Source organism: Acomys minous (assembly GCF_964271855.1).
Source record: "Acomys minous genome assembly, chromosome: 2".
NCBI lineage: Eukaryota > Metazoa > Chordata > Mammalia > Rodentia > Muridae > Acomys > Acomys minous.
Genome location: NC_140484.1, coordinates 46,317,577 through 46,447,942, shown reverse-complemented (window position 1 = coordinate 46,447,942; position 130,366 = coordinate 46,317,577). Strand labels below are relative to the sequence as shown.

General features: G+C 42.6%; 6 protein-coding genes and 1 pseudogene across 7 annotated transcripts; all 7 read right to left on the bottom strand.

Moving 5' to 3' along the window:
• Nucleotides 1-26,421: 26,421 nt before the first annotated feature.
• Nucleotides 26,422-33,193, bottom strand: LOC311609501 (olfactory receptor 4D11-like; annotated as a pseudogene). Its single transcript has 2 exons — nucleotides 32,990-33,193; nucleotides 26,422-27,030 (listed from the first exon to the last, which is right to left on the bottom strand). The product of its transcript is annotated as an olfactory receptor 4D11-like (transcript).
• A 9,835-nt stretch (nucleotides 33,194-43,028) lies between these two features.
• LOC311591956 (olfactory receptor 4D11) lies at nucleotides 43,029-44,192 on the bottom strand (the record flags this gene model as incomplete). The annotated part of the gene is made up of 1 exon (XM_084771800.1): nucleotides 43,029-44,192. The coding sequence occupies one exon, from the start codon at nucleotides 44,190-44,192 to the stop codon at nucleotides 43,260-43,262; it is 933 nt and encodes a 310-aa protein (XP_084627926.1). The 3' UTR covers nucleotides 43,029-43,259.
• An 18,382-nt stretch (nucleotides 44,193-62,574) lies between these two features.
• LOC311609494 (olfactory receptor 4D10) lies at nucleotides 62,575-63,615 on the bottom strand (the record flags this gene model as incomplete). Its single annotated transcript, XM_084802637.1, has 1 exon — nucleotides 62,575-63,615. Exon 1 carries the CDS (start codon nucleotides 63,508-63,510, stop codon nucleotides 62,575-62,577), a length of 936 nt encoding a protein of 311 aa, XP_084658763.1. The 5' UTR covers nucleotides 63,511-63,615.
• A 14,284-nt stretch (nucleotides 63,616-77,899) lies between these two features.
• On the bottom strand, nucleotides 77,900-78,835 carry LOC311591953 (olfactory receptor 4D10-like; the record flags this gene model as incomplete). Its single annotated transcript, XM_084771797.1, has 1 exon — nucleotides 77,900-78,835. One exon carries the CDS (start codon nucleotides 78,833-78,835, stop codon nucleotides 77,900-77,902), a length of 936 nt encoding a protein of 311 aa, XP_084627923.1.
• A 7,209-nt stretch (nucleotides 78,836-86,044) lies between these two features.
• Nucleotides 86,045-86,980, bottom strand: LOC311591952 (olfactory receptor 4D11-like; the record flags this gene model as incomplete). Its single annotated transcript, XM_084771796.1, has 1 exon — nucleotides 86,045-86,980. The coding sequence occupies one exon, from the start codon at nucleotides 86,978-86,980 to the stop codon at nucleotides 86,045-86,047; it is 936 nt and encodes a 311-aa protein (XP_084627922.1).
• Nucleotides 86,981-98,411: 11,431 nt separating this feature from the next.
• On the bottom strand, nucleotides 98,412-99,356 carry OR4D6 (olfactory receptor family 4 subfamily D member 6; the record flags this gene model as incomplete). The annotated part of the gene is made up of 1 exon (XM_084771790.1): nucleotides 98,412-99,356. One exon carries the CDS (start codon nucleotides 99,354-99,356, stop codon nucleotides 98,412-98,414), a length of 945 nt encoding a protein of 314 aa, XP_084627916.1.
• A 10,632-nt stretch (nucleotides 99,357-109,988) lies between these two features.
• Nucleotides 109,989-110,942, bottom strand: LOC311591940 (olfactory receptor 5A1-like; the record flags this gene model as incomplete). The annotated part of the gene is made up of 1 exon (XM_084771784.1): nucleotides 109,989-110,942. One exon carries the CDS (start codon nucleotides 110,940-110,942, stop codon nucleotides 109,989-109,991), a length of 954 nt encoding a protein of 317 aa, XP_084627910.1.
• Nucleotides 110,943-130,366: the final 19,424 nt, after the last annotated feature.

The following is a 130,366-nucleotide window of genomic DNA, read 5'->3' as shown; positions in this document are numbered from 1 at the left end:
CACCTATGTTTCACTTCTTCAACATCAGTCCAGGCTCATGAGCAGAATAATACTACTACTAGTAAAAAGTTAAATTCTCAAAATTCTTAGCTGTTTGATGTATGGGTTCGAATCCAGCTTTTGGAACCATAAGCACTTGAATTTTGTTTTAAAGACCTTCAAAATAAAGGGGCGCACCCATCACCCCAGCACTCAGGAGGCTGGGGCAAATTTCACGTGCCCAGGAGCTCAAGTCTGCTCAACTTGGGGAAAGTCTATCAATCAATAAATAAGCAAACAAATAAATAATAAATGGCCAGCAGTGGTGGCATAGGCAATCCCAGGGGAGGCAGGAAGATCACAAGCTCCAGAGCATCCTGAGGCGCATAGATCCTCTCTCAAAGGCAAGCAGACCTTATACAAGCAATGACACCAGTTTGCTTTTTCCTCTGCACAGTTGATGCCTGAGCGGAGAGGATGGCCATAGTGCAGCCTAGAGAGCACTCTGCTCAGAAAATGCAGCAAAGGATCCTGCTCCTGAGCCCTGAGTCTGTAGTATAGAGGGCTCGGGGGAAGTCTGCATTCTCTGGGCCACATAACTTCAAGAGGAAAATATTAGCATCATTCTGACCTGGGGGAAAAAAAGGCACTCAGAAAAACTTGTTCAGGGTCACGCAGCTGATTGATTAGTGCTGGTATTCAAAGCTGGGTGTGTCTGACCTCAGTTAGTCACTCTCTGCCTAGGGAGGATCACTGGCTTGGAAGTGGTTCTGAGTTTTCTCATGTGACTTTCTCTGGCTGTGTCACATCCTGCTACTGGCTATCTGCACAGGCTCATATGGATAGCGCCATTTCTTTTAAGGCTCTCCCCCAAGGAACAGCCTAGAAATTCAGCCTCCAAGACTCAGGATTTTTCAAATCTTAAGGTAAAATAAGCTGTGTTATCTGGGATTGTTCTTGTACCAGGTTCTTGGAGAAGCCACTTAGCTGTTTGATTTGCCTATTATAAGACTGGATGTTAACATTGCTGTAAAGTTTTGTTCTTTTGTTTCCTGGCAAGGTGAAAATCACAGCAGTAGGTAGGCATTCAAACAGCCCTGTTACAAGTCAAGCACTATCACAGAATTTAATTCCTACATTGGGGACAGTCAAACAGCCACCGTGTAACGATCCCTCTTTGATCTAATAATGTGACATGATGAATTGGGCCATGGATCCTGAGAGTCATGGTTCAACCTGATTCATTATGACTCAGCAAAATTTCAAATCATCACATTCAGAGACCTTTAAAGCCCCACAAACTTAGGGGAATAGAGGCTTTCCTCACAGAGATGGTTCACCATGCTGTCGTAGGCAAGAAAGAATGACTTTGGCATTTATCCTTCTGTTCACATTCCCCAGCCTTCATTTCCACACTGCTGAAAAGCAGCACAGGGAAAAGAGATGACAGCGAGGAGGAAGACAACCACTGTTCCCCACATTTGAAGAGGAATAAGGACCAAGCCTTGGAGGACTCTGGAGCTGTGGAGTGTCAAGCAGTGATAATGAAAAAGAAACACAGCAGCATCCATAACTCAGTAAGAAAGTGTACCAGAGAGCAGCTTAGCCAGAACACTGCTGCACTTTACTCCAGGTTCTCCCACGAGCACTGCCCTGTGCCAGAGCCAAGGTCCTTACTCCCACGTCAACCAGATCTTGAAGGAGGCATGTATCTGCAAAGAGGACAGTCTCCAGCATGATCACCTAGGTGGTGTCCCTCCCGTGTTTATAAAGAGCAATCACATTCACACACACGTCCCACAAACTTGTTCAGCCCATACACTTCAAGGATTTGCTCTGTACAGTCAGTAAGATAACTAAAGTCTCAAAAATGGCATAGAAAAATCTTCAGATTTCATTCATTGTAGGTGTACATTTTACGAAACAAAATTCAGAACCTCCCGGAATGGTGGCAAACACCTGTGACTCCTAGCCATTGGGACATGGACGGGGGAGGATAGTTCAAGGTCATTCTTGGCAACAGTGAATTTGAGGCCAGTCTGGGCCCCATGAGACCCTGGCAAAAAAAATACTATGAAGCACACAATGTTTGTCCACACTCCTTACCATAGGAAACATTCTGAACCGCTGTAGTTTCTGAAGCTCCTAGTAATCCTTAGTCCCACTGCCTTTCAAATCGCTGCTGCTTTGGTTCACCATTGTTCCTTCAGGAAAGGAGATGAGGGGTCTTTAAAGGGGAGAACCTGAAGAACTCAAGGGCTGTGGGTATAACGCTAGAGTGCCACTGAGTACATGCAAGGCCTGGGGTATGATTCCCAGCACTGTGATAAATTACTTAGAACCTTCCATAAATGGCCTGTAGAGGTCACAGCCTCTGATCTTGTTTAAAGTCAAGATATTCACCAGCTTTGGGGGCTCTCTGCTCAGCTCACTCGCCCACTTCCATTCCTGGGCATGCTGTTTTCTCTAATAAACTATTTCTATTTCTATACTGTGTCTAGGGTTGGTTTTGGTTTTGTTTAGTTTTTGAGACATGGTCTCCCTGTGTAGCCCTGACTATCCCAGAGCTCTCTGTGTAGATTAAGAAGGCAAGTGCTGAGACTAAAGGTGTGCACCACCATACCCAGCCTTCCATGCTTAGCTTAACCTGCATGACTTTTCGCTCTCCCTCTCCTTATGGCAGCTGCTAATATTCTTACCTAAGCTGAACAATTTTTCTCTTAAATCATAGTAATATTGTCCAGAAGCTTAAAACAAAATAAAAAGCAGTGAGCAAGGTGCTGAAGGAAGATATGGCTCCACTTTATTCAGTAAAAAGCAGGATATTGGATTTCAGGTAGAAAACAATGAATGAGTGAGAGCAGTTCAGAGGCTGGAGAGGAAAGCAGAGAAGCAGAGGAATTCTAGGTGGGATGAACCAAGCGGGGGGGGGGGGGGGTTGACTACAAGGGGAAGGTTTTGTACTGTTCTGATCTAGGGAACTTAGATGGCAGATTGGGTGTCCTGGCTAGTTTTATGTCAGTTTGACACAAGCTAGAGTCATCTGAAAGGAGGGGACCTCAGTTGAGAAAATCTCTCCATAAGATCTAGATGTAGGGTATTTTCTTAAGTAGTGATTGATGGAGTAGGGCCCAGCCCTCTGTGTGTGGCACCATCCGTAGGCTAGTGGTCCTGGGGACTATAAAAGGCTGAGCATGTCACAAAAAGCAAGCAAGTAAGCAGCATCCCTCCATGACCTCTGCATCAGTTCCTGCCTCCAGGTTCCTGCCCTGTTTTAGTTCTTTTCCTGACTTTCTTCAGTGATCAAAGTGATGTGGAAGTGTAAGCCAAATAAACCCTTTTCTCCCCAATTTGCTTTTGGTCATGGTGTTTCATTATAGCAATGGAAACCCGAAGACAGATGGCAATATGAGATTTGAGACCAGAGAAATGGCTCAGTGGTTAAGAATACTGCTCTTGCCAGGTGTGGTGGCGCACACCTTTAATCCCAGCACTCAGGAGGCAGAGGCAGGTCGATTGCTGTGAGTTCGAGGCCAGCCTGGTCTACACAGTGAGTCCAGGACAGCCAAGGCTGCACAGAGAAACCCTGTCTCGAAAAACAAACAAAACAACAACAAAAAGAATACTACTCTTGGAGAGGATCAGAATTCCATTCCTAACTCATACCTGCCTAATATTCCAGCACAGTGGATCTGATGCTTTCTGGCCTCTGCAGGCACCTGCCCTCACATGAGCACATCCACATACATGTGTACGTAACTAAATTAAGATAATTTGGGGAAATTGCATCACACCCTTAATCTTAGCATTAGGAAGGCAGAAACAGAAGGATCAGAGTTCAAGGTCATCCTTGGCTACATACTGAGTTCAAGGCCAGCCTGGCCTATATAGATTAAGTTTGTAGAACTCAAAAAAATAAAAAAGAAGAAAGGGAGAAAGGAAAAACTTTGAAAAACAATTCATTTTTAGGTATGTTTTGTTGGAGTTTCCTGTGGTGATATCAAGAACCATGTACTATGGCCCATTTACTAACGCACAGTTTTCCATCTAGCCCGGGCCACCTTCAGGTCCACTATATAGTCAAGGATGACCTTGAACTCTGATCCTTTCTCCTCCACTTTCCAGATGCCGAGGTTAGAGGCATGTACCCTGGTGACCTGCTTTGAGAAACAAATTTTAAACATGTTTTTTCTATGTCGTCTGAGAACTGAGAATGGGAGACTGAGAGAAACCACAGATTAGGTCATTTGGCCAACACTAAAAAACAAACAAGCAAGATTATATATATGTAAATATAGATCTGATCTGCAGAGATTTTAATTCAAGTGAGGAACTGAGGTTAGGCTAGTTATATTACATATGTTATAATTGTACTATATAGTTAGTACCATTATATCTAAAATATGGCTATGAAAGAATTTACTTGCCCTGAATCCCAGGCAAGCACCTGGTCAGACTAGGATTTAAGTCACCTTTTGTCATGAGTACACCAAGTTTACACAGCTGGTAAACTGTGGCTCTGCACTGCTGCACACATAATTACTGTATGTCTGATGGTTTAAAGCAAGACCTGTTTTATGAACTCAGTCCTGGAGGTGAGAAGTCTCAGATCACATCTCATGAAAAGAAAAAATGACATGGAGTTCTTATCTGGAGGTATATTAGGGAAGTTTCCTTCCAAATTTCTCTTTGCTGGCAGCCTTCAGTTTCTTTTTGTGGTAAAGAACCAGTTTCCCTGCCAATTGTCAGCTAGGAGCCACGCTCATCCCATGGGCTCGTCTGCATGCCTTATCTTGTGGTTTCTCCAGCTTTAGGCCCAGGGAAGCTTACATCCTTCTTAAACGGTAGTTTTCTTCTCTAAGCAACTGGAGGACCCCTTGCCAGCCAGACATTCTGTTGCAGTGACAAATATCGGCGAGAAACAGTTAAGGGGAAGAAGGGTTTTTATTTTGGTTCATGCCTCCAGTCCACGGTTAGCTGGCTCCTTGGCTTTGAACTAGAGGTAAGGCAGAACATCACTACCAAAAAGATATGGTGGAGCTAGGTAGCCAGTAAGTGTAGCAAGTACCAGGAAGGACCAGGGCTAAGGAACGCCCCTTCATCCCTTCCCCCAAGTAACCCACCTGTTCCAAAGAGACAACTTCCATCATTTACCACCACCTAATTACCCATCTGAATTTGGAATCTTTTGCTTAAACCACTGCTTAGGTTATAGCCCCCGTGATCTAACCTCCTCTAGAAACAGCCTCATAGACTCACTCAGAAGTGGGCTCACTAACCCTCTGGGCATCTTTCAGTGGAATCAAGCTGAGCAAGACTTGCCATCAAGACAGGCTTGGTGACACATGCCTTTAATCTCAACACTCTGGGAGGCAGAGGCAGGTGGATCTCTGTGAGATCTAGGCCAGCCTGGTCTACAAAGTGAGTCCAAGACAGCCAAGGCTACACAGAGAAACCCTGTCTCGGGAAAAACAAACAAAAAACCTCTTTGACTAATAGGTAATCAGGTATTTTAGAGTCAGGTGTGCTGTTTAGGATAACCTAACCATAAAAGGGAAACCCCATCGATGATGAGGTTTTCTTTCCTGGGGGTGGTTGTGGTGGTGTTTGGAGGATTGGGAAGGTGGGTGTCATTTTAGGATTTTCCCTACTACAGCTACATCGAGAAAGCAAAATGGTGATGTTTAAACAAGACTGCAAAACCTTGACGGCATCTAGTTGAGGCATAGCAGCTTTATATTGAGTTTAAAAAAAAAATAGGAAAGGACATGACAGTTCCCAGGTATAGTGGAGAAGAAAGTTTATTGTAGACAAAAGGGAGACATAGCCAGAGGCAGGGCCATCTTCGAGAATCCCAGAGTGGATATGTGAGGAGAGTAGGGAGGAGAAGAAAGAGAGGAGAACCATGTGCAGCAACCAGGAGGCCCAACAGAGGAGGGGTAGCCAAAATGGCTGGATTCTATAGGGAAGAATTGGGGGAGGGGTGCAGCCCAGCTCCAGTACCTTAGCTGGAGAAGTTTAGGAGGTGTGTGTGTGTAGGGAGGTATGCCAGCCTGGAGGGTCTGGGAACAGGTGAGGACTGAGGGATGCTGGGCATCCCAGGAGACCAGCATCTGCTTTGATGTGTTAAATAGGCATCTCAGCTAGTTGCCCCTGGGTTGGGACCTGACTCTGTGCTCTTTCTTCTCACTCTCTTGAAAAAGGCAGTCTGGACTCTTTGTAAGTCCTGAGCCAAGGCGATCTGTTCGCTCCACGTCACAATAAGCTCACAGTCCCCCGTTCTTATGAACTAACTTAGTGTTAAGTACTGGCTTATTCGAACTAGCCTTACAGAACTTAAGACAATTTCAGACGGAATGCGTGCAAGGAATGTAGAGCTGTGAAACGGGAGACAAGTGGGATGGAGCCAGCTCGCTAGGGACAGAATTAATCCATGGCTAACATCTTACAGTTTGAAAGGGTTCAGAGCCAAGTCCGTTTCTCAAGTATCTCTAGCTCCTATTGAGGTAACATGGAAAGTCTACAACATGTGAAAAGTTTGCGGATGGCAAGTGTGTGTGTGTGTGTGTGTGTGTGTGTGTGTGTGTGTGTGTGTGTATGTGTGTGTGTATTTTGTTACTGGGAATCATACTCAGGGTAGCTCACGTTCTACACCTTTCCATCCTTTCCCAGACATTTTGTAAATAGTTCTGATGTTCAAATTGATGACATCTGGAAAAACAACAAGAAAGACAAAAATAAAATAAAATAAAAGTCACACCTTGACCTTATAAAGTTTGCTTCCCTCAAAACATTATCGGGGGCTGGAGAGATGGCTCAGAGGTTAAGAGCACTGACTGCTCTTCCAGAGGTCCTGATCTAATGTGATCTGATGCCCTCTTCTGGTCTGCAAGAGTCAGAGCACTGTATACATAATAATAAATAAATTAAACAAAAACATTATTACCCCAGCACTCGGGAGGCAGAGGCAAGTGGATCTCTGAGTTCAAGGCCAGCCTGGTCTACAAAGTGAGTCCAGGATAGCCAAGGCTACACAGAGAAACCCTGTCTTTTACAACATGAAATCTCTATGTGTGTCTATTTAGCAAGTGTTGTACCCCTACAGTTAATGCTGTGCTTGAAATTAAGCCTGTAACTATTGTGAATTACAACCTCAAAAATTTGTGATTTGGACTGGGGCTGTACCTCACTGTTAGAGCACTGCCTTAGGCAATACTCATTACTTTAAAATATTCTTTGAATTTAATTTTTTAAAAATTAAGTATTTTTAACAGAGAGAAGCAAATTGTGGGACTTTTCTTTTTTTGAGACAGGGTTTCTCTGTGTATCTTTGCTTTTTGTTTGTTTGTTTGTTTGTTTTGTTTTGTTTTTTTCGAGACAGGTTTTCTCTATGCAGCCCTGGCTGTTCTGAACTCACTTTGTAGACCAGGCTGACCTCGAACTCACAGCTATCCTCCTGCCTCTGCACTCCTAGTGCTGGAATTAAAGCGCGCAAGCGCACGCACACGCACACACACACGCACACGCACACACACACACAAACATACACACACACATCACTCCATAAGTAATGGATTCCAGATAATACACATGGTCCTTGCGTCATCACCTTTAAAACATTTGTGAATACTTATTATCTGGCTAAACTTACCTGACTTAGTACCACAAATGGTATTTCCTCGCTATAATTAAAGAGGTTAAAAAAAGAGCTCAGACTCGCAGCTGAAATAGCTCAGTTGGGAGAGCGTTAGACTGAAGATCTAAAGGTCCCTGGTTCGATCCCGGGTTTCAGCAGTGGTTTTGTATGGTGCCGCCACCTGCTCCTTCCAGTAATTAAACTCCCTTTGTGAAGAACAGCAGATTTATAGTAATTAACTTACTTCCTCCCTAAGGTCATTATGTGTCGTTTCTTCACTTTTGTATAGTACAGAATTAGTGTGATTTGCACTCAACTCAGCCAATTTTTTGATGACCTCGCCCTTCTTTTGGGCTTCCTATACGATGCTTAACAGCTGTGAGATTTAGGGCTCTGGCTCACGCTGGGTGTAGGGTGTGCTTGAGCTGGGTGGGTCCTACAGCTCGAAGTTACTGAAGCCCAGGTCGCAGCGTGTCCCCTTTTGGAGCACAGGTTTTGTTTATCTGAGGCAACAATACCCAGGACGAGCAGATAGCGGCGGGTATGAAGGAGTCCTTTTCTGGTTATCAGGTCAAATACAGCACTCCAGATTAAATGTGAATTTCAGAGACATAACCCTTGAAAATAAGCTTTTTGAGAGAAACATACATAGCGAACATCTCGCCCCCTTTCCCGTGGAATTCGGCTATGTCTGGGTGTCCTGCATTTTCATATGCTATATTGCAAACCGCTATTACACAGCCGCCTGCCCCATGCCCCACACACTTCATCTCTTTCACCGTGTGTTCCAACAAACGTACCCAGACACCAAACACGCAAGGCAAGCTGAGTTCACTGCCTCCCAGTTTACAAGTATATTTGCATCTTAGAGCTGACTGGCTCACACCTCCAGCGCCCCCTCCTCCAGTCTCTCCCAGGTACCAGGTCTCGGGAGGCTAGGTACAGTTCTCCTGGACTGTGGTGGAAAACAAGAGATCCTGAAGACTTTCGATTAGATTCTAATACAAAAACAAACAAACAAACAAACCCAAAACGGTGCTAGGGTGATGTGCCAAGCAATGAAGCGATGCACGGTGGAGTACGCAGAGCTTTCTGGGTAGCCAGGTGCCAGGCTGAAGCAAGGGCGGAGAAGAAAACACACTACGGTAAAACAACAACACACCCTGCAGCTTTCTGCAAACCGACTCTTATTCTACCTGTCCTGTTAGTCTGTGAGGAGGTGAGGTGACAAGGGGCTTCATTCATCAAATCGATAGGTTCTTGTGTTTTGGTCAGAGACTCTTGAAACTCCAGCGACGACCAGAGCAAATAAAAATGGTCACCCGATAACCTGGACAGTTCGAACCTTAAACGGTGAAGTGTTGTATGAGTCACGAGTAATTTTATGTGTCAAGTTGGTTGGGCAATACGATAGATAGTGCTTGCTTATTTAGTTTATTTGCTTAAACACCAGTCTAGATGTTATTGTGGAGTGTGTGTATGTGTGTGCATGCTCGCACACGCATGTGTGCTCACGTGTGTGCGTGCACGTACACACCTGTGCTTTTAAAAGATATCATCAGGACCAGCGAGATGGCTCAAATGGGTAAAGGTGCTTGCGGGCAAGCCTGATGATCTATCTGGGTTTATTTCCCAGGATCCACCTCGCGGAAGGAGAGAACTGATTGCTGAACACTGTCCTCTGACCTCCACACAGGCACTGCGGTATGTGTGCACCCCCATACATACGTAAAACAAATGTAACTTTAAAAAAAAGGAAAAGCTGTAAATGATATTCAAATCAGTCAACTTTGAGCAAGGCCAATTATTCTCCGTAATGTAGTCCGCTCCATGCAATCGTTGGAAACCCGTAAGAGCAAAGATGAGTTTCTAATGAGAGGAGAATTCTAAAGACTTGGTGTCAGGAACACTTGGCTGAATAGCTGGCTGAGTGCCCTGCTCCTTCATTTGGAATTGAGTCGGCTTCACCACGTCAGAGGGCTTGCAGACATGTAGGCTGCTAGCCTGCCCTATGCATACCATGAAATATGCATGCATCTATCTATCGGCCCCCCCATTCATACTCCCTCAACACACCACTCCTAGGTTCTCACCCACCCACCCCCTTCCCCAGCGAGGCCAGTGGGTTATGTGCATGGGTGTAGGGGCCATGTACCCTCCCAGGAGCCACACCCTCAATGACATCTGATTCACTTTGCTCCAGCAGCTACCCACAGGCAACAGCTTCAGTGTGCCCTGGGGCCTGGAGGTCATCTACCTGTCTCCTATGGAATTTTGGCCCGACTTGATTCTGTGCAGGCCTTGCGTAGGTAAGCTCGGCTGCAGTGAGCTCATGAGTTTGGATAGCCGGGTCATGTTGAGAAGACAGCATTCCACAGCACGCCTCACCACCCTCCAGCTCTCACAGCCCTTCTGTCTCCTGTTTCCTCTAAACCTTGGTGGTGGTGGTGGTGGTGGTGGTGGTGGTGGTGGTGGTGGTGGTGGGCTTGATGTAGATGTCCCGTTGCGCTGAGCAGTCACAGTCTCCTATTCTTGGCCCTGTGGCCAGTGATGCATCTCCCCATTGGCTGCTGTCCACTAGGAAAAGAAGTGGCTCTGACCAGGCTTGAGAGCAGCCTGGGTCTGTCAGCAACAGGAGCTAGGGGGACTGAGGAAGTTTGGGCGCCTAACGGGGTTTGAACTTAAAAATGCCCACAACTGTTTATACTAAGTTCTTAAAATATCTGTTCCCGATTCTATTTTCATCTCTGTCTCTAACTGTAATCCAGTCGGTTCTGTTTCTCTGGAGCAGCATGGCAGCTTGCTTCAGCGTTGTTTGCACACAGGTGAGAGGAAAGTTTGGGATCTTTAATCAAAGTGGGAGTCGTTTGCATCTAGGGAAATGTTGCCCCTTTGCCCAGTCCAGGCTTCAGCCAGAAGCGGAGGCAGGATTGCCCGTGGGAAGCACCTGTGACCCAAGCAAGAAACACAGAGAAGACAGCTACCTCACTCAGCTTGCAAGGCAAAGTTCAGCTGCCTTTATCCACCCACTCTGCAGGAAGATGCGTTGCCAGCTGGTCACAGGGAGCACCCCAGAGAAGATGGCACCTCAACTGCATTCTCCAGTGTGTCGTAGGGGGGAGAGCATGCCACACCCAGACATGTCACTTTGGCATAAAGGTTATTTTGAACCACAGGAAATTAAGACATCAAAACAATGAAAAACTCTCTACCTTTTCTCTAATTACATGCAAACAGGACGTTCAAGGGTTTTTCTTCTCCCTCTATCTTGAGGACAAAGGGGGTGTGTGTCAACTAAAGACAAGTTTAAACCCTTATTAACTTGCAGATTGCACCAGAGGAATCTACACACAGACTTCCTTAACTACCTTTATCTACCGTTAATTTTCTATATACTTACTTTTCCACAATTTGTTGTTCTGATGACACAAAGTTTTTTCTCTTTCTTTTGTCACTTATCCGGAAACAACAACAACAACAAAAATTTATTATTATTTATTAAATTTAATAAAATTATTATTATTATTATTATTATTATTATTATTATTATTATTATTATTATTATTATCCTGTTGAGGTGCTATGTTAACTGTAACTTTGGGCCAATTCTTGAAGAATCACCTATTCCCTGAATATCTATCCCGTGTCTCTGTGAAATGAACGTGTTAATGTACTTGCTTGTTTTTCTCTTGCTTTTTCCTTTTGTTAAAAGAACTTCGTCTGAGAAAGCAGCAAAACGGGTTATTCTTCCTCCTTCCCGGGTGCTTGGGAATAAGATAGGAACAGAAAAGGGAAAAGCACCAAGCAGCAAAGACTCAGCAGACTGAAAGATTGTGGCAAGGTCTGCTATAAAAATAAAATACAGCGGTAGCAGAGAGGAGGGGGTGGGTGCAGCGAGGCCTTGGCATTGGAGCTGCGCGTGCGCAAGGCTGGTCCTGGGGCGGGGCAGGTGGGAGGGTTAGGCTCTAACTCTTGGTATGCCAGGACGGCTCTTTCCGGTTATTGTGCTTCGCGCCAGCATGTTTTTTGAGCTAGGTAGGAGAAATTGAAAGTCGTGTGTTGGAAGAAAAGGTCGTCCTGATGGCATTAACCACTGGTTTCAGCCTGTGAGCTTTGGGTTTAGAAGAGACGTGTAGTGAGGCAATTGTTAGCAGGCGGCTTCTGCTCCGTCCATGCAGAACACAGGGTTCACAGCTAAGGAAACAAAGCTCTAAGTAAAATGGGGTATGTTTGATTTAAGAAGTCTTTATCCAGATGGTAGGCAAATACATCACTACCATTCCATAATCCATTTTGTTTTCTTCCCACTTTCACGTGGTCTGTGCCCGGAAATTGTATTAGACACAAAGGAAGAGCCTAGTAGTCTTCTACATACTAGTGATTCAGAAAAAGCAGTAGGAGTCTTCATACACTGAACCAAGCTAGCTTCCCGTGAGCCCGGATAGCTCAGTCGGTAGAGCATCAGACTTTTAATCTGAGGGTCCAGGGTTCAAGTCCCTGTTCGGGCGTTACCCTTTTCTTTTAAGACGTAATTAGGACAACTAGTTTTAGGGTGCTAGACACCGTCTCATTTAGAGAAAGAAATGTTAAAATCCTGTATAGCACACCACAAGCACGATCGATGCATTATTGCGAAGGAGTTCGAATGTTTGGCAGACACGATAGGACCAGCTTTCCCTCCGCCACTTACACCGCCGCTGACTCTGTGTCCCTGCGCGGTACCACCCTGCTCCCGGGAAGAGATACTTTTCTGGGAACTGAAACTCCAAATATACATAGAGCAGCTTCCCTCTTCACACCAGGTCAAATTTTCCCTGGCCCAAGTGTGCTCCTGATTACCAGAAGATGCTGAACCTGAAGTAGAGCCGTCTGTTAGTGGGAGAAAGGGGGCATCGTGTTGGAGAGTGCATTCAAGCTCTGGAACAAATCTAAAAAATTCAGTGCATATCCACGGCAAATCCATACACTCTGTCATCCATATTCTCGCAGGATTTTAAGAACGTTTTGTTTTAAACACAAAACGTTCGGGCGGAAGCTCCCAGGTGAAATAGTTTTCCCTCGGGGGCGGGGGCGGGGCGGGGTGGGCGAGGAGACACCTCTTGCTTAATGCAGACAGATTCTTCCTTGATTCTGGCGGGCCACGGAATGAAGCTGACCTCCTCACTGGATGGGGATGCGTACAGCATAGACCAGGCGCCCTCTATAATCCCATGACTCTGGACCCTAGAATTTCCTGTTGAGCAAGGAAGTGCCAAGATAGAGCGTGAGGCAGGGTCTTCACGCCCCTCGCAGGCATGCTTCATGCAGGCAGGGTCCACACCGACCCCTTCCACAGTGACCTTCTCTTCCCTCGCTAGCAGCAGCCTCCCCAGAAGTCAAGGAATAATTATCTTGGCTTCCATCTCACAAACCTGTGATGATTAAACGAGACCAGAATAACACCCACAGGCTTAGCAGAGTCCATAGGCAAGCAGGTGTGTATGATAATTACTAAGAGCTTTCACTTTAGTGATGAACTAAAAACAAAACAAAAATTAAAGAAAACAAAAAAACCTAAAAACAGAAACAAACCCAAAACACCAAACACATGTTGAAACGGGTTAGGAACCTTTCCAAAGAAACACATACAGAACACACTCAAAATCACAGGTCCATAGCCACCAGACTTGTTTGGTTGGTGTTTGTTAAAGGAACAGCACCGGTCACTCATCCCAAGAAGACGGCAGCAGGGTGAGATTGGGCTGTTTGAAAAATCACCATCATCTGGAATCTGGGAGAAGGAGCATTCATTGTGTTCAGTTGTGTATCCACTGAGGTGCTCACTAATTTGTAAAAGACAGCTCTACATCCATGGTCACACGGGTGGCCCCTGCTTAAAATCAGTAGGTATCAAAACCTGAAACCAAATGAGAACACAAAATAACAGGCAAACAAATTCAGAATACATGAATGTAGGAGAGACATTAACTAGTAGGGCTGAGAGGGGGACCAGACAGGGTAAGGGGGTTACAGCGATCAGAACGCAGTTCATGTATATGTGACATTGTCATGTATATATATGTGACATTGTCACAGTACATATCCAACCAAACTTATACAAAGTCATCATCACGGCTCTTTGCGCCCATCGTTTTCAGGCCAGGCTGGTGCAGAGCACCGACTGCTTCTGTCTTATCTCTTTCAGCTATAGTTTGCATGTGCCCTTCACTGAAAGGGACCGACTGAACACTGAAGTGTGTCTCGACCCTGACCTTTCAGGCCTCAGGCAGATCTGGGTGACTGAGGGCAAATTGGTTACTCCGTTTAATAACCATGATCACGTCGACCTTCCGACAGAGGTGAGGGTTGAATGGGTCATAATGTTATACACACTGGGTGCGCCTATCTCTTTGGGATCCAGGATAGATGCAGAGAAAGCTCAGGATCTGAATGTGATGGTCGCCGGGGAGGGGGCTGAACACGTCCTAACATGACAGGAGTCAATTTGCTCACTGTTCTCAAAACTGTAGAACTAAAAAAATAATACATCTCTAAAAGTGAAATTAAAAATTCAAAAATTGGAGGCAAAATGTCTAATTCCCATTCCCTGCCCCCTTTAATTTTCCTTTAGATCAGGCACAAAAGGTGCACACTTGTGCTGAAATAGCTCAGTTGGGAGAGCGTTAGACTGAAGATCTAAAGGTCCCTGGTTCGATCCCGGGTTTCAGCAAGGCTTTTTATTCTGTTGGTATTCCTGCTTCTGGAATCCGGCGTTCCTTTCCGACTCCAGTACAGTAGTTAAGTATTGTGAGGCGACAAAGATCCTCTTTGGGAATGTGAGACACAAAACCCGCAAGGAATTGTTGCTGTTGCTTCATTTTAGTCATTAAATGATAGGGTCCTGGCAGGGATATGTGGCTCAAGGTCTCATGTGGTGGAAGGGGACGCGTTGTATTTGCCCTGGGGAAGTGGGCCAGTCATGGTCTCCTTCTCCTCCTCATACGGTTCCAACCACAAACCAAACATCGATCACACCAAAGTTCACCCGGGGAACCAATGAGCTTATTAAATGAAATGTTCTGGGCAGGAGCACGGACGACCCGTAAAGCAGCTGCGCTGTTACGTTAGACGTCAGCCTGGATGACGGCTTCCCTATGGCCCTGTACGGGGAAGGGGGGGGGGGGGCGGGCGATGGGGGAGGGGACACGACGGGACGGGACTCCTCCACAAGCGCTCCCGGCTGTATATTCTAGCTGCTCTCTAGACCACGTGCGGAATTATATATGATCAGTGGGGAGGAGTGACTGTAAACTGGGTGAAGATTCCCTTGACCCTCTCCGGCTTCCCTTTCTCTAGGAGAACATCAACAGTCAATAAGCCGACCTACGATGATCTCTTGAAATTAGGTATAACTGAAATCGCAAACAATGGTGGAAGATCGGCTCCGAAGATAACGCCTATACAACACGTGCCTGCTGCAGCAGCTGACGTCTTGGGTCTGTCCCGCAACTGCCGTCCTATGTTGTCCCTTTGCTAAGTCTGCACGTTTCAGTAACAGGCTTGAAGACAGTCCTGAAAGTGAGTTGCTTCCACAGCTAGTTTTCTGCCCAGGTCAGGGCTCATCAGAGGGCACAAGAATCTGGCTAAGAACGTGTTCCTAGCTGGATACTATACATTCTGTGCCTTCATCCGAAACGCATCTCAGTACCCTGATTTCCATGCTTTGCCTTTAATAAGAAGCCTCAGAACACATTCTTCGTGACGGCAGATGTGCAGTGTTTTTGGTTGCATATTTGTGGATGTTTTGAATACAAAAACTGCGCAAAACATAACTTAATACCCACTTCCCAAGCAAAACCCAGCCTCTTGAGGTATGGACTGACCTTATTTCTGTAAATTCTCCTTTGCAGTAACTCTATAAGTGGTAAACAGTCTCCCAATTGTTCAGTCATGTCCGACACAAATGCCTAAAACAACTTCCGCCCGAACAGGGACTTGAACCCTGGACCCTCAGATTAAAAGTCTGATGCTCTACCGACTGAGCTATCCGGGCTCTCTATACCTTCTTTCTAGACTATCCACATTCAAAGTTAGGCCTAGAGTCAATTCTTTGCGAGTAGTTGAAAATCCTTAGTCTTTTGCTGTTTCTTCAAAATCACGATGAGCAGGCTTGTGATGAAATCAAGTGTGTCTTTCTCCTTCTCCCTCATCACACGTAGACTATGAAGACTAAAATTATTGGAGGTCCCTAGTGCGAGAGGCCTGCAAAAAGAGGAACGTCCCATTTATTGGACCATATGATCCGGCCTCCGGAGCTGGTGGACACATTTCTGATTCCAATCTTGATTTTTGAGGCACCCTAGAGGGCCTTGTGGGTGTAATAGGGATGTATAAGTTAAGGTTAGGTTTGCATTATCGAGCGTACGCTGCGTTCCAGGATCTCTGCAAACTCGCGAAGCCGCAAAGACCTTGGCTCGGCCCTGTGTGGGTCACACCGACCGTATACCCAAGCCCTCAGTCGCGCTCTGAGGGGACATTTGTTTGTTTTGGATAATCACAAATGAGTTAGGTTGTTCTCACAAACGACCCTGTGAGTCCCTAAGCATCAGCTGTCGCGTCTAAGTTCATCTGAGAAGGCTAACACCATGCATGACCCATGGGAGAGGGGCAGCCTGGCCAGGCGGTCAGCCTAGGGAACTGCCAGCCTCGGGCAGGTTGCTCTCTCTCTCTGGCCTGACCCCCCACTCCTTGCTGGAGATGTTGATTTTACGGTGGCTGTGGAGTCAGCGCCGAGGGAACCGGAGCAGGCAGATCCATTCCGGCTGTCTCCAGCCCAGACCTGAGCGTCAGGTCCCCAGAGCACCAAGGCAACACGACTCTCCCGTGTCATCAAGGGTTACTTGTGAGGTACAGACCTGCTGCACAAAGAGGTGTAACCCGAGCTGCGTTTCCATTTAGCGGCTCCACATCTCCCTTTCGAATGCCCCGTGGTTCTGCGGAAGTCTGGTTTGGTCCTAACGGACACCCGACAGAGTTGTTTGGTCCGCCGCTGAAGGGTTAGGGGAGGCTACGAGCCTGTCCGGTCATCGACCGTAAACAAAACCTTCCGTCCCAGCATGGCTCCGCTCTGAGGACGTTAACTACTGTTCTGGTAGTGACTAACTGCTGCGCTGTCCTTAAATGAATGCAGCAAGGGAAGACTTCCGAGGAGAAGCAGCCTTGGAAATTCACCGTCCAGATGATTGACAAGAAATTCCATTTCTTTCCTTTATAGTGCTTACCATATACTAAAACCTCCTGTTTCTCTCTTGTGTCACACTCTATGGCTAAAGACCTTGCTTTAAAAAAATTTTTTTTACTTATAAATTTTATTTTATTTATTTTTTGTTTTTTTAAAGTCAATAAATTTTTATTTAAGGAAGAGTCCTTTCTTTTACACATCCAGAATAAATTTTATTTTTAAAATTCTCCGCACCCCTGTATTTTAGCTGGGGTCTGTCTGGAGAGTTAGTTATTGAATAACGTGTTCTTTATCTTGTGCTTTAGGCTCCTTGTCCTGATATCATAGGTGCAGGGGAAAAAGAAAAACGTTTACCAGAAGTGGGGTTCGAACCCACGCGGATATAAATCCATTGGATCTTAAGTCCAACGCCTTAACCACTCGGCCATTCTGGTACCTGAGGAAACTAAATTTTATTTATCAGCAACTGGGACAGTACTGCGAGACTTAAAAGTTCCCGAAGAACCCTACATTTGTTTTTTATTCATTAAAAACAAAAAACAGAAAACAAAACCGACAGAAAGTAAAGTCTCAAGAGAGAGAGATTAACTCTTACCACACCTCGCCCGTTTCTTCATCCCCACAGACAATGGGAATGTGATTGAGAAAACGCTCCCGCGGTAGTGGCAAGATTGCTGATACTTCCAAAGGGGTTGACACGGGAAACGACTGCGATAAATTTCTTTATTTGAATGGGTGCTCCAGGCAGTACATTTTAAAGGTCAAGGATTTTGGTTCACTTTTCAGTCTTCGTAACTCTCTTATTAAAATAAAAGCGACTCTGGTGGGACTCGAACCCACAACCTTTGAATGCCTTCATCTGTCTAGAAGTCCAATGCGCTATCCATTGCGCCACAGAGCCAGGCGTGTTACCGTTTAGGCACTGCCTACATCAGAGTAGGAGCGAAGACTCGAGGGCGGAGCTTCTCTCCCTCCCTCTCTGAATTCCGCCATTGACAGTGGAGTGTGCGGCGGGGAGCGAGCAGCGCCGCGGCGCTAGGAAATCCGAGGCCCTGACGGAAGTTTCCTGCACAGGGTATAAAAACATTTCAATTCTAATTCCTAGCGTCACAATGTAACTACGCGTAGTTAGTCTATCTAGCACGCCTCGTAGCCACCTGGTTCCATAGTGTAGCGGTTATCACGTCTGCTTTACACGCAGAAGGTCCTGGGTTCGAGCCCCAGTGGAACCACGAGGTGTGGTGCTTAGTTTTTTTCACGTAATGATTTCTTATTGAATTCTGATTGAGACACATTTTTTAATGGGGTTTTGGAGACGCCTCTGAAAGTGCCCTTTTTTTTTTCAGAATTGAAAACTCTTAGTTCATTTTGAATTTTTTTCCTTTAAGAGCCATTTCCAAACTTTTAAGGTCCCGACCATTTTACTTTATTAAAATATTGCCTTTTCATTATTGAACCTTAGAAACTACCTCCTGCCACGTGGTTCCATAGTGTAGCGGTTATCACGTCTGCTTTACACGCAGAAGGTCCTGGGTTCGAGCCCCAGTGGAACCAGGTGTTTTTTCCCCTGCTTTCCGCTTTAGTGCCATTTCCATTTTGACTGTTTTTATTTTTTATTTTTCCGTGAATTTGGGTTCTGTGCGGCGGCCATTGTGTCCGGCTATCAGTTGGTTTCCTCTAGCACTCGAGGCCGATGAGACTGCCCCCTCGTGGCCTCATCCGTGAAGTGCTGTTGAGGGGATTGCTCTTAGTGCCTCTATGACTAAATGGCTTCATCCAATCAATAATATGTCTGGGTGTCTGACTCGCCTTGCGCCACTTTTCAAAACTTGCTTTCACTGCGTGACGGAGCACGACTACGATTTTTGCTTTAAAATAATTAAAAAATTGCTACTATCAGTGCTGATTAATTTACAAGCCCGGGGCCTCACACTGATTTTACTGACATAAAGAAAGTGCTTATTGAGAAATTAATTAATGTCAGGCACGAGGGAAGAATTTGAAATCCTCCCTCTCAGTTTTAATTGTCAGAAGTTTCTCCTAGAAGTATCCTATAACAGTTCTGCACGTCTTCTTAGGGTGCATAGTCTTCTTCTTTTCTTCTTCTTCTTCTTCTTTTTTTTTTCTTTTTTGGTTTTTCGAGACAGGGTTTCTTTGTGTAGCCTTGGCTGTCCTAGACTCACTTTGTAGACCAGGCTGGTCTCGAACTCACAGTGATCCACCTGCCTCTGCCATCTTCTTACGATAGCAGACATTTCACAAGGACCAAAGATTTAAACATTAGAAGTGTTCCGTTACATGATAACCAGGAGCAAACAGCATAATTTTTAGAGCATGATCTCAAAGTAAGAGCAGGATTTTCCAGGCAGGAAAATTTAAAAGCCTGCAAGTGATAGCTAAAAGGATGACAAATTTGATGGTGTAAAAACTTTCATTTTCTGTATTGTCACGGAGTATCAGAGGTATATTGCAAAGACAAATGACAAGTCTGGGAAATGAGTTTACAAAGCCTGTCCTGGTCCGGGACTGGGGATGAGGTGAGGAGGGTCTCAGTGGGAGGGCTGGGGTCCGAGGGTGTCTGTGGTGCAGTTTAGGCAGGCAATAGCCAGCCTCTGGTAAAACTGCTGTGAATTCTTTCTTTTTTTTTTTCTTTTCTTTTTAAAAACAATTTACTTACTTACTTACTTATTTATTTTAGTTTTTTGAGACAGAGTTTCTCTGTGTAGCCCTGGCTGTCCTGAACTCACTTTGTAGACCAGGCTGGCCTCGAACTCACAGTGATCTGTCTGCTGGGATTACAGGCCTGTACCACCATGCCCGGCTCTGCTGTGAATTCTTGAGTGCAATGACTTTGTCCTGTGCAAAGGACAGTGTCATTTGTTGTTCCTGCTTCCTCCTTAGAGACTGTCCCTGAACCTTGGGAGTGGGATCAATAAGGATGACTCACAGTCACTTAGCTCAGCACTTGGCTGGTCAGCGTCTCGTGGGTGTATGATCTGGGCAGAGTTCATAAGGATCGTGTGGGTGTGACTGTGGGCATAGCTGCCTACCTGCTGTGTGCCTGTTTCCCTCTCTGCAAAGGGGGGCGGGGTAACCTCTTGTGTGATTTGCAAGAGGATTTGGTGAACTGGCAATCTCCACATAGTCAGCATAGATTTAATACTGTTGTTATTATTTTGGCAGGCACACAGTTTGAGAACAACACTGGGTCTTTTTCCCTTATAGACAGTTTTGGAAACTGCCAAACTGCCAAACATGTCAGATCTTGATGTGGTGGGCTGATTTCTTTGGCTTCTCTTTCCTCTGTATCCTTACACTGTGGTTTTTTGTTTGTTTTGGTTTGTTTTTTGGGAACCCCTCCCCTTCCGCAGTGTTTCTCTGTATAGTCCCAGGGGTGTGTAGACCAGGGTGTCCTCAAACTCAGAGATCCTTTTGTCTCTGCCTCTTCTGCTGGGATTAAGGGCGTGTGCCACTGCCTCCCCTTTTTGTGAAATTTGAATTAAACATGACTCCTTTCCTTTCTTTTTCATTCTCTAAGCCCTCTCACGTCTCTGTTTTTTCACTCTCTCTGGAAGTGATGACCTCTTTTTTTTGCAATTGCTACTGTTTCGCACAGATACACACACACATATTTGCACATAAATATATAAATAGAACCTGCTGAGTGTGTTTATTGTTGCTTATATGTATATCATTTCAGAGTGAACCACTTGGTACTGGATAACCAAGTATGGGGAGACTATTTCTCCTTTTCATTTGTTGCCTGTAGTTTTCTGCCTACGGGTAGAGAGCCTCATCAGATTTTCCCTCCATAGGGCTAGGAAATCATGAACTTTAGAGGGGAACCTATGGGTACCACTTTACTAGACCGGCATCATTCCTAACCACAGTCTAAATACCTATCCTGATAACCACAGGTAAGTGTAGCTTTCACCCTCATCAGAGATGCTTCTCTTTGCAGAAAATGGAGACTCTTAGAGAAAACCGACAACTGGTCGAACGCTGCGATTAACTGAGCCCAGCCCCAGAGACACATAGCTCTCAACACCGTCTTTCCTTTAAGTGTGTCTCTGTGTCCCAATTACCCTTCTTTTTGATAAGGGTACCAGTTATAATGGGTCAGAGTCCATCTTAGTCACCACATTGTAACTTGGACACCTTTGCAACGAACCTCTTTTTCAGTAAACTCACAATTTGAGGTCCAGGAGTTATGCTTTCAACATACGATTTTGAAGTGGACATAATGCAAATCATAGCACAAACTGTCCGAAAAGAGCCACCACTGCTTTTATCTTCTTGAAGACTGTTGTAACACCGATACAAAAACATTGATCTTTTCTCTTTGTTCCCATCACCCAGACCCTTGCCACAGCTATAAACACTTCTGTAAGCAGCAGATTCGTCTCGCTCACTTCTCCATCCTTAAAGATGTCTGCTGTCTCATTCTTGGATTCTACCAGTTCCCCATCTCTGGTCTTACCCTACTCCAATCAGTACCTGACACACAACCAGAGTAACTTCTCAGAATGTAGACACTGCACAGCCCTTCGTCTCCCAACCTGTGAAAGCACTCTGAGACTTGGCCCCTATGGCCTTCGTATTTCTTGCTTCATTTTCTTTCTTTTCCAGTTGTAGTTTTAATGTGGCCCTATGCTCCATGTGTTTGGAAATTGGTTCCCAAGGCAACAGCATTGGGAATATGGGGTTTACTGGGGGATAAGTGACCCGCCTTCATGTTGGTTATAAAGGGGTTTGAAACAGCAAGTTCAATATCCTGTTCTGTCTGGCCGTGTAAAACTGTCATCCGTGTCACTAGATGGGACGTCTGGACCTTGGACATCCAAGCCTGTACAGTCATGAGCCCAATACATTTTTTTTTGTTCACTAAATTATCCATGGCTGAGGTATTGTGTCACAGCAGCATAGGATGAACGCTGATGATTGATCTTGCCAGCTTGAAGGGATTTAGAATCATCATGGAAACGCTTGTATGATGGGATTAATTGAGGGTATGAATAATAGGTTAATGGGCAGGGGGAGACCCACCCTGAATGTGGGAGGCGTCATCACACATCCGGGGTCCTGAACAGAATAAAATGGAGGAAGTCAGCTGTGCGCCAGCACAGATCATTCTCTGCTTCCTGGTTGCAGAAGAAACATGGCTGCTTGCCTCAAGCTCCTGCCACCCGACTGCCCCTGCCTGATGGTTCGTACTCTTACACTGTAAGCCAAAACAAACCTTTTCTTCCTCATGTTGTCCTTGTCAGGCATTTTGTCACAGCACAAAATAATAGATACACAAATGAAGGTGCCTGGCACTACACTCTTCAGGGAGTTAGTCATTCTTCCCCCGTCTCCTCTTCTTCTTCTTCTTTCTCCCTTTAAGAAATATCCTTTGCAATTTCAATTAAAAATTTTATTTCCATTTTAAGTTTTGAGTCTGTGTTGTGCATGCGCACATGTGTGCAGCTGCCCACAGAGGCCAGAAGAGGGCGTCTGATCTCCTGGAGTTGGAGTATAGGAGTTGAAATCTGAATTCCGGTCTTTTTAAAACAGAGGGCTTGCAGAGAGAAGAGAAACTGTGGGCAGGGGCATCTCTGAGACAAGCTGGAGACCTACACCAGGGTAGGCTTCTGGGAGGCTATGAAAGTGACTTTAGCTGAGACCCCCTAGTAACAGGGGTCATGGAGACTAAAGAGGCCACCCTCTGACCAGGCAGGACTCCTAGTGGCAGGAGGGGAGCACTAAAACACTCACAAAAACTTGGACCCAAAATTTACCCCGCCTACAAGAAATGCAGGGATAAAGGTTGAGCAGAGATTGAAGGAGTCCAAACAACGCCAGGCCCAACCCGAGAACCACTCCGTGGATGAGAGCCAACCCTTGACACTATTAGTGATACTCTGCTAAGCTTGCAGACAAGACCTAGCGTAGCTGTCCTCTGAGAGGCTCCACCCAGGAACGCAGAAGCTGAGACTCACAGCCAAACATTGGGCAAAATGTAGGGAGCTTTGTGAAAGAGTGGGGAGAAGGAGAGAAGAGCCCAGAGGGCACAGGAGATCTACAAGAAGACCAACAGTGCCAACTAACCTGGGCCTGCGTGGGGTGGGGGGGAGGGGCGGCTTGCGAAGACTGAAGCACCAACAAAAGACCATGTATGGACCGGACCTAGGCTCCCTCCACAGATGTACCCAATGGGCAGCTTGGTCTTCATGTGAGTTCCCTAGAAAGGGGAGCAGGGCCTGTCTCTGACAAGGTGTCTGTTGCCTGCTTGTCAATCGCTTACCCCTAGTGGGGCTGCCTTGCCAGGACACTGTGAAAGAGGAAGTGCTCAGTCCTGATGGGACTGGATGGCTGGTGTGGGTTAGTGTGTGTGTGTGTGTGTGTGTGTGTGTGTGTGTGTGTGTGTGTATGCATGTGTGTGTGTGTGTGTGTCTTCTTTTCTGAGGGGTAGAGGAGAGGGGATGGGGGAAAAGGGAGGGAGGGAGAGAAGGAGGGAGAGAAAGAAGGAGGGAGGGAGGGAGGGAGGGACTGGAAGGAGAGGAGGGAGGGAGGCTACAGTTGAAGTGTAAAGTGAATAACTAAATAAAAAAAAAAAACTGCCCAGCCATCTCTACAGATACCACTGTCAGTATTTTAAAAACAATTTATTAATTTATATTTATTTTATGTGTACTAATGTGTTGACCTTGGATCCTCTGAAACTGGAGTTCTGGATGGTTGTGAGCCACCATGTGGGTGCTGGAGCCTGAATCTGGGTTCTCCGTAAGAACTTCTAACCACCGGGTCATCTCCCCGGTGACCCCCTCCTCCCCACTGTCTTCATCGTCGTCATTGTTGTTGTTGTAGTCGTCGTCGTCGTCATCATCATCATCATCATCATCATCATCAAGTTTTTTTGAGCCAGGGTTTTTCTGTGTAGCCTTGGCTGGAACTCACTCTGTAGACCAAGCTGGCCTCAACCGCAGAGATCTGCCTGCCTCTGCCTCCTGAGTGCTGGCATGAAAGGCGCACACTCAGGACCTGGTAGCTCTGACTTCCCTTGAATGTTTTCTTGGCTTCCATCCCCGGGTCACTAAGCTGGTTCTCTTTGCTTCCACCTCTCATTCAGTTTTGTGCCATCAAGGCTTGAGGGCTGTTGGAGAAACGGCTTTAAGAAGCCTGACTAAAATTCAGATAAAGAGACGCTCGAACAGTTCCCAAGGTCTCAGTCTGTAAGAGGCAAATGCTTTTTTGTTTTATTTTATTTATTTTTATTATTTATTTTATTTTATTTTATTTTATTTTATTTTATTTTATTTTGAGACAGGATTTTCCTGTGTAGCCATGGCTGTCCTGGGCTCACATTGTCAATCAGGCTGGCCTCAAACTCACAGTGATCCGCCTTTGCCTCCCAGAGTGCTGGGATTAAAGGCCTGCACCACCCAGTGGCAAATACTTTTGAATAGTGTTATTTTAAAAGTTTGATATTCTAATGAAGCAAGTTTAATTCAAGTTCCTTTGTAATTCAGTTTCTATTCATCAACCAAAGAAAGGCCTTTTAGGGATCTCATCTTTGAAGGTTTTCCAACAAAGCACACATTTACTTGTGGGAGAATGCTTTACCAGAGAAATTCTATATTTAAGCTTCAAAAAAGCAGAACTTACCATAGAGAAGGATGTTAAACTGGAAGCTATCTGGTACTACTTCTAGAAGGTACAGGAGAAAAATTTTAGTGGTTATTGGTCAGGCAAAAAAAAAATTGTTAAATAGCACACAAAGATATGACCTATATAGTAAGAGAGCTTCCACTTTATGTACATGAAAAATGAAAAGTCTCTTGCCCCTCTGAGGACATAGTGAAGGAAGAAAAACAAACATTTACCAACAACCCAAGGGGTACACAGGGCCTTCAGAGACTAGGGAGACTGCGAGAGGCCCTCATGCCCCCTGGGCCCTTTACAGCAAGCATAGTTATGGTGGTCTGAATAGAATGTCCCCCATAGGCTCATATAGTTGGATGCTTGGTCCTCAGTTGTGGCGCTGTTTGGGAAGGGTTAGAAGGCGTGGCCTTATTGGTGGAGGTATGTGCCTGGGGGTGGATTTTGAGTTTCAAGATCTATGCTATTTGTAGTTACCTCTCTTTCTCTCTCTTCCTCTGGTCATTGTCTCAACATGTAAGCTCTCAGCTCCTGCTACACTATGGGTAGCACCCATTCCTGCCTGCTGTCATGCTTCCTGGTGGGAAGGTCATAGACTCTAACCTTCTGGAACACTGAGCCCCCAAATCAAACATTTTCTTTAATGAGTTTCCTTGGTTATGGTGTCTTTTCACAGCAACAGAAGAGTAACTAAGAAACATGGTCTCCACTCTGTCCTCAGCCTGTAAACACACATCCCAGTACAAACAAGAACCCTGCATATTTGGTTCATGTGTGACACTCCCACACCTTAAAAATGATTCATGTGTCTCTGTGTGTAGTACCCACAGAGGCCAGAAGAGGGTGTTAGATTCCCTGGAGCTAAAATTACAGGCAGTTGTGAGATACTCAGTGTGGATGCTGGGGACCTCTCAAAGAGCAGCAAGTGTCCTCAATCACTGAGCCTCTGCCCCACCCCAGTCTAGCCATTTTATATCTGAACATCTTGGCCTGCCTTCAGCAGGAATCCTGGTACGTCACCATATCAGTTACTTGTTTCGTTGCTATGACAATATACCCGACAAAAGGATCTTAGAGAAGGAAAAGTTGGCTCGCGCTTTGAGGGTTTATCCTGATGGGGATGTCATGGTGGCAGAAGTGTGAAGCTGTTGGTCCCACTGCACCCTGAATCAGAAAGAGGAGAACAATGAATGTTGGTGCTCAGCTCTTTTTCTCCCTTTATTTGTTCTGGGACCCCACCTATGGAACAGTGACACCTACAGTACAGTGTGTTCCTTCCCAGCTCGGTTAGAAACCTCTTCACAGTCATCCCAGAGCCTTCCGTCCTAGGTGATGCTAGGTTCTGTTAGGCTGACAATATCACTCATCTCAGTCAGAATGCCTCTGACTGCACCCACTAGCATCCCTTTTCAGTTCTGCTCTTTGGCTACAATATCCTACCTGTGTTTACTTTGTTCAGAGTTGAGTCCATTCCGTCTGCTCATCTGCTGTGGCAATTATCACATTTGTCCTTGCAGTCATGAATTAAGTTTTGCAGCATTTTGTCTGTGTGTGAAGAGGGTGATGCCGGAGAAGGATTCCCTGCCAAGATGGCATGGGGAAAGGTTTTGAAGTGATGGGAGCATTCTATGTTTTAATTACATTATCTTTCAGAATCCACCGAATTCTATATATATCAAAGGACACTTTTTATTGTATATGAATTGTACCTCCCTGAACAAGAACACTGAAGTCAAAGGCACCATTTCCCCTCACTAAAGAAATGAAGAGTTAAAAAAAAAAAAAAGAAAAGAAATGAAGAGTTGCTTGAAACTCTAACCTTGAGAATTATTTATTTTCACATTTTTTTGATATGCAACTTATCAAAAGAGAAATCATGCTTGAACCAAAAGCTCAGAGGCAGGTTGATGAGCAGGGCTGTGTAGGACACCAGCAGAAAGAGAAACTACAAGGTAGAGATCAGGCCATGGTTAGGAATCATTAAGACCTCAAGAGCAAAGGTGTCAGTGCAGGCCAGCTTGAGGACCTGTGCGACACCGCAGTGGAAACCATCAACAGCATTGGGCCCACAGAAGGGGAGTGGCAGCATGAGCGCGATCTGCACAATGCAGTGAATGAATGAAGGCCCCGACCCAGGAGGCCATGGTGAGGGCTGTACACCACCCCTTACCCATGATGCTCACATAGTGCAGGGCTTGGAGATGGCCATGTTGCGATCAAACACCATCACAGAGAGAGAAAAAATGTCTGCCCCACCAAGCAGGTGGAAGAAAAAGATCTGAGTGAAGCATCCATTGAAGGAGATGGTCTTTCTTCTTGAGAGAAGGTCCACTAGGACCTTTGGAACAGTAATGGAGGAGAAGCAGATGTCCAAGGCAGAGAGGTTGTGTAGCAGGAAGTCCATGGGAGTGTGGAGGCGGGACTCCCAGGTTACAGTGACCGTGATGAGGAGGTTGCCTAGCACAGTTGCTGTGCACACCAAGAACAAGAAAAGAAACAGGACCAAACTTAACTCTTAGGACTGGGTCAGCCCTTTGAAAACAAATTCTTTCACCTGCTATAATTTTTCTTCTCCGTTGGGAGCAGAAAGTATTTCCATTGGGAGGAAACACTTTTGTTAAGGAAAAGTACATCATCAACACCAAAATGAGAGCCAGGTGCAGAGGTTCACGCCTGTAATCCCAGCACTCAGAGACAGGTGGATCTCTGTGAGTCTGAGTCCAGCTTGGTCTACAAAATGAGTCCAGAACAGCTAAGGTTAACACAGAGAAACCCTGTCTCAAAAAAACCAAACCAAACCAAACCAACCAAACAACAACAACAAAACCCAACCAAACAAACCAACAAAAACCAAAACGAGAGCTGGGTGTAGTGGCAAACGCCTGTAATCCCAGCACTCAAGGAGGCAGAGACAAACAGATCTCTGTGAGTTCGAGGCCAGCCTGGTCAGCAAAGCGAGTCCTGGACAGCCACAGCTACGTAAAGAAACCCTATCTTGGAAAACAAAAACAAAAACAAAAACAAAAACACCAAACCAAACCAAAACAAGCAAACAAAAATAGCAACAACAAAAAAACCAAAAACCAACCAAACAAAAACCAAAATGAATGTGGACTGTGTTTTGGGTATTATTTTGCTCTCAAAAATTTTATTACATCTATTTAGTGTGTGTGTACGCGTGTTCTTGGATCCTATAGCACGGTCCTGGAGGCGAGAGGACAACCTACGGGAGTCAGTTCTCTCCTTCCATCGTGTGGGCCCTAGGGATTAATTCCTTTGTTTATTATTTATTTTTTCCCTATGGATTAACTCCAATGATCAAGTTTTTAGTGGTAAGTGTCTTTACTCACTGAGTCACCTTGCTGGCCCTGGGTGGAATAAACTATTTCTCCTCTCTAATTAATGTTTGACTACTTCCACTGTTCACGTGCCTTTATACTCTTCCTACTCCATAGTCTGTCCTTCTTGAGGCTGACCTCTGACCCTACTCTAACCACTGGACACTCTGGATTTTACTGGGATTCTTCCCGTCAGCTCTGAATTTCTATTTTGTTAATTTTCCTGCTTTAATCTCCTGTTAGGCTGAGGTCATGCAAATCCAATTCTCTAAGATTCATTCATAATTATTTATTAATCTATCAATAATTCAGGAAATTTTATTGCTTACAAACATTTGTAGTCTATAAGATGGTCAGTTATTTTATTCAGCATAAATACAGACTTATTAAAAACTGCATCACATGCAGCCATTTAGATAATGCATAAAGAGGTCTTTTTTTAAAATTTAAGTTTCAAAGTGTGATAGAAAAGAGTATGGCAGAGAGAAAAGACATTGACTTGGGAGACATGGGCTTTGATGCCTCCCTCAGGGATTGATGGAGCAATGACACAATGGTTAGAGGCATTTGAACCGGAGGCTTAGTCTCTCATCACTGAAACCTGAGCACTAGTGACCACAGGAAGTTAGGTCTTCATAAGCCATAAGCGGCATTAGATAAACTTGTCCTAGCCTTTCTAGTGTTCGGGGCTTTCCTAATAAATTGTTCTTACTTGGGTTGGTTGTCTTCCGTTACCTGGGGAGGAGGCAAGACCTGTATTCTGTCCCCAACTTACCAGCACTTAGCCCTTAACTAGTCATACTCTTTAAGTGGCCAAGCTTTGTTCTTGACAGTGAACTTGAGGTTGATTGGTGGTTTCTTTTCTGTTTTTTGTTTTTTGAGACAGGGTTTCTTTGTGTAGCCTTGGCTGTCCTGGACTCACTTTGTAGACCAGGCTGCCCTCAAACTCACAGTGATCCGCCTGCCTCTGCCTCCCGAGTGCTGGGATTACAGGCGTGCACCATCACGCCCGGCGAGGTTGATTGGTGTTAATAAGAAAATCTACTGAGAGCAACAATGTTCAGAAACAGTTTGTAGTTGTAGGAGAAAGGCCTTCATAAAGTGAAGTGGCTACTGTCTTCCATGGCCATGGAGCCTCCAGGAGGAGGAGCTGAGTGGCTTTTGGGACTCTGGCCCAAGCCTCTCTCTTGCTACTTCCTGGTGTCCCTGAGGTGAGCTGCCCCTCTACGATTGCAATGAAGTTCGGTGCAGTCATGGCAGAGACTCACGGGGCTATGTGACCAGGCCTGAATGGAACCTGTGAGACTGACAGCAGTTTCTGGATGTTTAATCATTTCTCAGCCATTCAGTTTTTCTACTCTTCTCTATCTGAAAAATGAGGAAATAAAAAATCAAGTGCTGTTAAATGTGACAATTTATTGTACTGAATGTTTTTCAGTAGATGCTATCTGATTATTACTGTAGGCTGAATTCAGACATGAATATATAGCACTGCTGAGACCATCTCTTCAATATCATCTAGACAAACCGTAGGACAGTTATCATAAAACATTGGAGTCATCACAGAAGTATTGTTATGAAGAGAGACAACCAAGGCATATATAACTAAATAAAGGGAATGGTTGGATAGAGCTAGGTGACCGTTCATGAATGGATGTCTCTCTCTACTCCAGGGGTTTAACTTTAGTACTTTGTAAGGTCAGGGGCTGTTAGCAGTGAAGTGAGAGTCTTGTCTCTCAGCAGCCTTGCCTTGCTTGGGTTTCAGGAGCAGCCGTGTTCACGGAGGAGAGTTTCTGAGACTCTGAAATCCCTCTTGGAAACATTCCTCTGGCCCAGAGGTTTCTGGCCGTGGATTTCTTGTCATGAGAACTAAATTCCTGCTTCTGGCCTTCCACATTCTGTTTGCTGGTGCCCAGAGAAAAACAATGAGAACTAATAAAAATTTCAAAAATAAAGTTTATAAGGGTGTCTGTTTCACTCCTGTATATGAAATGATAACTGCAATAGAAAATGTCCAACTACAGGGTACTGCTTAAACATCATTTGAAAATTCTATTTAAGCAGATAGCACAAGGCTATTGAAAAGACCCAGGCTCTCTTATATATGAGGGTAAATAAAGTGTTCAGGACACATTAGGTGAAAGAATATATATGCTAGGATTTATTTATAGGATGAGCTAATTGTTCATAAAAATTCTCAAGGCTAACGGCAAGTGAATCTCCTAGAAATGAATTAGTATTGAAAACTTTTTCTGTAGTGTATATATCCCCATCATTTGATTATCTAACAATTGCATACTTAACAGTCTTGTTTGGGTATATGTGCATATATAGACACACTATCAGAAAAACATTAAAAGAATATTGTCTATTGTTTTTGTTCTTTTGGCTGATGGTTGTTGCTTAAGGCAAGCATGTACTTGCCAAGAGACTCTTACTCCAGTATCACAGGTTGACCTTAGGGCTTCATCATGCCAGGCCATGCTACACCACTGAGCTAAACTCCCAGCCCCTCTCTAGCTCTGTATATGTATTTATTATGCAGTATCTAAGCCACCATAGAGTTATACTTAAAAAAAAAAACCAAAACCTAGCTTACCTGTATCACTTCTATTATGTCTCTTAATCTTGACCTGGTCAGGCTTATAAACTGTTACTGAAGAAATCAATACAGAAATAATTGGAATACAGAGAAATAAGGTCTTATGAAAGGCAATTCTATGACTAACATTAAGTCACAATGAGAGCAGCTTACAGAGCTGAGGAATGAGTAAGCAATGAGTAAAGCTCCCAGGGGACAGGCAGGGCCACCCAAAGGCAGAAGAGGAAGCACAGGCAGACAGCCTCAAGAATGTTTTGCAGATAAGGAAATGGAGGTTACAGGAAGAGGAGTGTTTGTGCCTCCCGCCCCACCCCCAAGTTATGCCTCCTGTGCATTTGACTTATTCGGAACGTCAATTAGAACTGATGAGGAGGTCTTCCAAATGGACGTTTTCCCCACAACCTCTTTGCTGGGTGTTTGGGGGCAGCCCAGGTGCTTGAACTGGACCAGGAAGAATTGCAAATGAGAAGCCTTTGCTGGACCTTGGGCGCCACCTATGGGAGATCAGTGAATTGGGAAATAGATAAAACTTTTATGGCAAGACGCACATGAAAGAGAACTAGGGGATGGCTTTAATAAAAGCACCCCGTTTGCTTTCCATCTTAAAAATGCACAGGACCAGCATCCTGGGGTTCTGTAAAGGAATCAGTCTTGAAAGTAATCACATCCCCAATTCAACTGACAAGTACCAAACTGGCAGCCTTCCATGTTCAATGATGGATACAAGAAATGGAAACCAGGGTGGTTAATGAGAAGTCCCGGGGTTGTACGACCACACTGGAACAGAATAAAGACACCAGTTATGAGAAGTTTCCTCTGCTAGGTTTTTGGAAAGAAAAATTCAAAATTACCAATATATCTGAGAAAACACATGCTAATGAAATAGGCTTTTGAATGCTATAGTTCCTTTTTTTTTTGGTTTTTTGAGACAAGGTTTCTCTGTGTAGCCTTGGCTGTCCTGGACTCGCTCTGTAGAGCAGGCTGGCCTCGAACTCACAGCGATCTGCCTGCCTCTGCCTCCCGAGTGCTGGGATTAAAGGCGTGCGCCACCACGCCCGGCTGTTGAATGCTATAGTTCCTAATGAGAGAGAGAAAAAAAAATCCGACTCCATTATTCACATCCTCTAACAATGCCGAACTTTCCTGTGCCCTCCACGCTGCCATCCTTGTCTTGAACACTAACTTATTCCTCTTTGCACTGCTCTGGCTTTTGGAATTAGTAAGTAGTACCCCCCCACTTACTGAAAGCATCACTGACATATGGACCCTTTTTTTAGTTAATCCACAGTAATATTTCAAAGTTTGGATGGGCATGGGCACATGTGCTCAGACACAGACAAACCAACTACTTCCCAAAAGCCTTAGTTTAGTATGGACACCTCATTAAATTAAAAAAAAAAAATCTCAATCTCTAATGCCTACCCAAGAAGCAGAGATGGCTATTTGGCTGTGTGAACTGACCACAGACGTGTATAATTTATCAAGGATCACTTCTCCTTAAGGAAGACACACACCTGAGAGTTGGTAGCTCGGTATCTTCTCTCTTACAGTCTCTTCTGCATGACTCTACCATGCTTTTCCATGGCGAGCCTGCTCTGAGTGGCCCCTCACTCAGCTTCAGCCCCCGTTAAAGAATCACAAAGAGAATGGTGTTGGGCACGATTATTGAAGTCCAGTAGCTAGACTTCCTTCTGGGAGAAAAATCTTGTTGGGAGTTATTGTAAGAGGTACACTGGAAGATATGTGCAAACAAACAAGTTGGCTTTGAGAGTCCCCTGCTGGAGGCAGGGGAGGGGACCCAGAGCTTGGACCCAGAGCTTGGGTATCTTTGCTGAATAGGCTCAGAGGGAGCAAACAAGTGTTCTAAGATTTAGGAACTTAGAGAAAGTGAACACAATTCCTCATATGGGATATTTCATCATATGGGATATTTCATCATATCTATTTTTTTCTTATTGACCTTCTATATATTCAGAGGTATCAAAGAGACTGGAAAACATGTTTGTTTGCTTTTCTTTCTTTGCTAAGTTTACCATGTTAACTATTCTTTGTTTTTATTTTTCCTGTGTGTGTGTTCCTGTGTAGATGAATGTATATGCATGTTCATGTGCCCATGCTAATGGATGTGGAGGCCAGAGGTTGCAATTGAGTGTCTTCCTTGAGATAGCTTCTCTCACCTGATATATTGCTCATGCCTAACCTAAGACGCCTGAGAGGATATGATCGTTATGGGCAGGAACTGAACACGTCCTTGTGAGTTGCTGTCGCTCTCCACTGCCTCCAGTTCTTCTTTCTTTGTAAACCTTTCTGATTAAACTGCTTTCAGATTTCTTTCATATTTGGCAATAATTTGTCACATTTTTCTCCTGGAACTTGTGAGCTTTTTTTGGTATCAGGAGAGGTGATTAAAGAATATATAACCAAAATAAACAAAAGGACAATTTAATAGAGCTGGGCTAGGTGATCATCTCATGAAAATATGTCTCTAGTTAAGGTGTTCTTTTGCAGAAGATGGAAGAAAATGGAAGAGCATCTGGGAGACAGCCATTTCAGGAGCTGGTTCTCTCCCTGACAGGCTGGTCACGGAGTGTGATGGAAGGAAAGCAGATGTCACAAGCAGACTGTGGGGAAGGAAGCTCTCGGGGATGTGGAAGATTCATGATGATGGTGTTGAGGTTTCCTGTTAGGGTTGTCACGTACACGGGAAGCAAGACAGATAAGATGCAGCGCAGCTCTTGGGACTGAGCAATCTCCAGGAAGACAAATTCTTTCACCATGGTATTAATTTCCTTGATCCTTCAGGTCATATATCCCATTTCAAGTGCATCTCTGGAAGAATGACAGAACATTGACTATATAACCTGGTCTAAATCTTAGTGCCCTCTTTTCAGTGGAATGTAGTTTGGACTCAAGGAGGGAAAATTCCCCCCCCCCTCCCCTGTCTGTCTGTCTGTCTGTCTGTCTCTCCTCTTTCTCAGTACTGAGATTCTCTGTGTAGCTCCGGCTGTCCTGGAACTTGCTTTGTAGACCTGACAGGTTTGCCTTGAAATCAGAGACCCCCCCTGCCTCAGGCTTCTGAATGCTGGGATTAAAGGTGTGCACCACTTGGCCTGGTTAAAAAAAAAAATGCATGCTCTGTGATTGCAACTTAGGATGCAGCTATTAACTTGAAAGAATTTTTACTCAGTCATTAAGCAAGTAGATTCTGTCACTAACTCAAGGCAATGGAGCAGATAGGGACCAACTCTGCATAAGAGAAGACATCTAAATATCAGCTCAACTTTATTACTGTGAAGTTACAGATGAATATTGCAACAACAAATGGTCATACACACACAAGAAAGACTAGAATAAAGAGATAAAAGGAAATTATTTTAAAATGTGACAATAATAAGGCAAATGAAATATACCAAGTCTCATGGCTTGAGACTACCGGAACACTTACACAGTGTAAGTGGCATGTGAGATTGGTACAGCCCCTTTACTGCTTAATTATATAAGTTTGCCTGTATGTATACGAATATATGATATGTATCTTTACATGTTATAGTCCCTAGGAGTCTATTTCTGTGTCTTTACTCTAAGGATATATATTTATACTCCTAGAAAATATATACACACGCCTGCCAAGAGATATATCCAAAAGTGTTCACATAGTACCCTTCACAATTTCCTGAAGCTAGCAGAGGACATTTACCCCTCACTGAGAACAAACAAGACTGTGTTAAACTTAGACACTACACAAGAGCAACAGGACTTGTGAGCATTATTTGTAACAGTATGAGTGAGTTTCTCAGATACTATTTTCTTAAATAACCTATGTACCAAAGATAAACATTTTTTTTTGTTTTATTAATGTAGATGCAATTGAAGGGAGCTTGAGTGAGGATCCTTAGGAGTTGATAATGTTGTGTCTTAACCCGGTGCTTGTTACAAAAGCATTTTCAATTTGTGTTAAAATTTGTTGAACTGTGCACGCCAGTGATTTTTTTTAATATGTAAGTAGATTCCATATGTAAGGGAAAAGTTAAAATTAAGAAACATGTAACACTTGGGAGGCAGAGGTAGGAGGATCTCTGTGAGTTCCAGATCAACCAAGACTACATAGTGAGACCCTGTCTCAAAAAAAAAAAATCAGTAAATATGTAACTATCTCTTCTGTAATGCCTAATGGCATGTCAAAATGATCTAATTAATAAATATGTAGCTATTTCCTCTGTAACACCTAATGGACTCTCTAAAGAATGACTTTTGTGGGTCTGGAGAGATGACTCAGTGGATACAGTGATTGTCATGTGAGGGTAAGGCTCAGAGCTTGGCGTCTTAGAACCCAGCAAGAGCTAGGAAGGTATGGTGGCCTGGTAATCCCAGCCATCAGGAAACAGAGACGGAGAACCACTGGGCCGAGATGTTAGCTATACCAGTCTCATTAGGACACTCTGGGATCTGAGAGATCTTGCCTCAGAGAATACAGTGGCGACCAATCAAGGAAGACCCCAGATGTTAACCTCTGTCCTCTATGTTGTATGTAAGGTGCAGTCATAGTATCTGTACTGTACCATCCTGTAATGGACCATCCACTTTTTATTTGTTTGTTTGTTTTTGTTTTTTGAGAGGGTTCCTCTGTGTCACCCTGGCTGTCCTGGACTCTCTTGTAGACCAGGTTGGTCTTGACTTACAGAGATCCGCCTGCCTCTGCCTCCTGAGTGCTGGGATTAAAGCTGTGCGCCACCACGCCCAGCTGACCACCCGCTTTTAGAACAGCTACTTTTCCTGATGTGTAACTATAGTCTTCACCAGCTGCATTCGGAGTCACCTTTGCAAACTGAGCTTCCAGATGGACTTCATGTCTTCTCAGTTTCTTTTGTTATTTTGCTAACCTCACTATTCACACATTGATTATTTTCCTCCTGAATGTAGCTTTAATTTCTCTGATTTAATTTCATTTTGTTGTTCTAGTCCTTGGTGGGGGGGGGAACCATCAAAAGATTACACTTTTCCAAGAAGCACCCTCTTACTTATTCACTCACATGGAAAACTAACATCTTCATGTTTCTCTTCATGGTTTTAGTTCAGGACATCTTTGTCCTTCCAACTTTTTTTTTTTCCTGAGGCAGAGATTTTCTGTTTAGCCCTGGCTATCCTGGCACACTGTAGAACAGGCTGGCCTTGAACTCACGGATCCACCAGCTTCTGCCTCCTCAGTGCTGGGATTAAAGGTTTGTACCATTGTATCCAGCCTGTCCTTCTAATTTTCATGTTTGCATTCATAACGTGATTCAAGAATAAATTTTATATGTGATAATCACAGAAATCCCAGAAGAATCAGAATTCTTTACCATGGCTAGGAAGTGGAGGAAATACTCCTTAAGTAACCATCGGTCAATCTGGAATGTAGACATGAGTTTTATTTTATAAAATATATTATTAACTAATTAAATTATTTGTAAACTGAACATTTTATTTACTTTTAGTTTCTGTATAATGGTGCTTTGATTGTACATATAGTGTGTGTGTGCACCAAATGTGTGCAGTGCCCTCGGAGGCCAGAAGAGAGTAAAGAAATATCATTTATTAACTTACTTTATTAAAGTTTTTTCTTTTTCTTTTCTTTCTTTTTTTTTTTTTTTTTTTTTTTTTTTTGGTTTTTTGAGACAGAGTTTCTCTGTGTAGCCCTGGCTATCCTGTACTCACTTTTGTAGACCAGGCTGACCTCAAACTCACAGAGATCCACCTGACTCTGCTTCCTAGAGTGCTGGGATTACAGGTGTGAGCCACTAGGACTGGCTTACTTTATTAAAGTTTTGAAGGCAGGATTTCTTGCCCAGGCTGGTGTTAAACTTGCTATGTACCTGAGATGATGAGGGTGACCTTGAACTCCTGCTTCTCCTATTTCTACCTCCCAGGTGCTATAATTATGGGCATGCACCATTATCTATGGTCTCTGTGATGCTGTGGATCAGACTCAAGGCATGTATGCCAGTCAAGCACTCCACCAGGGAAGCTAACAGATATACTGGAAATGCCCATTTCTTTTCTCAGGGTATTTTTTTACCTTCAGAGATCAAGCTAAGGTAAATACCCCCCAAAAATCAGAGTACATAGACACTTGCTATAAACATACTTAAATTATTGTTTGTAAGGAGGTACTTTCTGTAAATAGAGGTACTTGTAAACTTTTGCAGAGAGAGAACAAATCATACTTGGTTTTTGTTTTTGTTGTTTTGAGGTTTTGAGACAGGGCTTCTTTATGTAGCCTTAGCTCTTTTGAACTCGCTTTGTAAACCAGGCTGCTCTAAAACTCATATAGATCTGGCTGCCTCTGCCTCCCTGAGTGCTGGGATTACAGGCATGTGCCACCATGCCAGGCTCAAACCGTACATCTTAATAAGAAATTCTGTCATCTTAATGTTAAGTAAATCCTATGTACACTTAGCACTTAACAGAATGGTAGGAAGAGTCTTGCTCTGCTAATTGTTTTGGCTTTCTTTTAGTGAACATTTATGATGTGAAAATTTTGCTTAGGTTTATTTCTTTATATGTATGAGTGGTTTGATTATATGTATATATGTATGTGTACTACAAGAGGGCCTTTTCCAAGGAGACCAGAAGAGGGCATCAGATCTCCTGAAACTGGATTTACAGTGGCCGTGAGCCACTATGTGGGCGCTGGTATCAAACTTGGACCCTCTGCATGAGCAACTAAACTGCTCAATCATCTCTGCAGCCCCAGAAGTAATTCTTACATGTTGTGCCACTTACTTATCCCAAACCTGTACCCATTCCTGTGAGTATACCCTAATATTTTTACCCCAGTTCTATAATTATATCTATATATGTACATATATTATATATAGGAAAAGTAGACATGGAAATATTAACCAGTTGACCAATGTCTTAAAGGCCAAGGGAGCTTACCTCCAGTCAGGATATGTTTTATTTCAAAGCCAAGTGCTCTTAACTGCAAACAGATCTCTTCTCAGTTTTATCCCCTGGCTTGAAATTGCTGTAAGAGAAAGGTTCAGGATGAGTATTTGCACATCAAAGCAATGTAGTATGCCATGCAAGAACGTGGTGAGAGGCAAGGCTGGTGGTGACTTAGAAGGAGAGGGCGTCAGGGGTGATAACAGTGGTGGGCGGGGGTGAGGTGGGGTGGGAGGGCAGCGTGTTGTCTATACAGACTTCTTCAGAAAGAGCCACATGCCATTCCAATGGCAAAGCACAGAAATGGAGTCTGAGTGACTCTGTTTCAGGCTTGAGTTCCCTGTGCAAACAACTGATCTAGTGAGGCTGTTAGAAGATGGCTTTTTACAGAGTGGGAAAGATACCTTCAAAGTATAGAATTTTGCATATTGGATAAAAAAAAAAACAAACCCAAGCGAAGCACAAAGGGAAATGTCAATGTGACACAAGCTAGAGTCATCAGAAAGAAGGGACCCTCAGTTATGAGAGTGCCTCCGTAGTCTCACTTCTCCGCAAGCCTGTAGGGCATTTTTAAAATCGGAGATCGAGGGCTGGAGAGGTGGCTTAGAGGTTAAGAGCACTGTCTGCTTTTCAGAACCATCTATACTGGGATCTGATGCCCTTTTCTGCCATGCAGGTGCATATGAGGACAGAGCACTCATATACATTAAATAAATAAATAAATAAATAAATAAATAAGTGATTGATGGGGGACCAAGGACCGTGGTGGTGGTGCCATCCCTGGACTGTTGGTCTTGGGTTTTATAAGAGAGCAGACTGAACAAGGCACGAGGAGCAAGCAAGTAACAGCACTCCTCCATGGCCTTTGCACGAGCCCCTGCCTCCAGGTCCCTGCCCTGCTGGGTTTCTGTCCTGACTCCTTTCAGTGATGAACTGTGCGGTGGAAGTTGCTCCCTGAGTTGCTTTTGGTCATTTTGTCTCATCACAGTTAATAGTAAAACCTAACTGACACAGGAATGGGTAAAGAACTATAATTTCCTGATTATTCCAAAACTGGGCTCTTGAAGTTATGTTAAAATCCACCCTGTGGCCCATGGCAGAGAGCATTGTGGAGGAATGCTGAGTGGATGTAACAACTGTCAGTAAAGCACTGTTTAGCCAATCAGCTGGGCAGAAGGACAGGAAGTGGAAGGAGGGACTTCCAGGGAGAGGAGAGAAAAAAGTGGGAGGGTTAGGAAAAAAGGAGGGAAGGGTAGGAAAAAAGGTAGATGGTTACGGGAAGGAGAGGAGCGTGGAGGAGGACGAGGAGAGAAATTGCCTAGCATCACCATAGTGGCAAGTGCTTGGGGTATATGTACGTCTAGAGGTTTTCAGTAGTTGTTTATTTTATTGGTAGATTTGTTTTAGTTCGTTTCTGCCCAGCACGCAGTGCTGCCAGTTTAAAAGCACGCTTCAGACTCCTTGTCGGTATTTAGCCTTTTTAGGCCGAACCCATACAAATTTATTGTAACAGAGCATCTGTTGGAAACAATCCCATCAAACGCCATAGATGTGAACCTGCAAACTAAGAGCTCCCTCTACCCCAGTGTCCCCTGAGCAAAGTGTGTCTCATTGTCCACGTCGAGTTCATGTTGTAAAATGTCCTTTTTGCTGACTGAGGTTTTTCTATTTTGAAAGTGTTTCGCTTTTGAAAAATGTACATTTGTCTGTGTATTTATTTATTTGCTTGTCGTGGGTATTTATTCATGTCCGTGTGCCTCGGCTCACACGTGGAGGTCCGAGTACAACTTGCAGAAGTCAGTCCTATCCTTCCGTCATGTGCCTGGGGGCGGGGGGGGGGGCGGGGACTGAACTCAGGTGGTCAGGCTCGGTGGCTAGTGCCTTTACCCACTGAGCCATCTCACTATTCCGCAAGTATCTTCCTCTTCATTAAACCCTAAAGCCTTAAGAGAATTGTTCATCATCGGTGGCACATGACCATACAGATAAAAGAGTCACTAAAACACCCTACTTAGACTAAAGATTTGCCTCAGTGGTAAAGCTCTTGCTTGGTTCGTGCAAAGCCCTTGGCTTGATCCCCAATACAATAAAAAAACTTCTCACTCAAGGCTTCTAAATTCCACTCCTGACCAGGAAGTAAAGCTGATAAGACTCCACTACCTAAGCTCAGGAGCCACTACCTCAAAGTCCTACAAACTGAGCTGCCTCCTGCCCTAGCTATCCCTATTCAGTGCTGTGTGAGTTACACTTTTTGTCTTCTTCAAAGGAGAAACTATCACTTCTCTTTGTTTCTTTAAGATTCTTGCTTTGTTTGGAGCATTGGAAACACTTGTAGCATTTCTGTTATCAACATTAGTAGATAACGATTTCAGAAGTTCATTGTTGCCTTAACTGCCAAGCCGGCAGTTGACTTTATACTATTTTACAATGCTTTAACTGAATCTTAGAAGTATGTTTGCTGGAAATTCTACATGTAACACAAAGCCTGCCTGCCTCAAGGCTACTGATCTTATCTTCTTTCAGATTGAGGTGATGTGGCTGTGGGGGCTGCGGGTCGGAGGCAGCACGGATGTGGGGTGTAGGAGTGCAGGGGGCTGGGGAATGGGATGGTTTTGTGAGCGACATCAAGGAATGCAAATGCTCTGACTCTTCTGTTCTGCTGGCCCCTCAGCCACAAGCCCATTATAGGAAGCAACAAAAGGAATATTCCTGAGGATCAATGTGGATGCAGTGTGGCCAATAATATGGAACTCTCATGGGAATCATTAAAATGTCAGCAGCTCTCCACCATCACAGGACGACATGTCAGCGCTCCTGCGGGACGCGGCCTTGCCTTCAGAGGAAACCAGTGAGATAGTTTTCTTTGCCTCAGGAAGAAAATGTTGCAATCTCCCTCTTGGTCAAAACTCCCTGTGCCTGAAATCAGCTGGGAAATGGAACTATACAGACAGTGTAGTGATGGAAAAACTGAGAGCTCTGTGGCTGCAGTTCCCTGGGCCGGGTTATGTAGATTCATATGCCTGGCTTCTTCTTTAAAGTAATATGTTCACGGTCACTGTGCAGCTACTTCAAGTTACATAGCTGAGATTAACAGTTCACTCAGAATCTAGGGAGGCAGTGTGGTGACAAGTTCTGACACTCATCAAGTTACTTACTTTATAAATAAATATATATTCCTTTTTCACCGACACTCAGAGGTGTTGGCCATTACAACATTTCGGCGAGAGAACATAGAGACCAGAGTACATTTTAAAAGTGATTGTGCACAGATTCAACTGAGCCTTCTGAGGTTCTTTGGAACAGAATATAAAAAGAAACTCATCAAAACATACATCTCTGCAATATAGTTCACATTGCATACTGAAAATATGAATTATTTTATTTGATGATTATATCTTAATGGAATAGGTAAAAATATAAATTTTTAAATGAAAAGAAATGCAGTTCAATTTGCTATTTACATTATCCTAATAAATGTTTGTACTATCAGATGAAACCATCAGTTAGTTAGGGCATTAATTCAGTCATGTTGTATGCTTAGGCATGGTTCGTGAGAGTCACCAGAGATAAACATATGGTAAGGCTTCAGGATTCCTCACTTCTTGGGACTATAGTCTGAGATAGACTGACTGAGATACTTAGATTTTTTTTTTTGTGCTGTCAGATTCTAACAGAGATAAAGACAGATTTTGAGTGAATTGCAAGAGTCAGATAGTGAAATAAAGGACACGTTGGTGTGAAATGGGCAGCCATGGTTGTGTGGTGTGCACTTTTCTTAGGCAGTTTCATAATGAAAAGCCCAGGGGCCAGATGTGGTGGCACAAGTGTTTAATCCTAGCACTTGGGAGGCAGAGGAAGGTGGAACTCTATGAGTTCAGAGCCAGCCTGGCCAATGAGTCTCAGTGCAGCCAGGGCTGCTCTGGAGGCCAAAGGTAGTAGGCCAAGGCAGCAGGATTCTAAGATCAGTGATTTGGTGAAGTTCTTAGAATTTCTATGCTTAAGGAAATAAGCCAATAGTGTAAAAATTTAGATGGGGTTGATCAGGTGATGGGGACCAGCAGACATTTGAGACTCATTCCAAAACATCTTAACTATTTATGGGGCCAAGAGAACTCCAGGTTTGTCCTCCACACTCTCAGTGCTTTGGAGAACTTTCCTTGGCCTTGGGCCTCTCCTAAGTGCTCTCAGGTGGCATCCTGAGAATGCCGTCCTCCCCCTTTAAGACAAGTTTCTCACCTGGGTTAGAGATCACCATTTAGGCCAGATTGGCTGGTCAGTGATCCCCAGACACATTCCTGTTTCTGTTTCATCAGCTCTGGGATTACAAATCCTTGCTCTTCCAAAGTAAGTGGTTTACTTATTGAACCTCTATCCCTGAGGGTTTATCTATAACTCATAGCGTTTTTTTTAAGATATAAAATTCTCCTGAGATGTACCTTTCATCTGCTTCAGAGTATCTCTATTTAAAGATATATTTAATTTACTTTTCATGTATATGAACTGATACAAGCATCCAAACCTCCTTGTCTCTCCTTGTCCAATTCCTTGCTAAGCTCCCCCTGACCCCCAAGTAGCAGAACTGTGATTCATGAAACTGACCTGAGATTGATCTAGCAAGTCTACAACTGAAAAGTCACTTGGGTGTTGGAGATGATTTGGTCCCTATGTGGGCTCCTTACAGCTCTGCTCCTGTCTGAGCTCCTCACAAGAATGTCTAATGGTAAAGCATAGTCTGTATTATCAGAAATACCTTCAGGTCATGATGAGAACTGTTGTCAAACTTCATTTGTGACAGGAATCCAGGAGGGTAATCATTATGGTCTGGGAACGTCCTCACCAGCCCAAGTCCAGTAAGAGTTTAACTAAGGAGAAGGAAATTTCCCCACCTGATAATCCAGCTGCACCCGTGAATGTGGACCTCAGAGGTGCTGAGCATGAGAGCCTGCTAGAACAGGAATATAGTTTTGTATGGCAAACCCAACAATGTAAGAGATTGTAATCATGTGATAGAAAACCAAGAGTTGGCTATTAAAGATATCTCTGTGCCTAACTTGGCTAAAGTCCTCAAACAAATTACTTTTTTATCTCTGGATTTTCTCCTCTTCCTCCTTTTTATTGCTTGGTGTTTGGAGATAGGCTGTCATATAGCCCAGGTTGGCCCCAAACTGGCCTTGAGCTCCTGATACCCTATTACCACCTTCCAAGTACTGGATTACAAGCAAAATGACCAGTTCTAGCTCCCTGCCTTTTGAAAAAGGAGTTGAGTCTAATGACAGCTGTTTTGACTGACATATTGTAACTTTGGTCTTTGATTGAAAACATAGTGATCAGGGGCTGGAGAGATGGCTCAACAGTTAAGAGACCTTACTTGCTCTTGCAAGTGACCCACGTTTGGTTTCTGGCGTTCACATAGCAGCTCATGACTATTTGTAACTCTAGCTATAGGGGATCCAATGGCGTCCTCTGGCTTCCACAGGCATCATGCATGCACATGGTGGACACACATACATCCTGACAAACCATCCATACATATAATAAAACAAATTATTCTTAAGCAAAGAAGAACAAGAAAATAGGACAAGCCTGGTGGCTCATGCTTTTAATCCCAGCACTTGCGAGGCCAGAAACATGTGGATTTCTATGAGTTCAAGGCCAGGCAGGACTACATGGTAAGACTTTGTCTCAAGAACAGCCAACTAAACTACAAATAAATTAATCAGCCTGATCCTGTAAGACTATTTACTTTGTGCCACATAGAAATTTGGGTTACTAATTACTACTAATATAAGTAGAAAAGCAAACGTTTTCTTAGCATTTCCATGTAGCTGGTTAATTGACAATTGTGTGAGTATGTAAACACACAGAAAAAAATAATGAAGAAAATTCCTGGTGACAAGAGGGTTGGGGTTTCCTTTTCTGTTACTTTTCAAGAGGTGTGAGTTTTCTCTTTAGTCTCCTCATGGCTGACTTCATTTCCTGGTTCCTCAGAGTGTAGATCAAGGGGTTCAAGAGAGGGGAGATGACTGTGAAGGTGACACTGATGGCTTTATCTGTGGGGAGGGCAGTGAAGGGCCGGGCATAGACATAGATGCAGGGCACGAAATGCAGGGTGACCACAGTGATGTGGGAGGTGCAGGTGGAGATGGCTTTCCTCCTGTCCTCTCCTGCCTGAGACCTCAACATCATCAAGATGACCATGTAGGACACCAGCAGGAAGATGAACCACAGGGTAGTGACCAGGCCATTGTTTGAGATCATCAGGAGCTCAAGAACAAAGGTGTCAGTGCAGGCGAGCTTGAGGACCTGTGGGACATCGCAGTAGAACGTATCAAGAACATTGGGTCCACAGAAGGGGAGTGGCAGCAGGAGAGCGATCTGCACAATGGAGTGGATGAAGCCCCCCACCCAGGAAGCCACAATGAGGGCTGTGCACCGCCTACTACTCATGATGGTCACATAGTGCAGGGGCTTCGAGATGGCCATGTAGCGATCAAACGCCATCACAGAGAGAGAAAAAATGTCTGCCCCGCCAAGCAGATGAAAGAAAAATATCTGTGTCATGCAGGTTGTGTAAGAAATGGTCTTTTTTTCTGCCAGAAGGTCCACCAAGACCTTAGGGGCTGTGATGGAGGAGAAGCAGATGTCCAGGATGGCGAGGTTTCGGAGCAGGAAGTACATAGGTGTGTGAAGACGGGACTCACAGGTCACAGTGATCATGATAAGGAGATTCCCCAGGAGAGTTGTTACGTACACAAAACACAAAACAAGAAATAAGACCAGGCTCAGGTTTTGGGACTGAGTAAGACCCAGAAATATAAATTCTTTTACTCTGGTGTCATTTCTCAACGCCATTGAGTCACGATTTTCCTTTCTTGTACATCTTGGAAAAATTAACAATATTATTTTAGCAAGTGTTAACTTTTTCTTAGTAAGCTCAGATTCTTAGAGGCAGGTATCAGAATTGAAAGCTTACAAGATACTGTTATCACATGGATTGCTACTGCAAGGTTATTATAATTGTCACTGTAATATGTCCTGAATGACATTCTGTTATACAAACATGCATTTACTTATCACAAATATTTTAAGATGTATAAAAGCAATGTTCTAATTATAAACTCAAGGCAAACAGAGGTGAATGATGAGTCTTCAAGTATTGGTTGTGTTAGAGGTATAGAGTAGATTTGCGTGTGTGTGTGTGTGTGTGTGTGTGTGTGTGTGTGTGTGTGTTTAGTAAGGCAGTGACTAGCTATTCTTTTTTACAAGTAAAACATTTTATTTATTTAATTTCTGGTTTTTCAAGAAACATTTTATATTTGATGAGGATTTTTTTCTAGATTGGATACTCTAATTCAATAACTCTGTTTACTGAACAGTGCCCTTTGAGTTGAATTCTACAGAAATTTATCATGAATTTCATCCCATGACAAGATGTGATGGAGATTGATTTACATTCAGAATTTTAGAAATTTAGAAGCACCAAGATAGGAAAGATATTTTGTTCAAGGCTGTCAAATACAAATAGCCAAGAATGTAACATTTATATAATTCCTGATTGTGTCATGGTTCTTGCTGTAGGTAGTTTAGTGTATATATGTGTAATAATATAAATGTATATGTAAAAAAAATGGTTTGACTTGAAAAGAAACAAAAAAATGACTTTTATTAAAGATAACTGTTGGATATATTTTTTAAGTAAGAAGAGCATATTATGGATTTTTTGTATTATACATTATATATAATATATTAGGTAAATATTATAATAAGAAAGTATCTTACTTTACTTAACATTGAGAAATTATATTGAACCAGATAAAAACATAAAGTAGGATCTGAAAAATTAGAAATTCATGCCAGACATACAATAATTGACAGTGTTTTCAGTATGTCTTGAATATTGTGTTATTTAAACTTGGCAAAACTCAAAGGTCAAACTGTATCTGGGACATTACTATTCATTTGGCTTTATGGAATTTCAGCAAAAATAAAAGTCTTCATTGTCGTTACTTGAAAAAAAAAAAAGAAAAATTAGAAAAACTTAAGTCATTATTCTCCTTTACTGCTCTCTTCCCTATTTGTTTGGGATGACAAACGTAATTTGTTATTTCGTCTTTACTTTCAATTATCTTAGGAGGAGGAGGAGTCCCTCAGCCGTGGAGAAAGCAATGTTATTCTGAGGTCTCCTTTATGTATTGCTTTAGCTTCGTTCTTACAGTCAGTTCTTTTCTTGATGTGTCATAGCTGCACAGTGGCCACACATATTTGAAGTGTACACCTTGGTAAGTCTTGATCTCTGTACATTGCGACGTCATGATCGCTATAGTTACAACAGTGGCCTATCTAGCACATGACCTGTAGCCACTCTTTATCTCTTCTACTTTAAGCACTGTGCTCTGTTATTATACAGTAGTTTGCATTGTATAGAGTTTTCTGTAAATTGAATCCACTACTTAATTCACTTTCTTTTATGGCTTCTTTCACTCATGAAACTCACTCATGATTTATGCACACTGCTGTTTTTTTTTTTCTCACTTTTGTGGTGTAGAGATACCACAGTGTATGTAAATATTCATTTAACGAGCATTTCTGGTCTAGTTTTTTGATTGCTACATACACAGCTGCTATGGGCTGTGTGGCCTTAGGTAAATATACTTCCAGCTCTCTCAGGGAAATAGTAGGAATGGAATGACTGTAACTCTTAAATTTCATGAGTAGGAAAATGACCAATCCAATCCAATTTTAAAAAGTAGGAGAAATGAGGTGAGTGTAGTGGTTCCTTTAGTAGGAAGCCTTTAGTGCCAGCACTTGGGAAGCAGTGGCTGAGGCAAAGGCAGGTAGATCTCAGTGAGTCTGAGGCAGTTTGGTCTCCATAAGATGTCCAGGCTACCTACAGTTACATAGTGAGATACTGTCTAAAATAAAACATGTGTTAAAACTACTGTGCAAATGAAGTCATGGTACAAGTAAAAAACAATGCACATCCATTAGCATAACTAAAGTGGAAAGGACTAACACATCAAGAGCAGGCGGGAATGTTGGTGGGAATGTGGAACGCTGAAGCTACTTTAAAAAATAGTTGGGTAGTTTCTTGAAATATGAAGTATGTGCTTACCATATAACTTGGTTTTTAGTTCCTTTTATAGTTGAAGAAATCTTGTAATTGTTCTGAACTTCCTTCTTCTGAATTTATCTCCACTCTCTTCTTATCACAAAGAAGAAGGGGGAAAAAAAAGAAAAAGAAAAGAAAAGAAAGAAAGAAAGAAAAAGAAGGCCAGGTGTGGTGGCTCACACCTTTAATCCCAGCACTTGGGAGGCAGAAGCAGGAGGATCACTGGGAGTTCAAGGCCAGCCTGGTCTACAAAGTGAGTCCAGGACAGCCAAGACTAAGCAGAGAAACCCTGTCTCAAAAACAAAACAAAACAACACAGCAACAGCAACAACCAACCAAACAAACAAAAGAAAGGAAAGAAGGAAGAAAGAAAGGCAAGGATAATTTTTACCCTTCCATATTTTCAGTTCCTATGAAGGTTTTTATTTTCATATAGCTCACTTTACCATCATGTTATCTCTTCTTTATGCAGTCTTCTGTAACACTACTTTAATTTGGTAGACTAAAACCAAACTACCCAAAGCATCCTAACTGAGAGGTGGTCCCCTTCTTTCCATAGCACACTGAATGGCCCAAACTGGACACTTAGTGTCCTAACCCAACAAAGTTCCTTTACCCATCCAAGTACCCATCACTGTACTTGTTACTTACTGACAAAGACACCTCTTTGTATCATTTTCATGAGAATTACATGAATTAATTCACAGAAGCCATCTGTATTTAAAGCCTAGCTAGGTAATAGGAAATGTGTTTATGTGTATATTAAAGAAAAACTGTATTAAACACACACACACACACACACACACACACACACACACACACACACACACACACACACACACCTTCTTTAAACCCACCGGCATCTTAGAGGAACTGAATATTTCTCTGGATATACATCCTAAAACAGCTTTGTCAGAACACACACTCTTAAGGAAGTTAGGACAATGACTGTTGCACATGGTGGGCACTGCATGCCAACAGAATGCATGCTTAGTTCGCCTTTTCATCCGGCATCATCTAAGCAGACCGGAAGCTGTTAGGCAGGGTCTCAGGAGCAAGAGCCACTAAGGTTTAAGACCTCATTTTGTCAGGCAGGTGTGTGGCCTCACTGAATCTCCATTTCTGTGGAATGGAGGTCACGGTGAAGGGAAGTTGTGGGGATGAAAGACATATGTAAAGGTCTTCACATACAGGCTGGTTATCTAGTATCTTGATTAACTTAGATCGATTAAATAGTGACTGCGCCATAAATGCTTAGCTTCAGAGAGATGTCCACTAGATGGTCACATATATACCAATTCTCTATAGTTACCAGAGATGTTAAGGAGATGGACTGGCCCCTGCCTACACACGACACCAGCTCTGTGGGAGGCAAGAAGGCAAGCCATAGCTCAGAATAAAGAGTTAAGTTTTATGTTCAGAAACCAGGCTTCCTTCCTTCCTTCCTTCCTTCCTTCCTTCTTTCTTTCTTTCTTTTTGTTTCTTTCTTTTTACATCATCCAACTTCTGCTGGATACTGTGATTTTTTTTTAAATCCACTTACTTATTTGGCATGTATTGATGGAGCCTTGGCATAGATCTAGGTTATTTGAGAAAAGGAGTATGATCTGTGCACAGTGGAAAATCATTAAAATCTAACAGTTATCTGGGGGTGAAGGGACCTTCTCAAAACAGTCGAGGTGCTAAGTGTGAGGAAAGGAGGGTTTTTCGCTAATTGGCTCAGAAAAGCTGCACTGAGGAGGGATGACTATATCGGGCCCGTGAGGTTGGGAAGAAGGTTGGCAAGGGCACCTTATGGATCCTGAGAGCTGCTTGTGAACTGGAGTTTTGTCGGGGAAGAAATGGTTTGAATGCAAAGGTGTTAGAATACACAGAGGTGGAAATCATTGCTATCACAACTCTTCTCCTTGCAGATATAAGAGTTGTGGACGTTACTTTTATTTGTCCTTTAAATTTTATTTTTATTTTAACTACTTATTATTATTGGCGTGTGTGTGTGTGTGTGTGTGTGTGTGTGTGTGTGTGTGTGTGCCACAGCATGTGGAGGCTAGCAGACAACTTTGTTTAAGACCTCATTTTGTCAGGCAGGTGTGTGGCCTCACTGAATCTCCATTTCTGTGGAATGGAGGTCAAGGTGAAGGGGCATTGTGTGCACATGGAAGCGCCTTTGCCTCCTGAATCACCTCTCCGGCTCTGAGGATTTTAGTCAGAGGCGACCCACCTACATAGACGAAGAATGCAGAGAAGTCTCAGTGCAGCTCAAGTAGTTTCTTGTAACAGACAGTACCCTTTCCCAAGTTCTACACTGATCTCCTTCCCGCACGTCTTGTTTTCCAGTGTCATCTCTGTAAACACTTCTAATCTGTGCTATTTGCCACAGCACGTTCTCTGAAATGTAGGATCTTGTGTCCACATGTTGCTTGGATAGTTACAGTCAGATTTTAACACATCTCTTGCCTTCTCATCCATGTTCATACATACTGGGCACCACAGACTCACAAAGCTGTAGAATTCCATTACTTACTTAAGATCTTCAACCTTTTTTCAAGGACTCCAGCATCTTAAAGGATGGTCACAAGGACATTGGAGACTATTGGCTTCAGAAGGTTCTCTTAGCAACCTTCTGAAGGCCATTAATTCCACTGGCTCCTCCTTTTATTGATATGACAAAGGGCAGACTCCGAGAATAACATTTTCTTGGCTCTGATTTACTGTGTTTCATCATGTTTACCGACTCGTACGTCTCAGACGAACGTGAGAACTATCAGAGGGATTACAGTGGAGGTGGCTGCGGAAAAGTTCTGTTGACTATGAGGTTGTTTCAGTGGGAGTAATTAAGATGTTACTCAGCAGCGGATGTTTTGGAATACACATTTTATGTAGCATCTAAAAGGGTGAGTTCCCTGTGTCCTAACTCCAACAGAAAAAAGGGATTTGGTTTGGGGCATACAGTTTGGGAGGAGGCAGTATCTCAGCAGGTTTTGTTTACAAGACATCCTCTATGTGAGGTAGGGGTTGAAGGAGGCTGAAGCAGTATGGTGACTAAAAAAAAAAAAAAAATACATGGTAGTAAGATGGCAGCACAGTGACAAACCTGCTTCCATTTGGCAGCTATATTGATTGTTTGGTGGGCTTTAGGATCTAAAGGTTTTAAGATAGTGGCCCTGTAAAAGCCCTGGAACTCACTGTGTAGACACCAGGCTGGCCTGGAACTTGCAGAGATGCCTGCCTCTTCCTCCTGAGTCCTGCGATTAAAGATGTGCATCACCATGCTTGGTAGATCTGTAGTTTTAAGGCCCTTTGCCCTAACCCTGGCAATGGTTGCCCTCCCAGATAGTCAACAGTACAGAACTGCCTTCTGGCAGAGATCTCCTTCTCTTGGCCCCAGCCAGTCTCTAGGCAGCATGACTCAATTTCCTTCTACGGCTGGAAATCTCTCTGAATTTTACTCAGCATCCGGATCCAGCTTTCCCTTCCCAGTTACAACTGGAATTAAATTCAGTAGATGCAGCAGTGTCCCAGGTCAAAGGTCACCAACGGAGTCCTCACCTTTGCGGGACTACTTATTGGAGAAGAGCTTTGATTCAGGATTACCATGACTGAAATAACACAGAGATTTACTTTATATCTGCTGTGACTCATTAAAAATGTCTCTTTCAAGATGACAAACCCTCAGCAGCCAATTTAAAAAGAATAAACAGATACAGTAGGCACCCCTAATGGCAGTTGGCAGGACATTGTTTTTCAGTCTCTGACACTACTCTCTTCCCACTGTTAAAAGCCTTAGGGATAGAAATGGAATACTTTGAGAAACAATTTGATAAAAAAAAAAAAGTGGTATTCACTAAGATTTCTGATGTGCTAGTTACTCCCCCCCCATGGTCTCTGTTCTTTAATTATTACTATTACATATATATTACATATTAATTTTAATTAATGTATTTATTTTTTTAAATTTTATTTTATTAATTTATTCTTGTTACATCTCAATGGTTATCCCATCCCTTATATCCTCCCATTGCTAGTTACTTTTAAGATAATAAATTTAGCTGCTCCCAGAGCTCAGGGAGCAGAGGCAGATGGATCATAGCTGAGGCTGATATTGGACTTTAGATCTTCTTTTTGGGGAAGAGTTGAGACAGGGTCTCTCTATGTAAACCAGGCCGGCCTCGAACTCAAAGATCTGTTTGCTTCTGCTTCCCTAGTGTCGGGATAAAGGTGTGTGCTACCATTGAACTTCCAATTTTCTTATCTCTACCTCCTGAATGCTGGGATTACGTACCTCTTAACCTTTAAAAATTATTTATAATATTTATTTTTATTTATGTATAGTTATATTTTCTTGATTAATTATTCATATTGTTTAAAATTTTTTAAATTAGTTTTAAATTTTTGTGTATGTGTGAATGCCTACTTGTTAGTATGTGCATAGCTGCTAAGTGGATACACTGAAGTGGAGGCCTGCAGGTCTGAGGCTCAGAGAAATGATCAAGTAAAGCTTTACTTGGAGTCACAGTTGTGGGGTCCGAGCTTAGACACAAGCTGTGGTAACTAGGCAAATGCCCTCAATTGCTTCAGTGCGGGTATTCCAGTTTAATTTCTGTTGCTGTGTCACACAGGGACAAAAAACAACTTAACAGAGAAAGGGACGTATCATTCCAGGTTACAGTCCACCAGAGCAGGGAAGTCCAAATGGCTGGAATGTAAAACAGCCAGTCCCACCTCATGTGCAGTCTAGAGCAGAGAGAAATGAATGCGTGCTCATTCGCTCGCTTGCTTGTGCTCCCCGCTACCACTCCACTCTGAATGGTGTTACTCACATTGGGCTGGGTCTTCTCCTAATTAAAACCTCCCACAGATACACCCACAAGACCACCCAATGTGAACAAAGCGCCATTGGGAATCTCTTCCCAGGTGGTTCTACGTTGGGCCATGGTGAACTTAAGGCCAGCCATTACATGGGCTTTTGATGAAAAGTCTTCGATTGGTAGTGATCTATAGACGGAAACTGATTTGCATGTGGTCACTTCATAGACGTGATAACTTCATGGATGACATTCTAAAGTTCTGGAGTCCCTTGTGTACTGTGCTTCTGTGTCTTTGCTGCCTTCTTGGGCCACAGTGCTGGAATGTCTGAGTGTCTTTTGGTTCAGTTCCCTCTATTTCCACCAAGGCTGTGTTGCAAAGAGAAATATCCGTCTCTCAGGCTAACAATTTAAACTTTTCTTTTGTAACATGAAGTATCAAACTGATGAAATCTTTGAAAGTCAAGCTTATCTTAGTAAAAGCAGGAAAACTAGCCAGAAATCAGTAGGTTGACTATCTGAGGTGCAAACATTCTTAAAAGTGTTAATAGGCGGGAGCTGTTCACTTGTCTTTTCCATCAGAAAAGTCCAAGTCTTTTCCAGAGTCTTCTCATGGCTGACTTCATCTGGTTTCTCAGTGGGTAAGACCACTTGCTTCTCTCTCTCTCTCTCTCTCTCTCTCTCTCTCTCTCTCTCTCTCTCTTTCTCTTTCTTTCTCTCCCTCCCTCCTTACCTCCCTCCCTCCCTTCCATCCTTTCTTTCTTCTTTATAAATTTGTTCACTTTATATTCTGAACCCAGCCCCTCTCTCCTCTCTTCTGGGCCCCATCCTCCAACCCTCTTTCCTCTTTCCCTCCTCTCCTTCTTTTTAGAAAAGCCCTGCCCTTCCCCCCCCCCCCCCATCAACCCATCCCAGCACATCAAGTCGCATCAGGATGAGTGCTTCCTCTTCCACTGAGGCCAGGCCTGGCAGTCCCACTAAGAGGAAGTTATCTAAAAGAAGATCTCCAGAAGAAGACCAACAGAGTACAGTTACCTAGGCCCACAGGGCCTTACAGAGACTGAAGCACCAACCAAAAAGCATGCATGGCTTGGACCCAGGCATCCTACACACATGTAGCCAATGGGCAGCTTGGTCTTCATGTGGGTCCCCTAGCAAGTGGAGTGGTGTAGGGGAGGGGGACGGGCCTGTCTCTGACATGGACCACTTGCTTTTCAAGCAGGGGAACCCAATTTTAATCCTCAACACCTATATAAAAAGCCAGATGTGTCCGTGAGTGCCTGCCTCTAACTCTAGCATTGGGTGTGGAGACAGGTGAATCCTGATGGCTTTGCAAAGTTTCTGTTCACCTGGAGACCTCTTTCTGAAGGCAACAAGGCTGAATAGCAATAGAGGAAGACATGTGACACCCTGCTCCGGCCTCTGCCCTGCATGTGTACCTGTACACTGTTGTTCGTGTTTTCCTGCCCACAAAATTACAAAGGTTTAATTTGATGGTTTGTGTCAAACTTTCCATACACTAACTGAACCCTCTCTCCATTTGTTTTGCTTTAGTAAGATCTTTTCAACTCTCTTAGCTCGTTACACTATTTTCAGGGTTAAAGGTTCTGGCTTCCTTAACAGATTGAAGTGAACGGGCCATTTGCAGGAGGTTGAGAAGGATGTGTGTGTGCGTGCGTGTGCGCACGCGTGCATGTGCACATGTGCATGTGTGTGCATGTGTGTATGCATGTGTATATGTGTGAAGGGGAGATAAAAAAGAGGCTAGACAGTGCACACTGCAAGCATATGTGATACCACACTGAATCTCATTTATAAGTATAATTAATACGTGTTAAAACTTAAAATGTGCAACTGTAAGTTTGATGATATTGCTAGTGTATTCATAGTTTAAGAAACGAGAATGATTTGTGCAAGATAAAAAGTGAGACTGACAATTACTCTGCAAATATTAACTAAGTTGACCTACCATTTGAACTCTAAGTCAAAAGTCACAATTTGCCTTTTTCTCCTTTCTTTTTATTTTATTTTTATTTTTTTAATTTTTAAAAATTTTTTTCCTTTATTAATTTATTCTTGTTACATCTCAATGGTTATCCCATCCCTTGTATCCTCCCATTCTTCCCTCCCTCCCATTTTCCCCTTATTCCCCTCCCCTATGACTGTTCCTGAGGGGGAAAGCCTTCACTTACCAGGAAACTGAGACAGAGGGGAGGACATTCTATTGGGACTCTAGATGAGAGAAGCATGGGAGAATGGCAAAGTAGAAGGATCCAGAGGGTCCTAGAAACCTACAAGTAGAACATTTTCTCCTTTCTATTCTGCTTTTGGAGACTGACCCAAACCCCGAGCACGCTTGCTTGTCCTGACACTTGGGATGCCTCAGTGTTTTCTCTGAAGATGCCCATTAACAGCTGCCTGCCGCTCTCCAACATGTGCTCTGACTCAAAGGGTGTGCCTCTGTCTCTTCCTTTCATCTGCCTCCTTTCTCCAGGCAGCTGCCAGGATGTATAGCTGCTTGCCTTGTGGCTTCCCTCTTAAGCTCTAATGGAATGTTCCTCAAACTTCCTGAAAAGAAAAGAGACCTGCTGGGAGGGAAGACCAGCTAGAGTTGGGTGGGAGGCATAGGAAACATCAAAAGCGCAATCACTTCTGACAATAGACAAAGGTGCTTTTCTTTTTAAATAATAGTTTTAACTTTTTCTTCATAATACAAAAGAAATCTTTCCCAGTCATAGACTTTTTGAAGTGCTTTTCATGTGTGGTACATTATAGAAAGTTAATTTACTCAGTTCTTGCTCCACTAATTAGGTAAATATTGGTTTTAATTCTATTACAGACTTATCACAGATCTGTATTTTTATGCCAGGGAAGTTACATAAGAAGGAAGAGATGGAACCAGAATGGAAGGCATTGCTTTCTACCTGCCACACAGATTCAATCAATGTATTTTCTCATTTTGTATCACAGGAGCATTTGAAAATAATCTCACTTGGAAGAAACTCTTTCTACATTGATTTTAACATGTGGCAGCCACAGCACTACACAACTCAAAGGCTCTCATCAAATACACAGAAGCTCATACTCAGTGCATCAAGGTTCTGCATCTTGGCAGCACCTCCCCCTTCCAGTACTTAGCAACCACTTTTGTTTTGTTTGTCGGTGAGATGATCGTCTTTGGGCCGAAGTAGTTACTATCACTAGAAAAGATTCAAGGTCTGACTATTAAAACATAACAATGGCATCTCAATTTCAATATAACCTTACACCTAGCTAGAAACTTAATGTCTTTATCCATTTCCCTTGCTCTTAAAATTTTTATTGAAAAATTACCTGTTTTCAGGTGTAGTGAGCAACACTTGGTAAGATTAGTTACTGAAGAGTGTGCTTTGGAAGGCAAAGATCTTTGGGTGATTGGATGTCTTAGTGTCTTTCTCCATTTTCAGGAGAGAAAGGGTAAACACAAGGAACATCTTTAAAGTTCTTCCATTGTGTCCCCGCCTTATGTTCAAACCCCTAGCTACAAGACCTAATGTAAGTGACAAAGGGGATGTTATTGGTCAGGGAAGGAGCAGTAGCAGACAGATTATAGTTCTGATGACGTTTTTTCAATGGGAGTCATTAAAGTGTGATCAAAACACTCATGTGCACATTGATGTATTTTGTCTGGTGTTCAGAATTCTTTAGAGGCAATAGAAGAAATCTATTTGATTTGTACCTTCTAATTTTTTTTGTACTGGGCCCTTGTGTAGTGTCCTGGTCCCTTAGTCCCAGACCTATTATGAGAGCTAGGCAGAGGACTACTGTCATGCAAGAAAGTAGAAATCAACTGGCTACTTCCCCTGGTGGTGACAGAGTTTCAGTGGGAATTATTAAATTGTTGCTAAAGTATACATCAACATATAAATACACAGAGACTAATATGAAAAAAAATTCAATGTTTTGATCTGTATCCAAATATCAAATCCCCCTATTCTTAGCTTAGTCAGCTTTTGTGAAATATGCCAGATCATGTGCCTAAAAACTTTCCAGGGTCTTTTTTCATGTTTTTAAATACATTAAAATTGCATATTTGAATATCTCTATGCATGTGTACATGAATATAGACATATGTTATGATGGATAATCATAGATCAGAGTATCAAGAAATGAGAAGAGAGGATTAAGCCATAAGCAGTCTCAGAATTCCTTATTTCTTTAGCAAGGAGATAATAGTTCTGGATCTTGAACCTTCATGTCTGTCTCTTCAAGTTGTTATAGAGTGTGCTTATAAAAACACATCTGGTAATCATTATTCACCATTTTTCCATTTAAACTTTTCATTTGGGAAGAGCCAGATAGACCAAATTTATAAGTAGATGGAGATAAATTAATACAATTGTTGATATAATAGCAGTTGTTGTTATTAATTTTATTGCTGTGCAGAATAGAAATGGTAAGAAACCACACACTGTCATTCGGGACGGGAAATCTTGGTTATGGTTATTTCTAGAGTGATAAAGTCTGGCCCTTCCACCCCCAGGGACTGAGTCATTAGTTACTCTCTTCCTGTGAAGGTCATCTTCAATTGTTAACTTGGTACAACCTGGAATCACCTGGGAAGAGAGTCTCCATGAAAGATTGTCTACATTGGGTTGGCTTTAATTAATTGGTAGGGGAAGATCTAGCCCATTGTGAACAGCACCATTACAGAGTCTGGGGCTTCTGACCTATATAGTAGCAGAGAAGTTGAGCTGAGCTCAAGCAAGTAAGCAAGTAAGCAAATGAACAGGCATGCATTCATTTTTCCCTTCTCTAGATAGTGAATGTGGTGTGCCAGCTGCTTGAGGTTTCTGTTACCTTGACTTCTCCACAATGAATGATTACCTGGAACTGTATAGGGAAATGAACCCATTTCCTTTAAGTTGTTTTTGTTTTGGTATTTTTTTCACAACAGAAATGAAACTAAAATAGAAATTGTACCAGGAGTGGAGTTTTGGCTGTGGTAGTCCCAACCATGCAGATTTTATGCCTTGGACTATTTTTTAAAAAACATATTTATTCATTTTAATTTACATATATGTGTATATTTTTGGGGGGAGTTTATGTGCACCACAGGCATACAGGTGATTGAGGTAGCCAGAGGTTTCTGGAAATTTCTGGAGTGGGAGTTACAAATAGTTGTAAGCAACTTGATTTGGGTGCTGAGAATCAAACCCAGGTCCTCTGGAGGAGCAGTATGTGCTCTTAATTATTGATCCATCTTCCCAGTTCCATCTTGGACTATTTTTGTGGGAAGAATGTGGAAGTACTTTATGGAAATACTAGACATGAGTATAAGAATGTGGTAGTATTGAGGTGGAAAATCTATTGGATATTGGAAACCATACTTAATGGGCCACTTCAGTGGCATCCTGGAATATAATAATCAGGAGAAAAATGTGGACAGTTAATGCCTGGTTCATGGGATTTTAGAAAGTAATGGAGAGAGGATGTTCATATGATACCTTCGCTAAGAATCTTCATGTGCTGATCAGGCGGAGACTGAAGAAGATCAGTGACGTGACATGACCTGTACTTTACCGGAATAATACAAGCCACTTGGAGTTCAGAAAAGAAGCTTGCGGTGCTGGGCATTGAGCTGCAGGACTCAGTTTTCACCTTGCTGAGCTTGGTTTTGTTTTGGTATCATTGTTCCTTGTGATTCTCTGCTTCTTTTAGAATAAGAATGTTACTCTGTGTCATCATATGTTGAAATTACATAACATTTTAAGTTTTGTAGGAGCCCATAGTTAAGAGACTTCGAATTTTGGAGAAAATTCAGACTTTTAAAGTTATATTTTGTCTTACGAGAAAGCTCTGAGACCTTGGAGACAAGCAGTTGGAGGCTATTGTTCAAAAGTAGTGTGTTTCTACGTCAAGTTGACAAATGGTGGATTGTGACAGTTTCAGTTCTCAATTTGACACAATCTAAATCACTTGGGAAAATGGCCTCAGCGAAGGGTTGTCTATATTTGATTGGCCTGTGGTTGTGCCTTTGGGGTATTGTTTTATTAAGTTAATTAATGTGGGACAACCCAGATCACTGAGTGGTACCATGCCCAAGCAGGGAGTCCTGATCTTGTCTCAGACAAACAAACAGACCAAAAAAAAAAAAAAAAAAAAAAAAAAAAAAAAAAGAAAGAAAGAAAGAAAGAAAAGAAAACCTCACCTTCAAAATAGAACAACAACAAACAATAACAGCAACAAATCAATGTATTTATTTTCCAGTTTTTTTTCCCTGACAAACAGGAGTAGGATAATCACAATGTTTCTCCAATGAAGGCCAAGCTTCTCCCATGGCTTTAAAAAAAAAAGTTTATTTATTCATTTCGCATCTCAAATGCAGCCCGGTCCTTCCTCTCCTCCTTGTCCCCCCCTCCCCCTCCCCCTCCCCCTTCCCCTCTTCCCCTTCTTCTCATAAAAGGGGAGCCCCAGCAATTCAAGTCACATCAGGACTCAGGGAGCCTCTTCCATTTGAGGCCAGACAAGGAGGCCCCGCTAGGGGGAAGTGATTCAAAATCAGGCAACAGAGTCCATGTCAGAAACAGCTCCTGCTCCACTTGCTAGGAGACCCATATGAAGACCAGGCTGCCCATCCCATATGCAGGGGGCCTAGGTCCAGACCATGTGTGCTCTTTGGTTGGTGATTCAGTCTCCTTAAGCCCCCTGTGGGCCTTGGTCACTTGACTCTGTTGGGTTTCTTGTGCACTTCGTCTTCTCCCAGACCTTCTATCCCTACCCCACCCTCCCACCCTTCCAACACTTCCACAAAACTCCCAGAGCTTCAGCCTATGTTTGGTTGCAACGCTCAGGAGTCTCAGCATCTGTTTTGATTTGCTTCTGGGTGGAGCCTCTCAGAGGACAGCTATGCTAGGCTCCTGTCTGCAAGCATAGCAGAATATCATTAATAGTGTCAGGGGCTGGCTCTCTACTGTGGGGTGGGTCTCAGGTTGGGCCAGGCATTGGTTGGACGTTTCCTCAATCTCTGCTCCCTCTTTTATCCCTGTATTTCTTGTAGGCAGGGTGAACTTTGGCTGAAGGTTTTTCTTTTTCTTTTTGGATGGGTTGGTGTTCCCCTCCCTCTACTAGGAGTCCTGCCTTGCTAGAAAGTGGCCGCTTCAGTCTCTAAGGACCCTGCTAGTAGGAGTCTCAGCTAGGGTCACTCCCATATGCTCCCAGGAGCCTACCATGTAGGAGGTCTCCAGGTTGTCGCAGAGATGCCTGCCCCCCCCCCCGGTGCCTCAGTTTCCCTTCTCTCTCCTAGACCTCTTACCTCCTGCCCCTGCTCTCCCCACATCTGATCCCCACCTTTGTTTCCTTCCCCACATGATCTCCTACACAGTTGCCTCTCTTTGTTTGCTTCTGATATCTATTTTATTTCCCCTTTGGAGTGAGATTCAAGCACTCTCTCTTGGGTCCTCCTTGTTACTTAGCTTCTTTGGGTCTGTGGATTGTAGCATTGTTATCTTGTACTTACTACCTGGCTAGTATCTTCTGATAAGTGAGCACATACCATGTGTGTCTTTCTGGGTCTGGGTTACCTCACTCAGGATGATCGTTTCTAGTTCCATCCATTTGCCTGCAAATTTCAAGATTTCCTTGTTTTTAATAGCTGAATAGTATTCCATTATGTAAATGTACCACAGACTCTTGGTTTTTTGATGTAGGGTGTTTCTGTGTAGCCTTGGCTGTCTTAGACTCGCTTTGTAGACCAGGCTGGCCTTGAACTCACAGCGATCTGCCTGCCTCTGCCTCCCGAGTGCCAGGATTAAAGGTGTGTGCCACCACGCCTGGCCTGTACCACAGACTCTTTATCCACTCTTTGGTTGAGGGACATCTAGGTTGTTTCCAGAATCTGGCTATTATGAAGCAAGTTGCTATGAACATAGTTGAGCAAATGTCCTTGTTGTATGGTGGGGCCTCTTTTGGGTGTCTGCCCAGGAGTGGTGTAGCTGGGTCTTGAGGCAGTACTATTCCCCTTCTGAGTGAGTGCCAGATTGATTTTCAAAGTGATTGTACAAGTTTTAACTCCCACTAGCAACGGAGGAGTGTTTCCCTTTCTCCACATCCTTGCCAGCATGTGTTGTCTGCCACCTGAGATTTTGATTTTAACTATTCTGATGGGTGTAAGATGGAATGTCAGAGTTGTTTTGATTTGCATTTCTCTGATGACTAAAGACATTGAGCATTTCTTTTTTCTTTTTTCTTTTCTTGTCTTTATTTCTTTTCTTCTTCTTCTTCTTCTTCTTCTTCTTCTTCTTCTTCTTCTTCTTCTTCTTCTTCTTCTTCTTCTTCTTCTTCTTCTTTGACATAGGGTTTCTCTGGGTAGACTTGACTGTCCTGGACTCATTTTGTAGACCAGGCTGGCCTCGAACTCACAGTGATCCACCTGCCTCTACCTTCCAAGTGCTGGGATTAAAGGCATGTGCCACCACCTCCCGGCTGAGCATTTTTTAAAGTGCTTCTCAGCATTTGAGATTCTTCTGTTGAGAATTTTTGGTTTAGCTCTCTATTCCATTTTTTAAAAAGATTTTTTTATTTATTAAGTATACAGTACTCTGCCTGCATGTACGCCCTCAGGCCAGAAGAGGGCATTAGATCACATTATGGGTGTTTGTGAGCCACCATGCTGTTGCTGGGATTTGAACGCAGGACCTCTGGAAGAGCAGTAAGTTAAGAAACCTCCTAGCCATCTCTCTAGCCCCTCTCTACTCTGTTTTTAAATTGAGTTATTTTGGTTTTTGGTGTTAAATCTTAAATTCTTTATATATTTTGGGCCTCCAACTCAGATCTGTTTGCCTCTGCCTCCCACACGCTGGAATCAAAGGTGGGTGCCACCACAGCCTGGCTAAAAATTATTACTCTTCCTCCTCCTCCTTCTCCTCCTCCTCCTCCTCCTCCTCCTCCTCCTCCTCCTCCTCCTCCTATTTTCCTTCTTTCAAGACAGGGTTTCTCTGTGTAGCCTTGGCTGTCCTGGACTTGCTTTATAGACCAGGCTGGCCTTGAATTAACAGAGATCCACTTGCCACTGCCTCCTGGATGGCTAGGATTAAAGATGTGAGCCACCACATCCGGTGTAGCTATCATTCTTTAAAAAAAATTTATTTATTTTTGTTTCATGTGTATCGATATTTTTCTGCACGTATATCTGTGCACCATGTGCATGCTTGCTGTGTATGGAGGCCAGGAGGAAGAATCAGATCTCTTGGAACCAGGGTTATAGAAGTTATAGGTATTCAAATTTTAATCATCACTCATTAAAATGATATAGTTTTTTTTTTTTTGTATAAGAAGGTTAGAGGTAGGTCTGTTTTGAAAGGCCAGAAAAATTCTGTTGTGAGCCTATCTGGGCCTGGAATTTTTGTTGTTGTTGTTGAGAGGCTTTTATTAAGGTTCCAATTCCTTGTTTGTTATGGGTCTGCTTAGATTGTTGATCTCTTCCTGGTTTAACTTTGGTGGTTTGGATAAATCTGGAAATTTATCCCTTTTGTTTAGATTTTCAACTTAACATTCTATAGAATACTTTTATAATATTCTGAACTTCTTTGATGCCTGTTGTAATGTTTCTTTGTTTATTTTTGCTTCTGTTAATTTGACTCCTCTCTTTCTTTTGGTTACTTGAGCCAAAGGTCAGTCTTGATTATCTTCTTAAAGAACCATCTCCTGGATTCATTGATTTTTTTTGTATTGTTTTCTTTGTATCTATTTCATTAATTTCTGTTTTGGCTTTTATTATTTCTTCTAATCTGATGGATTTTGGTTTGTTTTGTTATTTCAATAGTTTGTTTTCTCCAAACCATTGCGTTCCACCATTGTTATTACTTTATGCAATCCTAATTTTAAAAATTTATTCTTATTTTATGTACATTAGTATTTTGCCTGTAGGTATGTCTGTATAAGGGTGCCAGATATTGGAGTTATAGACAGTTGTGAGCTGCCATGTGGATGCTGGGAATTGAACTTGGGTCCTCTGGAAGAGCATTTAGTGCTCTTAACTGCTGAACCATATCTCCAGCCCCGCCCTTTCTGATTTGTAAACGAAAACGTTTAGAGCTGCACATTCCCTCATAGAACTGCTTTTAATGTGCCTCAGAGGTTTTGCTGCATTGTGTTTTCATTTTTATATTCCCAAGAAAATTTTATTTTTTTCTTCTTTCACCCGTTCACATTCAGAAATGAGTTCTTTAATCTCCATGAGTTTTTATACTTATTAGAGATTCGTTTGCTGTTGATTTTAAGTTTTGTGGTATTGTGGTTAGATCAGATACATGGCGTTACTTCAATTTTTCTGAATTTGTAAGCTTTGTTTTGTGTCTCGGGAAGTGGTCTGTTCTAGAGAGGCTGCCATGCACAGAGTAGAATGTGTACTTTTTGATGCTGGATTAGAATGCTCTGTCGGTATCTGTACATAGTCACAAAACAGGATGATTAGAACTTAGAATGAGGCCATTTTCTGGGAATTCTGAGTATAGACCTGGCCGGTGTCCATCTCCCTTGCCAGTATTTAATAAGGCTTGCTTTAATTGGAAGAAAAAAAAAAAAAAAAGAAAACTTAGAGAGAGTGGGTTATGAGAAGCCTTAATTTGCTTTGGGCTGTAACTGACTTCTAACCAGGTTGTTGAGGCTATCTTTTGATTGTGACATCATGAAGATGCACAGGGATACTCAGGAAAGTAAAATTGCAGCACATCCTGATTAAATCAGTTCTACTTCTTTTGGTTTCAATGAGGAAATATCTGTTCAAAAAATAAAGTTAATACATGAAAGTTCTATGAAATTCAGATTTTAGTTCCTGTAAATAAAACTGCATTCTCACACACACACACACACACACACACACACACACACACACACACAAACACACACACACTATAAAGTTAGATTTAAGTAATTGAAACTATATTGTTGTTTTGGCTTAAGTCTGCAATGTTAGCACTTGTTAGTATAAGAGGTTTGCTGTGTGCGAAGATACCTTGGGACACATAGTGAGTAAAAATCCTGTCAAAAAATGTAACTGAAAAAAAAAAAAACCCCGAAGGAAAACAACAAATGTTAAAGACTTAAGAGACAGTGAAATCATATTCTATATTTGTTTATTTCCTTCAACCTCACAGATTTCACCAAGATTAACTTACAGCCTCAGTGGTTTAAGGCATGATTCTAAACACTGAAAATATAAAGAACATGAGACCAATCAACTTGACAGTTTTTTCCCAATATATCAGAATAAGGGAAATGAGAAGGAAGCATAGAAAAGTTTATTTGTGCTAGAAACATTTAAGGTAGTAACAGGCAGAAGTTACTTCTCTATTCCATCAGAAGGTCCAAGTCTTTTCCTGAGTCTCCTCATGGCTGACTTCATTTCCTGGTTCCTCAGAGTGTAGATCAAGGGGTTCAAGAGAGGGGAGATGACTGTGAAGGTGACACTGATGGCTTTATCTGTGGGGAGGGCAGTGAAGGGTCTGGCATAGACATAGATGCAGGGCACGAAATGCAGAGTGATTACAGTGATGTGGGAGGTGCAGGTGGAGATGGCTTTCTTCCTGCCCTCTCCTGAATGGGACCTCAGCAATAATAATATGACCATGTAGGATACCAGGAGTAAGAAAAACCATAGTGTGGTGAGCATCCCATTATTGGAAATCATCAGGAGCTCAACTACGAAGATGTCTGTGCAGGCAAGTCTGATGACCTGGGGGACATCACAGTAGAAAGTGTCAAGAACATTGGGTCCACAGAACGGAAGTGTCAGCAAGAGAGAGATCTGCACGATGGAGTGGATAAAGCCCCCCACCCAGGAGGCGAATATTAACCCAATGCAACGGCCTCTGCTCATGATGGTCACATAGTGCAGGGGCTTAGAAATGGCCACATAGCGGTCTAGAGCCATCACAGACAGAGAAAACACATCCACTCCCCCAATAAGGTGGAAGAAGAACATCTGAGCGAGGCAGCCGTTGAAAGAGATGGCCTTCCTGTCTGAGAGAAGGTCCACCAGCACCTTGGGGGCAGTGATGGAGGAAAAGCAGATGTCAGCAACAGACAAATTCCTGAGCAAGAAGTACATGGGGGTGTGAAGGCGGGACTCACAGGTCACTGTGACCATGATGAGCAGGTTCCCCAGCAGAGTTGTCACATACACCAGGAGAAGGAAAAGAAAGAGTACCACACTTACTTCTTGACTCTGGGTCAGTCCCAGGAAAATAAGTTCTTTGACCCTGGTGTAATTTTCCATCTCCAGGACGTTGCTTCTTTCTTTGCTTTTTAGTTTGAAGCCTCGGGCTGTTTGTCTTGTCTGCCTAAGGTCCTAGGATGAAATTGATTTCTTGTGCTTTGCCAAAGTACTTAGAAGTGATGGAGTTGTCCACATTTTAAATATTGCAGTTAATTAGATAATCAAATAAAATTATCACATAGAAAAATCACTCAGTAAGTTTTCCTCTAGAAAGCAACACTGGAAAATAAGATACATTAATTAATGACACCAAGAATATTTAAAACAGAAAAGATTTACCATGGTTCATTTCGATGCTTTTGGTACTAAACTTCCAGTGGTCTCAGTGAACCATTTTTTCCCTTTGTCTTCAGCGAAATCTTTTAAATTCTCCTTGTCAGTTATACTACTTGAGGGTCAAAGATTCTGGCTTTTCTAAGATCAGAGACTGGAAGGACCCCTTTCAAGTTAACTACCCCTCACTCGTTACTATTTGTATCAGTTGTATTCTGCATTGTACAGGGAGGCTCTTGGATGTGAGCACATGGAGATTCTGGGCTTTTTATGCAAGGTGATTCGTTTTTCACTGAAGGCAGAGTTCATGCATGTACTCAGTGAGAATGGCAGTGCTCAGTCCTCTGATGAGAAAGGTACTGGGATATTGTTTCACACCCTCCTTATTCTGTCCTCAACCAAGTGAGTGATGAGACTCCTGCTGAGAACTGTGAGCTGTGAACAAGATCAGTTTGATAAAACAGGGAAAAGGAGGAATCTCTCTGTCTTTCTGTCTGTCTCTCTATTCTCTTCCCTCCCTCCCTCCCTTCCTTTCTCCTTTCCTCCCTTTCTCCCTCCCTCCCTCCTCTGGGGTGTGTGTGTGTGTGTGTGTGTGTGTGTGTGCGCGCGCTAGCTGGAGAAGACTCGTGAGATGCATATGACTGAAAAACAGGATGAAGCTTCCTGGTCTGAATACGGGTTTCTAATGTTAGCCTCTGGCAAAACATAGGAGTCAACTAGAAATCTACTCTCCTCCCTCGAATCCCACTGCCCCTCTCCAGTCTGCATCATCATCAAATCTATTTGCAGGCTTTGGGGGAAAAGCAGCTGGAGAGTCGTGGTGGCCTGGGGGGTCTATTTGTCTCAAGCGTAGGTTGTCTTGTGAATGTTTGTTTCATGCACCCGTGTGAAGAAGCAGTTTTTACTTAGTCCCAGTAGATGAAGAGGAAATGAAAATTGGGACCTTACCTCCACAAAGTCACAGCAGTTGTATGTTGGGAACATGAGATTTTAAATGCTGTTATGTTTAGCTCCAAAGCCATTTTATTTATTGCAACAACCACTCTCTTACGCATTCAGTAAGTTGGAGTTATTTTTCATTTCAATTTTCGTGTAAAGCTATCAGAGAAAACACTTCCTGACTGGCTATTTATTTGAAAAGTCATGAAGTTGCCAGATAAACCCAGATACATCATAGAGCATTCCACTTTCTCACACATCTTCAGGACCCCAAGATTGTGCAGCAAAAATTGATGTTCAAAAAACCGAGCCAGACTCTCTCAAATTAGATCTGATTGTATTCATGACACTAAGTTTATTAGGGATTTCAACAGTATACATTCAATCAATGAGTCCTTCTGTCCTTTCTCACACAGCTGAGGTCCTTACACTCCAGTTGGGACTGGTCTTCCATTAGCAACATTGCACACAAGTGCAGCAGGTCTTATTCGGTCTAATGGAAATGCAAATACAAATATTTAGTGTGTCAGCAGCTGTGAGGACCAACCAACAATGTGCCAGTATCACGAAGCACAGCAATGCTCTATTTGGGGCATTTACAGGAAGCTTTAAGCTTTAACAGTGGGGACAAGAATTTGTCACCATCTGGATGAATGCCAGCAACAGAGGCAGAGAAATAATTTCAAGCACAGCCACACAGAGAGCACAGAGAAATGCAGTGCAGCGGAGTGGTGTGTAGAATTTTGGAAGGAGGTTTTATGAGCAACGTCATTCCTTGCCTCATTACATCATCAATAAGCGCTTCAGTATTGAATCCCATGGTTCTTAGGTATTGTAAACTCAATGAATGATGGAACTAAGTATACTACCTACTGGGTATGCATTTTGTGAAAGATTATATATAATCAGGAGGAGATAAAGAGAATGGTGGCACATTGTTTTCTATTTTCCTCCAATTCAATATATGCATCTTTACATTTTGTATTATAAAGACATTTGAAAAAAGTCTGAAGAATTGTATTTATCAGATAATTATTTTTGCGATGATTTTTAACATGAGGCTGCCACACATTAAGCAATTGAAAAGCTCTCAATAATTGCCTGAAGACTTGTCTCAGACCCAGGCTACCCTCTGAATTCTTCTTAACACAACATCTCCTTCCAGCATTCGCCACCTACCTTTGTTTGTCAGTGAGATGATTGCTTTCTGTCTGGAATAGTTAATATCCCTGGAAAATATTCAAAGTTAAATTAGTTAAACATAATGTCAACATTTCGACTTTGATATGCATATAACCCCAGCTAGCGGCTAAATATCTTTACCTATTTCCTCTATCTTGAATGTTCAGATACTATGCGCACAGCAAAGGCACATCATTTGTGTTAATCACTGAAAAATGTGCTTCTGGAGGTAAAGCCTTCTGCGTAGTTGAGTGTCTTAGTATCCCTGCTCCATTTGCCTTGGTAGCAAACCCGAGGAGTCACATCTTTAATGTTCTTCCACTGTGTCCCTGTCTTATATTCAAATCCCCCAGCCCCAGGGCTAATGTAAGGGGCTATCACTGGACAGGACAGGATAGTAGAAGGAACTGACTGACTGACTGTAGCTCTGATCATGCAGTTCTAGTGGGAGTCATTAAAATAGTATCAAAACATGAATGTGCACAATTCGCACACATTTACATATGTTGGCTGGTGTCCAGTACAAGAAATCTACTTGGTTTGTATCATTAACGTTGTGCACTGTGCCCCTGTGCCATGTCTTGGTCCCTTAGGCTCAGGCTTATTATGAAAGCTAAACAGAGTTGGGCAAGCAAGTGGAAATCAACTGGCTACTTCTGCTGCTACTGGTGGAGTTTCAGTGGGGATTATTAAACTGTTGTTAACAGACATACCCCTGTGTAAGCAGAGGTCATTACGGGGAAAAAATCCAACATTTTAATTCAGGCTATCAAGACAGAAATCAAAAGGCCTTATTCTAAAGCTTAAGCAGCTCTTTGCTAAAACATGCCCGTCTATGTGTCTAATACACCCCCTCTCCCCAGGTCTGGTCTCTTTTTATGCCTTTAGAAGTATGAAAGATTGTATATTTGCATACCATCATATCTGTTTTTTTAAAAAAAAATATTTATTTTATGTGCACAGTCTGAGTGAGGGTTCCAGACACCCTGGAACTGGAGTTACAGACAAGTTATATGAGCTACTTGTGTATGCTGGGAATTGAAACTGAGTCATTTCTGGCATTCTTCACCACTGAGTAATGTCTCTAGCCCCTGGATGCCCATATTTATTTACATGGATAAAGTCAAGAACTGGGCCTCAAAGCAGTTTCGCACCATTTAGTTTCCTCACCAAGAAGAGAACACTATGGCTCTTGAGCCTGGACGGCCCCCTCTTCTGGGTGCCATTGAGGATACTTAGAAAGGAACACCTGTCGGCTCTTTCCATTGAGGATACTTAGAAAGGAACACCTGTCGGCTCTTTCCCATCATTATGCCACGTTCAAACCTTCCTTCTTGGAGAGAACCAGATAGAGCTAAGCTTGTAAGTGGCAACCCGGAGAGGCATTGGTACAGCTGTGCACACAGCAGCACTTGCTTCGTGTTAATGCACTGCTCCACAGAATTGGATGGTAAGGTGCAGTGCCCTGGAACACAGTTGAAACGTGGCTCTTTGGCTGTTGTTCTCCCAAAGGCTGCGGTGTCTGCTTCCTCACAGTGATCCAAGGGTAAGTGACCCCTTAGTCCTACTTTTCCTGTCTGTAATCATGTGGCAACTTAAATGGAAAGCAGCAGAGACAGAGAGGAGAAAAGGACCAACCCACGATAGAGATAACTGACCTCGGCAAAAAGCATATTTTAGTTAATTACTATTCTCACAAAGTATGGAAGCTATTTATTTGTCTTAATGTTGTGTCAAAATTACCTGAAAAAAGCAATTTAAAAGAAGGATTTGTTCTGTCTTAGACTTGCAGGGTACAGTCCATCCTGGGGTAGCCATTGTAGCCAGGAGCATGCATAAAGTGTGAAACCTGGGGCTGGAGAGGTGGCTCAGCAAAGAAGAGCACTGGCTGCTTCTTCCAGGATCTGGGTTTGATTCCCAGAACCCATATGAAGGCTCATAGTCATCTTTACAGATGACTCTGGAGAATCCCATGCCCTCTGCTGGCCTCTGCGGGCAGTACACAGGCAGAGGGTGCACAGACATCCGTGTAGACAAACACTCCTATACAATCAACCAATCAAGTAAGTAAGTAAGTAAATAGATGAATAGACTTTCTGAGGCTAGAGAGATGGCTTAAGAGCACATACCACTTTTCTAGAGGACATGAGTTCAACGTCTAGCATTCACAGTGCAGTACAGATCCCGAACTGTCTGTCTCCCTGAGCTCAGAAAAGAAAGCTTTCATATCTGAAGTGAGTTTTCTTGGTTTCCCCCTTGAACCTAACTGTATTTAAAAAAAATTTTTTTTTAAATTGGTTCATTTTACATCCTGGTTGTAGTCCTCCCTCATTACCTCCTGGTCCTACCCTCCCTCCCTTATTCCCCCCCCCCTTCTCACCTAGTCCTCAGGAAGGGGGAGCTCTCCTCCCCTATCATCTGACTTCAGCATATCAAGTCTCATTTGGACTGCCTGTATCCTCTTCTTCTGTGGCCTGGCAAGGCCAACCCCACTAGGGGGGAAGTGATCAATGAATGGGTACCAGAGTCCATGTCAGAGGTAACCCCTACTCCCCAAATTATGGAACCCACAAGCAGACTGTGCAGAGGGTTTAGGTCCTGCCATGCATGGTCCTTGGTTGGTGCATCAGTCTCTCCAGCAACAACCCCCCCCACCTCTGTCCAGATTTGTTGGCTCCATTGGTCTCCTTGTGGAGCTCCTGTGCCCTCCAGGTCCTTCTAACCCTCAACTCTTCCATAAGACTCCCTGTGCTCCACCCCAAAGTTTGGCTATGAGTCTCAGTATCTGCTTCAGTTCCCTGCTGGGTGGAGTCTTTCAGAGGACCTTCATGGTAGGCTCCCTTCCTGTTCCTTCTATTTGCGCCTCTGAATGAAAATCAAGCGTTCTCCCTTGGGTCCTCCCTGTTGTGGCGCCCGCACCACCGAGGTACTGACTCAAGGGCGAGGGACTGCGGATTTAACACACAATAAAACAGCGGGGTTGCACACGCCTTTAATTCCAACACTCGGGAGGCAGAGGCTGGTGGATCGCTGTGAGTTCGAGGCCAGCCTGGTCTACAAATTGAGTCTAGGACAGCCAAGGCTACACAGAGAGACCCTGTCTCAAAAAAAAAACAAAAAAACAAAACAAACAAACAAACAAAAAACCAGCGGGTCCTTTGTGCTAAGAGAGCAGCAGCAGTGGCAGCTTTTATTCAGTGTCCAAAGAGCCTTTTTATAGGCAGCAAAACAGGAATGCCACTCACAGGTGAAATCCCTCATGAGGTGATTGCACATAGGAGGGAAAGTCCCGAGGAGGGAAGGGGTGTGTTCTCAGAGCAGTAAACATGACCAGCTGACCAACATAAACACAGACACGGAAGCTGCTAAAAATAGGGCACAAAACAGCAAGACAGGCAGGTAGCCCAGTCGAGCCTGGTTCCTACACTTGCTATGTAGCTTCTTCATGTCTGTGTATTGTAGTGTGGTTATCCTGTATTATGTGGCTAATATCCAACTAAGTGAGTATATACCATACCTGTCTTTCTGGGTCTGGGTTACCTCACTCAGGGTGACCATTTCTAGTTCAATCCATTTGCCCGCAAACTGCATTATTTCCTTGTTTTTAACAGCTGAATAGAATTCTATTGCATAAATGTACCACAGTCTCTTTATCCATTCTTTGGTTGAGGGACATCTAGGCTGTTTCTAGATTCTGTCTATTATGAATAAAGGTGCTTATGAACATAGGTGAGTAAATGTCCTTGTTGTATGGTGGAGCCTCTTTCAGGTGTATATGCCCAGAAGTGGTGTAGCTGGGTCTTGAGGTAGAAGTATTCCCAGTTTTCTGAGAAAGTGCCAGATTGATTTCTAAAGTATTTGTATAAGCTTTCACTCCCACCAGCAATGGAGGAGTGTTTTCCTTTCTCCACAACCTTGCTTGCATGTGCTGTCACTTGAGTTTTTGATCTTAGCCATTCTGATGGGTGTAAGATGGAATCTCAGAGTTGTTCTGATTTGCATTTCCCTGATGACTAGGGACATTGAGCATTTCTTTAAGTGTTTCTTGGTCATTTGATATTCCTTTGTTGAGAATTCTCTGTTTAGTTCTGTTCCCCATTTTAAAATTGGATTATTTGGTTTGGTGGTGTTTAATTTCTTAAGTTCTTTATATATTTTAGATATTAGCCCTCTGTCAGATGTAGGGTTGGTGAAGATCTTTTCCCAGTCTGTGGGCTGTTGTTTTGTTCTGTTGACAGTGTCTTTGCCTTAAAGAAGCTTTTCAGTTTCATGAGGTTCTGTTTATTAATTATTGATCTCAGAGCCTGAGCTGTTGGTGTTCTGTTTAGGAAGTTGTCTCCTGTGCTAATGAGCACAAGGCTCTTCCCCACTTTTTCTTCTAACATATTTAGTGTGTCTGGTTTTTTCTACACATAGACATCCAATTAGACCAGCACCATTTATTGAAAATGCTATGTTTTTTCCATTGTATGGTGTTGACTGTTGACCTTTTTTTTTTTTTTTGGAGAAAAACAAGTATCCATATGTGTGTGGGTTTATTTCTGGGTCTTCAGTGTGATTCTATTGATCCACCTGTCTGTTTCTATGCCAGTACCATGCAGTTTTTATTAATATTGTTCTATAGTATAGCTTAAGATCACAGATGGAGATACTTCCAGGAGATCTTTTATTTACAGGATTGTTTTAGCTATTCTGGTTTTTTTGTTTTTCCACATAAAGTTGAGAATTGTTTTTTCAAAGTCTGTAAAGAATTATGCTCAAATTTTGGATGGGAATTTCACTGAATCTGTAGATTGCTTTTGGTTAGATAGCTATTTTTTACCATGTTAATCCTACTGACCCATAGGAGATCTTTCCATATTCTGATATCTTCTTCTATTTCTTTCTTCAGAGACTTGAAGCTTTTTTCATCCAAGTCTTTCACTTGCTTGGTTAAAGTTACAATAAGAGACTTTATTTTTTTGTGGCTATTGTGAATGGTGTAGTTTCCTCAGTTTCTTTCTCAGACCATTTATCACTTGTATAAAGGAGGGCTACTAATTTTTTTTTTTACTTGATTTTTGTATCCAGACACTTTGTTGAAGGTGATTATGAGCTGTAGGAGTTCTTTGGTAGAATTTTTGGGGTCTTTTATGTATACCATCCTATCATCTGTAAATAGTGATACTTTGACTTCTTCCTTTGCAATTTCTATTCCTTCAAATCTCCTTTTTGTCTTATTATTCTATCTAGGACTTCTAGTATTATATTGAAGAGATATGAAGAGAGTGGACAGCCTGATTTCAGTGGAATTGTTTTAAGTTTCTCTGTTTAGTTTGATGTTGACTATAGGCTTGCTGTATATTGTCTTTTCTGTGTTTAGGTATGTGCCTTGTATACTGATCTACCCTTTACTCTGAAGTAATTTCCTTCTTTCTTTTTTTCTTTCTTCCTTCCTTCCTTCCTTCCTTTCTTTGAAAGCTCTTTATTATTCTGCATTGCTGGTCAGTACAACACAATTAAGAAGCTGTGTAGAGGTCAGGATGTACCCCACATCATAGAAAACTGTCTTCAGGCTGGGCCCTGTGCTGAGTGACTCCATTTTATAAGACAGCAATTTGCTTCATTTTTGTGCAAGTGAACAATCACCATCTGCCCAACGCAAACTACACAGCACAGACCAATCATGTAATCAGGTAAAACATTGTGGGTTTATTAAGCAAAATCAGGAACACACATGGGCCTGGATTTTTACTTGATTACATGATCGGTACTCCATTTATATGACCCAAGTAAAGGGATGCCTCCTTGCTATAGTGTCATATAAAAGGAGTTCAGTGGTACTCAGTGACATGTCTTTACACTGACTGCATGCATCCTGGGATCAATAGCCAATGAACTCCTATGTCAGTTCCAGAGCCCCTGCTCAGCAAGGTCCCTAACTTGACGTTGCTTGCTTGCATCACCTCAGGTCTGTGCTGATGACCAGCTCTGCACACCTGGGAACACTCTATAGTTGGGTTAGTTAATAGCTTATTCAACCACCTGAAGTGATTCTCTGTTCATACCTTTGTGAAATCCATAGCCTATTTAACTCTTTAGTTGCCATGCTGTGGTATGGAATGTTTTAAAGTGTTATGTGTGCTTTGAGTACGTAGGACTGAAATAAAAGAATGTGTAATTGCCAACGGTCCTGACTAGGATTGAAGTTAGTAATACTTGGCAAACGAAAGTTTGTATTTTCTTTTTTAAAAATTTAATTAATTTATTCAGATTACATCTGAAATTGTTATCCCTTGTATCCTCTCATTCCTGCCTCCCTCCTGCTTTCACCCTATTCCCCTCCCCTATGTCTGTGACTGAGGGGTACCTCCTCCCCCACTATATGATCATAGGTTTTCAAGTCTCATCTTGGTAGCCTGCTTATTCTTTCTCTGAGTGCCTCCAGGCCTCCCCACCACAGGGAAGTGATCAAATATGGGACATCAGAGTTTTTTTTTTCTTTTTAAAGTAATTTCTATCTTTATTCCTGAGATGTTTTTCTTGTATGTATGTAGCAGAATGGGTCCTGTTTTTGCATCCATTATGTTAGCCTGTGTCTTTTTATTGGGGAGTTGAGAGATACTAATAACCAGTGGTTGTTAGTTCCTGGTTTTTTTTAATGTTGGAACTGGTAGTGTGTGTGTGTGTGTCCTTTCTTTTGGCTTTGGGGATGTGGAGTTATTTACTTCCTGTGTTTTCCTGGGTGTAATTAGCCTCTCTGGGTTGGAGTCTTCTGTAGGTCTGGATTTGTGGCTAGGTCCTGTTTAAAGTTGGGTTTTTCACTGAATATCTTGTTTTCTCCATCTATGTTGATTGAAAGTTTTGCTGGGTATAGTAGTCTGGTTTGGCATCTGTTGTCTATTCATGTCTGCATGACATCTATCCAAGCCCTTCTGGCCTTCATAGTCTCTGTTTCATAGTCAGGTGTAATTGTAATAGGTTTGCTTTTATATTTGACTTGACATTCTTCTCTTGCAGTTTTTAATATTATTATTTTTTTGTTCTATACATTTAATGTTTTGACTATTATGTGGTGGGAGAATTTTCTTTTCTGGTCCAATCTATTTGGAGTTCTGTAGACTTCTTTTATGTTTATGGACATTTCTTTCTTTAGATTGGGGGAGTTTTTTTCTATGATTTTGTTGAAAATGTTTTCTGGGCCATGGAGCTTGGAGTTTTCTCCTTCTTCTATTCCTATTATTCTTAGGTTTGACATTTTTATAGCATCCCAGATTTCTTGTATGTTTTGTGTCAGTAAAACCTTTTTATTTTTAACATTTTCTTTGACTGATCAATAACTTCAACTGTATCTTCTACACTTGAGATTCTCTCATCCATCTCTTGTCTTTTGTTGTTTGTGTCTGCAGTTTCTGTTCTCTTCCCTAGGTTTCCCAACTCTAGGATTGTCTGAAATTGTGTTTTCTTTGTTGCTTTTAATTCCCCGTTTAGGTCTTGAATATTTTAAAATTTTTCTTTCATTTATTTCTCTCTTTTGATTGTATGTTCCTGTAGTTCTTTATAGGATTTAATCAATTCCTTCATCTGTTTAAATGTATTTTCCTGTATTTTTTGAGAGATTTATTTTCCTCCTTCAAGGCTTCTATCATTTTTATCACCTCAGATTTAAAATCTTGTTAGTATGGGTGTTCCTATCTCCAGGGCTTGCTGTGTTAGGACCACTAGTTTCTGGTGGTGTCATATGGCTCTGAGTTTTGTTACTTGTGTTCTTGCACTGACTTTCAGCCATCTGATTGTCTCTGGTATTAGCAGGATTGGAGTTTCTTCTTCTTTTCTTTCTTTCTTTTTAAAAAACTTTTAATTTTATTAATTTATTCAGATTACAACTCAATTGCTATCCCATCACTTATATCCTCCCATTCCTCCCTCCCTCCTGCTTTCACCCTATTCCCCTACCAAGACTCCCCTACCAAGTCTCATCTTGGTAGCCTGCTTATTCTTTCTTTGAGTGCCATCATGCCTCCCCACCAAAAGGAAGTGGTCAAATATGGAGCACCAGAGTTCATGTCAGAGTCAGTCCCCGTTCTCCACATAACTGTGGAGAATGTCCTGTCTGCTGGAGTTTCTTCTGATGGGGTTGCTGTCTTTCTCCCAGGTGGTCCAGGCAGGTTGGAGGCAGGCAAAGAGAGCTCCAAGCTGAAGGTTGCTTGCTAGGGCTCCCAAGAGGTCTCTTTATGATGGTGGATAATCGCTGCTGAAGCTTGTGACAAGCTGCATGGGTGCCCATCAGGCCTCCTTGGTATTGTAGACAATGTGAGTTGTTGCCAGAGCCCAACTCACCTGTGCTGGTTTGCTGTCACTGACCCATATGGGCTAAGCCAGTGAGGAGCAGGTGGAGAGAGATCGAAGCCTAAAGCTGCTCTGGTGCCCCACAGGCCTCCTCTGCTGGTTCATTGTGTGAGTCCTGGATGGGCCAGGCCAGAGAAAAGTGGGGAGAGAGAGAGAGAGAGAGAGAGAGAGAGAGAGAGAGAGAGAGAGAGAGATCCAAACCCCAAACTGCTCAGGTGCCCCAAGGGCTTCCTCTGTTCTTTCTCTGGCTGTGTCCTGGATGGGTCAGGCTTGTGGGGAGTGTGCAGAGAGAGATTCAACCCTAAAGTTGCTTGGGTGAGGAGAGACTTGATACCGTATGAGCATATTCAGGGGGAGGAGGTCCCCCTCAGACACAGACTTAGGGGAGGGGAGGGGAGTAGGGGGGAAGTGGGAGGAAGGGAGGAATGGGAGGATACATGGGATGGGCTAACAACTGAGATGTAATATGTATAAATTAATAAAAATGTATTAAAAAAAATAAAGTTGCTTGGGTGTCCCACAATCTTTCTCAGGATGGAAGCTGATGTGGGCTTTCCACACAACATGTATATATAAATAATAAAATAGAAAAAATAGAACATATATTCTATTTTTATTTATCGGATAATGTTTAATTCTCTTCTACTTTTTGTTGGAAATACAATTCTTTGTTGACTATAATGTATATTGGCTTTGTTGTCTATGTCTGTATGTACATATGTGTATTTGTTACTTATTCAAAAATTCCTTTTTGCTTTCTCCTGTAACTTTTATTGTAGGGCGTTTGCCATGCACACATTGTCTTGTTTCATGGTACCTCACGGGTGTCCATGACTCTCTTTAGTTCTATTCACATTTTTATCTTTATGTTTATCAGATTGTACAGTTCATTGCTTCTCTCAATATATTGGTTAATTTATTGTCATGGCATACAGCAACTGCTATGTAATTGTTGACTGAAGCAATGCTCAGGAAGCCCAACCACCAGCTACATACAGCTCTGGGGTGATTTTACAGAGGTTGTTACCTCTGGCTTGGACTTCGACTTATTATTGAAATTTCAAATTTTATACTCATGTCTATTTGATTCTTTACAGTGTTAACATTATTACACTTTTTAACCCTGACCATCTCCTCAAAGAGCTTCAGGCACTCTCTCAAGTTTGTACAGTAGAGATGAGGAGACACTGCATCTGAGTTGGAGTAGTCCTGTGGCGTTCTCCTTGAGCAGCTCTGGGCCGTTCAAAAGCTGCCTGCACCTCTTCCATCCCATAAACTAACATCATAAAACAAGACCACTGTGGTACCTGCATGGTTAGGTTTCTCATGGATCAAATGTGGGAGTGCCTGTCAAATTCAGACTATATAATTTCTTTTTTTTAATTGAAAAATAAAATCATCCATATCACATCTCATTGCTATCCCATCCCGTGCGTCCTCCCATTCCTCCCTCCCTCCCTGCTTTCACCCCATTCCCCTTCCCTATGACTGTGACTGAGGGGGACCTCCTCCCCTTGAATATGATGCTAGGGTATCAAGCCTCTTCTTGGTAGTCTGCTATCCTTCCTTCGAGTGCCATTGGGCCTCCCCATCAAGGGGACATGGCCAAATATGGGGCACCAGAGTTCATGTGAAAGTCCAGACTATATAATTTCAATGGAATTTCTTTCAAGTTTTTTGATTTCTCTTCTGCCTGCTTAACTGTGCAATTGAATCTTCACAAGTAACATCTATCTCAGTCTTTGGATTCTGTTTTGATATGTTTCATACTTGTATAATTCATCAGCTGCAAAAGTTCTCAGCTATTATCTCTTATAACAATGGTTCTTCATTTTTATTATTTTCTTCAGAAATTTATGTTATATTTAGCACTTAATATATTTACTCACTTTTCCTCCATGTTTATCAGTCACCTTTTTGGGTATTGTACCTATATCTGTGTGTGACCCCTTTTCAGCCTTCAGTTCACTGTAGTTTTCATTTCTTCATGCTTTGCTTTGTTTTTTTTTTTTTTAATGTCTACCCCTTGCTTTCAGTTTCATATTTGTTTACATTTGTCCTAGTTTGCTTTCTATTGCTGTGATAAAACACCATGACTAAAAGCACTGTGGGGAGGAAAGGGTTTATTTGCTTTCCGTGTCTCAGTCACAGTCCACCACTGAGGAACACCAGGGAAGGAGCTCAAGGTAGAAACCTGGGGACAAGAACTGAAGCAGAGACCATGGGGAGCCGCTGGTTCCTGGCGTGCTCTTCATGGTTTCCTTAGTTTGTTTTTAAAAAGCATCTCTGCACCACCTGGTCAGGGTGGCAAGGCCACATCACCTCAACCACTAACTAACAACAGGCTCCACAGAGTTGCCCACAGGCCAATCTTACAGAAGCATTTTCTCGGTCGAGGTTTTCTCTTTCCAGATGATCCTAGCTTGTGTTAAGCTGATAAAAAGTTACCAGAACAGTATTTTACAAAAATATCCTTTAGCTTTTTTTCCTCTAAACATTTATATTTATGCTACTTAATTCATTACCCCAGTACTTTAAAGTCTTTGGCGGTAGAATTTATTCTGACTTAAACTATTGCAGCAATATTTGATCTGAGTGTGAGCCCATGCATAGTTTTCATATACACTACTTTATTTGATGGGAGCATTCCCAGTATCTTCCTGTGGAAATACTTATGTATTTGCTTTTCAGATGTTCCCCATGGGGAAACAATGCAATGTCAATATATGCATGGCATTATCTTTCTAAATATAAGAGATGCCAATTTCTAAGGCCTGCTTCTGATAAGTTTAAATATGGGGATGTGATTCTGCATTGTTATCTGTTATGATAATCACTTTTATTGACTTTTAGATACATTTCACTGAATCCTTTACCTCAGTCTTCCCGGATACAAATGATACAGAAGGAAGATGGGGGAATGCATTTTGTTCTTCTGTATGTGATTATAGTGAGTTCAGGCTTCCAGGGTATTGTATGTACTCATAACATAGGCTGATTGGAACTTGGACTGTTTCTTCAAGCACTACTAGATTGTATTGTAATCACACTATTGTGTGCATGGATTCTAACAATGTTTTTGAGTCTAACTGTTGATTCAGACACGTGGAACCCAAGTCACAGCACTTCCTCACTTAATCACTTCTATTTCCTTTGGTTTCCATGAATATGTGTCTGTTTAATAAATCAAGTCAATTTTAAACATTAAAAACCTAGCTGGCTATAGTGGTTCACAATGGTAGTCCCTGCACTTAAGGAAGTTGAGACAGGAAGGTTTCTGGGATTTTGAGGCTAGCCTGGGCTACATAATGCATTCCAGAGAAGACAGGACTATAGAATGAAACTTGTCTCAGAAAACAAGTTTTGTTCTTGTTTTCTATTTTGTATTTTCAGAAAACACAAAAACAAAGGAAAAGCTAAGGTATAATTACACTGTTCAATGACCTTTTTATGTACCTATTTGTTCATATTTCACAGATTCCATTGAGATTTACTTGGTGATTCTGTGATGCAATATTTGACACATTAAAAATATACAGGAGAATTAAAACTATTAATTAGAGATCTTTTGGGTTGTTTTAGGCCTCTGTGAGAAGAAAGATGACAAGTATAGGGAATAAAGCTTATCTCACATCCAATTGTTTCAAAATGTGGTGACAGGGAGGAACTATTGCTCCTCTCTATCAGAAGGTCCAAGTCTTTTCCTGAGTCTCCTCATAGCTGACTTCATTTCCTGGTTCCTCAGAGTGTAGATCAAGGGGTTCAAGAGAGGGGAGATGACTGTGAAGGTGACACTGATGGCTTTATCTGTGGGGAGGGCAGTGAAGGGCCGGGCATAGACATAGATGCAGGGCACGAAATGCAGGGTGACCACAGTGATGTGGGAGGTGCAGGTGGAGATGGCTTTCTTCCTGCCCTCTCCTGAATGGGACCTAAGCATTGCCAGAATGACCGTGTATGAAACCACCAATAGCACAAACCACAGAGTTGCAACCAGGCCATTATTGGAAATCATCAGGAGCTCAACTACGAAGATGTCTGTGCAGGCAAGTTTGATGACCTGGGGGACATCACAGTAGAAAGTGTCAAGAACATTGGGTCCACAGAACGGAAGTGTCAGCAAGAGAGAGATCTGCACGATGGAGTGGATAAAGCCCCCCACCCAGGAGGCGAATATTAACCCAATGCAACGGCCTCTGCTCATGATGGTCACATAGTGCAGGGGCTTAGAAATGGCCACATAGCGGTCTAGAGCCATCACAGACAGAGAAAACACATCCACTCCCCCAATAAGGTGGAAGAAGAACATCTGAGCGAGGCAGCCGTTGAAAGAGATGGCCTTCCTGTCTGAGAGAAGGTCCACCAGAACCTTGGGGGCAGTGATGGAGGAAAAGCAGATGTCAGCAACAGACAAATTCCTGAGCAAGAAGTACATGGGGGTGTGAAGGCGGGACTCACAGGTCACTGTGACCATGATGAGCAGGTTCCCCAGCAGAGTTGTCACATACACCAGGAGAAGGAAAAGAAAGAGTACCACACTTACTTCTTGACTCTGGGTCAGTCCCAGGAAAATAAGTTCTTTGACCCTGGTGTAATTTTCCATCTCCAGGACGTTGCTTCTTTCTCTGCTTTTTTGTTTGTTTGTTTGTTTGAAGCTCGGGCTTCTTGTCTTGTCTTCCTAAACTCCTAGGATGAAATTGATTTCTTGTGCTTTGTCAAAGTACTTAAAAGTTATGGAGTTGTCCACATTTTAAATATTGTAATCAGATTTGTGAGCAAATCAGGTTGCCACTTGCAAAGTCATTCACCTTTTCCCTACAGAGCAATGTTAGGGGAAAATTATAAAAGGTAGTGACACTTAAGCGTCAAATTTAAAAAGGAAACATCACTGAGCTACAGTTTAATGCTTTATCAGTTTTTTTTCTGCTTTAATAGCATCTATTCAAGTCTCTTGGTCAGTTATCTTACTTTGGGGGCCACTTTTTAAGAGTTCGGGTTCAGTTTTTAAGAGCATGAAATGGAAAAGACCATCTTCAGGTTCTGTGCTTAACTGTCATCATTCTGTTAAAATTACCATTAATTTCTACATTTTACAAGATGATGCTTGGGCAAGGACCCTGTGGAAGTTTTGGATATCTGAAACATGTTTTTTCCCCCTTAAAGGACAGTACAGAGACAGTATTAGGACAACAAAACACTGATTTACTCCTCTGCATTTTGCCACTGATTATCTGAATAATGGGATTTCTGATGCATCATCTGTGAACTATGTGGACAATATTGACCTGAGCAATTGGGAGGAAGAAGGAACCTGGGCCAAAGCGAGACTCACTTGAACGGCCAGAGACAGAAGATGAATGTAGCTCCTTGTGTCTTACTGCGGGTTCCTAGTTTCAGCCTCTGCCAAAGGCCAGGAGCCAGCTAGGGATCTGCTTCCCTCTCCCATCCTGACCCTCTCTTGTCTGCATCATCATCATCATCATATTCATTTGTACGCTGCTGAGGATGAGCAGTTTTGGAGTTAGGATTTCTTGGCAGCCTTCTCATCTCAAAGGCTGAGGTAATCCTGTGAATGGCTCTCTTGTGTATTCCTATGAGGAGAGGAGGGTTTTACTTACTTTTAGTATATGGAGAAAGGTGAACTAATTTCCCCCAACTCAATACATTCTTACATTGTGAAATTCAAATTTAGTGGAATTATTCTCTTCTGCAAAGCCTTTTGATGTATTACATCAGCAATTGTACAAGAATTCAGCAGGATTCAGTTATTGCTTCAACTCAATTTTAGAATAAAGGTAGTAGAAAAAAGTCTCCCAGGAGTTATCTAAACAGCTATAAAATTTCCAGATAAATCTGGAGTCAGCGTAAGACACCTACTTTATCACACATCTGCAGGAGCCTCCATAAGGCTGTGTGGTAGAGATAATTTTCACAGAGTGGAGCCAGACTCCCTTAAGTAAGGTTCCGATTACATTCCTCACACCGAATTGATTAGGAATTTCAGAGACATGCATTTTGCCAGTGAGTCCTTCATCCTTTCTCACGCATTTTGTGATGCTGACAGCACTGTGGGGGCTGGGCTAACACACATACTAACAACACAGATGCAATTGCAGCTAAAGTTTTACTCTGGAGAAATGTTCTGGTGGGACTACAAGTGTTTAAGTCCATCTACAGCCACGGGGACCACAGCAACATTCTATCAAGGACGGGTGTGGGAAGGGCTCATAGCAGAGACAAAGATTGCCATAGTCTAGAAACATAACAGGTGGAAATCAACATGAATAAGCCACACAGAGAACACAAAAAAGCGGCTCAGTTGGCCAGAATAGGAGAGCGTGCAGTGAAAGGACTTTTCCTGGTACCAGACAATCTCTTGCCTCACTACCGCATTAAAACATGTCTCATTGTTGCATTCCATGGTTCCTACGTACTGTTTGGTGATGAATGAGTGATTCAAGCCTTCTGCCTTCTCAGTCTGTATTTCATGCAAGCAAGCTTGCATAATCAGGAGGAGATAGAAAACAGAAGGGAGACACATTGCCCACCCCACCCCCAACTTCAGGTTAAACAGTTTTACATCATATTGTATTACAGTGGTACTCGAAAAGATAAGTCTGAAGAATCTCATTTGACAAAAATCTCCTTACACTTGACTTTAACATGTAGCAGTCGCATACTAAGCAGGTGAAAGGCTCTCAAAAAAAATTTCTGATGGTATATCGAGTGCACCGTAGTTCTGCACCCTTTTAAGCACACTCTTTATTTCCAATGATTGACACCCACCTCTGTTGTGTCTGTCGGTGAGGTAATCATCTTTGGTCTGAAGTATCTGATATCCCTGGGAGGTATTCGAAGTCAATTAAAAAAAACATAATCAGTGACAACATCTGAATTTCAGCATGGTCATCCGCACTGCTAGACAGCTGTTATATGTCGTCACCCATTTTCTTGGATCCTAAAACTTCAAACGAAAATCATATGCTATTCAGTGCAGCATGCAACAGCGTTAATCCTTGAAAAAGATGTGCTCTTAAAGATTTTAGTGTCCTTGATCTACTCGAACTCAAAGATTTGCCTCTTTAAGGTTCATGGACTTGGGTGGTGACCCCGTCTCCTGCTCAAGTCCTCTAACCTCAGGCTTAATGTAAGGACGACAGCGAGAATCTCATTGGGCAGGGGAGTAGCAGTAACTGATTCTGGGTTTGATGATGGAGTTTCAATGGGATTCATTAAAATGCTATCAAAACACGCATGTGCCCACACAGAGACATCAACACATTATGGCTGGCGTACAAATTCCTTAGAGGCTATAGGAAATATTTGATTTGCGTAATCAAAGTTTGCACTGGGTCCCTGTGTTGTGTCCTGATCCCTTAGTCTCAGGGCTGTCACGAGAGCTGTTGGGCAAGGACATGGAAGCGAAGTGGCTAGTTCCACTGGTGCTAATGGAATTTCAGTGATAATTGTTCAGTTTTTTTTTGGCTAACAGATACACTGATGTGTGAAGAGTCAGAGACCCATTATGGAAAAAGCCCACGGCACAGTACTGTGCCCAGGTTCTGTAATGACTAGAGAGCAGTCCGATCCCCTCATTTTTGGCTTACTCTGCTCTGCTAAAGCATGACAAACCACACATCTAACACATTTCCAGGGCCTGTTTTCATGCTTTCAAATGCATGAAAGATTTGAATATGCATCCTTGTAACATAGCAACAAGCCATGAAGAAGTTAGAAAGCCCGGACCTCTAGCATTTTCATAACCCTTCTCATCAAGCAGAAAGCGGCAGAGGCTCCCGAACTTGTCTGTTTCTATTTCTAGGGCCACAAGCTCTGCCCTACCACAGGGGCACAGGGTTGCACGAACCCTTAGTTTGACTTCCTCTTTCTTTCCCAGTCATCATCCAGTGTAGTTAGTGGAAAGAAACCCCCACATGAATAAAGGAGTAGACTCTGTAGAGGAAGGAGACAAGGCTGCCCCTTGTCAAAGAGATGATTTCACAAATCCTGTCAAAGAGGTTTCATGAATTAAGCATAACGAGATGATAAGAGGAGCCTTTGGGCCATGCAGTGCACTTTGTTGAAGCATTTGATTAAACATGTCAATATATTGTGTGACATAAGGATGAAATTTGAAGATGAAAATAAAATCAGAACATGAATAAGCACATGAATACAGAGCAGGAACTGCCATTCCACCAAGAAAGGAGTTAGCCATATAATAGGAACTCTGGAGTCTCTAGCCTACACTGATCCTGTAGAAGAGGTAAAGTGTAGTATTCACCCAATAATGTCATTACTGAAGCCTGGGGATTTAGCTCAGTTGGTAGAATACCTCTCCAGCATACAAGATGCCCTGGGCTCAATTTCAAAAAGTGCATGGACTGGGTATGATGGTTCCCACCTGTAATGCCAGCACTTCTGTGGAAGCAGATGGATCCGGAGATTAATTAAAGGTGTCCTGCACAACACTGGGAGATAGAGACCAGCCTGAGGGACAGGACTCCCACTCCTTTCAGCATGTCACCAATTCCTGCTTCCACACACCCCTAGGCACCGAGAATGAGACAGTGAGACAGATGCACATCCCTCTGACATACTAGCCGAAAGATAAAGTTATTTTAAGACAAACTAAATTAGCTAGGTGTGGTGGTGCACAGCTTTAATCCTAGCACCTGGGAGGCAGAGGCAGGTGGATCTCTGTGAGTTCAAGGTCAGCCTGGTTTACTTAATGAGCTCCAGAACAGACAGGACTACATGGAAAGACTCTGCCTCAAAAAGCCAGACCAACTAAGTTACGGCATTATTTTAGATGATAAAACACAAACAAAAACAAACCAGAGTTAAAAACAGAAAGTAAGTTAGTAATGATTTATTATTCCTTTTCTAAGTATTAATTTTAAATTATGGATGATGCCTGAATGTGTGGGAGGGCAGGTGCCTGTGGAATCTGGAAGACAGCGTCGTATTCATCTCGGTCTCGAGTATCAGGTAGCTGTGAGCTACCTAATGCTGGTGCTGGGAACGAAACTCATGTCCCATGCTGGAGCAGTGCCCACCCCCCCTTCACTGTGCCACCACTAGTCCCAGTGATGTTTTACCTCTGAAAAGGTAGTGAGAGAGTGGTGAGTTTTTATAAACATTTATTTAACTATGGTGTGTGTGTGTGTGTGTGTGTGTGTGTGTGTGTGTATGCAGGTACCTGTGGGTTATAGAGGCTTCAGATCCCCCTAAATAACCCTGAATCTGGGAAACAAACTCAGGTTGTCTGCAAACACCGTATGTGCTCTTTACCACTCGCTGTGGGAATGGTGAGTTTTTGGAACAAGGGGGCCTCCCTGACTGAAGTGGAGTTGCTACAGTGAGACTGTGGGGAGGCAGCACAAGACAGTCAGGCAAAGCCACCAGCTCATTAGTACCAGAGTTTTCACTGCGTGCATGGAAACACAGTGGAGGGTGTTTACAACTACTTGTTTTTATTGTCAGCTTTAGGGTAAATGTTGTATGGCTGGGTGACACTGACACTCCTGTCCTGGTGTGCACTCTACAGGCGACTTCAGAATAAGAGCAGAACTGTTAGAGGGGCCGGGGAAGGAGCCTTGTTGGCGGTGTCTGCCTAGTGAGCATGACTGCCTACACTTGGGCCCTGGAGAGATTAAATGCAGGTGTACTTTGCAAGGCCATGTCATTTCAGTGCCCACGTTTTCAAAAATTTTTATTCTTTCTTCTGCATGATTAATTGTACAGTTGAGTACTTTCAGGGAATTTTTTCATTTTGGCTCACTTGCTATATTCCATTTTGATATATTTTGAGTATGAGCATCTTTATAATTCATCATTTCTGGACATTTCTCAACTATTATCTCCCAATTTTTGCATTCTTAATATCTTCCTAAGGAACCCCTGTTATATTTAACATTTATCCTGTTCATTAGCTTTCTTCTCCATGTCTATCAGTCACATTACAGTGTGTTGTTCTGTCTCTGTCCCTGTGCGATCCCTTTCCAGTTCATTATAATTTTCATTTCTAGATGTTTTATTCTTGTCATAAATCTGTTTTGTGTCTCCGGTTTCATTTTTACTGACTTGAAAAAGCTATGCATAAGCTTTCACATTGATGCTATATTTTATATCTTATTTCTATAACACATAATTTTTTGCTAGCACAGCTTGTCCTTACCTGTCCTAATTTTATGGCATGATTTTATTTGAGTTAATGCGAATTCACACCTAGTCTTTGTATGTACTTTTGTCCATCTTAGGACCAGTCCCACATCTTCCTACATAGGTGTGTACGGGCTTCATCTGCCCCCATAAGGAAACAATGTGACGTGCACTCTGTTTACAGAATTATTATTATTTTTAGCTCTTACAAATTATAATTTCCAAAACCTATCTGTCTTTGATAAAATTATTATTATCAGTTATGTTCATCTCTATTATTAATTATTAGATACTTTTCAGTGGATCCTTTTCTTCAGTCTTCCAAGATACAATGGTACAGAAGGAGGAAGCAGGAAAGGATTCTGCTCCTCTGTACATGGTTACCAGGGGTTCAGTTTCCGGTTTCCGGGGCTCTCTGTACTCTCTACAAGGCTGTTTGGAAGTTGGAATGGAGATATTTCTGCAAACACTGCTTGACTGTGTTTTAATTATACTACTGTGTGCACAGGTTCTAACAAAGTTTTTGAGTCTAGCTTTTGATACCCATAATCCTGAGGGGCTGAGACAGGGCAGTTACTGTGAGTTTGAGGGTGGCTTGGATCTTTTAGTGAGTTCCAGACCACTCTGGGATACAAATGACACATCATGTAAAAAATAAAAATCAACCCCAGTCCTCAAAGAAGAAAAAGGTAAGACTGGCGAGATTGGAGTAAATTTTTACATACCTTTGTTTCTTCCATCCCACAGGTTCAAGTAAGATTCATTATAAGTAAATATCTATTTAGACATTGAAACTATAAAGAAGAATCAAACCTCTTAATTTGACAGCTTTATTGTATACCACAGTAAAGGAAACCACAAAGCAGTATACATAAGAAAAACAAAGTATTTATTTATTGTATTTGATATGTTTTTTTCAAACACTCAAATAAATTATGTACAAGGTGGATGTTAAATGTAGGATAACTAGTTCCAGATTCTCTGTATTTATATATTGATATACATATTATATATGTATTTATATATTGAGGTTTTACAAAAGCAGACTGAAGTCAAGTTCAGAGTTACTTTGACAGTCATAGGGAATGAATGAAAGGAAGTAATATATATTTTTTAAAATTTCTAGACAAAGTTTCTCTGTGTAGCATTGGCTGTCCTAGACTTGTTTTGTAAACCTGCCTGGCCTCGAACTCACAGAGATCCACCTGCTTCTGCCTCTTAGAGTGCTGGGATTTACAGGCATGAGCCATGGCACCTGGTTCAGGGAATCTTTAAAAACCATTTATAACAAGTGTGTGTGGACTTAAAAAAGAATACTGAAATTACTAACAGTGTTTAATTCATAGTAGACCCACTTAAAAGTCATAAAATAACTGCCAATAAATGGAGACATAAGTTCTAGAGACTTACAATTTTGAGACAGATTACTCTGATGACCCCTGTATGTCTCAAAATCCAAATCCCATCCTTAATTGGTGGGCTATCCCAACACTTCTATTATTGTTCATGTTTACTCCTTACTTTCTGTTAGTTGTTCAAGGGATGTGTATATATATATATTTAACTTTCTACTGATGTCATGGCTTACAAGCAATTTCTCAGATACATACCATATTTATGTTTCACTATTCCACAATCGGTAATGGAACTATTCTATTTCAGAAAGCATGAGTCTTTTCCTGAGTCTCTTCATGGCTGACTTCATCTCCTGGTTTCTGACGGTGTAGATCATTGGGTTCAGGACAGGAACAATAATATTTAGGGTGACTGAGACGGCTCTGTCCATGGGGAGGGCACTGAAGGGCCGGGCATAGACATAGATGCAGGGCACAAAGTGTAGGGTGACCACAGTTATGTGGGAGGTACAGGTGGAGATGGCTTTTCTCTTTCCCTCTCCTTTGTGTGACCTCAGCATTGTCAAGATGATTGTATAAGACACCAGGAGAAAAACAAACCATAGTGTAGTGATCAGGCCGTTGTTTGAGATCATCAGGAGCTCAAGAACAAAGGTGTCAGTGCAGGCGAGCTTGAGGACCTGTGGGACATCGCAGTAGAAACCATCAACAGCATTGGGCCCACAGAAGGGGAGTGGCAGCATGAGCGCAATCTGCACAATGGAGTGGACGAAGCCCCCCACCCAGGAAGCCACAATGAGGGCTGTGCACCGCCTACTACTCATGATGGTCACATAGTGCAGGGGCTTCGAGATGGCCATGTAGCGATCAAACGCCATCACAGAGAGAGAAAAAATGTCTGCCCCGCCAAGCAGATGGAAGAAAAAGATCTGTGTGAAGCATCCATTGAAAGAGATGCTTTTTCTTTTTGAGAGAAGGTCCACTAGGACCTTTGGAACAGTAATGGAGGAGAAGCAGATGTCTAAGACAGAGAGGTTGCGTAGCAGGAAGTACATGGGAGTGTGGAGGCGGGACTCCCAGGTCACAGTGACCATGATAGTGACATTTACTAACACAGTCGATACATAAACCATAGATAAAAAGAAAAATAAGACCAAGCTCACTTCTTGAGATTGGGTAAGGCCACAAAAAATAAATTCAGTAACCTTGGTGTGATTTCTCAGTGCCATTGAATGGCATTTCTTCTGTGTATACTTCTGAAGGAAATGCTGGTATGGCTGAAGCAACAAGGCAAGATTTTCATCCTGCAGAGATAAAAAATGCCTAGGTATATAATTTGCCATTGTAGCATGTTCTTCAGGAACTTACCTGGGAGTAGTGCTTGATTCTACTTGCCCCAGCTCTATTATTAGCAGAAGTTGTGGTTTAGACTAGATCATTTCTTTTCATATTGTTCTTAATGGGTGCTTATGGATTTTGCTAAAACTCACCTCTAGAAGCTCTAAGAACAAGAGCCTTATCTTAAGGTACAGAGGACAGGCTCTGTGCTTTCTCCAGCTCTGTAAGTCCAGATAATCTGTTTTTTACTTCAGGCTTGGTGAGCCTGCTGAGCCTGCAGACCTGGGTTTGTTTCTCAGAATCTACACGATGAAAGGAGAGAAAAATACCTATGAGTTGTCCTCTGATTTCCGTACCTCAGCAGTGGCATGAGTACACTCTTGTATACGGGTGCTTTGTCTGTCTGTCTGTCTGTCTGTCTGTCTGTCTTAAAGCCAGTGAAATGAATTGCCACTCTCCAGTTAACACAATAGGCATCCACATGGTGTGATGTTATTATTTTAGAAGCCACCACGTGTTTAAATTCAATGTTTCTTAAAATCATTCTGAGGACAAGGGGTAGATATTATTATCCCACCTTAGTGATGCTAAATTCATCACAATAAAAGAAAAAAAAAGTCCAAGGGCACACAGAAGGTCAGTGGCAGCGCAGAAATAAGACACATTTTTTCCCCCTCTGGATCTTCATTTCTGGGTCTTTCTACTACCTCCCATCTCCTATCAATTTCAGGGCACACACACACACACACACACACACACACACACACACACACACACACAAGAATTAATGTAAGGAACTCCTTTCTAACTTTCCTCAAACATGTATTCATCTATCCGTTTTCCATCCTGGTTGTAGCCCTCTCCCCAGCTCCACACCCCTCCCTCTTCCCTCCTCCCCCCTCCCCTATTCCTCAGAAAAGGGGAGGCCCCAACCCACCCACCCTGGCTCATCAAGTCACAACAGGACTGAGAGTGTCCTTTTCCCCTGTGGCTGGCAACACACTCTCACCAGGGGGGAAGTGATCAAAAAGCAGACCACAGCGTCCCTGTCAGGGACAGCCCCTGCTCCCCTTACTAGAGGACCAACATTAAGCCTGAGCTGCCCTTCGGCTACATCTGTATGGCACCCTAGGTCTAGTTCACGCGTGGCCCACTTCTCCCCATCACAATGAAATTTGAGGCCATCCCCTTTCTTCCACTTCTTACATGCTATATTACACAAATGATATCCTTTACATTTAAAATGCCATTTCATGGATTCTCACATTTTGGGGATAAATGATGAGATTTAAACAACAACAATAGAAAGATGGCAAAGAATGGCAGTAGAGGTGGCTTTATTATTGAAGAAAGAACTTAAGGTCCAGATGTGTGTATATGAAAAAAGGAGGAAATACATGTTTACCCACGCCCTAAGCAGAGAAGGCTGTGAGCAAGGCAGATGCACACCCTGCTACCTGCCCTTCCAGGGTCAGCCTGCTTGACCCTTGACTGACTGCTGTCACATTGCTTGGGTCACACATTAACCAAGTGCGACTCCCTTATGCAGAGTAAGGTCGACCCCTGTCATGTGGCGCATGTCGTGTGCTAAGTGGACACGATCCTCTTCTGCAGTACTTCTTCTTCCTGCAGCAAGCTTTAAGGTCAGGGTTTTGAGAGAGGGCTCAGAGATTAAGAGCACCTGCTGCTCTTGTAGAGGATCCAAGTTTAATTCCTAGCGCCCATGCCTCAGTAGCCTACCCCTGCCTGTAACCTCAGCTCCAGAGATGTGATGTCCTCTTTTGGACTCTGCAAGCACCTGCACTCATATGAGTAACAACCGCCTCAACATATAGATATAGGTTAAAAATAAAATAAGATATTAAAAAAGAAGCCTTTAAGACCAGGCCCCTTGCTCTGTCTGGCAGGACTGGGGATTCTAACGCAGACCACTGCCTTTCTGCTCCTCTGCTGTGTGAGCAGATCTCCTGTCTGAAGGACAGCTCTTCCTCTCTCTCTCAAACCCCTGCTCCTTTCCCTCTCTAAAACCTAACATCACCAGGGTGGGGATGTAGACTGTTAGCAAGGTGAATTTTCCTCTTTGCCTTCCCAATAAAGAAATATCAAATAATGTCCCTTCAACTTGAGATTTATGATTTCTGGTATTCACCCTAAAACAGGTGGCCGTAATGATGGCCACCGCTTTTCCATTAGTAGCTTGTCCATTCTTTTACATGAAGTTGTGGATGAGGAGGAAAGAGTAGATTCGATTGAGAGAAACTTGACTTCGTTTTGTTTTCTCCAGATTGGTCAGGACTGAGCAATCCGTTCTAGCTTAAAGATCAACCCATAGACCAAACATTATATAAAGATAATATTTATTATAGATTTAAGTGACATGCAGAAAGCTGACTAGCAAGTGAGTCATGAAGTCAGTCTTTGACTTTTAATTCCTCAACAGTGTCTGAGGAGGCTTATGATAATGACAAAAGAACAAACACTTGCTCAGAAAAGAGAGATACGTTTACTTAGCATCTGAATTTGACTTAATTACCTGGCACAATTGTACAGATATAAAGTTCCTGATTCAGTGCCCAGCTAGGAAGCATGCTTGAGTGAGTTTTGGAAAGCAATGATTTTGAAACGTTACGTAGATAGATAGCTTGTGTCTACCAATGACTATCTCCTTAGTCATTGAACCTAGGTCTTCAAGCATTCAAGGCAATCACTCCACCGCTGAGCTGCAGCCTCAGCCCCTAAGAAATTATTTTGCACATCTTTCTGCCTTGGCCTCAAAGACACAAGATAGAGATGATTTCCCCTGATGCAGATTACAAAGTCATTTTTTTGACCTTGAGAAAATCATGTTGTTCTGGGCTTTTTGGTTGTATTAACTACAGGACAAAGTCAATGGCTTAAGAGCAGGATGTAACTGGTTTGGAATTTTGTCTCTTCCTCCTTCTTGTTCTCACCTGGAATGAATCCTTTATGTTCTTTCAGTTTTCTTTGTAAGTCTGAGAAGGAATAACACTTACTTCATGAAGCTGTGTGAAGAATAAATAAGGAAATGTCTGTAAAGCCCCTAGCTCACAATAGGCTCTCAATGAACTTGGATCTTTCCTTTCTTCAGAAAGTATCATCTTCCTCGCCTACCAAGGAAGGAATGCATGCAAAGACACTTGTAAGAAGTAAAACACTTCTTTGTAAACCTCATTGAGCCAACTTGTCCTTTTTGTTTGACGAGTTTGTGGAAACTGATCAAATAGAATGAAGGCGTGGATGCTGGATCTGTGTGCTTGGGAGCAGTGCTGCTTATGGATTAAGTCAAGGGGATGGCCCTGAGATGACCACAGCTCCTAAGGAGAATTTGGGGTCTTAAGAGGAGGCAATTATCTTGTAGAGAAAGATTTCATGACCCCAAGGATCATCCTAAGTCCTAAAGTGGAACAGAACCTGTTTTTTCTGCAATTATTATTTTTTTTTCTAGCAAAACCTTCCTTCTCTTTTGCTGTACTAGGCCCATGTCTGTTGCTCCTTCTCATGGAGGCATTGGTGACTTCCTAATACTTAACATCACATTTATACTCAAAGATGCCAAGCCTTCAACTATTTCTGCAGCATCTTAGCCACACTGTCCAGTCATTATTCTGCACAGCCTATACTATATCACGCTCTGACGGCACAGTGTCCTTACCCAAATTCTTCAGTCTCCAGCCCAGAATGCACATCATGGAGGCTTCAGTGCAGACCATGGGGAAATATTGTGCTTTCAGGTGAAAGCCTGATGAAGATTTGCTATGGCTGGCTTCAATGTCATCTCTTTAGCCTTCACTTTGGAAGGGCAGATCTTAGGAGTCACATCTTTGTGACCTTCTTCCTATCCAAATTGTCCTCGCCATAAGCACTAGTTTATGAATCTCAAGCAAAACAAAAATTAGCAAGGGGAATTTAGATGTGAGCACTGAAATAGAATGGACATTCTTCTGAGTACCATGGTCCCAGTGGGAATTATTAGAGAGTTTCTGAGTAATTACTTGCAAGCCACTCATGTGCACCATGTAAGAGTGTCTACATTTCTTTGCTCTACAAATTGTATTTTTAACTGTTTGTTCTTTGATGACTTCATACATGTGCATAATGCATTCTGATTACTCTCACACTCGCTGCCTTCAGTCTCCCTCCCATCCTTGTCAACTGCCTTTCCTTCTTACTAGTCCCTTTATATCATGACAGCATGTTTTTGTTTTGTTTTACAACCCTCTGGGTTTAACCAGGGCTATCTGTGTGACTGTGAGTGTAGAATTCTCCACTGTAAGCTTGGGGGCTCACTGTTGGGTTTGCAACTGAAGACAACAACTGCCCTTCTCCAGAGTGCGTCACTAGCCAATAGTGTAGAAGGGAGGTTAGGGTCCCGTGAGCCCCTCCTCAATCTATGACTATTTATTTATAGGCCCAGTCTGGTGCAGGCCCCTTGCAGACAGCTACAGCTCCTATAGGGTCATGATTGCAATGGCTGTGTCATGCCAAGAAGTCAGGATTTTATATCCTTCATTTCCTGTTTATGTTTTCCTTCTCCTTTTTCTATGATATCCTTCGAGCTTTGGGGAGGGAGGGCATTCTAAATGTCCTATGTAGGGCAGAGCACTCAACTGTCATTTATTGAACATCGTCAGTAAGGTACATTACTGACAATATTCCTTGAGCAGCCACCAGTCTCTGCATTCAGTACAATTCACTGCAAAAAGAAGCTTCCTGTGGTCAGCTGTATGATTTGTCTGTGTGTACAAATGTAAATGATTAGAAGGCAGTTCGATACCACGCCAATTTAGCTGAACAATGGGAGTAAATTTCTCCCATAGGGTTATGACACTCCACTCCCATCAAGCCACGGGTTTTTGACAAGGTACAATCGCAGGCACAAATTCTTTCCCATGGAATAGGCATTAAATCCACTCAGAGAGCAGTCATGCCACTATTGCACCAGTGGGGCCATCTTTCCTTGTGGTTAGTATCATAGCCCCCCCCCCCATGGAGTTCAAAGCTGAGTACATCTGTTGATTACTCTCCCCCCACCCCCAGCAGCCTGCGTAGCACCTTCTGGCAATATGAAAACTAGATAGTATGGAGGAACTTTGCAGCTCAATTCCAGCACGAGTTCTCTGTATCTTGCAGCAAAGGTGTATGGTGTCTTGAGCAATAGAATCTTATCATCTAGTTCTGGCAGGCCATGAAGAAGGATGGTAAGATGCTCCACAATACAACAAGGGCATTTGTTCAACTAAGTCCATAGCAGCTTTATTCGTAATAGCCAGAACCTGGAAACAACCTAGATGTCCCTCAACTGAAGAATGGAGAAAGAAACTGTGGTGCATTTACATAATGGAATACAATTCTGCTATTAAAAACAAGGAAATCTTGAAATTTGCAGGCAAATGGATGGAACTAGAAAAGATCATCCTGAGTGAGGTAACCCAGGCCCAGGGAGACATGCATGGTATATACTCACTTATAGGTGGATTATTAGCCCAACATAGATGTCTCCTGAGAGACTCCACCCAGTGGGGGATCAGGACAGATACTGGCACTTGAAGCTGGATCTGGGTGGAGTGCTGAGGGTTGTATGGAAGGGTGGGGGATGGAAGGACTTGGAGGGGTTAGCAACCCCACAGGGAGCCCATCAAGGCCAGTAGATGTGGATACAGTGGGGCCTGCACAAACTGATGCATCAGCCATGGACAATGCAAGCGGCGAACCTAGAGGCCCTGTTCAGATGTAGTCAATGGACAGTAAATTCCCTATGTGAGGGAAGGGACTGCCTCTGACCCTCTGCTATGTACTCCGGTGCTTGTGATTTGACCACTGCCCCATGCAGGCTATCCTGATGAGACCTGATAGGCTGTGACCAAATGGTGAAGGAGGAGGTCCCCTTTCTGTCAGCGGTCTAGGGAAGGGGAATGGGGCAAAAGTGGGAGGGAGGGTAGGAATAGGAAGATAAGAGTTAGGGAATAATAATCGGGATGTAATGTGAATAAATTATACTAAATAAAAAATTAGAAAAGAGAAATCTGTAGTGTGTGTGTGGGGGGGGAAAGGGGCTCTCTGAGAAACAGATTCTAAGGAGATAGACCACCTGGCTCTGAATTTTTTTTTATAACTCATAGCTTCCAGCATCATTATCTAGGCATGAGCAATATTTACCTTTTCCTTTTTTAAACTAGCATATTTTAATTGGCTTATGAAGTAGTAAGTTTCCATATGGCTGCCCTAGTTTCATTTTTGTTCATGTTATAAAACATCTCAACCAAAAGCAACTTAATGGAGGAAAGGGTTTATTCAGCTAATGATTTCAGATCACTGTTCTTCATTGAGGGAAGTCAAGATAGAGAGAGTCTTGATAGCAGACCTAGTTGCTATTACATTTAGCAGAACCTCCAATAAAGTAATGTACTTTACAGCCAAAAAAGTGTAACAGAGATATGTCATACATTGTTTGCTGCCTGGCAGGCTTATCTTCAGATAGCTTTCATAGAGGGTTCAGAGCAACCTACCTAGGGAATGGTGCTGCCCACAATGGGCTGGGCTCTCCTACATCAATTAACAATCCAGACAATCTCCAATAGATGTGGACACAGGCTAATTTGCTTTAGACAGTTTCTCAATTGAGATTGTCTTCTCAGATATTTCTTAACTGTATCAAGTTGACAGTTAAAGCTTATAAGGACATCTGTCTTTAAAATCCTTCAAAGACTGTGGAAGGCAAAAAATAACGCATTCTCCTGTTCTCTGACTTTTTGAGAAAGATTGGCCTCTGGGAGCATCTAATGTCATAGGCTTATGAGGACAAAGTCACAGCTGATTTTGGGGTGGGGGAAGCAAAACCATCCTAGCTATTTCAGTGATGTGTGCCTTTTCAATGAACATTGGTATATGAAAAAGATACATAATATATCTTTGGTAGGAAGTTTCTCTGTAGGGGCCATCAGATGGAGTATTTAACAAATTTCATCAAGGGAAAGAAACTTTAGAAAGTTTCCAAGATGAATCAGAATCATGAGATTGTTGAGGGCTAAGCCTTAAACAAGACTTCTATGTCACACACTTCAAGGAAACACCAATAAAAAGGCCACAGAGAGAATGTAAGAGATTGAGGATGGGAAAGAGGGCTGTGAAATGCTGCCCTCTGGACACAACTTGGCTGCTATACTCAAGAACTCACAGCATTGTGGTTTCCTGCATAAGACCTATTCAAGACAGGGCCCATGAATATTTCATCATAGAACATTGCTACCAAGGTACTAAGGAATCACATCCTCAGTGTTGTTACTTGAAGGAGAGAAACCTGTTCTTTAGGATCCCAAGTGTGGGATCGGAATGGTCGTGAGAGAACAGGTGACGGTATTTCACTAGAAGAGCAATGACCTCGTGCAGGAGCTTAATTGCTACCAGATGAAAAAGATCCAGCGAACAGATTCTGGGAGGAGATATATAAATGAGCCCAGAACTGGGTGGGGTGGGGTGGATAGGAGACTTGGGATAGATTTGACTGTTCATCGCTGCCCTTCAAGACGCTCCTAGAGAAAACCACTTGAGAGAAGGCTTCAGAGCTCTGGCTCCTGCTGAGGCTCTGGGGTCTGGTTACCCCAGGTTCCAGTGGAAGAAATCCTGTGGCTCCCAACCAGAGAATCGTTCCTTGGAACTGATATCCTTAAGGTTTTCTTATTGTGTCCATTAATCCTCATTTCCTACTGTTTTGGTTAATTGGGTTATAATTGACATAGGCTCGGTCACTAAGTTGTTAATAAAATATTCTGGTTAAAAAAATTAAGTCAACAGTTACTAGTAAGTTTGTCTCGCTCAAATAAATAACACCCACCTACACTCATAAAAGCAACCCTAATCAAACTAGGTAGGTCATCATTCTTGAGAAGGTGTTTGTAGGAGTGGGAGGAAAAAGAGGATAATGTGCATGTGTGACAGACGATATATACAGTACTTTGATGTATACATATACACATATGTATGTACAGACACATGCGTGTCTCTGTATGAAAAATGGAAAGAATAATAAAAAAGAAAAGACTAGAAAGCATTTTCCTGTTATCATAAGTCTTGGTTGCAAGTTGCTGTGTCTTATGGAAGTCTGGGAGGACCAAAAATAGGCATTATCTACTAGAACCTTCCTGACTAAATCTTTTAAAAATATTTTATTAATTTATTTATCCTACATCTCAATTGTTAGCCCATCTCTTGTATCCTCCCATTTCTCTCTCCCTCCACTTTCCCCCTACTCCCCTCCCCTATGACTGTGACTGAGGGGGACCTCCACCCCCTGTATATGCTCATAGGGTATCAAGTCTCTTCTTGGTAGGCTGCTATCCTTTCTCTGAGTGCTACCAGGCCTCCCCATCAAGGAGACGTGGTCAAAAATGTGGCAGCAGAGTCCGTTTGAAAGTCAGTCCCCACCCTCCACTCAACGGTGTAGAATGTCCTGTCCATCGGCTAGATCTGGGTAGGGGTTCAAAGTTTACTTCCTGTATTATCCTTGGCTGGTGTCATAGTTTGAGCAGGACCCCTGGGCCTAGATCTGCCTGTCGTAATGTTCTTCTTGTAGGTTTCTAGGACCCTGTGGATCCTTCTATTTCCCCATTCTCCCATGCTTCCCTTACCTAAAGTCACAATAGGATGTCCTCACCTCTGACCCATCCTGACTTAATCTTATGCATTGTAACAATTTGGTACTTTATAAGAAAAGTTGTTGGGTGGAGCACAAGGAGTCTTATCGGAAGAGTTGGGGGATAGAAGTACCTGGAGTGGACAGGAGATCCACAAGGAGACCAATGGAGCCAACAACTCTGGACAGAGGTGAGGGTGGGGTGTTGTAGAGACCAGTGCACCAACCAAGGACCATGCATGGTGAGGACATAGACTCTCTGTTCAGATGTGGTAGATAGGCAGCACAGTCTCCTTGTGGGTCCCTGTGGAGAGCAGGGGCTACCTTTGACATGGACTCTGGTGCCTACTCGTTGATCACGTCCCCCTGGCGGGGTGGCCTTGCCAGGCTACAGAGGAAGAGGATACAGGCAGTCCAGATGAGGCTTGATAGGCTGAGTCAGATGAGAGGGGGGGAGGGTTCTTACTTTCTGAGGACTGGGGGAGGGGGTGAGGCAGGGTGAAGGGTGGAGGGTGGGACTGAGGGGCGACGAGGGAGGGGCTACAATCAGGATGGAAAGGGAACAAATTAAAAACAATAAGAAATGAAAAGTTGTTCAGTGTGTGCTTTAGTTTCCTGAGCTTTCTAACTCCATCTTCCCCTTGATTTTGAATGACTGAGGAGACAGAAGGGGCAGAATTTGAGGCAGGCACAGAGCAGGACAGATTCTTTTACATAGCCATGGTTGAGGTGAATTCTAACACCTACCCAATAGTTATTTGTAAGGGATCCTGCATACAGCATGTTTCTTTTTTATCCAGTATTGTTATTAAAATAGGCCAGGACGGACTATGCATGGAGAGGACCTAGGCCCCAAGCTCAGATGTAGCCAATGAGCAGCTCAGTCTTTGTGCGGGTCCCCTAGTGAGGGGAGCAGGGGCTGTCTTAGCTGTGGACTCTGTTGCCTGCTCTTTGGCCACTTCCCTCTGATGGGGTGGCCTTGCCAGGCCACAGAGGAAGAGGATGCAGGCAGTCCTGATGAGACTTGGTAGGCTGGGACCAGGTGGTGGGAGAGGACTAGGCAAGGGAATGTGGGGGGGGGGAGCGGGAGGGAGGGTGGCACAGGGAGGAGATGAGGGTGGGGGCTACAACTGGGATGTAAAATAAATAAAATTTAAATAATAAATTTAATAGAAAACAGGCCTTGATGGTGGAAGACATTTCTTAGCTAGTTTTTGTCTTTGAACCGTGACAGTTGTCTAATTCTTAGATAGAAGCTACATTTTAATTTCAGTTTTAAACATCCTGGAAGGGCCTGGGGAGACGGCTCAGTCAGTAAGATGCTTGCTTCCCAATCATGAAGAATGTCTTCAGAATCCACGTGAAAATGCTGGGTGAGGTGGGTATGCAGGCTTGGAATCCAAGTGCTAGTGAGGCAGAAACCAGGTGCTTCACCGATCTGGCAGCCAATGGTCCAGCTAGTGAGAGACTCTGTCTCAGTAGAAAAGGTGAATGGCTCCTGAGGATTGGCCCCAGAGGTTATCATATCACACACACACACACACACACACACACACACACACACACACACACACCACATGCCTCTTTGGAGAAACAGAAAGAACAGAAGAAAAGAGGAGGTTGATGTTGAGATGAAATGACATCATGGATATACTACAGATATGTCTCAAACTGTACATGTAACTCCAAGGTTAATTTCAGTGACAAATCTGTTGAATGGAATGAAGAACAGGAAGCAACTGGATTAGAAATACACTTTGTTTACTTGCTCTGTAGACCAGACTAGCCTTGAACTCACAGACATCCACCTGCCTCTACCTCCTGAGTAGGATTAGAGGAATAAGCTTTGTTTCATTTTTTTGAGACAGGATTTCTCTGTATAACCCTGGCTGTCCTCCAACTAACTCTATAGAGCAGGTTGGCCTTGAACTGACAGATTCACTTGCCTCTGCCTCCCAAGTGCTGGGAGTAAGGCGTGCACCACCGCCACTACCATCACTACCACCATCACCATCACCACCACCACTACCACTGGGCTTTAGACATATATTTTTACACACGTGAGCGCGTGCACACACACACACACACACACACACACACACACACACACACACACCAGATACATCCCAATTTAAATAATTCCTTATTATACATTTATAATACTGCACTCATTTTGTAAAATCATTTTTTATAACTGACCAATATGTACATGTTTATTTAGGAATGCAAAGATAGCTAACAGGGAACCTTGGATGCTTGATCCACATGAGCATCAATGCTGACTTTTATGACTACCATCCTCACACCATTGACCGTACTTCATCCCTGATAACTTTGTGGATAGTAGTGTTATTCTGCATCAGAGGTGGTGACAAAAGGGAAAAGTTGGCATGAGAGCAACAGACGACAGCATAGGAGCACTTATGGGATTGATTTCAATTATTTTTCCTGGACTTCTCTTCTGAATACAAGTCAGATAGTGTACATTGTCTGGTCTCATCTCTTCATTTTATTTTCATATTCCCTCTAATAGATTTGCATGTTTATATCATAGAACACATATGGTGACATCTATATCACAGAAGACATATAGAACTGGCTCTCTCTTATTCTTAGACTAGCAAATGCAGAGAACTGAATTAGCTTTAGACTTCTGGACTCCACCAGATGGCTTACCCGAGCTTATTGCTTTCAGAAGGCCCCAGCCTCCTTTGCAGTCTCCTCATGGCTGACTTCATCTCCTGGTTCCTGAGAGTGTAGATCATAGGGTTTAGCATGGGGGTGATGACAGTGTTATTGATAGATATGGCTGTGTCCATGGGCAGGGTCGTGAAGGGTCGGCAGTAGATGTAAACACAGGGCACGAAATGGAGAGTCACCACCATGATGTGGGAGGTGCAGGTGGAGAGAGCCTTGCTCCGTCCCTCCCCAGAATGGGATCTGAGCATAAATAGAATGATGGTATAGGAGCCCAGGAGCAGGAGGAACCACAGCAGGGTCACCAGCCCATTGTTGGAGATCATAAGAAGTTCAAGAACAAAAGTGTCCGTGCAGGCCAGCTTCACCACCTGAGGTACATCACAGTAAAAGGCATCCAAAGTGTTGGGGCCACAGAAGGGGAGTGGAAGCATTAGAATTATCTGGACAATGGAGTGCAAACCACCACCCACCCAGGAGGCTACCACTAAGGCCATCCATACCTCTCTCCTCATAATGGTTACATAGTGTAGGGGTTTAGCAATGGCAAGGTATCTGTCATAGGCCATCACGGAGAGGAAGAAAATATCTGCCCCACCAGCAAAGTGGAAGAAAAAGATCTGTGTCAAGCAACCATTATAGGAGATGGTTTTCCTCTCTGATAAAAGACCCACCAGGAACTTGGGAACTGTGATAGATGAGAAAATAATATCGAGAACGGATTTGTTCCTCAAGAGGAAGTACATAGGAGTGTGGAGGCGAGACTCAGAGGTTATGGTAACCACAATGAGTGCGTTTCCCAGCACAGTTGTTACGTACACAAGAAAGAAGACGGCGAACAAAAAGAACTCCAGTTCTCGGAAGCGGGTGAGTGCCAGGAAGACAAATTCCTTCACGTTGGTGTGGTTTATCTGGCCCATGGCTGGGATAAGCTTCTGTCAAGCCTACCTAGGGAGAAAAAAAAAATTAGGGTTTGGATTATGGTAGCACGAGGCTGAAATGCCATTTGTTACACGTTGTTATGTTTATTAGGATTTTTAAAGTACTCAGCTGGTTATGACTATGTAGAAAAAAAAATGCACCGAAGTCTTCAATTTTTGGCCTAGAAATTCCTTATCCCAATGGTCCCTGGTTTGCAGGGAGAACAATCATAGTCGTTGCTGTTATTGTGGGTAGGGAGACACTCACACACTGTGCTCACTCACTTATTAATTGTCCTCTGTCTTGTAGGAATACCTTCTTTACATGGGGGCTAGTCTGCATTTTCACCAGGGCCTTTCAAAACACTGAAATTTTGTCTTGGTTTTCACCTTAAAGTCAATGGGGCCTTCAGACTGGTTGTGATTTTCTTTGAAGCTTAGAGCAGTGTACGACTTTCCTACATTTGTACAGCTGCTGTCAACAAACAGCAAGCCAAGGACTCAAATTCAAATAATTCTCCTTGACCAAAGATTTTGGTTGGGAACCTCTGAACATTCTTTCCATCAGCTTTTCAGACTTGGCCTTCCCTGTCCTGTCTTCCCAAGCCCATTTTCATCAGGCAACCTGCTAAGTCCATTTAGTGAGATTCCCCCATCCTTGCTGTCCCATCAAAACTTTCATCCATCATTTCTAACATTAAAATTCTTGTATCTGTTTTGAGGTGCTTCTGGGTGGAGCCTCTCAGAGGACAACTCTGCTAGGCTTCTGTCTGCAAGCATAGCAGAGAATTGTTAGTAGTGTCAGGGGTTGGTTCTCTCCCGGTCTTGGGTTGGGCCAGGCATTGGTTGGTCATTCCTTCAGTCTCTGCCCTATCTGCTCTATCTTTATCCCTGCACACCTTATAGGCAGGATGGATTTTGGGTCAAAGTTTTTGCCAAACATTGGGCAATACATAGGGAGTCTTGTGGAGAAGTGGGGGGGAAGGAGAAAAGGACCTGAAGGCGACAAGAGCTGCTACACAAGACGACCAACAGAGTCAACTAACCAGGAGACTAAAGCACCAAAAAGGACCTTGCATAGACTGGACCTACGCCCCTTACAAAGATGTAGCAGATGGGCATCTCAGGCTTCATATGGGTCCTCTAGTAAGGGGAGTGGGAGCTGTCTCTGACATGGACTCTTTGGCCAGCATTTTGATCACTTCCCTGTAGCGGAACTGCCATGCCAGGCCACAGGAGAAGAGGACACCCTCAGTCCTGATTCGACTTGATGAGCTGGAGTGGATGGACAGGGGGATCCCCTTTTCTGAGGAATAGTGGTGGGGGATGGGAAAAAGGAGGGGGTGGGTGGGACTGGGCTAGGACCAGGATGTAATGTGAATAACAAAAAGACTACATTTAAAAAAATCATCAAATGTTAATACAGAAAAAACCTTGTATCTGAGTGCTTGGTCTACCTGTAGCAAGAATTCATTTTAGCCAGTTTATCAAGAATCATCCTGTTCTCTATAGCCCCTTTCAGTATTTTTTTCTAATTTCCACTAATCCTGTCAGTTTCACTGGCTAATTTCTGTAGACACCCACCCGTTCTTGCTGCATCTGGAGCTGAGCTCAAACATTCTTTCTTTTTGTAGTAGTTTTGTCTAAAACCTATCTTGATATGTTTAACCAGTGTTCACTGATTCTTTCTTCCTCAGCAGTCCCCACAAGTTTTGTGACTGCACCATTCTGCCACATCAGTGTCTGGGAATTATTGTGGATTATCATAATCCTGATGGGTAGACAAAGCTTAAGTCATTCATTAACTAGCTTGATCAACTCTCATCTCCTGATGCACAGGAAGGAAGAACTGGCACTCATAAGTACTGCTCTGTAGAAAACTATGAACCAGGGTCTCATTGTGGACTCACAGGGCCCCCGGAAAGCCAAGGACCAGTGGTGGATGTTCAGGGCTGTTTAATGGTCAGAACATTTAATGATCAGAAGAACTGGTCATTAGAGCTTCAAAGAATGTCAGAGATGGCTCAGCTCAGTGCTCTTCACTACAGGAGTAAGAAAGAGAAAGGTGTTCATTTGGTCAGAATGAGACTATGAAGTAGTAAAAGAGAACTTTAGCCAGATTCTTCAATGTGTATTCTAGAAACGTTGTACAATTTCTATATAACAGAAAAATAGCCTTTGTTTTCAAATCAGAAATAAACCATTGGAGAATAAAATCATTTTCAATAAGAATAGCTGCATATTTAATAAGCAGAAAATTTTAAGAGCATTCAGACATCTGAGATGACCAAATTCCACTTCAGGAGTATATTTAGACAGTTGGAATTTAAAGCAGTTGAATAAAATGTGAAAAAGATAGCATAAAGCTGGGCGTGGTGGCACATGTCTGTAATGCCAGCACTTGGGGAGACAGAGGAAGGCAGATTTCTGTGAGATTGAGACCAGCCTTGTCTTGAAAGTAAGTCCAGGACAGCCAAGGGTACACAGAGAAACCCTGTCTCAACAAACAATCAATCAATCAAACAAACAAACAAACACAGCATAATGAAGATGAAAATAAAGATGAAAAAATATAAATCATCTTCCCTCAAAATAAACATACTAGAGGATTCCATAACAATTGTTGATGTTTTTTCTTCAAAATTACCTAAAAATTCTGGTCAACTTAATGTATTTACTGAGAAATTAGGATACATAAAACTTAAATAGAAACCTTGTGAACATCTTAGGTTGCTGATATTCCTATCATTAAAAATTCATTTCTAAGCCAGGTGTGGTGGCACACGCCTTTAACCCCAGCACTCAGGAGGCAGAGGCAGATAGATCACTGTAAGTCCGAGGCCAGCCTGGTCTATAAAGCAAGTCCAGGACAGTGAAGGCTACACAGAGAAACCCTGTCTCAAAAAACTAAAAAACCAAAAAAAAAAAATTCATTTCTACAGAAAAGCAAATTGTCATTTTTCTATTTTAAGTTACATACTTTTAGTTGAAGCATTTCTACAATCCTTCACTGATATGTGCTTAAGGTACACAACTCAGTAGGAGTCTTATTTCAGTGTGCTAGCATCCAGTATCATTGTCCCTGTGACTGGCTTCTGAAGCTATTCTTTCCTTCTGCACTCACTGATCAAGCAGCAGCAGTAAGCCAAGCAGGACCAAAATCTACTCGAGACTTTGTCTTTTATCAAAGGCAACTACATGGACGAGCACCACGACACTGCTGAAGACACACTCTGTGGAGCCAGCCCCAAGGGAAATGCTTATGTGTAGAAGGGAGAACACTTCATAATATTCATCTTAGAAAAGTCGGGACTCTGTTACTGTCTTGCTTTTCAAAACATATGTGGTACTTCATTACTTATCCCATTAAAAAGTATGCAGCCATATTGTAGTTTCTTTTCTTCTGTCTCCTCCTCCTCCTCCTCCTTCTTCTCATTTTATTTTATTGTATGTATCCTGTTACTGTTGCTCTAAAATCTGCCAGCTCCTCTGAAGACTGATGGGCAGTATATTGTTTGCTAAGATAGAGACTTTGTATGCTATAAATAAGGAGTCACATTTGTTTTGAAGGATTGAGAGGCACAAGGCATTAGCTAGGTGAGGAAGCAGTCTTGGGAGACTGGAGCTGAGAAAGGGAGATTGGAAAGCCAGTGATGGATAGCACTGGGATCCAGGCTTTCTGAACGCATAGGAGAGAGGGACCACACAAATCTCACGTTCCTTTCTTAAACTGACCAGTGGACTTTAATTAATATTTTAAATAATCCAGTATGTAGCAATTGGTAAATGATTTTTCACATGCATCTATAATTTATTTAAGACCAGGTCCCAGAAATAGACATACAGAGTTACATGATATATTAATTTTCTAGTGTTGATTGAGCCTAGTTCTAAATATGTTGAATCTTTGGCTTCCCTTTACACAGGGATACTAAAAACTGAAACGGATTACAAACTTATGTATTTCTCACAGAAAAATAAAACAATAGGTAGCAAATGTTAAAGCAGTGAAAACATTAGAATAAAATTGAAGTGATGTTTTTAAAAATAATTTTTGGATGGATTGGTGAGATGGCTCAATGATTAAAAGCCCCGGCTGCTCTTTCAGAGGACTTGGATTTGATTCCCAGCACCCACATGGTGCATTGCAACCATTTGTGATTCATCTGTCAGAAGATCTGATTCCTCCTTCAGGCTTCCACATACACCAGGGGCACCATGGCTCACAAGTGGTGCATAGACACACTTGCAGACAAAACACTAATATACATAAAACAAACAAACACAAATAAATACATAAGACTATGAAAATATTTGAAGTAGATGAAAAGTATATTAAAGACAATTAGATTTGATTAGGTGACAGTGTGTAACACTCATGGCTTCAAACGTATTGTAAATATCAATAAAATATAAGTGAAAAAATGGGACACTATCTGTAAAAACCTCCCAAAAGATTAATCTTTGTTGTTGTTTGTGAGACAAGACCTCCCTTATGTAGCTCTTGCTGGCCTGAAACTCACTATGTAAGCTAGTTAGCCTCAAATGCATAGAGATCTGTCTGCCTCTGCCTTCCAAGTGCTAGCATTAAAGGTGTGCGCCACCATGCCTGATCTATTCTTAATATCTTTGATGAAAAGCTTTTGTAAACCAACATGACACTGACAGAAACTTTAAAAAATAGAGTATAAGCCTCACAATGATGTGTTGATCAGCTCACATGTGAAAATATGGTTAACCATACTTCTAATTAAAGTGCAAATTAAAATTGCACTCAGATGTATCTTTTCATGATGAATATTGCCCAGAAATATGTATAGAAGATGCTGGGCTGCCAGAAGCAAAGCCCACTGTGAAGAAAACCCCAGGCTTCTCATTGTGTGGCCAATCACTTTAGAAAAATCCTAGACTTGGGCTCAAGAAGAGTTCAGGATGAAGTGACAGCCATGCTACACGACCCCCTCAGGGTGGCATGATCAGTCCTAGAGGCAGCTTGCCCAAAGGGCACACACATGTCAAGTGCTTTTCATTTTGACACTCTAGCCCTGAGCAATTTAGCCATTATGACCTCTGGAGCATCATTCCACACAATGGGAAGCCTGGGGTTTTCTTCCCAGTGGGCTTGGCTTCTGGCAGCCCAGCATGTTCTATACATATTCCTGTTGTTTTTTTTTTTTTTCACTTAAAATGAAAAACTCCTGGAGTCAAGACTTTCATTTCCGTTGAATTGCTAGCATCTTACTAGCATAATTCGGTTATTTGGTAATTCTTTGGGAACAGATGTATGAGCTAGTGGATGTGAGTGTGTAATGTGTAGTAGATCCCCACCAAGTGTCTGCTCTCCTTTACTCTTTTTTTTTTAGACCTTCTACTACACCCGGTAATCATTTGTGTTACTGTGAGAGAGTGTTACTGTCTTTCTGCCTGTGAATGTACACCAAAGCATTATACAAGTGTAGTTCACCAACGTCATTGCAATGATGACATCACTATTATGCAAGTTTCTCTTCTGTTTGAAGGTAGCTTTTAATCTTCTTTTTATAAAGGCATCATAGGGATTAATATCCTACACATCAGAGATACTCACTAGATGCTCATGCAATGAGTTTGACACAAAGAAATCAACTTTTAGTTTAGTTTAAATGTGTTTCAGAAGTACAGTGCTTTATGCTATAGATCGTACCATCTATCTATCTATCTATCTATCTATCTATCTATCTATCTATCTTAGTTTTTGAGACAGGATCTCACTATGTAGGTCTGGCTAGTGCGAAGCTCTCTATGCAGACAAGGCTGGCCTCCTGAGTGCTGGAATCAAAGGCGTGTGCTACCACACCCAGCTAAGAGTCTTTTAACTTTCAGTAAAGATAACGTATACTTAAATTACTAATAAGTGTTTTAATTTTCAGAGTCTAAAGGATGAACACTACCTAAATCGTAGGTTCTATCACATCTTCAGAACGCTTTCACCTACCTCTGTGTTAGAAAGACAAGCGTTCCAGTTTACCCATCGTCAAGGTCGGCTCTTCTTCAGCCAGAACACATGCACAGCCGGCAGTGTGCCCCCAAACACCAAATTAGAAGTCTAATATAATAGTCAGCGTAGGGATTTGTGCCAGATATTTGTAGCAAATGTAATTTTCAATGGCAAAGGCAAGCACTTGCGGATGCAATGGGAGTTATTAAAAAGTTACTAAGCAACACGCGTGTGTCCTTTCTTCTGTCTCTCTGTGCCCATCCCTCTTCCCCCACCTCTCCCTCCTCTCCCCCCTCCACAATTAGAATACAGTGAGGAGGTGATGAAAATGTACTCAGGAAAGCCCGGAAAAAACAAAACAAAACAAAACAAAACCCAGAAGCCACTTATCTGCGCTAGATCATCATTGAGCTTTGTGCAAAGTCATTCACACCCACGTACAGACATTTCATCAATAATATGCAACATCCAGTTTCATATGACAGATATCACAATTTGGCCATATCATTGATTCCTTTAAAAGGTTAATCCTAATGATCAATCACAACACGTATTTAGTGACTTCTGGATATCAGAAAAACAGTGTGACCTCTGCATTCATGGAGTTTATTGTCTGGAGGGAAGTCAGACATAGATTACATCATCGATAGTTATAACTGTGGTGGATCAAGGGATAGGGAAAAATGGCACAGGGATTTGATTGATGGTCCTGGGAATCTTGACATGCTTTCCTAAAAGGATGTCTGTGTGTGTGTTGGGGGGGGAGGAGGGAAAGAGGAAGAGGAAGAGGGAGAGATTTGATAACAAAAATTCGTGATATTTATTAAATCATTTTCCAAAATATTTAAAATAATGATTGTGTTTTCTCAACAGTCCTGAAAAAAAATCCAGGCATTGGCTAGAAACATCCTTATTGAGTCCTACCCTGAGATTTGGGGATTCCTGGCAGTCTGGTTGTCCTCTCCTGACAGGGAGGCCCTTGGAGCCATGAATGGCCCTTCAGTTCAGCATTTGGTGAGGGAGATTGGAAGAAGCTTAGATATCTCAGGATGTGTTTGGAACTCCATTCCCATCTCTCCCAGAAGGGGAGCCTACAGGGCTTTTTCTTCACTCAGCCTGCCCTCGGAAGGTTGGCATGACTTTTGGAGAAATTTGGCTAGGATAGCTTAGCTCCCCCTTCTTTCTTCTGTTTTAGTGGCATCTGTCTCCTTGTAGGAAGCATGCCATCTTTTTTTTTTTAAAGATTAATTTATTTATGTATACAATGTTTTGCCTACTTACACACCTGCATACCAGAAGAGGGCACCAGATCTCATTATAGATGGCTGTGAGCCACCATGTGGTTGCTGGGAATTGAACTCAGGACTTTTGGAAGAGCAGCCAATGCTCTTAACCTCTAAGCCATCTCTCCAGGCCAGTATGCTATCTCTTTGAAGACTCCAGGGATGTACAGCAATAGTAAGTTAGTCTTTCTGAGTGGGCTAACTCCTCAGAAACAGCTATGGGGTCAGATAAGAGCCTTGTTCTCCATGGAAGGGTATCAGGAATTCAGCTGATGCTTTGATTTCTTTAATTTAAAAATTTAGTTATTATTATTGCATGTATGCACACATGTGTGTACCTGTGTATGCCACAGTGTATATGGAGAGGTCAGAGAACAACTTGTGGGAGTTTGTACTCACTGTCCATGGTGGGTTTCAAAGATGGAGCTCAGGTTATCAGTCATGTGTAGCAAGAATTTTACATACAGAGTCATCTGGGACTGGAATCAGGTATGTGCTATTGTGCCTAGTTAAGAGTTCTTAACTTTTAGTACCAAATGAGATATATTTAAATTACTAACTATGTTTTACTTTTCAGAGACTAAAGGATGCATCCTGATACCTTGATTTTTTCTTTATTTTTAATTAGCATACAAGTTTTTGGATATCGAGCAGTGACTGTCTATGACTTATAGAGGTCATCCTAAATATTTTTAGTCTTGGATGGGAGTGAATTTTGGGAATCCAGGAAACCGAAGACAGCTGATTTTCCTCCAATGTATTGATTATGTTCCTCCCAATGTGGAGTAACATTTCTCTTATTTGAACAATGAAATCACGTCAAATCTCAATATTGCTGCTACAAAGCCTACCCTTACCAAAAAGTCAGTGCGCTGGCCTGTGCAGTGCTCAGGGGAAGGATAAGCTGTAAGAAGGTTGAGATCTTTTCTTTTGTGGAACTTGTGGCACCCTGTGAGCAGACACCATCGAAACATTGGAAAACTGCCTGCTGGCTCCTTATCTCCTGCCTTCCGGAGTACCTCTCCAAGTCGTCTATTGTCTGTAAGCTCAGGTCAGCTTGAGGACAGCAGATGTGGGGATCTGGGTGTGTAGTGAGGAGGCATGTTGGAGGCTCTATGGCTCCATGGGGTCCTCAAGTGACCAGGATAGCAAAAGGGAGTACGTTGGCAGTGTCTAGAGACACAATGAAACCAGAGTGGATCTTCCTAGCAGGGATATCTCTGATGGACAAACCTACTTTAAATGTCTTTCCCTCCAAAGAGCAGTTATATGGGTATGAGAGTCTACTCTGCATTTCCCCAAGATGATGAAAAATATGCAATACCCCTCATGGAGCTGCAAGTGTTAACCCAGGTAAGGGAGGAACAGAGATTTCCGAGGGATCTCTTCAGATGGAAGAGGGCATGTATGGTTATGTTGATCAAGACAGACATTAAGCCGAAGTGGGATTTGTTCCCAGTCAGACTGATGAAGACGTAACATGGTTAAAATCTAGGCAATACTGACTCAACTGATGACAGACTTGGAGAGAGATGGTCAACAGTGCAAAACTGTTGGACCAATCGACTTGGGTTTGTCAAGTTCTTGTACAGCTGAGGTGGAGGCTGTAGCAAGGGAAAATCCTCTTTAGCATTTGCTTAGAGAACGGCTCAGCTGCCATAAAGTGAATTCAACAAGAACACCCTGTTTAATGGATTGGATGTTTTGTTCTTATAATTTTTCTAACCTATAAACAGCAGACCTCTTCAAATTCTGCCATTTGGTAGGAGCAATTTCCAGAAGACCTGTATCTATACCAGAGTTCTGTCCTTATTTCTGGCGTGATGTTGAGCAAGTTGGGTTTCCTGTTGAGATATTGTTTCTTCATCTCATATCCTAAATACAGTGTGATATAACTAAAGCATTGTAATGAATATTTGATTAAATAACTTTGTGTTTGGCATCCATTGCCTAATAATAGATAGCTGTCACAATCATTACAAAATATGTTACTATAAATTCGTTTTGAGATAGCATCTCAGGATATGATCCCCACTAGCCTGGAACTCCTTGTGTAGATCAGGCTAGCATCAGCTCACATAAGCATCTGTCTGCTTATTCCTCCTGAGTATAGGGATTAATTGAGTGGGCTACCATGCCCAGATGGGAGCTGGTTTTAATGAAGAAATTCCTTTCACCTTTGTCTTTGATTGGTGACTTCAATAGGCAAGTGAGCATGAAGAATGGAGACACATTTGATGGGAAGGGCCTCGTTTTCTTTTTATTTTATTTTATTCTTTTCTCACACAATATATTCTCACCACAGTTTCCCCTCCCTCCACTCCTCTCCTGTTTCCCTTCAGGAACGAGCAGACCTTCCAGGGATATTAACTGAACACAGCATAGCAATATACAACAAGGCACAAATCCTTATATCAAGGTTGGATGAGGCATCCCAGTAGAGGAAAAGGGTCCTAGGATAGTAGGCAAAAGAGTCAGAGACTCTCCAAACTCCCACTGTTAGGAGTCCCATAAGAGCACTAAGTTAAACAGCCATACCGTATATACGAAGGACCTAGCTCAGGCCCATGCAAGCTCTGTGATTGCCACTTTAGCCTCTATGAGCCCCTATGAGCCCTGCTTAGTTAATTCTGTGGGCTGTGTTCCCCTGGCATCCTCTACCTATCTATAATCTTTCTTTCCTCTCTTCAGAAGGGTTCCTCAAGCTCCACTTAATGCTTGGATGTAGGTATCTGCATCTGCTCCCATTCAGCAACTGCTGGATGAAGCTTCTCTGGTGACAATTGGGCTAGGAACTGATCTGTGAGTAGAGCAGACTATCATTAGGAATCGTTTCCTTGACCTTTTTGGGTCAGTTTTGTTTGGTTCTATCTTAGGACCCTGGACTATTCAGCCATTCCTGGCCATTCAGGCAATGTGTAGTATGGGCTCCCTCTCCCAGTGTGGGCCTCTAGTTAGATGAGTCATTGGTTGGCCACTCCCACACTTCTGCACCACCACTGACCCAGCACATCTTTCAGGCAGGACAGATTGTAAATCAAAGTTTTGTGCCTGGGTTGGTATCCCAGTTCCATCACTGGAAGCCTTTCCTGGTTACAGAAGATGGCTGGTTCAGGCTCCGTATTCCCAATTACTATGGGTCTTGGCTGGAGCCACACTCATAGATTCTAGGGAGTTTTCCCTACACTAGGTTTCCGCATTGCCACCCAATGTCTCCCAATTCCAGTTGTCTATCCCTATACACTCTTGGGGATCATTTTTATAGTTCATTTTCAAATATTAACACAGAATGTCTCCCTTGCCCAAGGCAGAGGAGGAGGTGATGGCTAGGGTGATGTTTGCCTCTAGTGAAGTGGAGGAGTATGTTTCCACTCACAAGTTAGAAAACACTTTCTTTTTCTCCATCACTTTCCACAGGGCATCTTTGATCTCTTTGTTCCTCAAACTGTAAATGAGAGGGTTCAGCATGGGAATCACCAGCGAATAGAAGACAGACACTACCTTGTCTCTGCTGAATGAGTAGCTGGAGCTGGGCCGCAGGTACATGAAGAGTGCTGTCCCGAATAGCATGCTCACCGCCGTGAGGTGTGAGGCACACGTGTTGAATGCTTTCCACCGGCCTTTCACAGAGTGGATCTTCAAGACTGCAGACACTATGTAACTGTAGGAGACCAGGAGGATGAGAAATGAAGTCCCTCCTACCGTGATCACTATGAGGAAATTCACCACTTGGCTAAGGAATGTGTTGGAGCAGGACAGTGCCAGGATTGGTGGGAGGTCACAGAAGAAGTGGTTGATGACGTTTGGTCCGCAAAAGTGGAGCTGAAATATGGAACTGGCCTGAATGAAAGAACTCAGGAAGCCACCAAAATATGCCCCAGCCACCATGCGCATACAGAGACCCTGGGGCATGAGGGAGGTGTAGAGCAGCGGGTTGGAGATGGCTGCATATCTGTCATAAGCCATTGCTGTCAACAGGAAGCACTCAGTTAGGCCCAAACCAACAAAGAAAAAGAACTGAGCGGCACATCCCAGGAATGAGATAGTCTTCTGCTCTCGAAAGAAATCAGAGAGCATCTTGGGAGCTACAGAGGATGAGTAGCAAATGTCTATAAAGGATAAGTTGCTGAGGAAGAAGTACATGGGTGTGTGCAAACGGGTGTCACCTCTGATCAGGAGGATTAGGGCCAGGTTCCAGGTCAAGGTCACGAGATAGATGCCCAGGAAAGTCAGAAAGAGGAAGGTTCGGAGTTCTGGATGGTCTGAGAATCCCAAGAAGACGAATATGGTCACAGATGAGCTGTTCCAGGTGTTGGTTACAGTCATGTTTCCCACAGACCACAAGGACAAAGGACAGCCCTGGGTTAATAATGATCATCCACATTACAGATGCTATGGACAAGTAGTTACACATACATGGGAGTCTGGGCATTACAGAGGGCTTAAAGCAAAAGGAGCCAGAGAGATGACTTAGTCAGCTAAGTGCTTGTAAGCATGAGAGTCTAAGATAAATTTCAAAAACTCATGTTAAAAAGCCAGTACAGGGGATTGGACAGCTAGCCTAACCTACTTGGCAAATTGAAAGCCATTAGTAGGCCTATCTCAGAAAACAAGGTAGATGGTACCTGATAAATGACAATGGAGGCATGTCTCCACATGTGTGTGCACCTGTACATACATGAACATGCATGTACACACTATCATTAGGAATTTAAAATATAAAAATGCCCCAATCCCCACAATTGCATCATTGTATTAAATGTTTGGGTAGTAAACCACCCAACTGAGATAACTATCAAATATGGACTTAGACTCCCAGGGATCAGTTCATGGCTGCACCATTTACTCATGTATCACTTTGGCGAGCTAACATCTCTTGTTTCAATTTCTCTATCTTTAAATGAGCTCGCAGTAAGTTGTTTATAAATTTGCTTTAAAAACAAATAAGGTGACATGTTTAGAGTACCAACTCAAAGCAAGTGGCCAGTCAGTTATTAAGATGTGTGTTCCAGATGAGTCACTGTGTCCTTGTCCAAGGGCTTCGTGGAAGGTGACACTTACAGAATGCTATAATTTTCATATTGTTTGTCCCTACCAAAATTTATGTTGAAATTTGGTTGTCAAGGCATTGGAAACTTTGATAAAGGATTAATGTCTTCCTTCTGGGACTGAATTACTTCTTAAAGGAATAGGTTAGTTTATGGTAAAGTGGGCTTTTGAAAAGTAGGTTAGTTTCTTTGTTCTCCTCTCTTTAACATGTTGTCTATCTACCTTTTTGTTTTCAAACCCCACCATGTTGTGAGGTAGCATGAAACCTTACCCAGATATGGCTGCCTAATTATGGACTTACAACCTCTAAAGCTGTGGGCTAAATAAATATCTCATTATGTTGCTCAGTCTCAGATACGTTTTCATAGCAACAAGAAAAGTCCAAGGTCACATAATCCAGGTTAATGAACCCTGCACCTACCTCACACAGTTGAAAAGGGAGACTCTGAGAGGCTCTGGGACATTACTAAGTCCACCTCTGCCAGAACCTCAACTTTATAAATAGCATTAACCTTCTAGAACACAGCAAAACCAAACAACTAACCCAGAATGTTGCACATAGAAAACCCTCAGTGGACTCCTTTTCTGTCTTTGGTCTAGCAAACATCTGAAGAAAACTCTACGATTTATAACGTGAATAGCCTGGTTTGAACTTAGCATGAATAGTTGGTTTTGGAGAAAGACACAAAGACACAGACAAACCTCAGACACACTGCAGAGTTGGAAGCACTCTGGTGTTTTTTATCAGTCCTGATATGGGTTCTGTGCTTCAAGCCCACCATATGACTCATGCCTCGCCCGTTCAGGTGCCCAGAGCCCTCAACATCTTGCTGCTCCAGCTCTTTCTCTCATCCAGTGTGCAAGTGATCGATGAAGCTGCAAGAGTCCTGTTGAATATAAATACATTGTTCAAAAGAAACCAAGACTGGGTCAGGTGTGGTGGTGCACGCCTTTAATCCCAGTGCTTGGGAGGCAGAGGCAGGCAGATTACTGTGAGTTCGAGGCCAGCCTGGTCTACAAAGTGAGTCCAGGACAGCCAAGACAAAACAGACCCTGTCTGGAAACCTCCCCCCCAAAAAAGAAAGAAAGAAAGAAAGAAAGAAAGAAAGAAAGAAAGAAAGAAAGAAACCAAGACTGTAAGCCAGCAATGAGGATTCAGATAGTAAAGTTCAAAGCATTGCCCAAAAGATAGAGTGAGTGTGTGGGGTTAGAGGTCACTATAGTGTTTGGAGAATCTGCTATGTGAGGTCCATCCTAATTAGTCTGTCCAAATTACTTTTTAGAGTATTTACTAATAACTGGGACCATATTCAAGGGCATAGATGTTCCTTTAGAAACTTCATTTCCTCTGCCATTCTCTCTCTCTCTCTCTCTCTCTCTCTCTCTCTCTCTCTCTGTGTGTGTGTGTGTGTAGATATACATGTACTATGGTATGTGTATGCCATTACATGTGTGGAAGTCAAAAGATAAATTGTGGAGTCAGTTCTTTCCTTCCATCATGTAGCACCCAGAGATTGAACTCAGGTCTTCAGACTTGGAGGCAAGTGCGTTACCTTCTGGCTCTCTATTCTTTCTGAATTATTTTCTTTACTGCAAAGGCTTAAAGATGTTTTTTAGAAGTCCATCAAAGAGAAGCAAACTTGACCAAAATTTGGTTGCAGTTCTAGAACCAGGACCTTGAGCTTGAGTCTCCCTCCCTTCCTCCTTCCTTCATTCCCTCCCTCCCTCTCTCCTTCCTTCCTTCCTTCCTTCCTTTCTTCCCTTCTTTTTACTCACCAAACACTGTGAGGTGTGAAATGTAATAATGAACATTATAGACACTGGAAAAAGACAGACTGTTGTTCAAATGTGGAAAACATGGTGATCCTCATAGGAGGTAGAAACTGATTTGAAGGGGGTGGGGAACAGTAACAAATTAATTCTCCCCAATGGAGTCTCCCTGGATATAGTAGCCACCCAAGGATAGGTAGGCCCCAAGACCAGTAGTGATGACCAACAGAAAATGAACTCAATTGTACTTTGCACACATTTTTGTTTAATGTGGCTTTATTTAGGCATTTTTTTTGTCTTACTGGTCTTTTGTTTATTATATTTTCTGATTTTGTGTTTTAATGGAGGATTTTTATGTGTGTGTTTTTTTCACCTTTCAAATTGTGGGTTATTTTGTTTGTGTGTTTGTTTTCTAAAAAGAGAGTGAGAGAGAAAGACTGTGGGGTTGTGGAGGATCTGGGAAGAGACGGAGGATGGGGAACCAGTCAGAATATATTGTGTGAAGCACATTGTTACGTTGTTGTGTTTCCTAGCCCCTTGAGGGTGGAGACTCCTGATAGAAAGCAGTCTATCCCAAGCCACCTCTTGCTTTACTACTCTGGCCAAATCCTTTCTCCTTATTGAGTTCTCACACCAAGAATTTCTCTGTGTAATGAATGAAACTTTTATTTGCCTTTCCCATAGCTCACTTCAAACATCCCTCCCCCATAATGAGTACTAATAATTTTATTTCAGTGATATAGTTACATTCTGTTTAACTATATTGTCTATACTGTCAAAGAGTATTTTACTGTATACTATAGTACATATTGTTAACATGACAAATGTTTAAGGATTTTTTCTTACACTACGTTACACCAAGAAGAACTGGGAAATGATCTTGTATATATTCTTTATGAGAAATGGTAAGCAAAGTGCTTTGGGGTATGTCATAGGAATTGCAAAGCATGACAGACATGGGAAAAGAGTTGGTTTTAAAGCCAGGTGTTGGTGGCACATGACTTTAGTCCCAGCATAACCAGGTGGATCACTGAGTTCATGATCAAGCTGGTCTACAGAGTGAGCTCCAGGACAGGCAGGGCTACACAGAGAAACCCTGTCTAGGGTTTAAAAAAATGAGTCTGACATGGGGGAGGGGAGTAGGGGGAAAGCGAGAGGGAGGGAGGAATGGGAGGATAAAAGGGATGGAATAACAATTGATATGTAATATGAATAAATTAATAAAATATTAAAAGAGTTTGAAATGAGATTGTTTTGAAATCAAACAGTGACACCAAATACTTTGGGTATTAGTTAAATTTAACTGAAAATAAACAGATATTATTCTTTAGATAGTCTAATCGTGGTAATTTTTATCAAATTTAATTCAATATCATAAACTTACTTTAGACTTTAGTAATTATGTAGAGCACTTTAAACAGCTGTGACCTTGACTGTAATCTTTCTAGTTTAAGAAAAAAAAATCCATTCAATGGTCCTGATTATATGTTTGTATATTTTAACGAACATTTAAAAAAGCATTATCTCATTACCGACTGTAGAAACTCAAGGCAACAATTTTATAAGGTGTTAAAACGGATTGTTTTCTATAAAGCACATACACTGGAGCCAATATAGTTCAATTGCATTTCCTTACTGAAAAGATGAAGGAAGTACCTGACTACCTCTGTGGATGGTCTGTGTTTCTTAGAATTCTCTTGAGACAAACTCTTGAAAAGGTTTCATGTTAAAAACAACTGAAAAATAAATGTTTTAAATAAAAAGATACTTTACATTGTTGTGATAAAAGCACTGTATTGTAAGAAAATGTGGATAAATATTGTTAGGATTAATCTTGGTTAATTTCATCCAACATCTAAATAAAGAGGGCTTCATTTTTGACTATTAACCATAAAAAGAATATATTATATGAAAATTATTTTCAATAAAAAGAAACTTAAAAACATATTTTTAGGGCTGGAGAGATGGCTCAGAGGTTAAGAGCACTGCATGCTCTTCTAAAGGTCCTGAGTTCAATTCCCAGCAACCACATGGTGGCTCACAACCATCTATAATGAGATCTCGGGCCCTCTTCAGGTGTGCATGCAGGCAGAACACTGTATACATAATAATTAAATAAATCTTTTAAAAACTTTTTTAACATACAATGCTTCATGAATTTGTGTGTCTCCCTTCTGCAGGGGCCATGCTAATATTCTCTGTATTATTTCAATTTCAGTGTATGTGCTGCCTAAGTGAGCATGACTTTCCATTTCTTACTTGGCAGCTTCTCTGAGATGTGAAACATGTGAAAATGTTCTTCTTACTCAAATGGTATGTACTCACCTATAACTGGACACTAGCCCAGGGGGCATGTCCCATGAAAGTCTTCACCTACTAGGAAAGTGGGATAGATGTGAGGACATCCTATTGGGACTCTAGGTGAGAGAAGTATGAGAGAATGGCAAAAGAGAAGGATCCAGAAGGTCCTAGAAACCTACAAGAACATTATGACAGGCAGATCTGGGCCCAGGAGTTCTGCTCAAACTATGGTACCAACCAAGGACAATACATGTAGTAAACATTGAACCCCTACCCAGATCTAGCCAATGGGCAGGACATTCTCCATAGTTGAGTGGAGAGAGGGGACTGACTTTCACAAGAATTCTGGTGCCCCATTTTTGACCACGTCCCCTTGATGGGGAGGCCCAGTGGCACTGAGGGGAAGGATAGCAGGCTACCAAGAAGAGACTTGATACCCTATGAGCATATACAGGGGGAGGAGGTCCCCCTCAGTCACAGTCCCACATAGGGGAGGGGAATAGGGTGAAAGCGGGAGGGAAGGAGGAATGGGAGGATACAAGGGAGGATACAAGGATAACAATTGAGATGTAATATGAGTGAATTAATAAAAAATAAATTAAGGAAGAAAAAGGAAAAATTTAAAAGAAAGAAAAAAAGAAAACGTTCTTCCTTAGAATAACTTGGCTTTTGAAAAAAATTTTTATGCTTTACTTTACATTTAGTAACACTTCAGATTTTCTTTTCACAGAATTTTTGGTGAAAATTTAACAAAATTGCAAAACTCAAAATTCAAGATTTCCTGAAGAGTTAAGCATTCTGCTGAATATTTAGTAATTGGCAAGGTGACAAGGGATGTTTTTTTGTCCCTCTCCCACACCATGGGTTCTATAAGACCCGGTAAAGACTGATGTCAAGCACCCCTACACAAATCAGTTAATAGGACACCATGACAGGGTGTTACCTGCTCAGCTGATATGGTGAGTGCGCAGGATTCAGAGACACATAGTAGAGTTTATTGGAAATCTTGATTTTCTATAAATTATTTTGAATTCTAGTTTTGAATTGGATATAAAAACTCGAATGTGAAAAAAATAAAGGCTTCTCAGAAATATCCAATTTATTCTGTTCCCCCCCCCCCCAGACTTTAAATGTAAGTATACAAATGACAGCACTTGGAAATGTGTGTGTGTGTGTGTGTATGTGTGTGTGTGTGTGTGTGTGTATGTGTTCAGAAAATGTGAATAGCATAGTGCTAAGCACAAATAAGTTACCATGATATGAAATGGCTGTCAAATTTGTTTTTCTAAGTAAATGAAACCATAGTCCAAATACACATTCTAAAAAAGACAAGTCTATGGAAACATTGTCAAGATCGTTGTGACTGCTAGTGCCTAGGGCCAGGGAAGAATGAACAGGCAGAGAGTGAAGGATGTTCTGGCCAGGAAGTCATCTGTAGGACACTGCTGGGGTGGATGCTTTCATCATACATCTTTCCTGATCTATACCGTGCCCCGCGCCAAACAGGAACTCAGTGTATTAATAAACTGCATGTCGGATGCCATTGCCACGTGAGTGGAAGCTCATTGATTGCGACACTCTGCTAGAACATGTTGGTCCTAGAAGAAGACGCAGAGGCCATGTGGGAAACCGCTGTGCCATCAGTTCCTAGCTGCTGCCAGCATACAAATGCTCTAAGAAATAAAGCACATTTCCTTAAAAAAAAAAAAAAAAAAAGAACAGAAGGAAAACTCTTAAAACATATCAGGTTGAATCTGAGGAAGAGTAGGTAAAAATGAGTGGTACAAAGAATAAAGCTATGTCGTACCTTGGGTGCTGTCTGGGCTCGTGGGTCTCTTGGGTGCTCTGTAAGTACGGTTAATGTAGCTATGACGATAAGGAACGGTCCATGAGCAACTGCACTCACCCTCTCCGTCCTCTTCTGTCTTTCGCTGACACTGGTCTCCAGTTATCCTGCTTCTGAACGGATTTAACCAGACTTCAGCGGCTGCATCCAGTCTCCAAAATGCTGATGAGCGTGGAGAAGAGTTTGGCGCTGGCTCTCAAGGATCGAAATCTCTGCTTGGTTCACAGAAAGAGTGCGGATAGAGGACTGGAGGGAAAAGACACGGGGAGGATGCGGAGAGCGCGCGCTCTTTAGGAGGCACCACCGGAATATATACCTGTAAGGTCAGTTTTTGGAAGTGTTTGAAGCTGGTGTTTGGGGTGAACATGGGAAGAGTTTGCTTCTGTCCTTGGAGAGGTCTTGTTATGTTTACCCTAGAGGGTCCTTACAGAAGAGAAAGGCACACAGTTCTCAGACTTGAAAGCTTTGTAGTTAATTACTCTCCAGGGCTGTGTACAGTAAAACCCACACAAATGCTCCAAAGACAATGCTTATTAAGTGTCACCTCTATGGCCAGATGCTCCATCCCCTGAAGGGCGGTCACCGTAGCTTCTGGTAATCGACGAAGAAGCTTTGGGTTGTTGCAGAACACAGTAACAGCACAGACACCTGGCCTATGGAACCAAGACTGGCTTCATGAGAACCCATGTTTACTAACTCTGTTCTGCTCTGCTTTGGAAGGTGTGGAGCTTACTGAGCTCCCACTGTGCGCTAAGCCCTTCCTGGTCTCTGTGTGTTAATCCACGGATTCCTAAAATACCCACAAAGTTCAGAGGGGTAGGCGAATTCAAAATGGCCAGCAAGCTGCTAAAACATCACAACGTGTGAACCTTTGATCCTACTTATCTTTACATGATTCAGTTGGCTCAGAATCTCAGCAATAATTAGCTAAGAAAAACCTATGCAACCCTTTTGGCGCTTTACTTAAAATTTTCTCCTGTTGGGATGTTTACACACCCATTTTCATTGTGGCTCAACTCACGATAGCTTGGAAGTTGAGCCAATCAAGATGCCCATCAATTGGCCAATGAATAAAGAACATGTGATACATTTACTCAATGGAACATTACTCAGATGTAAAAAGAAAAACAAAATTATGAAATTTGCAGGTAACTTGATGGAACTAGAAACATCTATAGTGAAGTCATCCAGGTCCAGAAAGACAAATGTTCTGTATGATAGGTGGATGTTAGCGTGAAACCCGCTGTTTTGTATGTTGAACCTGGAGTACATGTGAAAGCCATAAAACTGGAAGTGGACCACTGGGGGAAGATGTCTTAAGAGGGAGAGAGTGTAGTAAAAATTGAGGCAAAGTGAAAGAGAAACTGAACACTACTCAGAGTCAGCCCTGTGCTAAAAACTAGCATACTATTTGTAGCAGCTCTTTTTGATTCTTTTGCATGACCATTCTTTTTTTTTTTAAAAAATTACTTATTTATCACATATACAGTGTTTTGCCTGTATGCACACCAGGAGAGGGCACCAGATCTCACTACAGATGGTTGTGAGTCACTATGCAGTTGCTGGGGTTTGAACTCAGGACCTTTGGAAGAACAGGCAATACTCTTAACCTCTAAGCCATCTCTCCAGCCCTGCACTACCATTCTTTCTACTTCTCTCTACCTCTCTGGCCTCTTCTTTGTAGTTCATCTTCCTTTCACAGCGGGTTTTCTTTCTTTCTTTTTTTTTTTTATCTTAGCTGGAAAAACAACTCTGGTAGAGTGCCTGCCTAGAATGTGCAAAGCCCAGATTAAGTTCCTTAAACAAACACATTTCTTGGAGTTGGAGAGATGGGCTCAGTCCATAAAGTACTTGCAGAGCAAGGTTAAGTACCTGAATTCCCAGCACCCATGTAAAAGCCAGGTATAGCAGTGGGCACTTGTAATCCCAGTCCTGGGTAGGTAGAGGCAGGAGAATTGCGGACACTTGCTGGAAGCTCTGGGTTCGCTGAGAGATCTTGTCTCAAAAAATAAGGTGGGACGTGATCAAGGAAGAAACCCAGTGTCAACCTCCGGCTTCCACACATATGCACACAGGTACATGTGCATCTTCACGCACACGCACACGCAGATGGATGCACACACAGGAAATTTCTCATATCTTTATCTGAGGCCCGGATTTCCTCATTGCCTTCAGTGAGTGAGCTCATCTTTGGTTGCTTTAGAGGCCACAGGCTTCTTTATCACCTTATTTGCAGCCCAGAGCCAGTCTTTCATCTTAGGCTATACACAAAATTCTGTAATCCACGTTTTTACTTTAAATCTATGCCCAGAGTCAGTAAACCATGGCTCAGTGTTCAAACCTGGCCCTTCAATGGCTGTACACTAATGATTTAAAAAAATATATTTTGAAAGGTTGAAAAATCAAACAAGGGGGAAAAAAAGCAGCATACGACCCACAAAACCTAAAGTATTTATTGTGTAGGCCTTTGCTGAAAAAGTTGGCAGATCTTGATCTGTATCAGCCCATAAGTGTGGGTAATATTTAATCACACTGAGAGCCTAGTTTCATTATTAATGATATCTATATTTTAAGAGTTTCAGTGACAAATGTTGAACCTTTTCTCCTGGGTGAGCACAGAACCTCTGATTCCAACATTTGTTCCTCTGCCAACATACAGTTTTATTTTGTGTGTTTCTAGTCAAACATATTGTTGAATATATATTGTTGCTTTGTTAATATTGAGGTTATAGCCCGAACACACCATATCTAGTCTGAGTGAAGCTTATCTGGTGCATGCAATTAAATTTTTTTCCTGAGTATTTTTTTTGTGTGTATTATTCTCTTTGAAGAATAATAAGAATAATAAATAATAAGTATGTTGCTTTGGGGCAGGAGAAATGACTCAGTAGTTAACACCGCTTGTGCTTGCAGAGGACTTGGGCTCAGTTTCTAGCACCCACACAGTGGTGCACATCCATCTGTAACCCCTGTCCCATAGGATCTGATGCCCTTTTGTGTCCTCTGTGGGCATTAGGAATGCACGTGGGCCACACATATGGATGCCAGACAAAACACTCACACACACACACACACACACAGTGCAACGGCTGCGCTTGACTATTAGTGTATTATCTGGGGTTACCGTGACTAGTAGGTGGCTCGCATAGTTCTAATGGAACACTTAGAGCCATAATTCTAACTTCAAGGTTTTAAACTCTCAGTCACTTCCCAACCATACATCTGTCTCTATGGAGCTGCTGAATTATTTTATTTCTTGTAAATCAGTAAAAATTAAAATCAAAACAAAACTTAACTGCACATCACAGAGCTTCTTAAGTGAAATTTACAATATGCCTGCGTGTATGTGTGTGTAAGCCAGAGGTGGATATCTGCTGTCTATTTGTTTGTTTGTTTGTTTTTGTTTGTTTATACAAGATCTATTACTGAACATGGTGCTCTCTGATTCAACTGTACTGGCTGGCTAGCAGGTACCTAGGATAAGCTTGAATACCTCCCAACCTCGGTCATATTTGACTTCTTAGATGTGGGTACTGGGAACAGAACTCAGGTCCTCATGTTTGTATGGTAAGTACTTTATCAGCTGAACTATTACCCTAGTCCTTGATATGCTTGCCAAAAAAGAAAAAAAAAAAAAGGCCATGATACTTACAATAGAAGCATTTGGGTAGATGCAAATGAAATTGGTAACCTGGAATCCTCAAATGACTATGGTTCTATGTAGCCATGGAAACAGTGCCTGTCTGAGGAAGATGCTTGCTTGATAAATATTTACAGTCATATGAATCGATTGCTTTGTAAAATGATATCTACCCTCTCAAGAGCCACTAATCCAGCCCCAATTGCTGCCAGTTCATATCAGTGTAACCTTGGAGGACAAGAGCAATGCATGAGTTTGAGGAAGACAAACTGTTTCTCTTAAGCTTGAGCAGTATTGCTAGATAGTTTTGGAAGTATGCTCAGGACCATATGGAAAGCATACTGTAAACCTGTTATCAAGCAAGATATTCTACATATATTCTGAATTTTGAGTTTACCATCTCAGCATGATGATCTGGGAGTAAACGTGACACTGTTTACTGGATCAGACAGTGACCTGTGTTCAGTAGACCAACATGACATATCTCCTCTGGCACAATTTAGAGCGAACAGCCCAGTGTTTCGTGGAAACAACGTGTGTTTGTTAGGAAAGATGTGCATGGAATATCTCAGAGGCAAAGAGGAAAGTCCCCTAGGTAAACAAGAACAGCCAAGGGAGGAAGAACTGCAGTCTTTCAAAAGCAGTACGAGGGTGACAGTGGTAGGTGCTGTCCCTGGCAGGATGCCCTGGTCTTGATATGAAAGCCAGTGTCAATGTCAAGCTTCGAGAGACAGAGTGAACACAGTCAACCCACCAGATAGCAGGAACCACAATCTTAGCCTGGTTCTTTTCACTCAGAACCAAGCATTCGCCATTTATCCGTGTTGCTGCTGCACATCACTGTCTCACTCATGTTGGTTGCTGTGTAGTTTTCTGCTGTATGACCACAACACAGTTTGCTTAATGACTCTGTCATGGACATACCTTTGTACAGGGTACAGAGCACAGGGCATGTAATGTGTTAAGGGCGATCAGTCACTGCTAGGTGCTGGAGTCTTATGTCAGCCCCCACGGTGGGATACTTTAGCAAATTATTATTTGTAGTAATGGGTGTGTGATCAGAACCTTGTGTGTACTAGGCCAGTGTTCTATCACATATCATCACGGGCTCTTAAAGTTGTGTGCAACTTAACCATATTACCAAAAGGTGGCAGCAACATCATATAGGGGCATAACCTTGTAGTCTTACGAAGATACTTTGTTAATAAGGCTATCTTTGATATGATAATGCTTATTTGGTTGTTCATGTTCATTAAAGCTGTTAACTCCTTCATAAAAATCTGAAACTATGAATGATCAATACAGTAATTTTCCACAGTACAGTAGGAAATTGAATTCAGGTCCTGTGATTTCTAACCACAGTATATCTTATATATATTTAAAAGCCCTCTAAATTATTTAAATTAACCTTTATCTTAGATTTATCTTAGTGTTCTTGAGACATCAGCTGAATGTTTTTAATATAGTTAAAGCCTCATGTTTCTAACATAGGCTTCCAGAACATCGAATCTGGTGGTTCTTTTTGTTTTTGTTTTTTCTTTTCTTTTCTTTTTTTTTTTTCAATCTCAATTGGCCTTTGCTAGTATGGTCATTTTGTTAGAGACTTTAGACCTACGTTGGGCTTAAGTTTTTGTTAGTTTCCATGGAAGAAATACAAGCTGAAATAATGTTTCAAATTTTATGATGAGAATAAAATGTTTTACTTCTAAGTACCTCTGTGGGTTTCTCACTGGGTTTTGTTTCAAATATGCTCATTAAAACAGCAATGTTAAAATGCTACGCAAACATAAACTACAAATTATATTTTAAGAGGGTGTACTAGAGAATTCAACCTAACATGCACAGCATGCTAGTGAGAAAATTTGAGTTCAATTTTATATTAATGTCTTCTACTTTTATTTATGTATTTATTTATTTTAAATTTTTATTTAATTAATTTATTCAGGTTACAACTCAGTTGTTATCCCATCACTTGTATCCTCCCATTCCTCCCTTCCTCCCTTTTTCACCCTATTCCCTTCCCCTAGGTCTATGACAGAGGGGGACCTCCTCCCCCACTATAGAGTCATAGGCTGTCAAGTCTCATCTTGGTAGCCTGCTTATTCTTTCTTTGAGTGCCACCAGGCCTCCCCACCAAGGGGAGGTGGTCAAAGATGGGGCACCAGAGTTCATGTCAGAGTCAGTTCCCGCTCTCCACATAACTGTGGAAAATATCCTGTCCATTGTCTACTGTGATTTATAATACTATGTAGAATTTATTTGTCTATGTGTGTTATTTAGTTTTGTAATTTTAAAAAACTTTTTACTGATTCTTTGTGAATTTCACATCATGCACCCCAATCCCACTCATTACCCTGTCCCTTCATATCTGCTTTCTGCCTCTGCAAGCTCGCCACTCAAAGAAAACAAAAACCAAACCAAACCAAACCAAACCAACAACAGCTATGCTTTGGGAGCTGTTGTGTGTCACACAGAATACCCTTTCGTTCAAACAGCTGAACTTGCAAGTGATCAATGCAATGGGCCATTGGTCTGATTCTAGGTCTCTGGTTTCTTCTACACTATCAATACTGGATCATCACTGGGGCTTGTCTCAGGTATCCTGCTGTTGCTGTGGTGATCCTGCAGGTTTGGTTCTACAGGACAGGTCCCTAAGCAGTTCACGGATGGGGTGGATGTTGGGATGGGCCGACTGAAAGCCCTGGATCTGGGTCAGGGTGGAAGCTGAGTGGTTCAGCCCACTAGCTCTCGTGTGCTGGCTCCACCAGGGCCAGCTCACCTGCTTTGCCCAGGTGAGGTGTGGGACCCACTTTCCCAAATGATGCAGCTATCAAGGGGTGGGGCCAGCTCACCTGCTCTCATGCCCTGAAGTGGTGGGGGGCACAGCTCACCCAGGCTGCTCAGGTGAAGGATTGGGCCAGCTCTCCAGTATCCTTACCACCAGGGTCAGCTCTATTGTTCTGCTAGGTGAGGTGCTGGCCTGCTCTCTGAGTGCTGTAGCTGGTGAGGGGCAGGGACAGCTCTCCCAAGCCTGGTTTTGCATTTTTTAATGTGGCAAAGTATATAAGAGTAAATTATCCACAAACATGAGAACTCTCTAGAAAGACTGAACCAACAATGTTTAAATGATAGATAGATAGATAGATAGATAGATAGATAGATAGATAGATAGATAGATAGTACACAGAAAGGCAGTGCTATTACATGCTATTACATGCTATTACAGAGGCCAATTAGCTCCACAAAAGACTGTCCTAAATGCTGGCGGTCAAGTAGACTGTCTTTTAACTCAGTTCCAGTCCAGAGGTCCCAGGACCAGGTTTCTCAGTATGAAAGGAAGGGCCTGAGAACCTAGGAGCTCACTAGTGTGAACTGCACAGTCCAAAGGGTGGGTCGCCTGGAGCTTTGATACTTAAGAGCCAGAGAAGAATGATAACATCTCCAGAGAGAGAGGGGAGATTCATGTGTCTTCCATTTTTGTTCGTTTGGACCCACAGCTGCTCAGATGGTGCCCACTCCCCATCCTTACTCAGTTCACAAATGCTAATTCAACATTCTTATATTTATACTACAAAAAATACTTTATAAGCTACATAAGTATCCCTTAGTTCATTCAAATTGGCACCTAAAGTTAACAATGATACCATCTTCTATACTAAAGTATTTTAAAAGATTATTTTACTTTATATGTATCGGTGACTTGCCTGCATGTATGTATATATGTGCATCACGTGGTGTCCGTGGGTTCAGAATACGACATAAGGGTCTTTTGAACTCAAATTAAGGATAATTATGAACCAGCATGTGGGTGCTGGGAGCTGAACCTGGATCCTCTGCAAAAGCTCTTATCCACCGAGCCATCTTTCTAGCCCCACATTTAATACATTTTATGATGTAGTTGTTAGGTACAATATCAGCTGCAGTGCATATTAATACTAATATGCACATAGATATTAGATACATTGTTTTGTAGATTTACTTTGAAAAAAGTGTATAGACTGGAACCAAATTTGATTTGCTTAATAGGAACTAAAGCCTATCAATCAATCAATCAATCAATCAATCAATCGTCAATCAATCAATCAAAGCTTCCCATATGCATATGAACGTGGAATCATCCTCTCACTTATGGTTTTACTTTTCAGACTGAGGCTGCTAACTTGATTTCCATAAGTGTTTCCATAAGTGTTATTCCTAAAGAAATATTTAAAAAAAACCCTTATGTTTCAAAATTGGAGGGTTTTTGGAGACCCAGGGATCTTGGATACACGGTTTCCTTGTTGAATTCCAAAGGACTGACATGCCCACAGGGACCCATGCAGGCAGGGGACTGACATGCCCTCAGGGACCCATGCAGGCAGGGGACTGACATGCCCTCAGGGACCCATGCAGGCAGGGGACTGACATGCCCTCAGGGACCCATGCAGGCAGGGGACTGACATGCCCTCAGGGACCCATGCAGGCAGGGGACTGACATGCCCACAGGGACCCATGCAGGCAGGGGACTGACATGCCCTCAGGGACCCATGCAGGCAGGGGACTGACATGCCCACAGGGACCCATGCAGGCAGGGGACTGACATGCCCTCAGGGACCCATGCAGGCAGGGGACTGACATGCCCACAGGGACCCATGCAGGCAGGGGACTGACATGCCCACAGGGACCCATGCAGGCAGGGGACTGACATGCCCTCAGGGACCCATGCAGGCAGGGGACTGACATGCCCACAGGGACCCATGCAGGCAGGGGACTGACATGCCCTCAGGGACCCATGCAGGCAGGGGACTGACATGCCCACAGGGACCCATGCAGGCAGGGGACTGACATGCCCACAGGGACCCATGCAGGCAGGGGACTGACATGCCCTCAGGGACCCATGCAGGCAGGGGACTGACATGCCCACAGGGACCCATGCAGGCAGGGGACTGACATGCCCACAGGGACCCATGCAGGCAGGGGACTGACATGCCCACAGGGACCCATGCAGGCAGGGGACTGACATGCCCACAGGGACCCATGCAGGCAGGGGACTGACATGCCCACAGGGACCCATGCAGGCAGGGGCACTACAGGGAGTAGCACCCAGGCATAAAGAGAGAACAAATTGGTGTCACAATGAAAATGAACCAATAAAAAGTGAGGTGGAAATCTCTGTGATATCTTTTCATGTCAGACTTTCACAGAGAAAGGGAAAGGGCTCTGCCGACGGAGGCAGTTTTATACAGGAATGTTTTCATGTGCCAATTCCTCAGCAGCCTGGATAGCTTCACTTCCTTTTGCTTTTCTTTAGTTTTTTTTTTTTTCCCCCTGAGACAGGATCTTACCCTGTAGCTCTGTCTGGCCTGGAATTCATTATGTAAACCATTATGTTGGCCTGAAACTTACAGAGATCCCTGTGTCTCTGCCTTCCTGGGATGTGCTAGGATTAAAGGCGTGAGTCACCACACTGGGGTCCCCATCTCCCTTTTCTTCCTTCCTTCCTTCCTTCCGCCCCCCCCCCTTTTTTAGACAAGATTTCTCTGTAGCCTTGACTGTCCTGGACTTGCTTTGTAGACCAGGCTGGCTTCAAACTCACACAGAGCCACCTGCCTCTGTCTCTGAGATTGTAGACATGTGCCACATATATTTTTACTGCTAGAGAAATTAATTTGTGGCTGTTATTTCAGTGACTTTTTGTTATTAGGAAAATTTAAGTTAATTTCCATATTGAAAGTTGGCAAATTGAAAGATAGGCGCCAGAAAACTGGAATGAAAGTAAAGAGAAGTAGGGGGAAATATAGCTATAAGGAAAAGGAGCTGCCACATGCTGGAGAGGATGTGGAGAGAGAGGAACACTACTTCATTGCTGGTGGGAATGCCAACTAGTAAAACCACTTTGGAAATTTATCTGGCGCTTTCTCAGAAAACTGGGAATAGGGCTTCCTCAAGACCCAGCTATTCCACTCCTTGGAATATACCCAGAAAATACTCCAGCACACAACAGGGACATATGCTCAACCATGTTCAAAGGTGCCTTATTCATAATAGCCAGACTATGGAAAGAGCCTAAGTGTCCCTCAGTAGAAGAATGGATAAAGAAACTGTGGTACATTTACACTATGGAATACTACTCAGCTATTAAAAACAAGGAATTCCAGAAATTTGTGGACAAATGGATTGAACTAGAAATTATCATGAGTGAGTTCACCCAGAAGCAAAAAGAGTCAAATGGTATATACTCACTTATATCGAGACACTAGCCCAAGGGGCATGTCCTATGAAAGTCTTCATGTACCAGGAAAGTGGGTCAGAGGGGAGGACATCCTATTGGGACTTTAGGTGAGAGAAGCATGGGAGAATGGGGAAATAGAACGATCCAGAGGGTCCTAGAAACTTACAAGAAGAACATTATGATGAGCGGATCTGGGTCTAGGAGTCCTGCTCAAACTATGGCACCAGCCAAGGATAATATAGGCAGCAAACTTCGAACCCCTACCCAGATCTAGCTGATGGCAAGCACATTCTCCACAGTTGAGTGGAGAGTGGGATCTGACTTTCATGAGAACTCTGGTGCCCCATTTTTGACCAGGTCCCCTGGATGGGAGGGCTGGTGGCACTCAGAGGAAGGACAGCAGGTTTCCAAGAAGAGACTTGATACCCTATGAGCATCTACAGAGGGAGGAGGTCCCCATCAGTCTCAGACACAGGGGAGGGGAATAGGGGGAAAGCGAGAGGGAGGGAGGAATGGGAGAATACAAAGGATGGGCTAACAATTGAGATGTAATATGAATAAATTAGTAAAATATTAAAAAAAAAAAAAGAAAAAGGAGCTGGGAGCTGGGTGGTGGCACACGCCTTTAATCCCAGCACTGGGGAGGCAGAGGCAGGCGGATCTCTGTGACTTCAAGGCCAGCCTGATCTACAAAGTGAGTCCAGGATGGCCAAGGTTACACAAAGAGACCCTTTCTTGAAAAAACAACAAAATAAAACAAAACAAAAAACCAAAACAACAACAACAAACAAAAAAAAAAAGAAAGAAAGAAAGAAAGAAAGAAAGAAAGAAAGAAAGAAAGAAAAAGGAGATGATTGGGCTGGTGGCACATGTCTATAATCTCAGAGGCAGAAGCAAGTGGATCTCTGTGAGTTCGAGGCCACTCAAGGCTACACAGAGAAATCCTGTCTGGGTGACTTTTCAGGCAGTAAACTGTCTCTTTCATTGTCTCATTTTGGGACTGTTAGCCTGTACTCCCTGTATACTCAGGTAATTAATTTTATTCCTTCTCCAGTCTCTGATGGGGTTGAAGGCCAGATAGTTTAGTTTTATAATTAAGCTTAGTTTTTTAGGGATTAAGATGTTTTTAGGTCTAGATAGATGTTTTAAGTTGATAATGATGAGATATGATAGATATTGATTTACATTCAGGATTTTAGATACACCAAGATAGAAAAGATGTTTTCTTCAAGGCTGCCAAAAACAAATAGCTGTAGGTAGTTTATTGTATATATGTGTAAAAATATAAATATAAGATGTAAAAAAATACCACATGCTCTGGTGTCCTCCTACTGCTCTATCAATCATCCGGAGCTTCCTTCTGGTGAATGAAGATTCTAAATGTAATATCTTTATCAAAATCTCTGTTGTGTGGTCAAGCATATATTCATCAGCAAATAAAGGCTTTCTTTGCACTGAGGATACAGAAAGTACTTTTGTGCTTGTTCCGTTATGTAGGAGGCTCATTAATAAATATTCACTGTGGTGAAAAACTAGAGAGAAGCAAAACTAGCACTGGTTTACAGCAAGCATATGTTAGATCATAGTTTCCAGACTAGTGTGCTTATTAATGGCCAAATAAACAGACTCACAGTAGAATGTTTGGGACACCAAAAGAAGCATTTCAGAGCTGCCTGAAATAGGAAAACCCACAACTCTCGCCTCTAAAGAGGGCCTGTGAGTGGAAGATGAAATTCACTTCAGAAAAACCACTGCAATCCAGGGTGTGTCTCTCATTTTTCTAACCTCCTCAAATCTTTCCCAGATGGACTGGAGCTAATTAAGTTCAGAATAGATGTTTGCATGAGCCTTGTTTGATGCCTATTTTAGCTGCCAGCAAAGAACAAAACTGCACCGGGGCTACAACACTCCATCTGTTGAGGGAAACACACAGACAGGCAAATTACAAATGAGGTTATTTGGAGAGAAAGAAATCGAAGTGGATAATGTATGTCAGGGCCTGATGGGACCAGCTAGAGGGCTACGGAAGGCTGAAGTCCTGGGACATGGCACTTGATAGCTTCTCTCTACAAGTGTCCCTTTTTGTCTGTCCCCAGATACCCATCCTTCTTGATATTAATGTATTATGTATAAGTTGGTGGATAGGCAGATTCCCTTGTGCTTGGTCCAAGAAACTTTTTTCTTTCTACAGTGTCTTTGATATGCATGCCTTCTATTTAAAGCCAATTTCATGGTTTGATATGTAGAATTTGGTAGACACTGACTGCTGCTCCTGTGATTTACCAATTACCCCTAATGCTTTGCACACATTGATCAAATGTGACCAATCCATGCTTTATGGGACACACGTGGCTGAGGACAGTTATGAGTATGGTCTAGCACTAAACTGTATACTTACTCAAAGTACTATGAGATCTCTTCACTACTAGATTTTGTCATTTGAGCAATTGGTTCTTCAGTGTGAACATCATAGATGATCATTTTAAGTTGCAATGTCAAAAGGCTGGACACACCTGCAGGGTCATACTGTACCACATAGGCTCTCAGGTCTAAGATCAATCACCTTCTATTTATAGTCTAAAGGTGGACAAACAGGCCAATGACACAGCTCAGCACAAAAAGGCGCCTGCTAACAAATTTTGTTTCTTGAGTCCTGAACGATGGAAAGAAAGAATTGACTGCTGAAATTTGTCCTCTGTTCTCTGAGCACGTGTGAGCACATGCATGCACGTGTGCACATGTACACACACACACACACACACACACACACACACACACACACGAGTTTTTCTTCTAATAAACTTGCTTGTGAAAGTCTTTCTTAAATTAAATTTATTTATTCATTTTACATCCTGATTGCAGCCCCCTCCTTCCTTTCCACCTGGTCCCACCCTCCCACCTTCCCCACCCCTCCTCCCCTCCCCTTCTCCTCA